A 118853-nucleotide genomic window follows, 5' to 3' on the forward strand; every position below is an offset into this window, starting at 1 on the left:
GCATGTAAGGCGCCATGCATGCCTGCTTGTACGTCCGCGCCATGCATGCCTGCATGTACGCCCGTGATGGATGGCGCGGCTGCGTGATGCTCAGCGGATACCGCCGCGTGCGTCGATGACGGCGGAACAGCAGCAGTTGGATCGGCACCGGCCAGGGGAAACGACGGCGGAGAGGCCAGGAACGGAGAGGCCGCGGCGGCCGGGGGGGCGGATGCCATCGGGGACGATCGGGGCAGAGCGGACGCTGGTGCACGTCCAAGCACGTACAAGCTGATGGATTTCCTGGATGGATTTCTTGGATCGATTGCTTGGCTATGCAAGCACGTGGGTGTTGGCGATCAGGCGCTAGCAGGCGTTGGCGCTAGCGAGCGGGAGTACAGGGCGGCGCTAGCGGGCGGCGTGCTGGCGCTGGCGGGATCGGTAGCGAGCGACGGGGCGCTGGCGATCGGGCGAGATCGAGCGAGGCAGCCGGCGCGGAAGGTGCGCGAGCGGCGGTGACTGGGGCGACGGCGGCGGCCAGCGCGGGGAGGCGCGCAGGCGGCGGCGGCGGCTGGATGGCGGCGGCGGCTGGATGGCGGCGGCGGCAGCAGCGGCTGCTGCTGCGGCGCGGAGGAGACGGCAGCGGCGGCGGAAGCAAGGAAACTTAAAAAACTGATACCATGTAGAATATGTAAATTGCACAATATATTACTTTCATGCATAGGTACATATATATGATGTATAACGGTGGGTCATTGACCTCAACTATACAAAGAACTAGGAGGCGAACCCAATACATAATATGCACATAACACATATACTCAACATAGATGAATTTAATACGAAGAAGCAGAACTTTTCATGTCTAAAATATGGATACTAAAACATGCCGGTTGTGCGCAGATTGGCAAAGAGGGGGTTGAGGATATTTCTGACTATCGCCCTATTAGTCTTATTCGCGCCGTTGCAAAGATTATTGCAAAAATATTGGCAATCCGCCTGGCCCCCCATATGCATAAGCTTATCTCAAATGCCCAGAGTGCCTTCGTAAAGACGAGAAGTATCGATAACAATTTCATGTATGTTCGCAATCTTGCACGACGCCTCCACTTACGGAAAGCTCCGTCCCTCCTGTTCAAGCTCGATATTCGGAAGGTTTTTTACTCTATCAAATGGGAGTATATCTTGGACCTTCTTCAGAGGCTTGGGTTCCCGCCCATGTTTCACAACTGGATCGCCGCCCTATTGTGCTCCTCATCCTCGCGCATCCTTTTGAATGGTGTGCCAAGCAAGCCCATCCCTCATGGCCGCGGCTTCAGACAAGGGGACACGGTCTCCCCCTTGCTATTTGTCATTGCCATGGACCCGCTGCACAAGATTCTTGAGCTAGCATCAAGAAAAGGGCTCTTTCACAAGCTCCGTGGCCGTGGCATGGCGGTTAGGACTTCCCTATACACAGATGACGCAGCAGTCTTTATGGCCCCAATCAAGAAAGACATTGACAACCTAGCCACCATTCTGCATCTATTCGGCAATGTCACTGGCCTTGTCACATACTTCCAGAAGAGCTCAGTGGTTCCCATTCGGTGCGGACAATTCAACTTGACATGCATCCTTCAGGCCCTTCCTGCGTCACGGGCTTCGTTTCCAATGAAATACTTTGGGCTTCCTCTCTCGGTGTGGAAGCTTAGAAAGGCCGCTAAGTTGACCACTTGGGATGGTCAAAATATCACTGCCATTGGTCGATGTGCCCTTGTGAAGTCGGTGTTGTCTTCGCAGCTCGTCTTCTCCATCAGGCTGCTCATTGTGCCAACGTCCACTCTACACAACATAAACAAGCTCGAAAGAGCCTTTCTCTGGGAGGGCACGGACAAGACCACTGGTGCAAAATGCAAGGTGAATTGGGATGCGGTGTGCCGGCCAAAGGATCTTGGTGGCCTTGGCATACTTAACACGGAGAAATTTGCTCGGGCTCTTCGCTTGCGTTGGTTATGGTTTGAATGGAAAGAGCCCACCAAGCTTTGGGTGGGTATGGGAAACCCGTGCAACACGATGGACTACTTCTTGTTCTATGCCTCCACGTCAATCTTTGTTGGAAATGGAGCAAGGTCGCCTTTTTGGGATGCGCCATGGGTGAATGACCGCAAGCCTAGGGACATTGCACCTCTAATTTACAAGGCGTCCACGAGGAAAAATTGGAAGGTGCGCGAAGCTCTCAGCAACGATGCATGGGTCTCGAGAATATGCATCCTGGACTCTTTTTCGCTGAATCACTTACGTCAGTTTGTCACCCTCTGGACAACGCTTCGTGGCTTCCATCTCGAGGAGGATGCCGAAGATGATATTGTATGGAAGCACACCGCTAGCGGGCAATACTCGGCCGAGTCGGCATACAAAGCGCAATTCCTTGGCACAATCAAATCCCCTATGGAGCATACTGTGTGGAGGGCTTGGGCTCCCCCCAAAGTTAAGTTCTTCGCTTGGCTAGCTATTCAAAACAGAATTTGGACGTCAGACAAATTGGAGAAGCGCGGATGGCCAAACTGTGGCCTTTGTACACTTTGCAAGCAGGAGCGAGTCTGTTGACCACCTTTTCTACAAATGCCGCTTCTCTATCCGCCTATGGGGATTAGTCAAGGACTGGCTGCAACTGGTGAGCATTGATAGTTCCTCATGGCACCTCTCAGGCAACATCGAAGAGTGGTGGGTGGGCCTCTCCGACACATCTATCCCCAACAGGAAGGCGATGATGGCCTTGCTCACCATGCTAGTCGCCTGGACCATTTGGAACGAGAGGAATGCGTGAGTGTTCCGTCAGAAGAGTGCTCCGCCGACGGTTCTACTCGCCAACATTAAGAAGGAGGCCACTTTTTGGGTATTAGCGGGTGCAAGAAAGTTGGGATACTTATGACGCGAGAGTAGTTGGTCACCTTTATTTCGGGTGTTGCGGCGCTGTCAGTGTGGTAACACAAACATAAACTCTATTCCTCTTATTTAATGAATGAGGCAAATCTTTTGCCTCTCTTCAAAAAAAAAAACATGCCGGGAAATGAAACTCCATATTTGCACGAATGCTAATTTTCCAGGTGCTAGAAATGGAATGCTAAGGAATACAGAAACTCTGCATGACAGGCAAGCGCTTGTAAACTGTTTGCAGCAAACACAAACACTAACAAACGTTGCAGAAATCAGTTGGAAGGAAACAAGTCATGGGAGATTTGAGATAGTTGTACCAGCCAGCATGCCGGAGACTCCAAGGCTAGAACTAGGTAGAGCCATAGAGGTGTTGGAGCCAGTTTGAAACGACCAGCTAGCATCAGCATGAATTGTACGTGCACAGTAAATCATCTTGGCTGTTAAAACAACAAGACAGAGAGAGATTAATTCTGAATGCAGAAAGTAGCAATTAGCATCTCATTTGCTGTCCACTAGTACTGGACGAAAGAGAAGTTATCTGACCTGTCTATGCTCTTGGTCGGCATCGGCATTCTTCAGTGCACAATCTTATACAGTAAGCAGGTGTCGTCATTCTACAGTTATGATTCAGTGCCAAATATAGCATGGCATCATACAAGCAAATGAAGCAAGTCTCTCTTGATAATTAGCAAGCGATCATTATGATTATCCTGTGAACATTGCAAGATGCTGTGAATTGATGTTTGAGCTGCGACTGGAAGCGGAAGGCGTCCAAGAAAATAGGATTTGGCATCACGTCGATCAACTCCATGGTGAAGAACTGATTGTGGGCCGCGGCCTCTCGTCCCCTGGAAATGGCGTTGTCGCTTGCTCCAAGATCACGGGAGGATTGAATTGGAAGAGACAGTCTTCGCCCAACCGTCAATTCTGCCTGAAAGATTGCAGAGGTGTCGGTGAATTGATTCAACTCACTGAACTGTCTAGCATCGATGTTAAAAGGAAACACGCACCATCGAGGATATTCTGGCGTCTCTTGCAGTTGTCATGCCACCCCTCCTGAGTCCTCCATTTGTATCTTGCTGCACCTCCAGCTGAACCTGAATGCATATACAATACAGAGAACTAGTTCATTCCATCAGTCTGAGATGTAGCAGCCAGGAACTGTAAATATATGTGCAAATAGGGGTACGTGTAAATATATGTGTTCACAGACTTGAAAACATTGCCAGGAACTGTAAGTACTGAAAATGTAACATGATGGCTACATAAACAAAACGAGATGTGGCGTGTTGTGCTAACCACATTGAAGTATGATCTCTTCCGAGTCGCCTCCTTAAATCCAAGTGAGTGCTATGCGGCTATGCCTATATATAATCAGGTGCAGCTTAAAAATGCGTGGGCACGTACTGAAAGGAAACTAAATCGAGCCAACACAAAAAAGAAACAAAGCAAGATTTGAGCCGTACCTGCAGAGTGTAGCTTGTGGTGGAACTGGCAGGATTCAGTCAGCATGAATTGTAAGTGTAGAGCAGGTCATCTTGGCTGTTACAAAAAACACGACAGAGTTCAGATTAATTAGCACATCGCACTCCATAGCTTCTATGTGAAAGAATTGGTGAAGCGTCTCAACCTCCATAGGAGGCCCGCGTTGTGTATATATTGACTGGTGGGGGCGCAGATCCCCATAGCGCATACAACCAACGTGATTCCCACACAAGGAACTCACGAGAGAACGAGAGAGATATTACAGAAGGAGTTACAGAAGATAATAGGGAGAAGAGATAGAAATATTAAAAGAAGATTACATGAAACCAACTCTTCTACAACTCTCCTATGCGCCTCCTGTTGTACATGACAAGATATATGTTTAATATCCTCCCTTAATCAGAACTTTCCTAAGTTCAGATTACGCTTAAATTCCTCAAATAGTCTTGTAGGCAAGGCTTTGGTGAAATCATCTGCAACTTGATCCCTTGAGTGTACAAACCGAATATCCAACACCTTGTTGGCAACTCTTTCCCTCACAAAATGATAGTCAATTTCAATATGCTTAGTTCTTGCATGAAACACAGGATTAGAAGATAAATATGTAGCACCAAGGTTGTCACACCAAAGACAAGGAGTTTGTGTATGATGTATCCCAAGTTCTTTAAGTATGGATTTGACCCAAATAATCTCTGCAGTTGCATTAGCCAGTGCCTTATATTCTGCTTCTGTACTTGATCATGAAACTGTAGCCTGTTTCCTTGCACACCAAGAGATTAAATTAGGTCCAAAAAATACTGCAAAACCACCTGTTGACCGTCTGTCATCCAAACAACCTGCCCAGTCAGAATCAGAAAATGCACTAACAAGGATGGATGACGACTTGCTGAAAGTCAAACCAATGCTCAAGGTATTTTTCACATATCTGAGTATGCGTTTTGCAACTGTCCAATGAGCAGTAGTGGGTGCATGAAAAAACTGACAAACCTTGTTTACAGCAAAGCAAATGTCAGGTCTGGTGAGTGTCAAGTACTGAAGTGCACCTACCAAGCTTCTGTATTTTGTGCCATCCTCTTGATTCAAAAGCTCACCCTCTACAAGAGACAATTTTTCCGTGCTGGATAAAGGAGTTGATGAAGGTTTGCAGCCCTGCAATCCAACTTTATTCAAAAGATCAGTTGCATATTTTTCCTGAGAGAGATGGAGACCACCTTCTGAGTTTCTTTTCACTTCAATACCAAGGAAGAAATGCAAGTCACCTAAATCCTTAAGAGCAAATTTTGAGTTTAGATCTTTCAGCAATGCTATCACAACATCATTTGACGAGCTTGTAACAATAATTGCATCAACATATATAAGGACAAATATGACTATATTTGACTTTCTATAAATGAACAGTGATGTATCAGATTTTGAAGGAACAAAACCAAGTGCCTGGAGCTTTGAACTCAAACGAGAGTACCATGCTCTAGGTGCTTGTTTCAGTTCATAGAGAGATTTGTCAAGCTTGCACACATGAAAAGGTGAGTTGTTGTCCTCAAACTCAGGAGGTTGTTTCATATACACTTCCTCTTTCAAAACACCATGAAGAAACGCATTCTGCACATCTAGCTGTCTGATACTTCACCCTCTGGACACATCAATAGATAGAACAAGACGTATAGTTGCAGCTTTAACAACTGGACTGAAAGTATCCTCATAATCAATGCCATACCTTTGTTTGAATCCCTTTGCAACAAGTCTTGCTTTATAACGGTCTATCGTACCATTAGACTTTCTTTTAATCCTGAACACCCATTTACAATCAATCAAATTGTTACCTTGACGAGGAGGGACCAAGTGCCAAGTTTTATTTTTCTGGAATGCATGGAACTCTTCTTCCATGGCTTTCTTCCATTTCGGATCAGCAAGGGCCTCATGAAAATTCCGTGGCTCTCCTGTTGAACAAGCTAAACCAAACTTGATTCTGTAATTTACAGGTTGAATTACCCCGGCTTGAAGGCGTGTGCGTGGTGGTGTAGAAGCATGTGCAGTTTCTGTAGAAGCACCAGCCGCAGAAGATCCCAGCGCCTGCTCCTCCCTGCCAGCAGGTCTTGGCGATCCCGAGGATGGGCTGGCGGCTGACTCGCCCGCCGGATCATCTGTGGAAGCCGGCCGTTGAGGAGATAGCAGATCGGGCACAGAGGATCCAGCCGCTGCAGCCCGATCCAGATCGGATCCCGCGCTGGGCGTGGTGCGCCGGGCCCGCCTGGTGTAGCAGCACGGCTCAGCCGCGTACCGTGTGGATGGCGGGCCCCCACCAAGGGGCGTGTCGACTCGGGTTGGTGTAGAGATCCCGCGCGGAGAGAAGCGCCCGAAGGAGCCCGCATGGCTGGCGAGGACTGGCGCGGGGCGCCCGCGGGAGAGGCGTTGTCGCCCGCACTGTCCTCCTGACAGGAAACGGATCCCGGAGAGGATCGTGACAGCGGCTGCTGCAACAATCCCGAGGGGTATACGGCTGGCACGTTGTCTCGGCCTGGGAGGCACATATGATATGGCCTATTTGAGACGTGTTGTTGTTGAACTGAGGCCGAATTGTTTTCTGTTGCCACGGCATGTGTCCCTGTGTCATCATGAGTCTCCAAAACTTCATTAGTAGGACGGTTAGTCAATTGATCATTGCATTTATCATCCCCATGAGGTGATCCCACTAAATGAGGAGGAAGGAGAAGAATCTCTTTCCGAAGCAGCGCACCGGCATTGGGATGAAGATGGGCAAAAGGAAACACAGTTTTGTCAAAAACTACGTCACGAGAAATATAGACACGACCAGTGGCAACATCTAGGCATTTGACCCCTTTGTGTTTAGGACTATAACCAAGAAAAACACATTGTTTCGACCGAAACTTAAGCTTACGAGGGTTATAGGGACGAAGGTTAGGCCAACAGGCATAACCAAAAACGCGAAGAGATGTGTAGTCTGGCCTAGTGTGAAGTAGTCTTTGCATGGGAGTTTCATTATGAATGACACGAGTAGGCAACATATTAATAAGATGCACAGCAGTGAGGAATGCCTCATCCCAAAATTTGAGGGGCATGGAGGCACCAGCTAGGAGAGCTAGTCCAACTTCGACAATATGTCGATGTGTGCGTTCGGCAGAACCATTCTGTTGGTGTGCATGAGGGCAAGAGACATGATGAGAAATGCCTAGTTGTTGAAAGAAGGTGTCTAACTTCTCGTATTCACCACCCCAGTCGGATTGGACAACGAGGATTGTAGTGTCAAATTGACGTTCAACAAGTACTTGAAATTTTTGGAAAACTTGGAAAACTTCAGAACGTTTTTTGAGTAGATAGATCCAAGTAAACTTCTATAATCATCTATGAAACTGACATAGTAAGTATGGCGACCAGCGGAAGTAGGGGCCGGACCCCACACATCAGAAAAAATAAGTTCCAATGGTTTAATAGAAACACCAGTGGATACAGGATAAGGCAACTGATGAGCTTTAGCCCTTTGACATGAATCACATATAGTTTTGAGACTACGCTCCCCAACACATGGGAGGTGATTATTCCTAAGCACTTGTTGAACAATAAAAAAAGATGGATGTGCTAGACGCGCGTGCCACCGTTCCGATGAGAGTTTGATGACACCGCACACTTGTTTGTTGAATCTTCTAAACTGAGGGATCAACGGATATAGTCCTTGCACACATCTATCTCGAAAGAGAACTCTCTTCGTGACCTGATCCTTGATCAAAAAGAAGTATGGGTGAAATTCTAGAAAAACGTGGTTGTCAAGAGCAATACGATGAACGGAAAGAAGATTCTTAGATGTATGTGGAACATGCAAGACATTGTTGAAGTAAATATTTCTATGAGGGGTTTTGATAAGAGAATGACCAACATGACTAATGTCCATACCTTCCCCATTGGCATTGTGAACTTGATCATGGACATGATACTTCTCGCTCATCGTAATCTTCTCAAGCTCGTTGGTGATGTGGTTGGTGGCACCGGAGTCGACATACCAATTGGTGTCGACTCCATATGAGGTGTCAACAGCAGCTACAACCTTCTTACGTTGGGAGTTATTTTCAGCATATCGCCAATCGCAATCCTTGGCGATGTGATTGGTCTTTTTATAAATCTGGCACCGGTTCTCATATTCTGCATAGCCTTGAAAACGACCACCATTACCTTGGTGCCCCCTGTTGTTGGAGTAGAAGGGGCACTGATGGTTGTTGTTGTTGAAGTGGCCACCACCGCCTTGATGATGGCCCTGGTAGTGGCCTTCCTGTTGGGGAACGTAGTAATTTCAAAAAAAATCTTACGCACATGAAAGATCATGGTGATGCATAGCAACGAGAGGGGAGAGTGTTGTCTACGTACCCTCATAGACCGACAGCGGAAGCGTTATAACAACGCGGTTGATGTAGTCGTACGTCTTCACGGCCCGACCGATCGAGCACCGAAACTACGGCACCTCCGAGTTCTTGCACACATTCAGCTCGATGACGATCCCCGGACTCCGATCCAGCAAAGTGTCGGGGAAGAGTTCCGCCAGCACGACGGCGTGGTGACAATCTTGATGTTCTACCGTCGCAGGGCTTGGCCTAGGCACCGCTACGATATGACTGAGGTGGAATATGGTGGAAGGGGGCACCGCACACAGCTAAGGAACGATCACGAAGATCAACTTATGTCTTTGGGGTGCCCCCCTGCCCCCGTATATAAAGGAGCAAGGGAGGAGGAGGCCGGCCCTAGGAGGGGGCGCACCAAGTGTGGAGTCCTACTAGGACTCCCTAGTCCTAGTAGGATTCCACCTCCCATATGGAATAGGAAAAGAGGAAGGGAAAAGGAAAAGGAAGGAAGGGGGCGCCCCCCTTTCCTAGTCCAATTCGGACCAGACCAAGGGGAGGGGTGCGGCCACCCTTGAGGCCCTTTTCCTTCTTTCCCGTATGGCCCAATAAGGCCCAATACGTATTCCCGTAACTCTCCGGTACTCTGAAAAATACCCGAATCACTCGGAACCTTTCCGATGTCCAAATATAGTCGTCCAATATATCGATCTTTACGTCTCGACCATTTCGAGACTCCTCTTCATGTCCCCGATCTCATCCGAGACTCCAAACTCCTTCGGTACATCAAAACTCATAAACTCATAATATAACTGTCATCGAAACTTTAAGCGTGCGGACCGTACGGGTTCGAGAACAATGTAGACATGACCGAGACACATCTCCGGTCAATAACCAATAGCGGAACCTGGATGCTCATATTGGCTCCCACATATTCTACGAAGATCTTTATCGGTCAAACCGCATAACAACATACGTTGTTCCCTTTGTCATCGGTATGTTACTTGCCCGAGATTCGATCGTCGGTATCTCAATACCTAGTTCAATCTCGTTACCGGCAAGTCTCTTTACTCGTTCTGTAATACATCATCTCGCAACTAACTCATTAGTTGCACTACTTGCAAGGCTTAAGTGATGTGCATTACCGAGAGGGCCCAGAGATACCTCTCCGACAATCGGAGTGACAAATCCTAATCTCGAAATACGCCAACCCAACAAGTACCTTCGGAGACACTTATAGAGCACCTTTATAATCACCCAGTTACGTTGTGACATTTGGTTGCACACAAAGTGTTCCTCCCGTAAACGGGAGTTTCCTAATCTCATAGTCATAGGAACATGTATAAGTCATGAAGAAAGCAATAGCAACATACTAAACGATCGGGTGCTAAGCTAACGGAATGGGTCATGTGTAACGCCCTCGATGCGACTATATCTCACACGTGTCGAAGCACGACTTAGAGGCATAACCGCATTGAAAGCAATGTCGCAAGTGAGGTAATCTTCACACAACCCATGTAATACATAAGGGGAAGAGATACATAGTTGGCTTACAATCGCCACTTCACACAATACATGAATAAAGCATTACATCATCCAAATACAATCAAGGTCCGACTACGGAACCAAAATAAAAGAAGAACCCCAAATGCGACAAGGTCCCGGATCGACCCCAACTGGACTCCACTACTGATCAGCTAGAACAAAACAACACAAAGGACAAGATCTTCATCGAGCTCCTCCTTGAGCTTGGTTGCGTCATCTACACGGTTCAACGGCACCTGCAAGCTGGTTTTGGAAGTATCTGTGAGTCACGGGGACTCAGCAATCTCACACCCTCGTGATCAAGACTATTTAAGCTTATTGGTAAGGTAAAAGGTATGAGGTGGAGCTGCAGCAAGCGACTAGCATATATGGTGGCTAACATACGCAAATGAGAGCGAGAAGAGAAGGCAAAGCACGATCGAGAAAACTATGATCAAGAAGTGATCCTAGAACAACCTACGTCAAGCATAACTCCAACACCGTGTTCACTTCCCGGACTCCGCCAAGAAGAGACCATCACGGTAACACACGCGGTTGATGTATTTTAATTAAGGTCAACTTCAAGTTTTCTACAACCGGACATTAACAAATTCCCATCTTCCCATAACTGCGGGCACGGCTTTCGAAAGTTCAAAACCCTGCAGGGGTGTCCCAACTTAGCCCATCAAAAGCTCTCACGGTCAACGAAGGATATTCCTTCTAGCGGGAAGACCCGATCAGACTCGGAATCCCGGTTACAAGACATTTCGACAATGGTAAAACAAGACCAGCAAAGCCACCCATATGTGCCGACAAATCCCGATAGGAGCTACACATATCTCGTTCTCAGGGCACACCGGATTGTCTAAACTTTCGGTAGGCCAGCCCAGAGTTGCCCCTGGTGGCCACCGGCGGCTGACAGGTTGGACCAACACTCAGAGAAGCACTGGCCCGGGGGTTTAAATAAAGATGACCCTTGAGCCGGCCGACTCAAGGGAAAGAAAAGGCTAGGTGGAGAATGGTAAAACCAATGTTGGGCCTTGCTGGAGGAGTTTTATTCAAGGCGAACTGTCAAGGGGTTCCCATTATACCCAACCGCGTAAGGAACGCAAAATCCGGGAACATAACACCGATATGACGGAAACTAGGGCGGCAAGAGTGGAACAAAACACCAGGCATAAGGCCGAGCCTTCCACCCTTTACCAAGTATATAGATGCATTAATTAAATAAGAGATATTGTGATATCCCAACAAGTAAAAATGTTCCAACAAGGAACAACATCTCCATGTTCCAACAAGGAACAAACTTCAATCTTCACCTGCAACTAACAACGCTATAAGAGGGGCTGAGCAAAGCGGTAACATAGCCAAACAACGGTTTGCTAGGACAAGGTGGGTTAGAGGCTTGGTTCACAATATGGGAGGCATGATAAGCAAGTGGTAGGTATCGCAGCATAGGCATAGCAAAAGAGCGAGCATCTAGCAAGCAAAGATAGAAGTGATTTCGAGGGTATGGTCATCTTGCCTGAAATCCCGCAAGGAAGAAGAATGAATCCATGAAGAAGACAAACGGACGTAGTCGAACGGGTCCTCACAATCATGACGTTAACGGAATCAACCCGAAGAAGCAACACCGGAAAGAAGCACACAACATAGTAAACAACCAACACGTAAACATGGCATGATGCACAACCAAGTATGATGCATGTCCGGATTAAAGAGGCATGGCATGGCAAAGAGCACAAACAATCCTACAAATTAAGTGGAGCTCAATATGCAACGAGTTGCATATTGACGGAACACCACATCAATTATTTAGTTCTCTCTCGGTTAGGTACTCAACAATATTAAATGTTGGTTAACATGGCAAGAGGTAAGGCATAAAAAAACTACACCATCTAAACAATTTAAATGGGGCCGGGTATAACAAATAACGAATCCGGTAAATCCCCATATGCATTAGTAATATATTGCAACAACAATTTAAACATTTTAATTGTTGTTGTCATGATGCGGATGACATGAACAAGTTTATGCAATTTTTATTAAAAATTTGACAAGAGCATTATGAAGCATTTGTCACCGTGGTGGAAAGGAAAGGGGTGCCACGGCAACGATAACGAAAACGATACCACGACAGCGTTCCGGTTCTGGTAAGTCGATTGAGACACCGATGCAAAGGAGAAGGATGCGGATGCGTGCAAAAGATGGTGGGGCGCTCCCGGATTCCGGGGGTCCCACGAGTTAGTGGCATGGAAACGAGTGACAAAACGGACACGGTGCAGACAAAGGGTGCATCTCATCTCACATGCATTCATTCATTCACGGGCGTCGTCTCGGGGTTATACCTTCGAGGTGAGACTTTTTGGAATGGATCAAGTTCGTAGAGGGAAGTAGGCGTTCTCACGACGGCGGTAGTGGAAGTAGTCGTTCTCGCTTCGTAGATGTTCGGGGTCACGACATGGAACTTGATGTCCACGGGGTCTTCCGCGATGGTCGTGGTACATGTTTCGTAGACGTTCGTGGTCGCCGATAGTTGTACATAGTCGTTGTTGGACTTGACGGATCTGATGACTTCGGGGTTCACCGTTGGACTTGACGAAACCCATGGCAACGGAAAGGTACGCGTCGGCGGTAGTCATTCGGGCGGCCAGCGTCGTCGAACTTGGCGGGCGTCGCGTAGTCGTACACTTCGATGGTAGTCGTTCATGTTCGTATTGGTACTTGGCGCCATTGTGTCTCGAGTACTTGATGGTTCCGGTCGGGACAGCAAAACGTAGTCGACCGTGACGATGTTTCGGTGCGGACCTTAGCGAACCAAAACAAGGCAGCACCATGGCGGGGAGGCGGCGTGCCCGTTTCGTTTGTCACGGGAAAACACGGCAGCAGCAGGAACGACAGCTCTGGTGTGGGGCTGCCCGGTTCTCGCCGGAGCCATGGCCAGAGGCGGGCGGCGCGGCTTCCTGAGGAGCCTAGGGCGGCCATGCTGGAGAGAGAGGCGCAGGCGGGAGGAGGCACCCTCGTGTGTGGCCGCGGCGTCGAGCACGAGAGGAGGGCAAGGCCACGATGTGGCAGCGGGGAACTTGGCAGAGCCGGCCATCCATGGCTGACCAAAAATGCACGGTGCGCAGGTAAAGGAACGAGGAAGCAGAGGGGAGGCTTCGTGCGGAGAAGAGTTGGCAGGGCGCGGCGCTCGCCGGAGTCGAGGCCGAAGGGGATGGTTCGAGGGTGGTGATGCCATGGCCGAGAGGGAGAGATGGGTGTCGAGGCAGAGAAGTGAACGGCGCGTGGAGCTCTCCCTCCCTTTTCTGACTGCAGGTGCGACACAGGAGGAGGACTCGGCCGCGAGTCGACGAGCTCGACCAGCAGGGTCGGGCGGCGGCGCGAAGTGGCATCCGGGCTTCGAGGCGGGGCGCAGCGGCCATGGAGGTGGGGTGCAGCATAGCGGCAAGATGACGACGACTGCAGAGCGCCGGCGGCGGGCCGGATCAAGGAGGAAGGAGGCTCGAGCTGATGGCGATGGGGATCGGGCTGCTCTTTGTGAGTGCGAGAGAGAAGGTGAGAGGAGAGAGCGAGGGGGATCGAGGAGATGGCTCTGGCAGCGGTGAGGGAACGAGGGAAGGAGTTCGAGGGAGAGGGTAGTGAGGGGAGATGCTGGGCCTAGGGTTAGGGACTGTAGCGGGGCGCTGCTGGGCCTTAGAGGCCGCTAGGCCTAGGTGGGCCGCGGGGATGGCGCCTGCTTGGCAGGTTGCAGCTCGGCTGGGAGGCCCAGCCGGGCACTTCTCTCTCCCATCTCCTTCTCTTTACAAAAAAACAAAGAAATAAAAGAAGGGAAAAGAGAGAAGAGAAGGTTAGAGGAAGAATTTGGGCACGGGGGCAATTTTTATGGACTCATAAAAATGTGCACGGTCGGGGAAAATAGAAAAGGTCAAGTTTGAAAGATTAAATTCAAATTCCTTTAAATTTAATTCAAAAGGTTTGATCTGGGACAGGTTTATCAAAGTGCCCAAAAATGTTGAGAATTTAGGTGGAGCTCCGAAAAATGATGAAAGAAATATAAGGCAAGGTTAGAGAGTCAACACTTGAAGAAGAAAAAGGCCAAGGGATTTAATATGCAAGTGTGTTAAGGTGAATTCCAAAACAATGGAATGGTTTTATATAGCTCCCTAAATATTGGGAGGATATGTTATAAAGAGAATCACCATGTGAATTCCCTCGGTTTAAATGGATCAAAGATCCATGACATTTATTTAGTTGAGTTAAGAAAAGAAATGACATGATGCAATGCACATGATGCTATGATGAATGCAAAGAACCAAACAAATCACATGACGAAACCCGGAAATCCTGTAAGGCATCTGAAGCTCCGGTCTTGGGGCGTCACATCATGTCAATCACATCATTCTCCTAATGATGTGATCCCGTTAATCAAATGACAACTCATGTCTATGGTTTGAAAACATAACAATCTTTGATCAACGAGCTAGTCAAGTAGAGGCATAGTAGTGACACTCTGTTTGTCTGTGTATTCACACATGTATTATGTTTCCAGTTAATACAATTCTAGTATGAATAATAAACATTTATCATGAAATAAGGAAATAAATAATAACTTTATTATTGCCTCTAGGGCATATTTCCTTCACTTGCCCGCCACCACCACCATGTCCGCCTTGGCCTTGGCCTTGGGTGCTGTAGTGAGGGCCACCACCCCCACTGCTGCCGTTTCCGCCCCCATAGCCTCCCCCGCCACGAGGCCCATTGCCACCGTAAGGTTTGGGCGAGCCGCGGGAGAACTTGGAGCCACCGCGCCCTCGAGATGCAGCAAGAGCAGTGGACTTGAAGGATTCAGCTCCGGAGCCATGGAACATCTTCATGCGCTGATCGAAGTTAGAGACCATACTGAAAAGATCATCGGTGGTGAGAGGATCGGTGCGAACATCTAAGGCTAAAACTATGGGTTGATATTCCATGTCTAGTCCTCAACAATGAAGGAGATGAGCTCATCCTCATTGATGGGTTTTCCTGCAGCGGCAAGTTCATCGGCCAAGGATCGCATATAGCCAAAATATGCGCCGGCCGATTGAGTGCCTTTCTGGGCATTGGTGAGATTGGTTCTGACGTTGTTGATTCGTGATCTGGATTGGGAGGAAAACATGTGAACTATGGCTGCCCACAGCGCATGAGATTCCTCATGAGAGGCTACTTGGATAAGGACTTCACGAGAGAGATTGTTAAGGAGGAACGCAAGAACTTGCTGATCCTCCCGATGCCAGGCTGCATATGCGGGACTGATGATGGTTTGGTCTTTGCCATCGGCGTTTTTTGTGGTGATGGTTTGGGATGGCTTGGGGGTGGTTTGATCAAGGTACGCGTACATGCCCGCAGCTCTGATCTGCTATAGCACTAGGGATTTCCATAGCACGAAGTTCGTGCGGGTGAGTTTTTCCGAAACCTGCCAGGTGAGGGCAGGGGAGGAAGACGAGGAGGACGCCATGGCAATGGAAGGTGGATAGCTAGATGAGGTGGAGAGGAAGGGCTCTGTATACCATAAAAGAATTGGTGAAGCGTCTCAACCTCCATAGGAGGCCCGCGTTGTGTATATATTGACTGGTGGGGGCGCAGATCCCCATAGCGCATACAACCAACGTGATTCCCACACAAGGAACTCACGAGAGAACGAGAGAGATATTACAGAAGGAGTTACAGAAGATAATAGGGAGAAGAGATAGAAATATTAAAAGAAGATTACATGAAACCAACTCTTCTACAACTCTCCTATGCGCCTCCTGTTGTACATGACAAGATATATGTTTAACTCTATGTACTACTAGTTGAACGAAAGAGAATCAATTAGATGACCTGAGGTTTGTCGTCACTACCGCTGCTTCAGGCTCAGCATGGGGAGATGACGATTCCTCCGTTGCTTCCTCCACTTGGATGACAACACCCCCCAGGTCGTGATGGCTCCGTTCCTTGGACAGTCGCAGCACGGGACTGTTGGGGTGTGCGTCCACTTCACTTTGCAGCATACCAAGCTTCGCCACTCGACCACCTAAACCAAGTGTGATCTCCTTGAGCTTTGGAAGCTGGTTGACTCCAATAATTCCTGATGCCAATTTGCAATAACTGATATCTATCATTGCCAGCTGGGGTGAGGTGCCGTCCTCAAATTTCAACTCTCTCAGCCCCGCCAGATCACAAATACCAAGCTTCTTGAGATTTGGGAATGCTCCTGTTTTGAACGCCAACTTCTCCCCAATATAAGAGCCCAATATAAGACGAAGGTGCATGAGGTTGGGAAGTGGCCCTAGTATTTCCATGATTTTACCTTCTTCCTTTATTTCGCTGCCCCTTAAGTAAAGCTTGACCAAATGCATCAGATTTCCAACCCAGCCAGGAAACTCTTCAAGGCATCCATGCAACTTCAGACTCCTCAACAGCGGTGGAGGAGAGGAAACATCACGCAGCCACTCAAGTGAACCATCCACTGAAAGAGAGCGGAGGCAAGTGAGCTTCTGAATGGCATCACAGAGTTCCTTGCATTTCTGCTTGGTGGCCCCTTCTGTTACCATGCTTAGTTTTTTCAGCTGCACAAGCCAACCTAGCTCTTTAATTGCCTTGCCACTAGTTTGGCTGATGTCCACAACCTCTAGTATTTGCAGATCTTTCAGTTTGTCGATTCCTTTTGGCACCCTCACACCATCTGACTTTGACCAACGGCTAGACCAGGCCATGTGTAGCTCAGCAATTATCTCGGTACACTCACTAGGATCAACCAAAGGTGTGAACAGAATGGGCACTAAAGATGTGAGCAGCAAGCATTTCATGGGTCAAAGTATTCATAGGAACTATTTCTGGTACAACGGAGACTGTGTAGACTCTTGAGTTTACAAATCTCAATTGGCAGTTCTGTAATATAACTATCTCTAATGTTCAAAGTGCGTAAGCCTTGTAATTTCCCTATGGATCTAGGAAGTTTATAAATATCTGAATATCCTCGAGGATAAGAAAAATTCAGATACTTTAAGCGGCGAAACAATCCTATGTTGCTGATATCCTTTTGTGTGACTTGAAACTGTGCATTCTCTAGATCCAAGGCCCTTAGCATTCTCATGTCAAGTGAACAAACTGAAGCTGATGGCTCCAATGGTCTCTCACCAAACATGGTTACTGACCGTACGTGCCTCCAATCCATGCCAATATTTTGGCACATGATACCATGGTATGCTACATGGCGGAAGGTCTTACTTACAAGACTAGTCAAATTATTCCCAGCCACGTACACGAAATTCTCATCTCTAGAAATTGCTATCATGACATCGCGAACGATATCATGGACTCGACAGCTCTTCACAATCCCTTCTATGTTCACTCTTGATGGCTGAATCATGCTTCGGGTGATTAGATCATTAAAGTAACCATTCCCAACCTCCTCGGCACTTGTCCCATCCCTGACGATAACAAGTCCCTCGGCTATTCATCTTTCTACCAAACGCCTCCTTTGGATTTCAAAATCCTCAGGAAATATGCTTAAATACAGAAAACATGACTTAAGATGAGAAGCCAAGTGGTTGTAACTCATAGTAACCATCCTCCTCATTGCTTCAAGACTTCGGTTGCTCTCTAGCTCTAAGGGGATCTGATTGTAAATACTTTGCCATTCACTAACCTCTCTAGTGGCAAGCATGCCTCCTATTGTGAGAATAGCTAGTGGTAATAGTCCTAATTTTTTGACTATCTTGGTAACTATTTCCCTCATTTTCACATCATTTTCCATGTCCTTCTCACTTCTCCTAGACTTCCTTAGTAGCAAATGTATGGCATCATTTGTTTCTAGGGGTTGATGGTGGTAGATAAGTGGTATGGAAGATTCCAACGAGCACTTGTCAGCTAAACCAACATCTCGTGTTGTTACCATTATCCGGCTACCTTTGTTGTTACTACTCGGAAAAGCAATATTTTTTATCCAGTTCCAATCATCTATGTTCCACAAATCATCAAGTACAATAAAGTACCTCTTTTCAAGCAGCTCTTTCCTCAGATAGTTGGCGAGGTCCTCTTCTCGCACTACATTTCCTTCAAGTTGCTTCTTCAATGCTTCATTGCCAAAAAATTCTTTGATCATAACCTTGAGAAGCTCCATCCTGACAAATGATTGCGCGATAATGATCCAAGCACAACAAGAAAAGTTCTCCATACTTTCATAAACCTTCCTTGTAAGAGTAGTCTTACCCAATCCGCCCATGCCGACGACGCATACTACCTGAGCAGGACCATTTTTTTTGCATCGACATCTATAAGCTTTATCAACTCTTGTTTGGGCTTATAAAACCCAACAAGTCCTGCTTCTTCTATATTGCTAGTTGAATGGTTGCGAATATCTTCCATGCAAGGATCCCTCTCATCAATGGTTCTGGTAATTTGGTTCTGATCAATTAGGTTGCAGCGTGTGTTCCTGTTGCTGACTTCTTCAACTCTTGATTTGAGATCACGGATTTGCACCGCGATTCAATGTCGGTCTTTGAGCTTCACAAGCTTTCGTGACAAGCTTTGACTTGCCACATGCACCATGAATTCACCAAGGCAATCTTCAATATTGTATGACAGCTCCCTTACTTGCTCTGCCCACACCTTGAGTAGCATGTATTTCTTCTTCATATCTTCAGCGGCCACCAGGAAAGCCTGTATCGTTGCTAGCTCATCTTTGATGAACCTGTCAACAATGGTTCAAAAGAAACTTTATTACATCATGCTTTCTGTCATTCTCGCAGCATGTGACATGCAAAAGAGAAAAAATTGGGCACCTCCATGAAGAGATTTCAAGCCTAACATGAATGCCTGGTGCCATTCTATATACAAGAGTTGAGTAAAACATTTTTGTTGTTTCAAGAATTAATATATCCAAGTAGTGTTCATCCAACAAGATGTTCTTAACAAGAAAAAATGGTGTAAGAGGCCGTGGGAAGTGCATAACCAAAACAAAAGAACCGCGTGTGCACATACCACTACCACAAAACTGGGGTTGCCGACGGCCAAATCTATGCCGACGGCCCCCGTCGGCATATCCGGACATATGCCGACGGCCAAGGACAGGCCGTAGGCGTAGAAAAGCCGTCGGCATACATCCATCTATGCCAACGGGGCCGTCGGCATAGACGAGCCCGTCGGGACCGCTCGAGATACGCCTACGGGGCCCGTCGGCATAGGTCAGGCCGTCGGCACAGCACGGGCCCACCTGCCCGGTCAGCGCTGACCATTTGACGGCGTTGAACCTACGCCGACGGGTGGAAACGGCGGCCGTCGGCATATCTGTGGCAGAGGTATGCCTACGGCGTAGCCGTCGGCATAGGCCCCTCTGCCACATCAACGATCCGTGTGCCACGCCACGTCATCGATCCGTGTGTGCGCAGGTATGCCGACGGCCTTGCCGTCGGCATATGTTTACTTTACTTAATTTTTAAATTTATCTATGGCAGAGGTATGCTACGGCACAGCCGTCGGCATAGGCCCCTTCGCCACGTCATCGATCGTTGTGCCACGCCACGTCACCGATCCATGGGACAACCTCCGTGTGTGCACATATATGCCGACGGCCTTGCCGTCGGCATACGTGGGCATTACTTTATTTTTTATTTTTACTTTCTTTTGTTATTTTTACTTTATTTTAGTTTTTGCTTTTGCATAAGATAATTATGCCTTATCTAAAAAAACAAACCCGATGGTATATCGATTGCCCCCCGTTACGAACGTCGCTATCGCCGTGTCACGGAGGGGGAAACGGTCGACACGGAAGGAATTCTGGTTGGTGGGGGGGTTCGGGGTGTAGCTATGTCACCGAAACATCGCACGGGTCCCAATGCATATGTGAAAGTGTTCATGCATGCGTAGACGCCCGTCTTGGGGCTCCGGGGTGTGCCCCCCCTCACGGACGGCGCCGCCGCCGGCACCTGGAGGGGGAAACGGACGCGTGGGGTCTACACGGAGGGGATCTTGCTGTGGGTCTGGCCCGGATGTTGCTCCAAAGTATTCCTATGGGCTGACCTAACACAACCGTGTGGGGAGGTCCACTGGTCAAAGCCCGTCCGTGCAAAGTCAAAGGGCTAGATCCCATGGTCAAACGCTACAGGGTTAGGCGGGACGGGGGCACTGGGGGTAGCAATGCCACTGGAGCATCGCACCGGGCCCTCATACATGCGGGGTGGTGTGGTGGCATGTCCGAAGAGGCGGGACGCGTCTCCGGGGCGTGGCCCCCCCCTCACGGATGGCGATGACACGGTAGGAGACGTTCTGCGGTAACGATGCGGCGTCAATATTACTAAATACTCGGAGCGCGATAAAATCATGAGTTTTTTTGCATGACGCGGGCACATGTGCTATAGGAACGATGGCATTTTTTCATAATTTTTGGTGATGGAGAAGTATCCGAAAAATTCCCTCTACGCAGATTGCCCTTCGCGCGTCTACGGCTGTGGCCGGCGGCCTCCGGGGGCTAGCATGCCGCCAAATCTTGCGTAGGCGGCCTCTCACAAGTCTGGAAGTGTTGTGGCGGTTGCAAACGCCCGGCACGTGTGTCCGGGGTGTGCCCCCCTCACGGACGGCGCCGCCGCCGGCACCTAGAGGGGGGAAACGGACGCGTGGGGTCTACACGGAGGGGATCTTGCTGTGGGTCTGGCCCGGATGTTGCTCCAAAGTGTTCCTATGGGCTGACCTAACACAACCGGGTGGGGAGGTCCACTGGTCAAAGCCCGTCCGTGCAAAGTCAAAGGGCTAGATCCCGTGGTCAAACGCGTCAGGGTTAGGCGGGACGGGGGCACTGGGGGGGTAGCAATGCCACCGGAGCGTCGCACCGGGCCCTCATACATGCGGGGTGGTGTGGTGGCATGTCCGAAGAGGCGGGACGCGTCTCCGGGGCGTGGCCCCCCCTCACAGACGGCGATGACACGGTAGTAGACGTTCTGCGGTAACGATGCGGCGTCAATATTAATAAATACTTGGAGCGCGATAAAATCATGAGTTTTTTTTGCACGACGCGGGCACATGTGCTATAGGAACGATGGTATTTTTTCATAATTTTTGGTGATGGAGAAGTATCCGAAAAATTCCCTCTACGCGGATTGCCCTTCGCGCGTCTACGGCTGTGGCCGGCGGCCTCCGGGGGCTAGCATGCCGCCAAATCTTGCGTAGGCGGCCTCTCACAAGTCTGGAAGTGTTGTGGCGGTTGCAAACGCCCGGCACGCGTGTCCGGGGTGTGCCCCCCCCTCACGGATGGCGCCGCCGCCGGCACCTGGAGGGGGGAAACGGACGCGTGGGGTCTACACAGAGGGGATCTTTTTGTGGGTCTGGCCCGGATGTTGCTCCAAAGTGTTCCTATGGGCTGACCTAACACAACTGGGTGGGGAGGTCCACTGGTCAAAGCCCGTCCATGCAAAGTCAAAGGGCTAGATCCCGTGGTCAAACGCGTCAGAGTTAGGCAGGACGGGGGCACCGGGGGTAGCAATGCCACCGGAGCGTCGCACCGGGCCCTCATACATGCGGGGTGGTGTGGTGGCATGTCCGAAGAGGCGGGACGCGTCTCCGGGGCGTGGCCCCCCCTCACGGACGGCGATGACACGGTAGTAGACGTTCTGCGGTAACGATGCGGCGTCAATATTACTAAATACTCGGAGCGTGATAAAATCATGAGTTTTTATGCACGACGCGGGCACATGTGCTATAGGAACGATGGTATTTTGTCATAATTTTTGGTGATGGAGAAGTATCCGAAAAATTCCCTCTATGCGGATTGCCCTTCGCGCGTCTACGGCTGTGGTCGGCGGCCTCCGGGCGCTAGCATGCCGCCAAATCTTGCGTAGGCGGCCTCTCACAAGTCTGGAAGTGTTGTGGCGGTTGCAAACGCCCGGCACGCGTGTCCGGGGTGTGCCCCCCCTCACGGACGGCGCCGCCACCGGCACCTGGAGGGGGGAAACGGACGCGTGGGGTCTACACGGAGGGGATCTTGCTGTGGGTCTGGCCCGGATGTTGCTCTAAAGTGTTCCTATTGGCTGACCTAACACAACCGGGTGGGGAGGTCCACTGGTCAAAGCCCATCCGTGCAAAGTCAAAGGGCTAGATCCCGTGGTCAAACGCTACAGGGTTAGGCGGGACGGGGGCACTGGGGGTAGCAATGCCACCGGAGCGTCGCACTGGGCCCTCATACATGCGGGGTGGTGTGGTGGCATGTCCGAAGAGGCGGGACGCGTCTCCGGTGTGTGGCCCCCCCTCACGGATGGCGATGACATGGTAGTAGACGTTCTGCCTAACCCTGTAGTGTTTGACCCCGTCCCGCCTAACCCTGTAGTGTTTGACCACAGGATCTATCCCTTTGACTTTGCACGGACGGGCTTTGACCAGTGGACGTATTCACTCGGTTCTGTTAGGTCAGCCCATAGGAAGACTTTGGAGCAACATCCGGGCCAGATCCACGGGAAGATCCCCTCCGTGTAGACCCGACGCGTCCGTTCCCCCCTCCAGGTGCCGGCGGCAGCGCCGTCCGTGAGGGGAGGGCTCACCCCGGAGACGCGTGCCGCTTCTTCAGACATGCCACCACACCACCCCTCATGTATGAGGGCCCGGTGCGACGCTCTGGTGGCATTGCTACCCCCCACCAGGGCCCCCGTCCCTCCGTGTAGACCTCACGGGCGTGACTGCCGCCGTGTCCCGAAGGGGGGAAACGGCCACATCGGGCCGACATGGAGGGTATCTTTGGGTGGGTTGGGCCGGGATGGTGTTGGGGGGTGCAGCTATGGGCTGGGCTACGAAACTCAGGTGAAAAGGTCCACCGGTCAGACCCAGTCCGGCGCAAGTCAAAGAGCTAGATCCGGCGGTTGTCTATGTCAGGGTTAGACGGGACGGGGTGGCGAGGTGGAACTATTTTTTACAGTGTGCTGAGAGCCAGACATTAATAATTACATTTTGTTAGGACATTTTTTAAATAAATTGAATTTGATGTAAACAAAAAACAAAAAAAGCAGGTATGCCGACGGCACAACGGTCGGCATAGGTGGAAAGAACCTATGCCGACGACTATACCGTCGGCATACCTCACACCTTATCCAACCGGGCACCCCACGCCCTGACCACTCATCCACCCTCCTCGCTCGATCCAGCCCCGCCGCCGCTCGATCCCCGCCCTCCGCCACTCGATCCCCCCGCCACCGGCCATCCCAGCCACGCACCGCCGACGCCCCCATCTGCACCGCTGCCGCCCCCGTCCTGGCCGCGTCGCACCGACCCCTCCCCACGCTCCTCGCCCGCCCCGCATCGCCGCTGGTCGTTCCCGGCCGCCCCGCACCGCGCAGCCCCGTCCCGGGACTGGCCCCGTCGTCCTCGCCCCCTTCCCGACCCTCCTGCTTGTGGTGAGCTGGCTGCGGCCACGGCTCCGGCGGTCCGATGCCCCCTTCCCGGCCCTCCTCTGCTGCTGGTGAGCACCGGGGAGCCCCCAGCCGCCCACGCTCCGCCACCCATTGCCGGCCCCTCCGACACCACCTCCGCCACCACGTCCCCTGCTCCCTCGGTGAGCTCCCCCGACATCCTGCCGCTCCCCTGCCGCTGCTGTGCTGCTAGATGAATGGATGGATAGATAGTTAGATAAATAGATTTTTTGTATGTTTTTTCTTCTTCTTGCTACTGGTTTTAGGTGGATGGATGTATGGATAAATTTTTCTTAGATGGATTCATGGATGTTGTTAGAATCATAGATGGTGGATGGATGGAATGTCGGTGAATTTTTTTATAAACTTTGTTTGTCATATATTTAATGTTAGGTCATGTTGACGAATATTTGTGGTAAAGTTAATGATAGATGAATGGATGGATGGATGTTGGACAAAATTTGACACTTGACTGAGATGTGATGATCTTGTTATTTTTTTGATACTCATAATGATCTTGATAAAATAATTGAAGACAAAATTTTGAGACCTACTAAGATGTGATGATCTTGCTAAAAAATGATACTCATGATGATCTTGCTAAAAAAATAGAAGACAAAAGTTTGACACTTTACTGAGATGTGATGATCTAAGTTGTTCTTTTGGTGGAATTTGCAGGCGTTGTGGTGTCGCATTTCATCAGAGTGACCGTTGTCCGACGCGTTGGTCCCCCTGAGCATCCCTCTGCTGTTCGACTACTTCCTCTACAGCCGAGGGTGAGCTAACATTTCATCTCCTCCATTTTTTCATATTACTAGATTTCATTCTCAAGTCAACTGACGTAACCTAGGCGTCTCCCGTCCGAAAGGGTTGCATGGATAAATATGCATTCAATTGCATATTTATCACCGCAGCTCTTTCGGATTGTCCAGCGTTTTCCACGGACAGCCCGAGGATGTGTAGATTGGGTGTGTTCTCCATGTTCTACCCCGTTCCGAGACAGGATTTCGGCGGCGCCTCCCCATTGTTCTCCGGAGCACATTCTCTCCGCTATTTGCCGAGACATGTATCTGGAGAATAGCGGGGAGGTGCTGCAGAAATTTTGTCTCGGAACGGGGTAGAATGGAGAATGTACTCAATCTACACATCCTCGGGTGGGATTAGGACCCATCTTTACCTATTAGAGATGTAGGTGGATTAAACGCGGTAGAAACTGAAAATTTGATGCCATTAATTTAAGTGAATCCTTAATTATGTTGTGTGGATTGCAAAAAAGCAGAGGATGGCAGATAATCAGTGGATGTACAGTGGTTTTATCCATCGGAATCGAGTAACATCAGAGTGGATTGCGAAAACCGATGTGTATTTGAAGGAGATATTCCGTCGTCCAATGAGAATTATCCCACCATGCCCCTGTGCGAGATGTGCCAGACGTCACCGTAGAAATCAGACGGACATGAGTGAGCACCTTCGCACACACGGATATATGCCAAACTTTGACATGCCGCCGATAAACATAGCCGAGCAGGACCGTGGTAGAGAGGAGGTGATGCGACAACGCATCGATGGATATGAGGATGACGGGGTCAGGGACATGCTAGATGATGTCATTGTTGCAGAAACGGCAAATGCGACACCTTCAGAGAATGAACCAGAGGAGCCGGAGGCAACCGCAAAGGCCTTCTTGGAGGTCTTGGCCTCGTCGAAGAAACCTCTTTATGCGGGTGCGAAAATATCTCAGCTGGATGCCATCTCGCAACTGATTGCAGTCAAGGCTGAGTACGGCTGTAGCCAAAAATGCTTCGAAGCATTCCTGGGAGTATGGGCTAACAGCCTCCTTGAGGGTGATGAACTGCCGAAAAGCATGTACGATACAAAGAAAATCATGAAGGCACTCTCTATGGATTATGAGAAAATAGATGTTTGCCCGAAGAATTGCCTTTTGTTTAGGCATGAGTATGCGGATGACAAGTACTGTAGGAAGTGCGGTTCGTCTCGGTACATTGAGGTGGTCGGTGAGGATGGTGAGAAAAAGCAGCTAACCATCCCCGTTAAGGTTCTTCGGTATCTTGATTTTATAAAAAGACTGCAGCGCCTTTTCATCACGAAGGAGTCTGCCAAAATGATGAAGTGGCACAAGGAAGGTATAAGGTACAATCCAAAAAAAATCATACATCCATCGGGAGGGGAAGCATGGAAGTCATTCGATGAAGAATACCCCGAGGAAGCAGCCGAGGCTGGGAATGTCAGAATAGCCATATCAGGTGATGGGTTGAATCCATATGGTATGTCGTCCAATCCATACAGCTGCTGGCCTGTGTTTGTAATTCCGCTCAATCTTCCTCCCGGTGCCCTAATGCAACGGAAGACCATGTTCTTGTCGCTCATCATTCCGGGGCCTGACTACCCGGGGAAGCAATTGGGTGTGTTTATGCAGCCGCTTGTGGATGCTTTGCACCATTCTTGGTACTTTCCGAGGTTGACATACGACCGGGATCTGCAGAGAAATTTCTTGATGAAAGTTTGGTTGCACTATTGCATGCATGACTTTCCCGGCTATGCTCTATTCTGCGGATGGTGTACAAGTGGTAAGATGCCATGCCCAGTGTGCATGCAGGCTCTGCGAATGATTTGGCTGAGTAAGGGTGGCAAGTATGTAGCTTTTGACCTGCATCGACAGTTCCTCCCTCCAGACCATCCAGACAGGGAAGAAAAGAAGAACTTCACGAAAGGCCGGGTTGTTCATGAAGTAACCGAGATTCCAACATTTTCGGGGGCAGATGTTCTTGCTCAGCTAAAAGCTCTCAAGCCTAAAGTCAAAGGCAAAGGCAAAGCCAAAGCCAAAGGCTTCGAGGGATATGGTGGGACGCACAACTGGACGCACATTACCCCCTTCTCGCAGCTTCCCTATTTCAAGGACCTCAAACTTCCTTACAATATTGATGTGATGCACACCGAAAAGAATGTGGCAGAGTCCCTTTTCCACATGATCCTCAACATTCCTGATAAGACGAAGGATAACCTAAAAGCTAGAGCCGATCAACAGAGAATTTGTGATAGATCACGCCTGAACATGAAGCCTCCCACAGGCGGTCGAAAAAACTGGTTCAAGCCAGATGCTGACTTTGTCCTTAAATCGCCAGAACAAAAAGAAGTACTTATCTGGCTGAAACAAATTTTGAAGTTCACCGATGGTTATGCATCGAATATAAGTAAGGGAGTCAATCTTTCAACGTGCAAAGTGACCGGCCTGAAGAGTCATGACTACCATGTATGGATTGAGCGGATAATGCCGGTGATGGTTCGAGGCTATGTCCCCGAGCATGTCTGGCGAGTGCTTGCCGAGCTTAGCCATTTCTTCCGCACGCTCTGTGCTAAAGAAGTAAGTAAAGAGGTGATTGAAAAATTGCATAAGAAGGCACCGGAGTTGATAGTCAAGCTAGAGAAGATCTTTCCGCAAGGCTTCTTTACTCCGATGACACATCTCATTCTACACCTCGCGAACGAGGTATTGTTGGGGGGCCCTGTGCAAAATCGCTGGCAGTACGACCCTGAGAGGCAGAACAAGCATCTCCGACGGAAATGTGGAAACAAAGCTAAGATTGAAGCTTCCATAGCTGAGGCAGTTATCCTAGAGGAGGTGTCAGACCTTAGGATATCATACTATCCAGACCACGTTCCCCATCTGCATAACAAGGTGCCTCGATACAATATAGAAGAGCCCAAGTATCAACCCAGGCTCGATCTATTCAACGCGCAAGGTGGGAGGGCTGGGGCCTCGAAATCTTATAACATGCCACGACAAGAGTGGGAGGAACTCATGTTCTATATCTTGCACAACATCAAGGAAGTTGAGGAAGTGTGGATGAGGTAATACCACTACACCATTCCTTTATGTCTTCCACATCATCATGTTTCATGTTCCCTTAGTCCCGGTCTAACACCGCTTATCTTTTTTTAGTGATTTCATTCAAGAGGAATGGACGGGAGTGAATCCTCCTACTGAGGCGGAGGCACTTACTCTTCTCCGTCATGGAAACACTGGACGTAAAAATTTTGTTGCTTGGTTCATGGAGAAAGTAATTTTCCACACTCCCCTATTAAATACCTACTTCAACATTTATTAGTTAACCGGACTAATGCATGCAACAATTTCCATTATACTTGTAGGGAAAAGATCCGAACATATCTATGGATGATGAATTGAGATGGGTTTCCATGGGTTTTGACCCTGCCGTCATGACATGTAAAAAGTATGATGTGAATGGGTATCGCTTCCATACAGAGGAGCACCAAAACAGCCGCCCCGATCCCAAAACTATAAATACTGGAGTGTACACCCCCGGTCAAAATTCAGTAGACTACTACGGAAGGGTACAAAATATATACGAGGTTAAATTCCGCCAGGGGCGTGAGACCCTAAGTCTGCCTGTGTTCAAATGCCGATGGTTCGATCCGTGGGAGGGGGTAAAACATACGCCTTCCATTGGTTTGGTCGAAGTTAAACCATCAACCGTCTATGCCGGAGCCGATCTCTTCATTGCGGCTACCCAAGCTACACAAGTATATTATCTGCCTTACCCATGCCAGAAAGTCACTACTAGGAAAAGGCCTACTAATGGCACACCTAATTTGGCCATTAATGGCGCATTAGTGGTGCGCCATTAGTAGCACGCCATTAGTATATTTTACTAATGGCGCACCACTGGTGCGCCATTAGTATCTGGTATACTAATGGCGCACCTCAGATGCGCCATTAGTATATACAATAGTGCGCCATTAGTATGCCTCCCAGGGGGCCATGTATACCCAGGTGCTTTGGCATACTAATGGCACACGACAACAGGATGCGCCATTAGTAACTTCGGCATACTAATGGCGCACTATTTAATGATGCGCCATTAGTATCCTTTGGCATACTAATGGCGCACTATGATGTGATGCGCCATTAGTATGAATATTAGGGTTTTTTTATTTTTTTATTTTCTGTTTTTTGCACAGGTTACAAAATGTATAATTGGACAAAATATAGACAGCACACATCAACAACAGATTCATCGAATACAATAGAAGATTAGTCTCTGAATACAATTCACCATTTTAGTCTCCGAATACAATTCATCATATTAGTCTCCGAATTGAAAAGACCGAACAAAGATAGAACATTATATTACAAGTCTCGAGACCGCGAGTTTGTCTTCACATTACAAGTCGATATCGATCATCTAAACTACCATCACATAAAAGAGAGCTGCGGTCATCACAATGAGCATCATCACGATGAAACTCGTCTTCATCCGGTTCCTTCAACGCTCCCTCCCCTCTCCCGCTAGATAGCGGGCGTATCTAGATTCGGCCTCGGCCCTAGTGGCGTACCCTTTGTAACTGTTACCGCTGAATCGGTGAACCTGTCTCCGACACTCCTCCCAGTCGTCGTAGACTCCGGGAACCTTACCCTTGTACACGACGTACCACGGCATTGCTATGCAGTAGCCAAACGAAACGTTAGTACCAATTCACGGACAATACATAAGCAATATATAAGTATGCAACAGAACGATCGGAAGAGAAAAGCAAGACATTAATAGCATCGATTACATCTAAGTTGAACGACTCTCGAAACCAAAGAGACATACTACAAGTTCATTAAAGTTTAATTACAACACGAGCCAATCGATGTTTCAGAACTAGACACAGCATCACTGCTTTCGACTCGACTCAAGGGACCGGAGCGTCGACGAAGCCGCCGTCTATCGTGGGAGTCATGAAACAACGGGCGTTGTCAGCCTGCATTTGTAGGATTGTGTCGATGTCACTGTTGGACGGTTGATTTCTGAGGTAGAACTGCTCCGAGGTACGAAGGACATCTTGATGGATGATTTCCGCAAACTCCGACTGGATGCGAAAGAATTCTTGTCTGATGTCCGCGTCCTGGATTGCCGACACGCTCGCGGCCCAATCTTTGAGTCTACTCGGTAGCAGAAGTTGATGATGGTCCCGTACGATCGCCCGCATGTGATGGATGGCGTAGTAGGCACCCTTCTGACCGCCAGGCGGCTGCTTGACGCAGCAGAACGTCGTATTGTGGGAGAACACGTGCTTGCCGTACTTACGAATAGGCCTGGTGAAGGTGCCTCCAGATTTGACGTAGCCGGGGAGAACATCATCAAGAACCTTCTTGACATTTGTGTAGTCTGCGTTCGACTGACGGTCTGGGTCGAAATACGTGGCCATGGAATATTTGGGGCTTAGGAGGATGAGCGTGCAATGTTTGTCACTGCAGAAAACACGGAATGTTAAAAGAAAAACGATCGAAATCTAAGAATTCATATGTTACGGGGCGGTTGAGGGGAGGACTTACTCGGGAAAGTAAGGCACGAGGAAGTTATCCTTATCTTGGTTTGCCAGAATGACGCCTTCGAGGTAAGAAGTCGCGACTTGCCGGTCCCCAGCACTGCCCAAGATCTTGGCACGCATGTAGAAGGGGTCGACTATCACGATGTCCGGGGTCTTGTCGCGAATGATCCGCATCTCCATACTCAGCGAAAATAGCCGAACGAAGGTGTAGTGCAGCGGATGAAGGTTCAACATAGCGTGGATGTCATCAAACCGCATGACGATCGTACCCCCGATGGAGTTATCCACAAAGCCCTTGCCCTCTGGCACCTTGGCCGCGAAAACCGGGTATGCCACATCCTTCTCTGCGAGACGCTGCTTCTCCAAAGAAAGAACACTGTCATGCAGACTCCGCATAGCACCGGTTGCAGCATCGAGCATATTTCTCGGTAGCATCGGCCTACCCGCCACATGCACCCTCCTCGAGATATCCTCAGGTGAAGGTGGCCCGTCCTGACCATGGATCGTACTCGGTGCCGGCTGGCCCGCACCCTTCTTAGTCTTTCTTTTGCGTGCCTTCTTCTTCTCCTGTAATGGGACCGAGTTCTGCTCACAGACCGCCTTCTTGAGTGTGTTGGGGATGATCACATTTCGCACCTCGCCTATCTGAGGCTTGGTGAAGTCGGCAGTTGGAGGCGTCTCCTGAGAGCTGAACTGCAGACGACGCTTGTTGCAACTTGGCTTCTCCGCGGTACCAGCTAGATCGCGCACGTCTTTTGTTGGGTTGGGTTCTTGAGAAGGAGGCCCCATGAAGTCGCCACCGTACCCATGATCGGCAAAGTACTGATCGACGTTGCCAAATGTATCGTCGTCGTCGTCGTTCTGATCCTGTGCCATATGCATGTTTGGATCCAGTGGCATAGGGATGTCCGGCACCGTTGCGGCGGCCTTGCCATGGGGCCGACATGGCGCCGGCATGACTGGCGGTGTTGTCTTTGGGGTGGTGTCCCCCGCCCCCAAACGAATCTGGCTCTTCGGCCAAAGCAGGGGCCAGCTCAGGCAGGCGCTGAGGGTCATCACGTCATCATCGTCGGCCCTGACGGGTCGAATCGGAGGTAACAACTCGTCGCAGCCTGGCAGCACCCAAACCGATTGAACCCTAAACAAGTTGGGTGGCATCTGGGTACCGTGGAACAAGGGGTTGCCCGGTTGAACGATTTTGCCCTTGGCGACATCGACCAACTCGTTGTTCACGAAGTGCAGGAGAGTGCACGGAACATCGGCGGCGCCCTGCGAAAACATGTAGGGCGTCAGGGATGCCCAGTCAAAGGCAAGGAGATGAAGTCCTCGGCCGGGAGAGGCTTAATTAGTTACCGTGATGATGGCGTCGAGCTCGGCTAATGTCGAGGCACCGCCAACGGCGGGCGTGCAGTTGACGGAGGGGCCGCTTGCTGCAGAGGTGCCGGCCGATGTACACCCGGGTGCATTAAGCTCCCGTGCCGACGTCGGAGACACCAATGCCGCCTCCGCCGGAGACACCAATGGCCCCGCCATCACGTTCTGCGAGTTGCTGGCCGTGAAGCTAGGAATCGGGGGCGGCCCCTGTTGGCCGCCCGCAATCCACGCACTAATCCCCTGGATCAAGGTAGGCACAATGGCGGTGATCGTCGCTCCGAGTTGTTGTTGCACTTGCTCTTGGACAATCTCCGGAATCCACGCCACCTATGCCCTGAGTTCTTGAACCTCGCGCGCCTGGCTTTCCGAGCTGGTCCTTTCCTCCTTTCGCCCACCAGTGTTATAGTATGACGACCATTTTGTCGACAAGCCTTTGCCGGCCACACGGCCAGCTGACGTCGGCTTACTGAGCTTATCCTTGTTCTTCATTACATTCAACGCCCTATTTAGAGTGGTGTCCCAAGGGTTGCTCTTAGTCGACCCCGCGCTACTGCTTTCAGTCGCCTGTGGGAGGAATGTGAACCATTTAGAAATTTGGCTTCATTAATTAGAATGCAACCATATGGAGCTAACTACGCGGGGGTGTATTCCTTACCAGAACAAGCTCAAGTGCCCTGGTCTTCGGATCCGTGGTAAGCTCCTTTGTTTTCGGGTCCTTCTTGTACCGGGCCCTGACAAAGTTCCTGGTCTGCTTGTCACCGTATTTATCGAAGAGGGGCGGTAGGCCTTGCTCGGCACGGTCCGCCTCCTCCTTGTCCCATATAGGCTCCACCACTCTGTAACCGCCGGGACCGAGTGTGTGTTCCCCTAAGTTCAGCTCCCGCATTTCTTTCCCCCACTTACTTGATTCGGAGTTTGCGGTGCTCGAGCAATTGATCTTGAAGTCGTTGTAGTCATCTTCGGTGATCGAAGGATTTTTCTCCTTGATCTTCTCATAACTCTCACCTTTCTCGATCATTCTGTTCACATTGCTTTTCCAAGTAGACAGGGCCTTGCTCATCTTCGTGAGGGCAGCATTTTTCACTTTATTCCCTTTGAGGCTTGTGTTTTCAAATTCAGCGGGGAACTTGTATCGTTCGTGCAGCTTCATGAAGAGGAGGTTGCGCAAATTCCCTCGGTCAGGATGCCTCAGGTTCTCGGTGTTGATCGAGACGGTGCTCCGGAGAATGCACCCGAGATGAAGCGAGTACCCCTTGACTATTCGTTCGGGCGCCGTTGGATACTCATCGGAGTCCACTTCAGTAACTTCCTCCTTGAGGGTGCGGAGCACGGTCGGGCGCCGGTCCTTCCGTTGCCTCTTCGGTTGGCTGCCATCTGTGCGTGCGCCGCCATCATCAGTGGTGGCATCCTCGGCGGCACCATCAGTGGTGGCATCAGTGGGGTCATCCTCGGCGGTACCATCAGTGGTCTCAGGATCGGTGGGGAAGGCGGCGTCCTCATACAAGTGAGGTTGTTCCTCCATCTCCTGGGACAGCTCCCAGAATTTCTTGCCGCCCGAACCCCTGGCCTCATCGTTGTTGGCCATGTTTCTCTATAAATAGGAACAAACTTTGGTCAAAAATTTGGTTATTGTCAAGGAACAAGATCATGGTCTCATCATTTAGGGTTTGTCGACACCGAGGCATCCTAAAAGCTAAGCTTTTATCATTGAGGGTTTTTCGACGCCGAGGCACCCTAAAAGCCTAAGCTTTCATCATTTCGGTTTTTATCGACACCGAGGCACCCTAAAACCCATGCATTAGTCACAAGTACGCCGGGGCACTTCATCCTACTTAATTAACTACTAAGATACCCCGGCCCATGCATTAGTCACAAGTACCCCATATGTCCTATTTTTAGCAAAGTCATGCTAAAATTCACGGAAAATTTCAGCATGACCTTTGCTGAAAATAGGACATATGGAGTACCCGGATTTGCCGGAACGGAAGTTAATCGACATTCCAGCAAACTCAAGGGCCTCTCGGGTGGACAAGGCAAAAAAGGCCTCCATCACAACATGGAAAATACATTGGCAAGTGAAAAAAGGCCTCCATTGCTTAGGATGCACTGCCACTGAAGCATTGGGTACAAGACTGTTACATGAAAGTAAATGCAGCAGTTGGAGCAGAGATTGGTATACAAGCAAGAACAGAGCAAGTTCTTCTTATCCTCTGCAATTATAATAGGAGCAAGAACAGAGAAAGATCATCACGACACGATGGTCGGAGACATGACCTTTGCCTAACAGTTCTGAACTCCTGCCAAAACTGAACACAACACTGCATAACAATTCCGAACTTCTGCCAAAGCATCTTGCTAGCTAGTAGACCAGCTAGTATACAATCATTTGTCAGGACAAATTGAGGCCAAACAGAAAACCAATGTGGCCATGGCACAAAGTCCATGACCCAGAACAGGAGACATCTGAAACTATACAACTATACAAGCCTACACTAGTATTACCACAGTATATATATATTGCTGTGAACAATCAGGCCAAAGCACATCCAAAGCACAATATGCAGGACAGATAGGCCATCAATATTTCCTCTATGCAAATACAATGGTAGCATCCAGAGGGCAACAACCTTGTACTACTACTTGACACAATCAGCACATCCATATCAAAATTAGTTCTAGCATATATAAGCAGTAGGGCTACATTTGGTCGGCGTAGAGGCTCATGGAGTAAGATAGCATAGATGTCTGGGTTCTAGCTCATCGCATTCTTTTTAGAAATGAATGAGCTAGCTAGTCACTAACAAATCGAATTTCATCAACTTGCAATACATGGCTCAAGCAATGGGTCAGGCGTCTTCTAACTATACCAGAAACTTGTTTTGGTCCAAAATGTCTTTTATACTACTCTAAGTAACAAGCAAAACTTTCACCACTATTTTAATGGTAACATGCTAGTAAAAATAAAAAATGGCATTATTCAGGAAAGGTAGTTTTTATAGTAAATCGAGTCATTTTTTTAATGTTTTGTATGAAGTATTAAACATCAATAGTGGCCAAAACTGAAGAAAAAACTCCACACAAAGCATACTACGTATAGTTTTGAAGCTGCCAAATTATAATAGTGGAGCAGCAAGTGAATCCCTCACATTAATCAACATCCTGATTCACTCACAGTTGACTGATCAACAAATTGGCTTTACTTGTATTGGGCAGTCCTTGAAACATAGAAAAAGAGATCACACAATTGATTTAACACTGAAAATTGTATGTCTCTATTCAACATAGGAGACTAGAAAGATGGAACACTGAAAACTGTTAAAGCTACAATATAGGAAAAAATTAATCTTCTCAAGGCTCACAACTGAAAAATAATTAATAGCTTGCAATAACACATCTTAGTGGAACCAGGCAAGAGAAATAAAAGTTGGCTTGCATTGTGGCTTTTGATGGATGTACGGTCTGCATCAGAAACTACACAGAGACCATCGAAACATGGAACTACATCCGAGGACATGGAAAAAACCTTTCTTTTTCTGCTTCCCCTTCTCACTCCACCTCAAGCCTACTTCTTCCGGTCTGGCTTCACCCGCTCCGCCTGCTTGTCCCCCTTCCAAGTTCCAAGTACCAACAAGATGGAAACGAGGCCGCGATCAGTGCTCTGCAATTATAGAAACTATCAGGGATCGCATGCCGAGCAGAGAGCCAAGAACCAGAGCAAAATAAATTCCAAGAAAGAAACAAAGGGTTCCTAATCCACACCCGCGGGACAGATCGACCGAAGGCCTAATGGATCTAAAAGAAGAAGAAGGAGGAGAACTTACTTGGGCTGATGTAGCGGCCGTTGTGGAGGAGAGGCGGTGTCGAGGTGCCGGTTGCTCACCTGCGCTTGGCGGCGGGAGGGGAGCGGCGATGAGGAGGACGACGAGAGGGAGCGGGAGCGCGAGCGCGAGCGGGAGGAGCCCGAGGACGCGGAGCGGGAGGAGGAGCCCGACGAGGTGGACGGGGCGGCGTCCGGGCCGCCGGCGACGAGGGGGAGGAAGGGGAGAGGGAGGCGGCGGGGGCGCGTGGGCGGCTGCGGCGCAGTGGGTCGGGGCAGCGGCGGCGGCGCGGTGGAGGGAGGGAGAGGGAACTGGCGAGGGGGAGGGAAGGGGGGATCGGGCGAAGGGGGAGAGGAAGGGGGGATCGGGCACAATACTAATGGCGCACCACCCCTCGCGCGCCATAAGTACATCCATACTAATGGCGCACCTCACCGTGGTGCGCCATTAGTAGTTTTTTTTTCTTATAGCAATGGCACAATACTAATGGCGCACCACCCCTCGGTGCGCCATAAGTACATCCATACTAATGGCGCACCTCACCGTGGTGCGCCATTAGTATTTTTTATAAGACAGTAATAATTTTTTAAACTTGTTTAAATCATAACAGTAATATTTTTTTATAAGACAGTAACAGTAATATTTTTTTATAAGACAGTATTATAAGACAGTAATAATTTTTTTAAAAATATCATCAAACAGTAATGCCGGTGGAGCGGGGGAGGGTGCGTGGGGTGCGGGGGGTCGGCGGCGGCGGTTGAGTAGGGGAGGGGTGCGGGGGGTCGGCGGCGGCGGTTGAGTAGGGGAATCGAGGGTGCGGGGGGTCGGCGGCGGCGGTTGAGTAGGGGAATCGAGGGTGCGGGGGGTCGGCGGCGGCGCCCGGTGGACCGGGGGGTGCTCGGCGGCGAGGGGGACCGGATCTGGCGAGGTGGGATAGCTATCGAGATGGAGGGGGATCGAGATCGAGTGTCCATGAAATTTAAAAATATTCATGATAGTTCAAAAAGTGCCCATGAAATACAATCGAGAAATGAAGGCTACGATTTAAATACAATCGATCTTAGCTAGCTATCTGTTCACAATCTTCTTGCCCTTCTTTTTCGCAAATGGAGTTCTTCTGTGGAACGGACGTCCTTTAGGTAGGGTGGTCCTGCTTCTTCTTGTGGTGTATGCTGCTACTTCATCATCGTTGTCATGTTCGATCCTCGGGTCGCCATACTTGTCGAAGTCTTGCTCATTGGCTACTCCATCCATTCCGATGATCTTCCTTTTGCCTCTCCTCACGACAACACGACTGGGCTTTGACGGGTCGGTAATGAAGAAGCATTGGTCCACTTGGGAAGCCAGTACCCATGGCTCATTTTTCGCGGTGACGTTTGCGCCCGCGGTCTTGGATTTGGCTTCAGGTATAACCATGGTGGTGAAATACCGGTCTTCTTTTAGGACGCTCTTCGCCCATCTGACACGGAACATCGGGACCTTCTCTCCAGCGTAGCTCAGCTCCCAGATCTCCTCGATCCTTCCGTAGTATCTGTCCTTGTCGTTACCGGTGTAGGATTCCATCGTTACCCCGGAGTTCTGATAACCATCGCTCTTCATGTCCTTGGCCTCGGTGTAGAATGTGTAGCCGTTGATATCGTACGCCTCATAGGTCATCAGTTTGTGCTCGGCGCCCTGTGACAAGGCGAATATGAGTTGTTCTTCCACGGAAGAATCCTCATGTAAAGGGTACGACAGAAGCTTCTGCTTGAACCAACGCGTGAAACATGAGTTGTGCTCTTTGAGTATATCTCCGTCCGTCCTCTGTTGGCCTCGGTCATTGTACGTCTTCTTAATAAAGGTTTTGTGCTCTACCACCCAAGGATCGACCACGTCTATGTGTTGTAGCGCGACTAGGTTTGCTCTTTCAAAGTCGGCGAGTCGACCCTCGAAGTCGACATGCATTTCGCGGCGACCCTCACGGTGACCCCATCCAGTGAGCCTGCCGAGGTGCCTGTTGACGGGCAGACCAATGGGGTTCTCAATGCCTAGATAATTCGTGCAGTAGGAGATGCACTCTTCGGTCAGAAAGCCCCTGGCTATGCTTCCCTCTGGACGTGACATGTTGCGAACGTATCCTTTGATGACACACCATTCATCCTTTCGAACGGCATCATGCTGTGCAGGAACGTCGGCCCGAGTTGGATGATATCGTCCACGATATGGACCAGCAGATGCACCATAACGTCGAAGAATGCGGGCGGGAAGTACATCTCAAGCTCGCATAGTATCACCACGATCTCTTCCTGTAGCCTTCTGAGTTGCCTCACGCCAACAGACTTCCGAGAGATGACGTCGAAAAAGTTGCATAGGCCAAATAGGGTTTCACGGACGTGCGCGTCCATCATCCCACGGATTGCAACTGGAAGTATCCGCGTCATCAGCACGTGACAGTCGTGAGACTTCATCCCGCTGAACTTCTGCTTCGCTGGGTCTAGGTATCTGCTTATCTTCCCCGCGTAACCGTAAGGAAGTTTTACTCCTACGAGGCAGGTGAAAAACTGCTCGATCTCCTCCTGACTTAGAGTGAAGCATGCGGGAGGGTAGTCATTTCCGGTCTTCTTGGCCTTTTTGCCTTTGCGACGACTTTCCGTGTCCTGCTTCGCCTCATCATCATCATCATCATCATATATAGCGTGAAGCTCCTGCCTGATGCCCATTGATTTCAAGTCTGCCCTTGCTTTCGGCCCATCTTTGGTCCTCTCTGGCATGTTGAGCAGGGTTCCAAGCAGACTCTCGCACACGTTCTTCGTGATATGCATGACATCAAGGCTGTGAGGCACATGGTGGATCTTCCAGTACTGCAAGTCCCAGAAAACAGACCTCGTTTTCCATACCTTCAGCAGCGGCTCTGGCGCCTTTCGCTTCTTTCCCGGCTCTGGCGCCTTTTGCTTCTTTCCCGGCAGTGGGCAGTCTTTCCAATTTTTCAACAGCTCGTCTATTTCCTCGCCGCTCCTCGTACGCGGGCGTCCTCGGGGTTCGGTTTCACCATCGAATAGATCCTTGCGTTTTCTCCATGGGTCATCGTCGCGAAGCCACCTTCGATGTCCCATGAACACGGTTTTCGAAGACCCGGGATCTCTATCTAGCTGGCGATACGTTGTGTCATCCATGCACCCTACGCATCCAGAAAATCCATGGACCACCTGCCCCGCGACATATCCGTAACCGAGATAGTCGTGCACCGTCGTGAGCAGCGCCGCTCTCATAGGGAAATATTCTTTCTCTGTGGCATCCCACGTATTGGCTGGCGTTTTCCACAGCGTGTCAAGCTCCTCTTTCAGCAGCCCCAGATACAGATTGATGTCGTTCCCTGGTTGTTTCGGTCCTTCAATTAGCATACTCATGTGAATGTACTTCCTCTTCATGCACAACCAGGGGGGAAGGTTGTACATCCACACAAACACAGGCCAAGTGCTATGTGTGCTTCTCTGGCTGCCAAACGGATTGACTCCATCGGTGCTCGCGCCCAGCACGATGTTCCTTGGATCGTTCCCAAATTCTAGGTCTTCGAAGTTCAACGCTTGCCACTGGCTCGCATCCTTAGGGTGACTCAGCATCTTGTCTTTTTTATCTATCTCCGGATCATTTGCGTCATCTTCTCGCTTCTTCTCCTCCCTATCCGCGTGCCAACGCAGGAGCTTTGCTACATTAGGGTCCGCGAAATACCGCTGCAGACGAGGAGTGATCGGAAAGTACCACACCACTTTTCGAGGAGCTTTCTTCCTCTTCTTGTATCGAGTGACGCCGCACACCGGACATATGGTAGACTCCACGTGCTCGTCCCGATAAATGATGCAATTGTTCATGCACATGGTATTTCACGTGCGGTAAATCCAGAGGACACACGATTTTCTTCGCCTCCTCCAAACTGGTCGGGCACTTGTTCCCTTGGGAAGACGTTCGTGCCAGAATGACATGTTCTCGTCGAAGCATGCGTCGGTCATTTTGTGTTTTACCTTCATCTCCAGAGCCATGAGCGTTACTTTCAGGCGGGTATCCTCGGGCCTGCATCCTTCATACAATGGAGTAACCGCGTCTAACTCAAGTTGATCCATCTTGGCTTTCTCTCGGGCGGCAGCTCTTGCGTTATCCGTCTGCTTGAGAAGCAGCTCTTGAATATGAGGGTCCTGCACCCAGCCCATCGATGGTCCAGCATCGTCTGCTCCGCAGGCATCATCATCTTCATGATCATGCCCGTCGTCTGCTCCGGCATCTTCCTCATCATCATGTCCTGCATCTTCTACATGATGACTGTGTACAGCATCACCGTCGTGATCATCTCCTGGGGATTCTTCGTCTTCTCGCCCGCCCGAGCCGCGGTGCTTGTCTTGCTGCCCTTCCTCATTTCTTGCCCGACCCCCATGGACGAATTCGTAGTCATCTTCATCACCTTGCCACCGATAGCCATCCATGAAACCACGCAAGAGCAGGTGGTCCTGCACCTGCCCGGATTCCGGGTCCGCAATAAGGCTCTTCAGCTTGCATCTTCGACACGGACATCTTATCTCCATCTCGTTCTTTTGAAGCATCTCGGCCTTCGCGGACCTCAAAAACCTATTCACGATGCCTTCGGTCATCATGCGGACCATGGTCGCCTGCGGGGTAGAGCAAAACAATATTTTAGAACCAAGAAAAACTTTGGCATGACTTTCCCTAAAAATAGGACCAAAAAGAATGCTTAATGCCAAAATTCTCGCCGAAACGGAAATGAATCAACATTCGACAAAATATTGGCAACTATCGCATTTCAAATACCGGTACACCTCCAAACACAAACACATATGCAACACCACAAACATATGCAACACCACGAACATACATAGATCTAGCTAGGCCATAAAAAGTGCATGTGCACATTGTTGTAGGGAGAACAACATAAATATAGCTTCCCCCTTACTTACCTATCAAAACAAGGTAATTTAACCACTTAAATTGAATGAATCTATGGTGGAAATGAGGTGAAAAAGAGGAGGCACCCGAGACAAGGAGGAGGTGGAGAGAATGAAGTGGGGAGAAAGTGAGTGTGGGTAGGAGAGGCTGTCCAAAATATCTTGTTGCTGCCCACATACTAATGGCGCACCAACTCTAAATGCGCCATTAGTAATCCAGGTTACTAATGGCGCACCTTCTGGTGGTGCGCCATTAGTAGTTTTGCAAAAAAAAACATACTAATGGCGCACTGTCCCACAGTGCGCCATTAGTAGTTTTGCAAAAAAGGGAATAAAAAATATAATAAAAAAACAACATTAGTGGCGCACTTTCCGGCAGGTGCGCCATTACTAGTTACAACTAGTAATGGCGCACTGTGTCTGGATGCGCCATTAGTATGTTTGGACAGGCGCACTAGTTAAAAAAAAATTTGATACTAATGGCGCACCCTGGGCCAGGTGCGCCATTAGTAGTTTCAACTCTAATGGCGTATCAGAAGGTGGTGCGCCATTAGTATATACTAATGGCGCACCGCTTGTCTGGTGCGCCATTAGTGTCAATCCCATCTATAGCCCTTTTTCTAGTAGTGAGTGTATCTAAAGGGTTGGGAAGTTGTGTTCAAGGTGTCGCCACATGGTAAGCTACCAGACCCGAATGAAGACGATTACTACAACATTAACCCCATGACATACGAGGGAGTCTTCTATCAAGAGCAACCTGATGATGATGATGATGATGTGGTTACAAACGATGACGCTAGACCATTGGGTGATGATGATGTGGACCCAAACGTCGACGATGCACGGAATGATGGTGAGACCATTGTCAATGAAAATGACATACTTATGCTAGAAAAGTTAAGCGAAGACGCTGACGACGAGGAAGAGCCTCCACCTCCGTCGGACAACGAAGATGATATGATTGATAGTGATGATGAGACGGACCGAGAAAGAGGTTACAACAATGATGATTCATATGGGTTCTAGCAGATGTATGTTCCAAGTATCTTTTTCTATAGTTTAGGAACATGCCTTTTTATGCATTTTTATTAATGTGTTTATTATCATGCCTTTTCCTTCATTTCATTAATTTACTAATTGCTTTTTCTCTTTTCAATGCAGGTTCGTGGAACATGGGCAAGGGGAAGGCCGACGGCGTGGGTTTCCTACGCAAGGTCGTCGGCCTGCCTAGTCGGAGTGGTCGAGCACGTAATCCTCCCCCTCGGCTACTTGGCGATGACTCCTCACAGGGAGGTCGATGGAGAGGTGCCCCTAGAGGAGGAGGGGGCGGGGGGAGAGCCTCTAGAGGACGAGGTGCTGGGGGGAGAGCCACTACAGGGGGTCGCGGCCAGAAAGAGCGCACCCTCACCGACTTAGGGGTGTTGTCTTCGAGGCCCTCCTCTAGTGAGGTACCCTCCTCTAGTGAGGTACACTCTAGGGAGGAGGAGGAGGAGGAGGAGGAGGAGGAGGTGGTGGTGGTGGAGGAGGAGGAGGAGGGAGGTGGGAGGAGGTTGGGGAGGGGGAGGCAGGCGAGGAGGAGGGTGGTGGCGGGGATGATGGTGGTGACGGGAAGGGGGTTGACAAAAGGGGTGGCTGCGTGGCAACGCAAAGCTACCAAAGCAGGTTCCTGCTACTGAGGAGCAGAAGTGGCTCATTGAGCCCACGGAAAAGAGTAAGTGGTTCATTATTTTGCTTGTCACATGCTTATTCCGGTTGTTATTTATTTTGTTTGTCACATGCTAATAGTTCATTCTTTTGCAGCAACTGGATATATTCTAAAGGGGTCCGTATTCCCAACGGCCTCATCACCGTCTTGCTGAAGTTATATTGGCCGGGGTTGTACTGTCCTGATCCAGTCAGGCAGCCAGACCGTCGGGTTTTGGCCACGAGCTGGGACCACTGGGAAGCGGCCCACCACGCGGACCATGAGACCCATGCCAAGGCCGTGATCACTACTTTCTGGGTGAGTTCTCTTCAGAAGCACAAGTCCATTCTAGTTTCATGAATGATTTAACTCATGGCTTCTTCCATTCTTGTTTCATGCATGATTGTAGACATTCTATCGAGTTCTTCCGGAGCACAGGGCTAGAGCGGACCAGATCGTGCTGCGCCAATGCTAGAAGAAGGCCCGCCAGATGCAGTACGAGGTGCGCTATGTGGCCATCTCCACATACTACCACGACTATCTTGGTGTGAAGATGACCAAGGAAGAAGCGCGGAGGATGGGCATTACCTTGGAGAGGCCCGAGTTCTTGGCGGTAAGTATAATTTTTTTTCATTATGCTTTCATATATTATGCTTTCATTACCTTGTGGTACATTATGCTTTATGCTTTATGCTTCCATAACACCAATTTGGACACACCTACATGCCATTATGCTTTTATTATGTAGGTGTGTCCAAATTGGTGTTATGGAAAAGACGAGTCCTGGGCGGCATTGGTGGATCTTTGGTGTGATGAGGCTGGAGCCTGGGCGGCTATGAGAACCAAAAATAAGGCTAACCGAGGGACGGAGGGAGTACATGCTCAGGGAAACCGAAACCACTATCTCCACAAGGCAGTTAATGTATGACTAACCCCATTAAACATTCTTCTTCTTCTATTTACCATCACTTTCTTATGTATGACTAACCTCTGTTTGGTGGTGTAGGAGGAGAAACTGAAGCGGCCGCTCTCAGACATGCATGCGTGGGAGATCGCCCATACGCGGAAGGACTCCAAGCCTGGCGAGCCCCAGTACTACGGCAAGAAGACCGCGGGGAGGAAGCAGGCCTACTCCGAAGCGTATCTGAAGTTGCATCCTGACACACCTGACCCCATTGCGGCGCCTCTGTACGACAGGGCGGTGGTGAGCATGGGGCCCAAGGAGCACGGTCGGGAGGCGGTTCTCGATGCCGTGATCACTCCTAGTATCTCCTACACACAGCTTCGTCGGATCGACCCGAGCCTGAGCCAGCGCACGAGCCAGCCAGTGACCAGTACACAGTCCCTCTTTCAGGAGCAACAATCTGTAAGTATTTTCCCTCTTATCTTCATTGCTCACTTCATTTTCCGCATTTAGTAGTTTTATGAGTTCCATCATGTCATACCGTAGGCCTACATGGAGTACACACGCCAGGAGACCATGGCGTGGCATCAGAGGCTTTATGAACACCAAGTGCAGAGGGATAGCCAGATGCAGCAGGCTTTTCAGGATATGGCGGCCGGCAGGTGTCCTCAGTTCCCTCCAGGACAATGCCCTCTAGCACAACCAGTGCTGATGAGAGTTTGTGGCACAGAACGCTGGCCCCTCGCCGGTTAGTTCATCCCCAATCTATTCACCCAAAGCATGTCATGCCTTTCAACACAGTCATATATCCCGTGCATATGTCTTTTCAACATCCAGGGAACATGTGGATCTACGTTGGCGGTGGTCTTCGCAGCACTCCAAAGACACGGAGCCCGACCACTCCGATCCACGGAGGCGGAGGCGGAGGCGGTCTTGGCGGTAGCGCTGCCGCTAGCAGTGACGACCTGGGCTTTGGCTGTCTTGGCGGTGACGACCTCCGCGGTTCTCGATGATCCTAGTGTGGTGATGATGCTTGAGATGACTTGTGTGTGGTGATGATCATTTAGATGACTTGTGTGCTTCTCTATATGCTTATGTTGGTTGTGATGATGTTCATTTAGAGACTTGTGTGTGATGATGCTTATGCATATATTGTTGTGATGGTGCCGGATGATATCCCGTTGTGTTTTATATGTCTATCTCATCATATATATCTGCTGATATGTGCTGCTGTTTGAATTGAATTGATCTGAAAACAAACAGAAAAAAAAAACAAAAGCAAACTATGCCGACGGCTAGGCCATCGGCATAGGGCTAGCGTGAGCTCCCAGTAGCTGACACGTGGGCGCCTATGCCGACGGCCTAGCCGTCGGCTTAGTTCAAAAACTATGCCGACGGCTAGGCCGTCGGCATAGGCGCCCACGTGTCAGCTACTGGGAGCTCTGTATGAAGGACTATGCCGACGGCTTGGCCGTCGGTTAGTTCCAAATTATGCCGACGGCCAGGCCGTCGGCATAGCCCTGGTCCTAGAGCAGCGGCTGGTCGCCACGTGGCACACCTATGCCGACGGTAAGCCGACGGCTAGGCCGTCGGCATAGTGGTGCCACGTGGCGACCGTTCGTTGGGCAGACTTGACGGCGGCCGTCGTTAGGCGTGATAGTTGCCGACGGCCAGGGCCGTCGGCATAGATGTACGGCCCCCGTCGGTGTATCATATATGCCGACGGCTTTTCTATGCCGACAGACTCCCTGGCTGTGCCGACGCATATGTTGCCAACGGTCCTATGCCGACGGGGGCCGTCGGCATAGGTCTATCCCGACGGGACTCAGGCCTATGCTGACGGCCCTGGCCGTCGGCGTAGGGGGCGATTCCGGTAGTGTACCAGATATCCTTGCGCACACCCATGAGGAGGCTCATCTCATCGGCAGCAGCAGAGGCGGCCTTGCTTATGGCGCCCCCCAGCATGGACCTCGCCATGCTCAGAACCGTCTCCGCCATTCTCCCCGTCCGGACGAATGTGATCAACTCACAACAGTTGATTGAGCTCACAACTCACGGTCGCTAGCTCTGTGTGTGTAGTGGACAGAGACAAGGTGCACTCAGAAAAGAGAAGGTTGCAGTCTGCTCTTTGTCCTGCCACAAACATGGCCAGTTTGCAGTGCTCTTATACCGAAACCTAGAGATGTTTCCTTTCTAATGATAACTGAAAGAAGAAATGTATACGAGTACCACAGCGATAACTGTAATAGTTTTGATCAACGGTAACACACATAGCTTAGGAAGCTTCCTTCTGTAAAAAGGCCACTCAATTAGGCGGTCAAAGCGGATCTAACCACGTGCTTACACAAATCGAGATGATTAATATCATGCAGTCCACCGTAACCACGACGATCGATGCCCGAAATGGCAGGCTTCATTAATTCAACGATGGTCGGTGAGCTCAACTAGCTAAGTAAGCATCCTGTTTAACAAATACTAATACTCATCTTGCTCAAGTGGCTTGCTGCTACACATAAACTTTGTCATTTGGTAGCTCCTTTTTGGATCAGCATCTTGATTATTACTCCAGCAGTACGATCGACTTGGATTACGGAGACGAGACGATGCAACTAGCTAGCAGCTGCCGGTAGTGTACGTACTTGCTTATTTAATCTTCCACATCGTATACAGCAGAGATAGAGATCGCGTCAAATTGGTCTAGGCCTCGAAAACGACGGCATGTCAACGAAAGCACATGCATGGCAGAACGTGAAGTCGGATCACATCCCAACTAATACGTGCTAGTACTACATATGATCTTTTAGTTTGCAACGAACTAGTGAGCTGACTTGGCGGCAAGAGGGGATCACCGACGAGAATTAAACCAGGTGACCAGGTACGAGAGGAGTGCTAATCGCTAAGAGATCCAGCTTTGTGTGTGCGACCAAACTGGAACTGCAAAGTCTGTTCGAAACAGAGCTCGACCCTGGTATTGCATCTACGTATATGAAAAATCAAACTAATTCAGTTTGAAAGAATTGCACTGCAAATTTAGCACAAGTGTCCCGAGACCAGTTGGTGCTCGGTCGTCAGGTAGCGGCGCGGGCTGCGACAGGTTCACCAACCAAACAATCCTCAGCAATTTGTGCTGTTTGTTATCGATTAGGATGCGCAGGTTTCAGTCCAATATGACACGGAGTGTGAGGGCCTGCATAAAGGTCTCCGCTGATGTAGCTCCTTGCTCATGTCGCTCCAGACCCCCGTGATGCTTCCCCAGCTCTTTCCTTAAGCACAAGTTATTACGAAATTAACATGAGGTCCACATAGCAGCAGATCCAAAGACACTCTTCATAATCCACCAGCAGCTAGATCACGCCATCGCACACGGTTTGCACGGTTTGGTTTTTTTTTTTTGAAATTTTCAAACGCGGGGGGGGGGGGGGGGGGGGGGAGGAACTCCCACCTTAATGTTTCATTTTGCCTATAAAAGGCTCCCAGCCTTTTGCAGGGATGGGTTAAGGTGAACAGATTAGGGGGGGGGGGGGGGGGGGGGGGGGGGGGGGGGGGGGGGGGCAAAGGAGAAGAAGAGATAAAGCAAAACAACACACACCACAACATATAAACAGGGGAGAACAAAGAGGGAAGACACGCCCCGACACAACACGAAGCTCCACCAGTGAGATCGAACGGCATTGGCCAGCCGAGACAAAACCACGGTACTGCACCATCGGCGCAATCGGAGGCCTAACACAACCGAGACTGCACAACGCCACGACACCATCTGCGTCGGGGGTGCCTTTGAAAGGTCACGCGAGGCCGAGACAGCGTCACGGCGCCTGTGTACCGCAGGCAAAGTCGGCATCGCCAAGCAGACAAGCCGATGACACTGTACCATCGACGCAATCGAAAGGCTCCGCGAAACCGAGACTGCACAACGCCGCAACACCACCTGCGCTGCGGGGCACATTCGAAAGGTTGCGCGAGGCCGAGACGACGCCACGACACCTGTGTGCACACCGACGAAGTCGCTTGACATCGCCAAGCAGAGACACACTGAAGAGCGCTGGAGCATGAACACAAGAAGAACACCGCCAAAGAAGGGCTCCAACCACCATCGACCCCAAACCGGCCGCACCACCACCACCTCAACCTCATCAGCATAGCCAGCCTGAAGGAGGATACCAACTTTCATCTTCATCTGACCAAACAAGGCGAAGTGCCTTGAACTTTGGCCGTCTGGTCGCCACCCAACAAACCCCCCAAAGGGGAAGAGATGGGAACGAGGAGATCCAATACAGGACCACACCTCGCTAACCCCGGCTTCCGATGAAAGAACCAGCCCCACTTCAGGGCATGGCCGAGTCAAGATCACGAAGACAGAGCACCACTTCTCCGCCACCATCGCCCCCACGAGCCACCAACGGAACCACCTCGAGCCACCAGTCACCCTAGGCAAGGCAAGCTCAAAGACGAAGCCCACGCAGGGAATGTGACGTTGAGCGCCACCATCGCCTGATCCGGGAGACCGGGATCCAAAGTTTCCTCCAGAGCAGACAGGAGGGAAGACGAACACTGCACCACGATGCCTTCAACAAGGAGACGGCGCCCACAGGCACTGCCGTCGTTGGCTACGACCGAAATCGGAGCCCGGCCTTACGCCGGCAGTGTGCGCGCCCCAAAAACCTGTAGCCTGCTAGTCCTCCTAGAGCCAAATCCACAGAGCAGAGGAAGTACTCGCTGCCAGCCCATGAACAAAGACCGCCGCGCCATGCGAAGCCTCCAGATCGGGGGAGAAGCGGGGACGAGCGAGAACCGCACCTGCTTTCACGCCAAGCCGACCGCACACCTCGTGCGTGGAACCCCGGCGCGCTCACCCACACCCCATTCCGAGTTCTAGCTCGCGGGAGAGCAAAGACCGTCAGATCCGCCGCCGGTGGCAGCGCACACCCAGGCCCGCGCGCGGCAGTCCACAGCCGAGGCAGATGACTCTGCCGCAGAAAGACGCCGTCCCCACAACCGAGGGACCCCCCGCTCGCCACACGCGCCGATGGAGGGACGGCAGGCAGGGCCACCGCGCCGGATCTGGGAGGCGACGCGCCAGCACGCGCCCCACAGACGCGGAGCAGGGGGCGCAGCACCAGCCCGCCGCGAGCACCGCCGCCCTTCCCACCGCGCACGGAGCACGAACGGCACGCGCGGAGGAGCGACGCACCACCGCCGCCACACGAGCCCCCTGCTCGAAGACGAGCAGCTACGGCGCGCCAGAGCCCCGCCGCGGCCGGATCCGCGCGGGCTTCGCCCGACGGAGGCTGTTGGGCGGCGGCGGGGGAGAGGGAAGCCGGGGGAAGGCCGCTGCGCTTCGCGAGATGCGCCGCCGCCCGAGTCGCCCTGTGGAGGACGACGCGGGGGCCTTCTCGCCCGCCGGTCGGCTGTGGCTCACTTGAAAATAGCCGTTGCCCACACGGTTTGTCATTAGCGTGTCGGTTTGTGAACGGGGTGGGGGCTTGGTCCGTTGCTTCTGGAAAATTATTAGCCGTTGCCCTTTGACAAATGTAATCCACAGCTCCCAATGAGCGAATTTCTTAATTAACTAATTCCTGCCATTCAGGCTTCACATAAGTAAATTTAAACGCCTAAAAAAAATATGCATCATTGATAGAGCAAATTAACAGTCGTTCGGTTCGATTAACAGCCACTCGCTAAAACTCACTGTTTGCCGTCCAATGTTAACAGCGCAAAATGGTATGATGAGATGCCCAAATGGTCTAGATATTCAGTTTGCGGGATTTGCAGTACACTAGCGGCCGTGCATCAACACATCTTCAGCCACAAATAGCCAAGAAGAGAGACATGCCGCTGGCAGCAAACAAACAGAGACTACAACATGTAAACAAAGCCTCTACTGAAAATTGCTAAAGCTAAAGCTAGAACATCATGATGTGCCGCCGTGATTCGCTTAACTATCTGGGCAAGCTGAAAAGCTGAACAGACATGGCAAGACCGAGGTCCCCTGCCACTTCGATAGTCACCGAGCGAGCGTTGTGCCAGTTAGGTATCTCATTGTGATCCATATATATATATAGCACGTCAAATCAGCAAGGCACCAATTTTCTGCTCCGATCTTCAACGGTAGCACCGGCACCAATTCTCTGAGCCGAACTGGCAATGACTGCAGCAGCGCTAATTGCGAGATTCAGGCAACATAGCCAGTATAAATAAATTGGTGCCTGAAAGTTGCGCATGCATAATTGTCATAACAGCATTTTGCACAAGTCTTAAACTGTGTAACCACTGTATAATGCTTACAACATAGAGAAATAACATACCAGAAGTTGATGTACATTTGCACGAAAATGCTCAGCAAACAAATACTCCCTCTTAATTTTGGACTGAGGTTGTAGGTTTTGCGTTGCCACATGACTGTTGATTTGATCATGCCCTGCTCCAGCTTTGACCCATGTTTTGTTCTGCTCGCCAATAATACAAACTGTGATGTTCTTCTGCTCTACAGAAAGGGTTAAATGCTGTAGTTAGAGTCTTAGAGATCGGTACCAGGAGGCTGTCGGAGCTGAAGACCTGAAGGCGATTGACAGAGGGTACAGTGATGATCGCCGAATAGAAACAATTGAGCAGCATTCACTCAGAAAGATTATCTTGCAGGTCATCAGAAATGCAAGAGCAGAAATCATCTTCGTCATCTTCCACCACAGAGAAGCCTTCAAATTCAACATGCACTTGGCCATTGATCTCGCTGTTAGGCTCAACAAGAGGGAGAATGTTGAATTACAAAAATGTACATATGTAGCATCTCAGTTGATAGTTTTCTATTAGCACAGGACAGAAGAGAAATTAGCTTACCTGACTTCCATTGTCGACATGACCTCCACCACCTCTGATTGTGAGCTCTCTCCCGCCGTACCAATATCAGGAAGGAGGACTGGCTCCTCCTCTGTTTCTTCTACTTGTACAACATTAGACGCTTCTCCTTCACTGTTAAGGCCAACAAGATTGCATGTGGTGAATTTTAGTAAGTAAACAAGTAAACATATATAATTACATATACTAGGCTCAACAAGAGGGAGAACGTTGAATTACAAAAACTTACTCCCTATGTAAACCTTTATAAGACGAAGGGTCATAGAAGAGAAATTAGCTGACCTGACATTCGATATCGGCATGGCCACCACCACCTCTTGTTGTGAGCTCTCTCCTGCCGAACCAGTCTCAGGAAGGAGGGCTGATTCCTCCTCTGTTTCGTCTGCTCGTACAACATTAGATCCTTGGACATCCTCATGTTCATCGCCTCCACTGTTAGGGCAAACAACCAAGGACACATAAATCAGTAGTTCAGTACTTGGCTACTACAGTACTAGTAGTAGTTTAATTGAATGAGAGAAGTAGGCTGACCTGTCGCTCCCACTCGTCGATGTCTGCGAGGAGGTATCTCCTGTTTCTGCAGGCTCATGGATTTGGGGTGGTTCTAATTCTTCATTTTCTTCTATCACTTCTACATTGGAGCCTCTGGGGATCCTTCCAAGGTCATGGCTGGTCCGCCCCTCTGCCAGCCGCAGCACGGGACGGTTCGGGTGTATGTCCACTTCATTTCGCAGCATGGCAAGATTCGCCACGTGAGCAAAGTCTCCAAGGGCAATCTCCTTGAGACTTGGAAGGTGCTTGATACCAATAATCCCCAATCTTAGCAAGACTCCAGATATTTGTAGCCTTTCCAGCTTAGGAGAGGTGCCCTTCTCAAAAGCCAACTGTCTTGGTTGATTAAGGCCCCATATATCAAGTGTCATCAGGCTTGGAAATGCTTCCGCTTTAAAGACTAGCTTGTCTCCAACATAAGAATCCCACCCAAGACGAAAGAGAGTGAGATTCGGCAGTTCCCCTAGTATTTGCAAGGTTTTACTTTCTTCCTTTAGCTGGTTGTACTCAAAGTAAACCTTCACCAAATGCATAAGACTTCCCACCCAAGCGGGCATCTCCGCTCCAAGACTTCCAACCAAGTTCAGGGTCTTCAGCAGGGGTGGAGGAGACAAAACAAAATGCAGCCACTCAAGTGTTCCATGGCCACTACCCCGTCCATTAGCTTCGATGCGAAGAGAGCGCAGTGAAGAGAGCTTCTGAATAGCTGCACAAAGTATCTTACACTTTTCGTCGGTGGCACCTTGTGTTACCACGCTTAGTTTTCTTAGCTGTGTAAGGTCCCCCATCTCTTCAACGGCTTTTCCACTAGTTCGTGTGATATCAACCACCTCTAGTATAAGTAACTCCTTTAAGTTTCCAATACCTCTTGGCAAACTCACACCCGGTGACTCAAACCAACGGCTAGAGTAGGCCATTTGTACACCAGAGACCACCTTGGCCCTGTTACCCTGGGGCGGACCATATACGGGTGTAACTATCATTGGCACAGGTGGCGGCCTAATCTTTGCCAGTTGTTCACTAGGGCTATGTTGGCCAAAGTTGGAATGTACTTTATTTTTGCAACATCGAAGGCTACGGAGACTCCGGAGTTTACTGACTTGAACTGGGAGGGTTGAAATATAAGTGTCTCGTATGTCCAAAATCTGCAAGCCTTGTAATTTTCCTATACACCTTGGAAGTTTATAAATATTTGAATACCCTTTGGGATACGAAAGATTCACGTATTTCAAGTGGCGCAGTACTCCTATGTTGCTGATATCTTTCTCTGTTACTCTAAATTGAGCACCTTCTAGATCCAAAGCTCTAAGCATTCTCAAGTTGGGTGAACAAAGTGAAGGTGGTAGCTCTTTGGGTCTCTCACTAAACATTGTTAATGACCGAACATGGCACCAGTCCATGCCTAAATCATTGTTGCTTCTACCATGGAATGCTACATGCCGGAAGTTCTCTGCTACACTGGTTACATTTTCTCCAGCCAAGTACACAAAATTTTCATCTCTTGAAATTGACACCATGACATCACGCATGATATCATGAACTCTACAACTCTTAACATTTCCTTCTATGCTCACCCTTGATGGCTCAATCATGCTTCGATTGATTAACTCATTAAAGTAGCTTTTTCCAACATCCTCAATGTTCCACCCAACCCTGGATTTAACAAACCCCTCTGCTATCCATCTCTCTATTAGACGCCTTCTTTTGATTTCATAGTCCTCGGGAAAGATGCTTAAGTACAAAAAGCATGACTTAAGATGAGAAGGCAAGTGACTATAGCTCAGAGTAACCATCCTCCTCATTACTTCGAGGCTAGGGTTGCTCTCGAGCTCAGATGGAAGCTGGTTATAGACAAATTCCCAATCACCTAACCTTTTAGTCGCAAGAATACCTCCTATTGTAAGCACAGCTAGTGGTAGGCAACCACACTTTTTAACTAGTTGTTCAACTATGTCCTTGAAGTTCTCATCTTTCCCCATGTCCTCATGTGTTCTCCTACTCTTTCTTAGGAGCAATGTTGTGGCATCAACTGGCTCTAGAGGTTTAAGATGGTAGATAAGGGATTCAAGTGTGCACTCCTTTGCTAGGCCGATATCCCTTGTTGTTACTATTATCCGACTACCTTTAATATTACTACCAGAGAAAACAATATCATTGATCCACTTCCAAGCATCAATGGTCCACAAGTCATCAAGAATAATAAAGTACCTGTTATACTTCAACCATGTTGTGAGGTACTTGGTAAGGTCCTCTACTTGCACAACCTTCCCTTCAAGTCCATTCAAGCATATCTTTAGCGAATCTCCACCCAAAAGTTGGTTGATCATATCCTTGAGCACACCTATCTTGTTAAATGACTGTGAAACTGTGATCCAAGCACGAGATGGGAATTTCTTTACAATATCTTCCTCACTATCATATATTTTCCTTGCAAGAGTAGTCTTGCCTAAACCACCCATGCCAACAACACATATTACCTTGGCATTACCTTCTGCGGTGTTGACATCCATTAGCTTAATCAGCTCCACCTTGGGCTTGGAGAAGCCCACAAGTTCTGTTTCATCAATATTGTTAGCCGAGTGACTACGAACATCTTCTTTGTAGGAATTGACCTCTTCAATGTTGTTCACAGCCTCCATCTTGATAAAGCTATAGCGTGTGTTCCTAATACTTACTTCTTCAACTCTTGATTTAAGATCGCGGATCCGCATGGCGATCTCATGGCGATCTTTTAGCTTTGTGAGACGTTGTGCCAAGCTTTGGCTTCCCACATGCACCATGAATTCACTAAGGCAGTCTTCAATATTATAGGATAGATCCCTTACTTGCTTCGCCCACACCTTCAGTAGCGCGTCTTTTTTCTTTATTGCTTCAGCGACCTCTAAGAACGCCTGGATTGTTTCTAGCTCATCTTTGATGAACCTGTCGAGTTAGGATTAAAATATATAAAAGAATGCTTATGGTATTGTACATTTGTGCACACAAAACAATCAATAAAAGTCACACACACACACACACACACGCACACACACACACACACACACACACACACATATGCATGTGAGAATTTGAAAAAACATAGTTGAAAAACTTCAGAAAACGAAAAAAATAAACCCTCGCAAAAATATTGAGCACACATATATCAATATACCTATTAGAGGTGTGAAAACCCAATACAACGAACGGTGGAGATGGAACTTAGGTTGTGTTTGGTTGAGCTACAAATTCTGGAAAGTTGTCGTGGAAAAGCTGCTGTAAAAATGCTGCTATAGAAAAGCTGGAGGCTGTTTGGTTGAAATGACTGTGAAACTGTATTAGCTGTGAATTATCTGTAATGCCCCTAGGGCCTGAGTGAATATATTTATATGCTAATTGACCGTAAAGCAACGATATGTACATTTGTAGGAAATTGAACGATCATTTTGCTGCGGCTCTGGTGGATGGGGAGAACGAGGGGTGGCCTGCACCTTGTGCTGGATGTCTCGCTCGGGAGGAATAGGTCCAATCGTTTTTCACTTGCGAGTGGCAAACATGGGTAAATACTACAAAAACCAGAAGTTGGCTGCAAAAGCTCAACCAAACACATCCTTAAGGGGCTGATTTTAATGGGTTGTAAATTTTTGTGTGGCCACGAGTGTTTAGTTCAAACTTATTGGACCTTGACGATGGCAAGGGAATGATCACTTATTACCCATAATGCAACCTGTCAGTGATGTATGTCTCACCATTGGCAGACCATGAGATGGCTAGTAGAGTCATGGCCGTAGTAGTAACAATGTCACTAATGACTGGCCTCTTTTCATTTCCGTTGGTGGCAGAGTGGTGACTTTTCTGCTAAAACAGCACCTTCTGTTAGATTCACTACTCAAGGGCACCTAGTCGCCCGCCAATGGTGAGAAGTATTACTGATGGGCCTCAGTGGTGACTGATAAACAAAGTATTTTTTGGAGTAGTGTATCACCAACTTAGGACATCACCAACGGTGTACATCAAATCAGACACATTGAATGTCCGCAGACACGATCAGCTGTGTCCACGGACAGCGGTAGGGGAGCCGGTCGTCCAACTGTATGCATCAAATCTGGACAGCAGGATGGTCCAGACGGATCTAGTGAAAAAAGCACATGGCATGTGAGGACATGTGGTCCAACTCACAGTAGGCAAGCAGGTTGTGCGGACTCCCACAAAGCTCCCCCAGGTTTGGTTTGGTTTTGTAGGAATTCAGACATTCGAGTTGGTACACGAACGTTTGCTGCACATCGTTGAAAGCTAAAAAGTGTTTGATCAGCACCATCGGTACATTTAGGGGCATTTTGGTGCATGCCGTTGTAGTTTCCCTTAGATCTAGGGCAACAATTGATCAAAGTGTTTCATTTCCCCAAGTAGCGGCTAGGGCATATACCTCCCCTCCAAGATCCACTGTTGGGCCCACGGATTCGCCTCCCTCTGTTTGTCGCTCCGGCCACCGGTGGCGAGGAGGAGAATCTCGGTGCCTCAGCTCTGCACAATAGTTTAAATTAGGGTACCTTTAGACCTTGCAACATTTGGGCAGACGGCCACGCTTCTTCTTCAAGTTGGTCTTTCAGACTTCAATCCTCCTTAAGTTCATCCGTCTGGACGACATCGATAGAGCTACGATGTAAATTCTTGTCATCTGCTTGGGATGGTGTGGTTAGGATTTCTTGTCGTGCGTGTGCAGCAGCGAGATCTGGTGTCACGCACTTAATATGGATTCAAGGGTTCAACGGCAGCGATAGCGGCTCCAGGACACTAGTCCTTTGGGATATGTGCATGAAACCTTCTCTACTGCCGTTACAATGTCGGGCTTGCTCCGATAGTGGAGCGGCGACAGCGGCGCATCGGCGGCTCGTTCTAGCGGCAATGGTGGCCGTTCTGTCGTCTAGGGAGCTCAATGTAATTTAGTGTTTGTGGTGCTTTGTACTACGGGTGAACTTTTATATTAGATTTGGATGCTTTTTTGCACTACTCCGGTAGGTCATGAGTTTGATTCATAAATTCATCATTTTATTTTCCTAAGAAAATGTAAATGCAAGAATTTTATTTTATTTTCAAATAAAATAGACATTCATGCACATAAATTTTTTGTGGGTGAACATACACAAGTCGGGGTTATTATATTAGTCGTGGTGAGCTACGTAATTTTGCTCTCTCAAGCTTTCAGCTATGATCCCAACTATTTTGGTCATTTCGACAAAGAAGTTTGTTAGGGTGGGTACTAAGTAATACAAAAAAAGAACGGAAACACTAACTCCCACATGTGTGGGCGTTTGCATCTCGCCCACACGCGTGGATCCGCGTCTGTTTGTGGGTGCACGAATTTTGACATGTTTGTGGTGCCACGTAGGACTGGGCTGGTGTGTGGGCATTCACTCGGTCGCCAACACGTTCGTTTCACCACACAGAGGGGCCGGTGTGTGAGCGTTTAGCAGTTCGCCCACACGCCAGTTTTCACTCACGCATAAGGGTTGGTGTGTGGGCATTTGCCATCTCGTCCACACGCCCGTCTCCTCTATCCACACCCAAGCTGCCAGTTGCCATGCGTTTTGCAGTGTACATGGCAATTGCCCTAGCGTGCTTGTAAGTATATGGCAACTCTCTTTTTTTTACGCGAACATGTCAGTTGCCATGTGTTTTGCAGGGTACACGGCAACTGCCCTAGTGTGCTTGTACGCAGATGGCAACTCCATCATTTACCCGAACATGTTGTTTTGCCATGTCTTTTTGTAGTGCTATACGGCAACTGCCTAGTGTTAGTAGATGACAACTCCTAAGGTTTTCAAATCATGTCAACTATAGTAAACCAGATCATACATGGCAACTGCTTAGTGTTAGTAGGTGGCAACCTCTAAAGTTTTCGAATCATGGCAACTATAATAAATCAGACCATACATGGCAACAGCTGCAGTTGTTCAAAATGGCATCTGGCACTTTGACCTGAGATGGCAACTGCAGTTGAGCAACCATGGCAACTGTAGTTCAGCGACATGGCAACAGTAGTTAAACGGACATTGAAGAGGATCCGGACAATGGCAACTGCAGGGACGCGTGGTGACTATCACGCGGGGCGTGCGGGACCGTGAGGTAGGTGGCTGAGAGAAGTCGTGTGGGTGTTATGCATTTTGCCCACACGTAGGCGTGTGAGAGAAGATCGCAAGGAAAAAAACAGGCGTGTGGGCGCTAGTTATTTTGCCCACACGTAGGCGTGTGGGCTGTTCGTCTTAGACACCACACAAAACGTGTGGGCAGACCCCTTAACGCCCACACGTGTGGCATTTATCGTCGTCCAAAAAGAAATACCATCTTGCTAGTAAAACCCGATGATACCCGATGCATTGCTATTCAAAATTATTGAAATATAATTTAATCATATTTTATTGTATTAAACATGAATTTATATTATAATATAAGAACCCAGATGGAAATACATATTATATAATATATTTAATTATTGTATAATTATACATTTTTTCTATATATAAGTAGCATAGTTGAATGGAAAATCTTTTCCATGCATGATTACATGTTGAGGTGACATGTTTGCTTGTTGAAACAAATATGTTAATGGATTAATAATACTAGATGATATTCCATGCGCATGCGTTGCTGCAGAAATTGGTTGCAACCTATTTTAATGAGATTTTTGGTTGTATGAAATAGAATATTTAAATTTATGATAGGATAACTAAAACTAAAAATAAGTATAATTTACTTTATTTATTATTGTTTACTTGTAAACTCTTTTTTAAAATATAAAGAGCATTGTAGAACGGAAACACACATGGTTGCATGTTGAGTGGAACTTTCCGCATGCATATGGATACATGTTTCTATGTTTTGTTTGAATGTTGAGAGAAATAGGATAGTGAAGATTACATTTTTAGTTACATAGGCTGAGAACTGAAACTGGAAATACATATAATTTATTTATAAAATATTTATTAAAAATAAAACTGCATAATAGAATGGAAAACATATTTTCTCATGCTTAGTTACATTTTGAGAAAAATAAGTTAGTTAGTGTCACCGATTTATTAATTATGTAGAATGTGTATTCATTAAAATTTAGAGGTTCTGTGCACCACTGGATGTGCATCCCCTCAGGAAAAGGGAAAAGACTCCATGAAACTAGTGCCTAAAGCTGCATGATGCTCGATACTCCCTCCGTTTTTACTTACTCCACATATTAGCTCGGACGCAAGTCAAACTTTATAAAGTTTGACCAAATTTATCGAAACAATTTAAACTTTCATGATAATAAATTTATATGATATGAAAATACGTTGAAGGATGATTCTAATTATATTGATTTGGTATTGTGGATGTTAATATATTTTTTTGTAAACTTGATCAAAGTTTATAGAGTTTGACTCAATATGTCATATGCTTGATGTACCAGCCAAGCCAGTTTTTTTTATCAGTTCCCTTATCCTTGGCGCAAAAGTAAAAAGAAAAGGAGAGGTTATGAAAGGTAAAAGGACTGAAAATCCTAAAAAAAGCGCGCTTTGACTTGAAATCAAATTAGATAAAGCTGATATGCGAAGTAAATGAAAACAGAGGGAGTACTATACATATACAATGGATCCACCGAATATTTGTAGCAAATTGCTCGATGCATGTGCATGACAGATATATATGACCCCTGAACCAGGGAAGCAGCGGGAGGAGGTCGTCACATCCATCGGATGCGATCGAATTAACATACCAGATATCCTTCCGCACGCCGACGAGGAGACCCATCTCGGCGGCAGCGGCCGACGCGGCCATACCGACGGCGCTGCGCAGCACGGTCCTCGCCATGCTCAACACCGTCTCCGCCATAGCCTCTGCTCCGATCGATTCCTCTCAGAAGAGTTGACCTCACGATCGTTGGGTGTGTGCTGATCAGGACAAGGGGCAAGGAATTGGTGCAGCAAGCAACACAAGAGAGGCCGCGGTGCTCTTTTTCCCGCCGCGGTGCTCTCTTATAAAAGAGAAGCCGCTGATCCAATAGTTTATTCTTTCCACAATCGTGATTGGTTTAGACCAAATAATATGATGCTTGTAGTGCTTAGGCGCGTAGCGTGTACGTGTGTCTAAGCATGGTGGGCACCACCACCCTTGCTTCCCACCCCACCCACCCTCCCTTGTTAGCCGCGGTGAGTGTAGGCTGTGCACCGAAGGTGTTAGGCCAACTCCAGCGCGCGACCCCATCCCATCCTGCCCTGTCCGTTTAGCGTAAAACGGACAGACCCCACGGCCCAGCACGCGACACCCTGGACCAATCTTGTCCGTTTTGTTTCCGGTCCGACCCATTTCGAGTGTAAACATGCGTCCGGTTTGGGTCCAGGCGGACAGCAAACGGACGCGCCGCTCGTCCGCATCAGGGTCGCGTGGCAGGCGGCCACCTACCTCCCACCGCCCAACATAAATGCGCACGCGCGGTCGGCCCCACCTGTTCACTACTAGGGAAAACCTTATACATAGAATCTTAGCAGCAACACAGTTTAAAAACAAACGCTCCTGCTAATTAGCAGTAGCGAGCTTGAGGAAACCGCGCTACTAATAACCCGATAGTAGTAGCGCAGGTTTTTACCCCTCGCTACTACTAAGTGATTTCCACCGTGCCTCCCATGACCAGCCGTAGTAGTAGCGCGGGTTATAAACCCACGCTACTACTAAGTCAATAGTAGTAGCGCGGTTTATAAACCCCACGCTACCACCTGCATCTACTCCCACCCCACCAACCATCCCACGCCATGTCTAAAAAAACACTCAACGCCCGATCCAGATCCCCAATCCCGTCTCTGCTCCCACCTCTCCTCCTCTCCCAAGTCCCAACCCGCCATGGAGGGGGAGCCGCCCGCGCAGGGCCCGCCCCCCAGCGCCGCCGCCGCCTACGGCTCCGGCGGCGGCGGGGAGAAGGGCGCCCCGTGCCAGGAGTGCGGGGAGCAGCCGTGGAAGTACCGGTGCCCGGGCTGCTCCCGCCTCACCTGCAGCCTCCCCTGCGTGCAGGCCCACAATCGTCACACCGCCTGCTCCGGCAAGCGCCCCCGCACCGTCCCCGTCCCGCTCACCCCGTTCGACGGCAACCAGCTCCTCTCCGGTGACAGATTCGTCCCTCGACCTCCAGGCCAGTCCCTCGCTCGCCATGGCCTCCATCCATGCTGACTGTCCGTCCCCTGTTTTCTCTGCATGCAGATTACAACTTGCTAGAGGAGACGAGCTAGGTCAGGGAGTCGGCCCACAGGCTGCTCGACGGCTTCGGCCGCAACTTCGGCTGCGGCTTCGTGGGACGCCATGGCGCCCAGCTGCCGCCGTGGCTCTCCTTCCTCCCCAAGGCCGCGGAGCGCCGGGGCGTCCGGCTCGCCGTCCAAACCTGAATTTTCCATGGACCATGTTTGTAACTTGTATGTGTTGCTTTTGTTGCTTCAGCCTTCAGTTTACCAGGAGATACTTGTGGTCAATGTACCAGGTTGCTTGTTTCTACCGGGATAAGTGCGAGGCATACATTCCTGCCGGTGTCGGCGGCTCGATCAGGTGAGCTACAAGTTCTCCAACAAATGTCCACAACAGTACATGTATTTATCAGTGTCAGTGATGTTCCAAATGGTACGCAAAACCTTCAGAATCAGATACAGTTGTTGAGGTTTTCAGATAACTGCAGGTCGGGGGGCATCGGTTGTCGAGGCCGAGAAGACCGGGCTGTCGTAGGATAGCTTCAAGACAACCATTGTCAAACGCGACAACGAAAACATCCATGTGAGATTGTTTGTGAACTCTGCCAAGCCATGTTAAATTAAAGCTGAACTCAGAAAAAAATTGGGTCCTGGTGATATATAAGGAAGTCAATTAAATTTTTTTTCATTGACCATTTGTAGTAGTATAGATTTCTTAAAGGATTAAACAAAAATATCCTATGTCTAGAACTAGAAGACATCTTAGAAAATTAGGATACAGAGCTAGAAGGATGCACAACTTCAGGAAAGAACAATTATTATATTTTAACCTTGTAAAGGTTGTATGTTGTGTTGGCTAAGACTAAAGATTGTAAATTCATCACCGTACCAATGTCGTTCTCTTTGCAGATGATTCTAGAAACTATATTATGCTAGGAGTGCCTTACTGCAGCAACTAGCAGCAAGGCCAGCCACTGGTTAAATTGTAAAGCTGTACTGACTTTCAGCAAGATCATGCGATGATCTTAGTATGCTTCTGCTGCCAAGTAAGAAATACAGTTTGTCAAAGTATGGATGTGGGCTAAAATGGAATCAGGTGGACAGATCGTTCCCTAGAAAATCCGTTGAATATGTGAATCTAGAAGTACTGCCGATTGTAGAGATTGATTCTTTGAATATGTGAATCTAGCGGATAGACTGCCTCTCTGCCCGCTTGCTCGCCAGCGGCAGCGTCGCACACTGAGGTACGCACCACCCCCATCGTCGTTCCTCTTCCATTCGGGAACTCACTGGTCGATGCGCATGCACGGGACCAATGTCTGAAGCGTAGTGCAACTGTCCAGTTCATCGATTGTGGCGAGCCAGTTAAATTTGCAAATCTAAATTTGTTTGTGCTTGAAATTCCTGCCTGTTGAGGGCGTAGCTTTCAGACGATTAGTTACCATGGGCTACACTACGATTTGTGAATTATTAATGCTGACGAAACGGCGAGTGATTGATTCTACTGATGCATCTCTTTATGGCAGAAAAGCTCAACACTCTCAAGGACCAGCTCAGGGGACTGGAGGCAGGTCCGGTAGAAGATCTGTCCAGTAAGCATTTCTTCACCCTTGGGCTACTTTGCACAAATGGACTGTGTATTATACTCCAAGTGCTTCTTTTTGTTATGGACGGTTCGGTATATGAACCATGTGATCAATGTTTGATTTCATATTGCTCTATCGTTGTCCTTTGCTGCATTTGATGGACTTGTAAACTATCTCTGCAGCACAAAATTTGACCATGGAGATGACTAACATGGCTTCTCTGTCTTATGCTCTATTTGTCAGTGAAAAATCTTGCACCTTGACCGACAGAATTAAGAGGGACTAGAATGGGGAAGGACCTCTGCTGTATCAGCTAACAGTAACACATCAGCAGTACCTAATGAAGTATGGTTCCAACCCTCAAGCCCACGATGGAACTGGTTACTTGAATGTGAATGGCCAACTCCATGCCAGCTATCTTTTAATCTTACTATGCTTTTGCATTATCTTCTTTAGTGAGAAGTTGTTATATTTGAAAGGGAACAGGGCAAAGTGTTGCACTCTTGCTTTTGTTAGAGCACTATATTTTATTGTTAACCATGCTATGGTTCAAACTCCTTTTTATTCTGCTCATATGATATTGCTCATCTTTTGTTTTCTCTCCTGATGCCTCCTGTATTTAGAGTAGAAATATTCTTAATTTAGTGTTTCTTGAACATGGCCAGGGCAATGGATAAAATCTACTCTGGAGAGTTGACAGAGGGAGCACATGCTAAGTTGACTTTTTCCTACGGATTTGCTTATCATGAAGATGCTTGCAAGGATGTAGAGGGAGCGGATCATTTGGAGAGATGCCACTGTTTGGTGTTTTTATGCATTTTGGTTTGCTTGTAACTGTGTTTGCACTAGCTGGCAAGAAGTGTAAAACCATGACAATTTTGTATGCTCTTACAAGATGTGCTCTAATGCCGCTGGTTTATTATAAATCTTGGATTAGTAATGATGTGTAATGCTGCCGGTTTATTGCAAATATGTGTTTGTTTTAGTTGTTGGAATTGTATGCATAGAATGGAATTGGTGGCTTTTTTTAATTCCTAATTAGTTAGTAGTAGCGTGGGAAAAACCGAACGCGCTACTACTACTTCATTAGTAGCAGCGTGGGTTTGAAACCGGGCTACTACTAACTTTTTAGTAGTAACGTGGGGAAAAACCTGCCGCGCTACTACTATTTCATTACTAGTAGCGTAGGTTTGCACCTGCGCTACTACTAAAATGTTAGTAGTAGCGTGGGTTTACCCGCGCTACTACTAACTATTAGCTGTAGCGCGATACTAATAGCTAGCCATTTTACCCGCGCTGCTAGTAGCCTTTTTCCTAGTAGTGGTCATCCGCCCAGGCGCGCCGTAGGCGTCCTTCTTAAATGGGAAGCCATGGACCGGTCGCAGTCCATGCTCCCACATCAGTTGACGCGGCCTCCTCGAAACCCACACCCAAACCCTAGCTCTCCCTTCCCCTTCCTCGAGCTCGCTGGCCACCGACAGCCATGGTGTGGTGGAACACCGGCTGCAAGGGGGCGCACGACCACGAGGCTGGCTCGTCCTAGGGCCGCCGCCGCTGCGGCGTCAAAGCAGAGCCCGCATCACCCCCATGGCACGCCCCATGGCGGGCCCCCGCGCCTACCCCATTCACCATCGGCCCTACGGCCGGCGGCGAGCGCGACGGGCAGTACATCCACGCGGATGTTTGCCATCGTTATTGGGAGACGAGGACGCCGCTCCCCTAGAGCGACGTTCACCTCCCCAATAACTGGCATCTTCCGCGGACCGGGTGCCGATCCAGCCGGTCCCGATGAGCGGCCGTGCGCGCCGTGAGGAGATCGAACGCCGCCGCCGCCTCCTGCTAGAAGACCTCTACTACGACCCCAGGTACGCCGTCGACCCCGACCTCTAGGAAGCATGGTTTCGGGACGAGCACGACACGCGGCGCGCGTCCTTCTTTGTCGGCACCTCATCGGGGCCGCGGCGGCCACGTGAGCGCCGCGCGCGTGGTCCGAGCCCTCCCCAGGTGCGCGGGCGTACGCGGGTGCGCGGCATCACGCCGACGCCGTCGCCTTCGCCCTCTCTGTCGCCACAACCACCTCCTCGCATGACAGAGGAGGAGGAGGCCCGGCTCCTTCAACGTGTCATGGAAGACTCCATGAACACGCACGATGAGCGCAATGGGAGGGCCTGGAGACCATGATTGCCCTCTCTGCGGCCGGCAACGTGGCCGTGCCGGAGCTGGACATGAGGGAGGAGGTGAAGGAGGAGGCGCTGGAGGAGCAGCCCGTCGCTGCGTTCCACCTGGCCTGGTGGGCCAGGGGTGGAGCTGATCGTGCATGGCCGCCGACATGGGCGACGCCGTGGGGGCCGTGAACTAGTGCCCTACACCGCTGCGCTCACCGAAGCGCGAGACGTCGCCACGGGGTGAGGTGGTGCAGACGCCTCCCACCTTCCAGGAGCCTCCCGCCTTCTAGGGACTGGCCCACCTCTGGACGCCGCCGGTGACGACGACGACAACGGCGACGCATGAGGAGACGGCGACGGGCACGACATCGATGGGCACGGCAGGAGCGCGCGGGAGGCGCTTTTCTTTTGTTTTTTATGTTAATTATGTCTATTGAACTGTGGAACCGGGGCGTTCTAGGGCCGTGATGTTTAATTATGTTTTTATGTTTCTACGTTTGCGTTTATTTTAATTTTTTGGCATTTTTTTAGTTTTTGCGACTTTTTAAATCACGTCCCACCACGGACATGATCTGAGATGCGGCCGCGCATTGGGCGTACCGACAGGGCAACGGCCCCAAGCAAACATGGGCGACCCCATTACCGTCCCAAACGGATGAAAGCAGGTCAAAACGAACATCCGTTTGGGATCGTGCACTGAAGTTGGCCTTAGTGGTGCTCCCTCTCTCATTAGCATGGTGGGCACCCACCAGCCGTTGGGGCCGCCAGTGGTCATCTTGCTGACATGATGCCAGGACGCACGTGGATCCGTCACAACTGTGGGCGGATACAATTTAGTGGTGGGTAGCAATGCAAGCGGACAGTGTTTGCTTGTCCGTGGTCGTCCGTGAAGCAAAAAATACACTAATATTGGAGAACTGAGGGTAACTCAGTTGGCAAGGCGCGGGGGTTCACAGCCAGCCCATCAGGGTTCAAGTCTCGGCTTCCACGTTTGGTGCTCACGGAGTTTTCTTCTATAAAAAAATGCCAACAGGCTAGTCTAGCCCGGGCTGGTCTCATTTTTTTCTTTCTAAAAATACACTAATATTCATTGTTTTAATATAAACGCATTAGTTCAGATTTTCTGTTCGCGCACAAGTGGCCGCCGTCCGCTTGCATCCCTATCAGTAGGTGCTGGTTGGTGCAACAGCGCAGTGATAAGGCTCGCCAGATCAAGAGGATCTGGCGCGATACCGTAGGTATTTATTGGCTTTGCCTCGTGAGGAGGTTGTGCGAAGTTGAAAGTGTATCCTGGTTTCCTAGGCGGTTTTTGATAATTAATGTGAACATATAACGAGGGATTAATGATTCTTAAGTCTATTACAGATTAGCTCCAAGAAGATGCAACAAGGGTAATGAATGACGGCCTCTCAATTCTTCGACAACGACTGTTGGCCAAGTCAAGGAGTTAGCTATTTCATTTTAATAATCCAAGATCATAGTAACTCCATAGGTATACCAATACTATCGAATGGGGGTTGAGATTTCTAAGTTGAGTTTCTTTCTTCATATGCTTAAAGATCAAACTCCAATGGAAAAAGTCTTTTACTTTTCCATGCATCTCTCTGCATTCTTACTATCTAGAGCCTCTGAACCACTCCTAGAGATGGTCGCTGCAAACCCTAGTTCTTTAGAATTTTACCATTCCACTCCAAACCACTGTAGCACTTTTCCCATTCTTCTTGTACTACTCGAAACATCTGAAAGTTTCCGGTTAGAATTTCAAAATGGCTCACTTATGCAAGTTCTTATTTCCGTCTCTTACTCTTGTAGATTTGTTTGTGTTGGATATTTCGTAGGCTAACACTATAAAATATTAAAAGTGCCAAAACATTTGAAAAATTAATGAGTCCTCTATACTTGCTTGTAGTCTATTCATCCCCCCCCCCCTCGCTCTCTCTCTCTCTAGACATATTAAACGATCCTAAACTTCGTAATCAAGGTATCCATAAAGGTACATAAAGTTTTCGTGAGGAATACATCAAAATGAATGAGAAAATTGACATCAGAGCTCCATGGGCATTCGTGTTTGTTTATGTTTCTTCAATCTACTAAGCTTTGTTTAGTTAATCAATAATGTAGGATCTTATGTTAGAAAAATAATGCATGGCTATGCATTTTGATTTCGATGGGTGTTAGATGACATCTCTACAAGCAAGTTGAAACACGCATGTATCGTGGGCACTGAATTAATACATTTTCATTTAATCATTTGGTAGCTCAACTGGCACCATAGCCGACAAGCATCTTGATTATGGCTATTGACTTGACATTTTAAAGGGGTACTCTGTCATTACAGCCACCGACTGGCCGATGGGACTTCTCACACTTTTTTTTTGCGGGGACTTCTCACACTTGATTTGAGGCTTGGGTTGACTGATGGGTCGTTTGTGCTGAGGTCTTCGGATTTCAGTATAAACTTATTTATAATTATTCTAGAAAAATAAAGCAGGAAAAATTGATTAACCGCAAATTGTATAATGGACAAACGCTTCTTGGAAAAGCTAGATAATAAGAAGTCACCGAAATACCAAACACAATCTTGTAAACTAAACTCTAACCGCTAATTATTCTATAAACCAGATAAGAGTAACTTGGCTACTTTGTAAATATGCAAGAAAAAAAAAGAGTCGGCATGTGAAAGAGACGCTCCAGCTTTCCTTTGCTGATTATTGTTGCAGGGCACATCGTCTACTACACTAATCTCTACTCCTAATGAAGCAGTTGGTAGTCTCCGCCGGTCAATTTTCGTCCCATCTCCATTGGTTTTTTTTCGTCCTAAAAAAATCTGCGAAATTTCGTAGGTTAACCAGGAAAAACCCTCCGCTCGATCCACCCCTCGTGCGACCGCTCTCTTCCCCTCCCCTCCCGATGCGGCGCTGCCCCCATCTCTTGCTCCTCCGCTGCCGCCGCCCCTGCTTCCCCGATTCACGCATCTCACCCTCCCTCCTGCACTAGCATCCGCCGCCGCCAGTGCGTTGGCTGCCTCCCTCCCCCATCGCCGGCCACCACTCGCCCCCATAACCGGTCGCCGCCAGCCTTCCTTGCCGCCGGCGCCGCCGATTCCTCATCTTTTCTTCGTAGCCACAATCTTCCCTCGCGTCCGGGCTCCTCCTCCTCCACCGCCGCCCGAACAATCGATCCCCACCTAGCCGGGGATGGAGGCACGCGAGGACGTCGGCAGCAGGAACGGCGGCGTGGCGGCCTTCCTGGCGTCGTGCGCGGTGTCTGGCGACGACGGCCAGGGCCGTGCTCGAGCGCCTCCAGGCCCCCGCCACGCGCGCCGGGGCAAGGCGCCATCCGTCGCCGCCTCGCCGACGACCCGCCGCCGGGCAGGAGGAATGCTTCCACGCCTTCAACCTCCGCATCCACGACGTCGTCCTACAAGGTCGGCCCCCCATCCTCCCCACTGCCCGACGATGCCTACCCTTCCTCCTGTGTCGCCTCCCTCGACCGTGTAGGCACGTCGACATAACCTGGACGCCGTCACTGCATTGATCATGTAGATCAGGGCGCCTGCGACGTGACATAGCCGTTTTCTTCGGCCGAGCACTGAAAAGGGGCTGACGGCTGCATCGCCATGCCATTTGTAGCTCAAGATTTGTAAGCCGCACAAGGTCATCTCTGCCGCTTCACTTCTGGTTCGCCTCTCTGCTCCTCCCAACGCATCTATCTCGTGATTTCAATAACTGAAGGTGCTGGTGGCCATCCTTGCCCTCTTCTCCTTCCCGTCCCTGACCTGCCATTCTCGTCCTCACTCACCCTGATTGGTGTTCTTGTGTTGCAGGGTTGAAGGTCAAGGTCGGCGACCTGTATGTCCACAAGTTGTCCCATGGCTGTTCACTGTGGGATGTGATCGAGAGGTGAGGCCTCTTTGCCTGTTGAACAGGTGCAGGGCCTCCCGCTTATTCCTACTTTCTTGCAGTCAAAGGACGGGGTTCGGTGAAACCAGAGCAAACTAAGGTCTATGGTTATCTCCCGAAAAAAGGGTGTATGGTTATTTTAATTCCCTGTTCTTTCTTTTAGAAAAGTCACTGTTATTCGTAGCCATATGGTACATGCATGTGTGTCAAGTTTCATTTGTAATAAATTACATTAGCTGAATTTAAACAGATTAAGTTTCCTAATGCAGGGCAAAAGCATAGTGTATTCAGTTTGATATTGTTCCCGTATTTATTTGTTCTGGGCATAGCTAAACTCTCAAATTGTAAAATCAATTTGTCCAGTTTACATATTTTCAATCAGAAGTCATCTTGTTTTGTTCATAAATTGTGTCATTTATAGTTTAACTTAACTCGTCATGTAATTATCTGTTTCTACCTATTGGAGGGCATAGCACATATATAACCTGTGGGCCAATGGGCTGAGGTTTTCAAATGTTATTTTACCCCTCATGTCTATTATAGGCTAGATACATTTCTGCCATCTTATTAAGTACTCAGATTTCTATTTAATGAACTCAGATTTAAAGACAATAGTCCTTTCCCAATAATAAAAGATGTATTTTATGAGGTAGTACAGTCGTAGACTTTTCTTATGTTCTGATTTGTCATTCCACCTCACTGAAAGAGCTTGTAAATTTGTAATTGGTTCAACAAATAGCATACACTTTCTTTCGGTTTGAATAGTCTGAACTTTGTAGCTCAGCGGCTACTTTGCGGGTGTATTTAAATCTTTTGGCCACACTAGGAAAGGGTAGACTATTTTAGGTGATAAGTCGGTTGGTTAATGTTGTAGTCCCTTTTTTATTGGAATGTTTTATGTTTCTGTACATTAGTTTTGGTAGAAAATCCACATCTACTGTGGCATCTCTTCCGTTTTTGGTGTTCTCCTGAAAGAGCGAAGGGGCAAAGGGTTTCTTCAGTATTGCACAAGACTTTGATCTATCTGGTTGGTTCTGCTTCAGCTGGGGTTATTGGCTTATTGCCGATGTTTCCCTCTGCTCTATGGAGGCAGCGGCATATGTAGGATCCTGAATTGGGGTGTAAAGAGTAAAAGAAAAAAAAACTCCACTAGACACGCACATTTTTCTTTTGAGGGGTACCCAGCCATGTGCGTATGCTCGAGCTATAGAGAAAAAAATTGTTGCTCACTCTGGAACCCATTGATCAATCGGGGGAATTGCAGTTCTGGTCTGATGGCCTTTTACGTGCTAGGCCAGCTGCTTAGTTAATGGCTTGAGGGGGAAATATAAAGGGTGTTAAATGATAGGAGGTGGGCAGGGCTGCTTTGCTACAAGGCACTAAATTTTCAGATTATTATAGCTAGCAAACTACACATATATGTATAAACCTTGGTCTGCAATTGGTAGTAGTACTTGTTTGTTACTGAACTTTGAAATTGGTTTGCGTAAATTTGGAATATGTCTTGACATATTTTACTCGGCCGCGGTTCAGCTGTTAGGTTTGCTTCAAAATTTTACTTTCTGTGAGCATCACTTTCTTAGGGCATCTGATTCCTAACAGCCCTCTAATGGAATTCATTATGCATATGCATTTCTCAATAGGGAACAAAGGAAAAACATCTATTATTACTAGGTAAAAAAACGCGGATGACAAAGTGAACCAAAAGCAGGCTCGAGGTTTCTTGTCCTAAGAACCTGACCTGAGATAGCTTCTAAAAAATCCATAATCAGATAGGGTCAAGGAACATATGAGATCAGAATACAGTAGGGCATTGATCAAGCGATTTATTTACAGGAGTATTTTATTACATGCGTGTGTAGTACAGGTTGTTGTTTCACAATAGTTTCCATGGCCTCTAAGCATCATTATTCATGTGTGAACTTTCAATATTTGTGATTTTCGTTCTGGTTGCATAAGAATTTATCGAATGCTTTTAGGATCCCAGCAAAGAAGGAAGCTAATAATGATGGACATACCTAGCATTTTCGGCCCCGGAGATAGGTCCATCACTCTCTACGAGGGCATAAATCATCATCCAGATCCAGATTCCATTTTCAGGAATAAGACCGTCGCACAGCTGGGATGTGGCAATGGTTGGATATCCATTGCGCTTGCAGAAAAATGGTGCCCTTCCAAGGTTGGTATCTCTTGTCCCGTCCGCTATCTCAGGTCAGGTGTCATTATTCATTTGTGAACTTTCAATATTTGTGATTTTGGTTCTGGTTGCATAAGAATTTATCGAATGCTTTTAGGATCCCAGCAAAGAAGGAAGCTAATAATGATGGACATACCTAGCATTTTCGGCCCCGGAGATAGGTCCATCACTCTCTACGAGGGCATAAATCATCATCCAGATCCAGATTCCATTTTCAGGAATAAGATCGTCGCACAGCTGGGATGTGGCAATGGTTGGATATCCATTGCGCTTGCAGAAAAATGGTGCCCTTCCAAGGTTGGTGTCTCTTGTCCCGTCCCCTGTGGACATTTATCTTATGATCCTCGTTACGTAAGTGGGAACTGCAGCAGTTTCACATTTGTTTATAAAAGTGGGAGCTCCATAGTTAGATATTTACCCAGGTTTGACGATATGATACTTCACAGACTTCTGATAATCTGCCGACAGCCTAAGTTAGTCGGAGCATCTGAGAAAACAATATATGTCCCCCTCCCCTGGTTTTTTCTCGTCCTGCCTCCCACCTCCCAATTCCCCCGCAGTAACGATCCCACCTCCCAGTTTCGTCGGTTTTTTTCGTCGATTTTTTATTCGTCCCCCTCCCACTGGTTTTATTCATTTTCATGCTTGATGTAAAGTTTAGTGTTTCTTTCCTTCTGTTTCATGGTAATGATGCGTTGGATATGCTTTAGTGAATGGAGGAATCTGAGAACACATAGTGATTTAACCTTACCTGTTAAATGCTTACATGCATGTTCATTCTGTTCAACTAAAGATAACCACGATTATAGGGATATTATCTTCCCACAAGCATGTTTGTGCGTAGGAATAAACATGATTCTCACCACCCTTCCTAATTCGTAATGCAAATACTTGACTAATGTTGGATCTTGCATATGCAATGAATACTAATGAAGGCCATGTGCCTTTCTTATTTCATGCACTCTTTGCCCAGTTACCTACTTAGAGTTTCAGTTCGCTGCACAATTATCGTGCCACTGAAATATGTAATGTGAAACCCTCTCCCATCTGTTCTCATTTTATAAGAGTGCAACTTTTTATATAACAGGACCCTTCCAGGTGTTAGATTTATAGTTAATTACTACTTAGTTTACTATTCAGGATGTTCACACATTTTTCTTGGGTACAATTAATAATTTTCATTCTTTATGTAGGTTTGGAGATGACACGTACTAAAAATCTAATTATTTTCTCTTGTCGTTTTTTGTAGTTAATTCAAGGAGGACCCTACATCTAAAGGTAACAGAGCAGTTTATATCATAATTCCATTGCTGGATTTCTAGAAGAATGAAAAAGGGAGAAATGGTTGTTTCATTTGGTGTGCGAATCTGGTTTAAAGTGTGCCTGCTTATATCTGGCAGATCTTGGTTGCAAAAGTATATCAGGAAGATCTTGGTTGCAAAAGTGATCAGATATACTCCTCTGTACCAAAATATAAGACGTTTTTCTCAGTTCAATTGAACTGCAAAAATATCTTATACTTTCGTACGGAGGGAGTAATAGTCAACACAACCAGGTTGGTTCTGTAATTAAATGCCTAGCTAAGATCTTGTAATTTTGAATCAAATAGTTTGACTACACAAAGAATTATATTTACTTTGTGTAAGATCTTGTAATTCTGAACTATTCTAAATCAAATATTTTGTCTACTATTCTATATAGGTCTTAAGTAGCAAAGCTAGGCATTGTACATAATTTTGTTTTGCTTTGGATTTCAATTAACTTGGAATTGGGGGAGAAGTTAACAATAAGGTTCATGTCTACAAGGTTGGAACGTTGAGATATTAGGAACTGTGCATTAGTACTCCCCGTGAAAAACCGACCGGCAGGGAATGAGAATAGCCCACGAACTCCAGATTTTTTGATGGGTTTGTATTTGAATTTCTGTGTATTGATAGAAGTTTAAAGAAATATGGATAACAGTAAGCACATCATCCATACACACATGCACTCACACATGGTCAGTACCACCACTATCCTAATCATTTAACTACTGATTGGTTTTAATAACATTTTTCCCAGGCGGGGGCACATGCCATTTTTTCTCCTTCACCATGGACCCTGAATTTGCTGAACTCTGGGCGTGTCGATGGGCTGCTCAGCTTACATGTGAACTGGACGTGGCAAAGCTTATCCTGGAGACGAACTCAAAGCTATGAAAATTCATGTATACTGATTATCGAGCATTATGGTATGTTTTCCATGAGACTCAATTTGTTATGTCTAGAGGCATGGCTTTCAGAATAAATGCAGACTGTATGTTTACTCATTATCGTGATCTTTGTATATCTGTAACTACACCATACAGCTTGAGCCACTTGATGACCAACCTGCAATTAGATGTTACAAATATAAATGCAATATGTTAATTCTAAGGTGGCATCCAATTCCTAATAATTCATACCTGAAATAAAATTGTGATTTATTCGCTATCTTACTATCATATCCGCATCGAGCACAACCGAACTCCTCTTATATCCAGTGAGGCCAACTATCCAGAATCTTGTCACCATCTTAAATCCATTGATGTTTTTCTGTTAAAGGCTTTGTTCTATGTACATACTGAAATTAGCAAAGCCAAACTTTTAATCTGAAAATATCACTTTATAGTACTTTGGTCTGTAAATGTGTTGCGTTGCTGTATTTTAAAGATGCGGTTTGTATTGGAAAAGATTACATTAAAGATGGTGTCGATCCTGATGACGGGCTGCCTTGCAGGGCAAGGGACGGGGGTACAAGGCATGGTCTGCGGCGCCGCACCTTGTTGTTCCCTGCCGGTGGCGGGCGAGCTGCAGTGGCGCTTCTCTGTTGCGTGGCGAGGGACGGGGGCGGAAGGTGTGCATCTGCAGTGCCACTCCTGGGGCATGCCTCTCCGGCGACATTGCCGGCGTACACAACATACCTTACTACACGGGGATTTCATCTCTGAACTAAATATTACGTCCGAAGACTGAAACATCCAGAAGATTTATTGAGACTATTCATTGATGGTCTTTCTCTACTACACGAGGAAGGTAATTTATGTGGTTCTTTTTCCATTTCAATGTACCGTTGTGTTATTTCGGTTGAAAAAATAAAGTTTCTACATATTTTCATGGCTTATGAAAAGTAGCTGAGATCCGTTGTTTTATTCCTACTTATTGAGGAAATTTCTGTGAAGCTAAAGTTGAAGTTGTTCATCTTTTTTTCTACAATTTAGTACTCTTGACATAGTTCTAAAATTTATCATTTCAAAAGATCAGTGTAGTAGTGCAGGCTAACAAAACCGTATTTTCTACAGGCCTGAGGTAGACAAACATAACAACTGATGAAAGAAGAACATATTTGTACCTTGTTGCCCGCTGACTATATGCATGGTTGAATTGTAGTATGTGTGATACATGAGAATAATGTAATATGAAGTGAAACATGGTGGATAGGGCTTCGTGAATGAGCTGGCGGAGAAGATGTCAGTGGTGGAAGCGGAGATGTTATAGAAGATGTTGCGGGCGGTACCGGAGGAAATGGCCAAATGGGGTTCCTCGGAGCCGACAAGAAGGATGCTGCAGCGGCACATATTGGTTTCCATTTCCATCCAGAGAAGAACTTATGAACGGTATGTGCGCGATCCATTCATTCTTTCGTTTGATCCTTCCTTATTCCCCTCAACTCAGATTCTTTTTCTTTTGCACTTACATGGTTTTTATGGATCAATAAATTTAGTGACATTAATGGCAATGAGAATATCATATATCCATAAACTTCACATTGTTGTTTTTCAGCAGAATATGATGTTTGTCTCTTTTTCATATGGACTGCAATATGGTCGATGGTAGCTTGCTGAATAGGTTAAGCGAGACCCAAGACATAATTTCATTCCCAGAGTTTGACTTGCTGAATAGGTTAAAAGCCTACTACAAAATATATTAGACACGGAGTTTGTAAGGGTTACATGTATGCAATTTACATGGGTCTATCTAATGTTAGAGTTTCATGCCTCTAATTATTTGTATTTATGTATTCTAGCTATGGATACCAGTAGCATTAGTTCTTTTAAAGTACTGCATTTATAAACTTTACTATTTAGATAATGTATATGAAAATATCAAGTAATTATAAATGCCATTTATGATCACAAACGATCTTACCGGATGATTGTTTTCATGGCCTTCAAAGAAGAGATATCCTAGAAGTTGAGTGCAGTTGGAGGGGCCTCAGTCCTTTTGAGCCAAGAAAAGTAGATGGGGCATGTCCAAGCTATGAATAGTAGATGGGAAAGTGTTGAAATATTTTGTGTTTCCATGGTTTGTAAATGGTAGGAGGTATATGTAGTAACCTGTACGGTTTCAAGTGCCAAATTTCATGTGTAAAAGTTTGCTAGGGAATTCTGATTGTAGAATCTTGGAATAAGGGAACAAAATCCTACATGTGTCATATATTTAATTAATGGATAATAACAACAGACATGCTTTCATGAGATGATTAATCTTAAGCATAGAAGGGCATCCATGTGCCACCTATCATTTGTAATGCATAATAAAGAGTTCTATGTTTTTGTGTTTTGTGCATTAGATCTGATCCTATATGTTACCGAATTACATTGTAAGTAAAGTGGATCTCAATATTTTTGTATGTTATCAGCTATCTTTTCTATACATGTGAAATTTGATATGCAATTAGTAACAACTAACCTGCAATGAGTAGGAAGGCATAGTAATGTAATGAATAACCCAATATCGAATACTGATAATAATATCGACAAAACGTTCTTGATTTTTTAAGGCCCGTGGCAACGCACGGGCACTCTACTAGTAGTACTTAATTTTACAGCGAAGACTTGCACACGATGACCAGGTATACCAGCTGTACATATCTATTTTAAGTAGGTGTACGTTACAACTTGCAAGTGAGGGGGACCCTTCTAACTAAGAGGCGGTACTGTAAATTACTACTTTACTTTTCCGAATCAGAAGACAGTCTTTGTACCAGTTCGTCTTTCAGGAAAGCTCTTCTAACCGAGAGACAGTACACTTAACTTCTCCTAAGACTAGTCACAATGGGTAGTAACATAGAGTAGTAACATGCCCATGTTACTACTCTATGTTACTATCTCTATAGTGGTGAGTAACATATGTGTAGTAACATGCAACACTTCATTTATTAGGCTATAGACTCATCTTGCCTTGATATGTGTGATGTTACTCATATTAGTAGTAACTAGCTATGTTACCACATGCCTCTCTTTCTTCATTTATTGTTTGCCACATCATCTATTTTATCTAGATATGTGTGATGTGTATGAGCACTTCATGGTGATGAACATCTAACAAACAATGTACGGAACTGTTGACGAACTGACCAGTCATCGGTATGATCACTTTGCGGTTCAAAATATAAGTGCACATGGGTTTTCGAGGCGTCGGTAAACCTGTAATTTGAAAATAACAAATATGAAAAACAAATACGAGAACACTTTTTTTTTCATGAACTTAGTGTCATGTATCAAATCGATAAGACCAAAAAGGTACTATCAACTCCATCTACACGCTACAGTATATTGCTGATATGAACCATCTGATGTGCAAATGAATGAAGCCACAAGAAGAAGCTGGAACTTTACATGTACATGGAGACGAAAGCATATACATTGGAGCCTATCTTTGCCAAGCTACCAAATAGGCAAACAGACGTTCAGACATTGTTAGAAACAAACTAGCAAAAAAAGAACTCCAACAAATCTAGCAAACATTGCGAGAAATCAGAGAGGGGGATTTCAGTGCAGCATTGACCTGCGACTGGCGAAGGACGAATGATCAGCAAGCATCATCGTCATCAGAAATGCAAGAGAGAAAATTATCTTCAGCATCCTCAACATCGACATCTTGGCTGCTATAGACAAAAACGAGAGAAATTAATTGTGATTAGTTCGTATGGAACATGACATCAGTTGATAACTGCCACTACTTGAATAAAGGAGAAAATGGGAAATTTGCTACTGGCGTGTTGCTCGGCGGCGGCGTGACCACCACCTGCGAGGAGCTCTCTCCCTCTTCTGCATGCTCAGAAAAGATGGACACTTCTTCCCCTGTTTCATCCTCTTGTGCAACATTGGAGTCTTCGGCGACGTCCCCATGTTTATGGTATCTCCTTTCCTTGTGCAGCCGCAGCGCAGGACGGTTGGGGTGTGCGTCCATTTCACCTTGCAGCACACCTGATGTTGGGATCTCATCCCCTACAGCCGGAGGTCTTGAGCGGACTAACTAACCCCCGCGTCGCCCTCCTCTGGCGACACGGGGGGCGACTCCCAGACACCCACCGCCTTCCCCTTCTCCTCCCTCGTCGCGCCGCCGCCTGAGGCGCCGCCGGCGAAGCCTGGGCGGGCTCCAGTGACGGCGGCGGCGGGGCGTTTCCCCTAGGTCTCTTCTTCCCTCTCCTCTTGGGAGCGTCTAGCGGCTGGAGGAGGGCCGCGAGAGCTTTGATCTGGACTTACGGGCGCGGCGACCTAGGGGTGCGGGGCTCCGTGGCAGGCGCTGGCCGGGGGCTGGCGGCGCTTGGATGCTCCAGCGCGTGGCTAGATGATGCGGTGGAGGTAGATTCCTCTTCCCACATCTTGTCGGGGCCTGGTCGCGGCCGGCGGCGTCCCGGTCCGATGCGCATCGGCCGTGCGGCGGCAGGACTCGGCGGCCAGCGAGGGCTGGATCCCGGGGCGGCGGCCCCGGACGTCAGAGGACTATGTCGGCGGCTGTGGACTCGCGACGGGCGACGCGGCGGCCGCGGTGGTGGACGATCCGTGCACAAGATGCTTGATGGAGGCCACTGGAACAGATCTGGGTGAGGACCTGCTCGCGGCTGCTGTCGAGACCGACGATGGCTCCACTATTCGATGCCGTTCCCTTGTTGAAGGCATCGCTATTGAGAAGTTCCAGGCCACTATCTGCTACCTCCAGGGAAAACCCTAGATCAGTAGATCCGATGACGGCGGCATTATTGTGTCGTTTCCCTCTTGTGGCGTCATTCTTGGAGGTGTACACGGGCTCGAGGGACCAGTGGACGGAATAATTGGTGGAGTGGTGATTCATCCTGCACATTAATGGTGGCGATTCTCGGCGGCGTGGCGTAGTGGAGACTCGGCGCCCGATGTGTGGCGTGGGACTTGCGCAGGAGGGCGACATTATCAGGCGCTGTGGTGGCGTCGATGGAAGAGAGGCCGGGAAAGGTGGTGCAGCAGTACAACACTGAAGATGGATTGGTGGCAGGTGGCTGCGACGGCCTCATACCTGGCAGGCATCCTGGTTGAGGAGTGCGCCGGACTGGTAGGTGGCCCATGTTGGAAATATGCCCTAGAGGCAATAATGGAATGATTATTATATTTCCTTGTTCATGATAATTGTCTATTATTCATGCTTTAATTGTATTATCCGGAAATCATAATACATGTGTGAATACATAGACCATAATGTGTCCCTAGTGAGCCTCTAGTTGACTAGCTCATTGATCAACAGATAGTCATGGTTTCCTGGCTATGGACATGGGGATGTCATTGATAACGGGATCACATCATTAGGAGAATGATGTGATGGACAAGACCCAAACCTAAGCATAGCACAAAGATCGTGTAGTTCGTTTGCTGTAGCTTTTCTGGATGTCAAGTATCATTTCCTTAGACCATGAGATTGTGCAACTCCCGGATACCATAGGAGTGCCTTGGGTGTGCCAAACGTCACAACGTAACTGGGTGACTATAAAGGTACATTACAGGTATCTCCGAAAGTGTCTGTTGGGTTGGCATGAATCGAGACTGGAATTTGTCACTCCGTATGACGGAGAGGTATCTTTGGGCCCACTCGGTAATGCATCATCATAATGAGCTCAATGTGATCAAGTGGTTGATCACGGGATCATGCATTACGGTACGAGTAAAGTGACTTGCCGGTAACGAGACTGAACAAGGTATTGGGATACCGACGATCGAGTCTCGGGCAAGTAACGTACCGATTGACAAAGGAATTGAGTACGGGATTGATTAGGTCCTCGACATCGTGGTTCATCCGATGAGATCATCGAGGAGCATGTGGGAGCCAACATGGGTATCCAGATCCCGCTGTTGGTTATTGACCAGAGAGTCGTCTCGGTCATGTCTGCTTGTCTCCCGAACCCGTAGGGTCTACACACTTAAGGTTCGGTGACGGTAGGGTTGTATAGATATGAGTATGCAGTAATCCGAAAGTTGTTCGGAGTCCCGGATGAGATCCTGGACGTCACGAGGAGTTCCGGAATAATCCGGAGGTAAAGAATTATATATGGGAAGTTGTCATACGGTCACCGGAAAGGTCCGGGGGCATATCGGTATTGTACCGGGGCCACCGGAGGGGTTCCGGGGGTCCACCGGGAGGGACCACCTCTCCCGGAGGGCCTTATGGGCTGTATGAGGATGGGATCCAGCCCAAAGTGGGCTGGGGTGCCACTCCCCCTAGGGCCCATGCGCCTAGGGTTGGGGGAAACCCTAAGGGGGGGCGCCCCTTGCTTGGGGGGCAAGCCCCCCTCCCCTTGGCCGCTGCCCCCCCCCCTCTAGATCTCATCTAGAGGGGGCCGGCCCCCTTCCCCCTTCCCCTATAAATAGAGGGGTGAGGGGAGGGCTGCATAGAACATCCAAGGCGCAGCCCCTCCCCTCCCCAACACATCTCCTCCTCCGTCACGAGCTTGGCGAAGCCCTGCCGGAGTACTGCTGCTCCCCCACCACCACGCCGTCGTGCTGCTGCTGGAGCCATCTTCCTCAACCTCTCCTTCCCCCTTGCTGGATAAAGAAGGAGGAGATGTCACGCTGACCGTACGTGTGTTGAACGCGGAGGTGCCGTCCGTTCGGCGCTAGGATCTCCGGTGATTAGGATCACGTCGAGTACGACTTCCTCATCCCCGTTCTTTAAACGCTTCCGCGCGTGACCTACAAAGGTATGTAGATGCAATCCGATCACTCGTTGCTAGATGAACTCATAGATGGATCTTGGTGAAACCGTAGGAAAATTTTTGTTTTCAAGGACACGTTCCCCAACAGTGGCATCATGAGCTAGGTCTATGCGTAGTTCTCCTTGCACGAGTAGAACACAATTTTTTGTGGGCGTAGATGTTTTCAACTTTCTTGCCGCTACTAGTCTTATCTTGCTTCAGCGGTATTGTGGGATGAAGCGGCCCGGACCGACCTTACACGTACGCTTACGTGATACTGGTTCCACCGACTGACATGCATTAGTTGCATAAGGTGGCTAGCGGGTGTCTGTCTCTCCCACTTTAGTTGGAGCGGATTCGATGAAAAGTGTCCTTATGAAGGGTAAATAGAAGTTGACAAATCATGTTGTGGCTATTACGTAGGTAAGAAAACATTCTTGCTAGAACCCTTTTGCAGCCACGTAAAACTTGCAACAACAATTAGAGGACGTCTAACTTGTTTTTGCAGCAAGTGATTTGTGATGTGATATTGCCAAAGTTGTGATGATTGATGAATGATATATATGTGATGTATGAGATCATGTTCTTGTAATAGGAATCACGACTTGCATGTTGATGAGTATGACAACCGGCAGGAGCCATAGGAGTTGTCTTTATTTTTTGTATGACCTGCGTGTCATTGAGAAACGCCATGTAAATTACTTTACTTTATTGCTAAACGCGTTAGCCATAGTAGTAGAAGTAATAGTTGGCGAGCAACTTCATGGAGACACGATGATGGAGATCATGATGATGGAGATCATGGTGTCATGCCGGTGACAAGATGATCATGGAGCCCCAAGATGGAGATCAAAGGAGCTATGTGATATTGGCCATATCATGTCACTATTATTATTTGATTGCATGTGATGTTTATCATGTTTTTGCATCTTGTTTACTTAGAACGGCGGTAGTAAATAAGATGATCCCTCATAATAATTTCAAGAAAGTCTTCCCCCTAACTGTGCACCGTTGCGACAGTTCGTTGTTTCGAAACACCACATGATGATCGGGTGTGATAGATTCCAACGTTCATACAACGGGTGTAAGACAGATTTACACACGTGAAACACATAGGTTGACTTGACGAGCCTAGCATGTACAGACATGGCGTCGGAACACAGAAGACCGAAAGGTCGAGCATGAGTCGTATAGAAGATACGATCAACATGAAGATGTTCACCGATGTTGACTAGTCCGTCTCACGTGATGATCGGACACGGCCTAGTTAACTCGGATCATGTTATACTTAGATGACTGGAGGGATGTCTATTAAGTGGGAGTTCATTATATAATTTGATTAGATGAACTTAATTATCATGAACTTAGTCTAAAATCTTTACAATATGTTTTGTAGATCAAATGGCCAACGTTGTCCTCAACTTCAACGCGTTCCTAGAGAAAACCAAGCTGAAAGACGATGGCAGCAACTATACGGACTGGGTCCGGAACCTGAGGATCATCCTCATAGCTGCCAAGAAAGATTATGTCCTACTAGCACCGCTAGGTGACGCACCCGTCCCATAGAACCAAGACGTTATGAACGCTTGGCAGGCACGTGCTGATGATTACTCCCTCGTTCAGTGCGGCATGCTTTACAGCTTAGAACCGGGGATCCAAAAGCGTTTTGAGCGACATGGAGCATATGAGATGTTCGAAGAGCTGAAAATGGTTTTCCAAGCTCATGCCCGGGTCGAGAGATATGAAGTCTCCGACAAGTTCTTCAGCTGTAAGATGGAGGAAAATAGTTCTGTCAGTGAGCACATACTCACCATGTCTGGGTTACATAACCACTTGACTCAGCTGGGATTTAATCTCCCGGATGACGCGGTCATTGACAGAATCCTCCAGTCGCTTCCACCAAGCTACAAGAGCTTTGTGATGAACTTCAATATGCAGGGGATGGAAAAAGACCATTCCTGAAGTATTTGCAATGCTGAAATCAGCAGAGGTAGAAGTCAAAAAGGACCATCAAGTGTTGATGGTGAATAAAACCACTAAGTTCAAGAAAGGCAAGGGTAAGAAGAACTTCAAGAAGGACGGCAAGGGAGTTGCCGCGCCCGGTAAGCAAGCTGCCGGGAACAAGCCAAAGAATGGACCCAAGCCCGAGACTGAGTGTTTTTATTGCAAGGGAAGTGGTCACTGGAAGCGAAACTGCCCCAAATACTTAGCGGACAAGAAGGCCGGCAAAACGAAAGGTATATGTGATATACATGTAATTGATGTGTACCTTACCAATACTCGTAGTAGCTCCTGGGTATTTGATACCGGTGCAGTTGCTCACATTTGTAACTCAAAGCAGGAGCTGCGGAATAAGCGGAGATTGGCGAAGGACGAGGTGACGATGCGCGTCGGGAATGGTTCCAAGGTCGATGTGATCGTCGTCGGCACGTTACCTCTACATTTACCTACGGGATTAGTTTTGAACCTCAATAATTGTTATTTAGTGCCAAGTTTGAGCATGAACATTGTATCAGGATCTCGTTTAATACGAGATGGCTACTCATTTAAATCCGAGAATAATGGTTCTTCTATTTATATGAGAGATATGTTTTATGGTCATGCTCCTATGATGAATGGTTTATTCTTAATGAATCTCGAGCGTAATGCTACACATATTCATAGTGTGAATGCCAAAAGATGTAAGGTTGATAACGATAGTCCCACATACTTGTGGCACTGCCGTCTTGGTCACATAGGTGTCAAACGCATGAAGAAGCTCCATACAGATGGACTTTTAGAGTCTCTTGATTACGAATCATTTGACACGTGCGAACCATGCCTCATGGGTAAGATGACCAAGACTCCGTTCTCAGGAACAATGGAGCGAGCAACCAACCTATTAGAAATCATACATACTGATGTGTGCGGTCCAATGAGTGTTGAGGCTCGTGGTGGCTATCGTTATGTTCTCACCCTCACTGATGACTTGAGTAGATATCGGTATATCTACTTAATGAAACACAAGTCTGAAACCTTTGAAAAGTTCAAGGAATTTCAGAGTGAGGTTGAGAATCAACGTGATAGAAAACTCAAGTTTTTGCGATCAGATCGTGGAGGAGAATACTTGAGTCACGAATTTGGTACACACTTAACAAAATGTGGAATAGTTTCACAACTCACGCCGCCTGGAACACCTCAGCGTAATGGTGTGTCCGAACGTCGTAATCGCACTCTATTAGATATGGTGCGATCTATGATGTCTCTTACCGATTTACCGCTGTCATTTTGGGGCTATGCTTTAGAGACTGTCGCATTCACTTTAAATAGGTCTCCGTCGAAATCCGTTGAGACGACACCGTATGAATTATGGTTTGGGAAGAAGCCTAAGCTGTCGTTTCTAAAAGTTTGGGGATGCGATGCTTATGTCAAGAAACTTCAACCTGAAAAGCTCAAACCCAAGTCGGAAAAATGCGTCTTCATAGGATACCCTAAAGAAACTATTGGGTATACCTTCTACCTCAGATCCGAAGGCAAGATCTTTGTTGCCAAGAATGGATCCTTTCTAGAGAAAGAGTTTCTCTCGAAAGAAGTAAGTGGGAGGAAAGTAGAACTTGATGAAGTATTGCCTCTTGAACCGGAAAGTGGCACAACTCAGGAAAATGTTCCTGTGGTGCCTGCACCAATTAGAGAGGAAGTTAATGATGATGATCAAGATACTTCTGATCAAGCTCCTACTGAACTTCGAAGGTCCACAAGGACACGTTCCGCACCAGAGTGGTACGGCAACCCTGTCTTGGAAATCATGTTGTTAGACAACGGTGAACCTTCGAACTATGAAGAAGCGATGGCGGGCCCGGATTCCGACAAATGGCTGGAAGCCATGAAATCCGAGATAGGATCCATGTATGAAAATGAAGTATGGACTTTGACTGACTTGCCCGATGATCGGCGAGCCATAGAAAATAAATGGATCTTTAATAAGAAGACAGACGCGGATGGTAATGTGACCATCTATAAAGCTAGGCTTGTCGCTAAGGGTTATCGACAAGTTCAAGGGGTTGACTACGATGATACATTCTCTCCCGTAGCAAAGCTGAAGTCCGTCCGAATCATGTTAGCAATTGCCGCATACTATGATTATGAGATATGGCAAATGGACGTCAAAACGGCATTCCTTAACGGTTATCTTAAGGAAGAAGTGTATATGATGCAGCCGGATGGTTTTGTCGATCCTAAGAATGTTGACAAGGTGTGCAAGCTCCAACGCTCTATTTATGGGCTGGTGCAAGCATCTCGGAGTTGGAACATTCGATTTGATGAGATGATCAAAGCGTTTGGGTTTATGCGGACTTATGGAGAAGCCTGCAAGAAAGTGAGTGGGAGCTCTGTAGCATTTCTCATATTGTATGTGGATGACATACTGTTGATGGGAAATGATATAGAATTCTTGGAAAGCATAAAGGCCTATTTGAAAAAGTGTTTTTCAATGAAGGACCTTGGAGAAGCTGCTTATATATTAGGCATCAAATCTATAGAGATAGATCGAGACGCCTCATTGGTCTTTCACAGAGTACGTACCTTGATAAGATATTGAAGAAGTTCAAAATGGATCAGTCAAAGAAGGGGTTCTTGCCTGTATTGCAAGGTACGAGATTGATCTTGGCTCAATGCCCGACCACGGCAGAAGATAGAGAAAAGATGAGTGTCGTCCCCTATGCCTCGGCCATAGGGTCTATCATGTATGCTATGCTGTGTACCAGACCTGATGTAAACCTTGCCGTGAGTTTGGTAGGAAGGTACCAAAGTAATCCCGGCATGGAACACTGGACAACGGTCAAAAATATCCTGAAGTACCTGAAAAGGACTAAGGAAATGTTTCTCGTTTATGGAGGTGACGAAGAGCTTGTCGTAAAGGGTTACGTCGATGCTAGCTTCGACACAGATCTGGATGACTCTAAGTCACAAACCGGATACGTGTATATTTTGAATGGTGGGGCAGTAAGCTGGTGCAGTTGCAAGCAAAGCGTTGTGGCGGGATCTATATGTGAAGCGGAGTACATGGCAGCCTCGGAGGCAGCACACGAAGCAGTCTGGGTGAAGGAGTTCATTACCGACCTAGGAGTCATACCCAATGCGTCGGGCCCAATGACTCTCTTCTGTGACAACACTGGAGCTATTGCCCTTGCCAAGGAGCCCAGGTTTCACAGGAAGACCAGGCATATCAAGCGTCGCTTCAACTCCATTCGTGAAAGTGTTCAAAATGGAGACAGAGATTTGTAAAGTACATACGGACCTGAATGTAGCAGATCCGTTGACTAAACCTCTCCCTAGAGCAAAACATGATCAACACCAGAATTCCATGGGTGTTCGATTCATCACAATGTAACTAGATGATTGACTCTAGTGCAAATGGGAGACTGTTGGAAATATGCCCTAGAGGCAATAATGGAATGATTATTATATTTCCTTGTTCATGATAATTGTCTATTATTCATGCTTTAATTGTATTATTCGGAAATCGTAATACATGTGTGAATACATAGACCATAATGTGTCCCTAGTGAGCCTCTAGTTGACTAGCTCGTTGATCAACAGATAGTCATGGTTTCCTGGCTATGGACATGGGGATGTCATTGATAACGGGATCACATCATTAGGAGAATGATGTGATGAACAAGACCCAAACCTAAGCATAGCACAAAGATCGTGTAGTTCGTTTGCTATAGCTTTTCTGGATGTCAAGTATCATTTCCTTAGACCATAAGATTGTGCAACTCCCGGATACCGTAGGAGTGCCTTGGGTGTGCCAAACGTCACAACGTAATTGGGTGACTATAAAGGTACATTACAGGTATCTACGAAAGTGTCTGTTGGGTTGGCATGAATTAAGACTGGGATTTGTCACTCCGTATGACGGAGAGGTATCTCTGGGCCCACTCGGTAATGCATCATCATAATGAGCTCAATGTGATCAAGTGGTTGATCACGGGATCATGCATTACGATACGAGTAAAGTGACTTGCCGGTAAAGAGACTGAACAAGGTATTGGGATACCGACGATCGAGTCTCGGGCAAGTAACGTAGCGATTGACAAAGGGAATTGATTACGGGATTGATTAGGTCCTTGACATCATGGTTCATCCGATAAGATCATCGAGGAGCATGTGGGAGCCAACATGGGTATCCAGATCCCGCTGTTGGTTATTGACCAGAGAGTCATCTCGGTCATGTCTGCTTGTCTCCCGAACCCGTAGGGTCTACACACTTAAGGTTCGGTGACGCTAGGGTTGTATAGATATGAGTATGCAGTAATCCGAAAGTTGTTCGGAGTCCCGGATGAGATCCTGGACGTCACGAGGAGTTCCGGAAAAATCCGGAGGTAAAGAATTATATATGGGAAGTTGTCATACGGTCACCGGAAAGGTTCGGGGGCATATCGGTATTGTACCGGGGCCACCAGAGGGGTTCCGGGGGTCCACCGGGAGGGGCCACCTCTCCCAGAGGGCCTTATGGGCTGTATGAGGAAGGGATCCAGCCCAAAGTGAGCTGGGGCGCCACTCCCCCTAGGGCCCATGCGCCTAGGGTTGGGGGAAACCCTAAGGGGGGGCGCCCCCTTGCTTGGGGGGCAAGCCCCCCTCCCCTTGGCCGCCGCCCCCCTCTAGATCTCATCTAGAGGGGGACGGCCCCATTCCCCCTTCCCCTATAAATAGAGAGTGAGGGGAGGGCTGCAGAGAACATCCAAGGCGCAGCCCCTCCCCTCCCCAACACATCTCCTCCTCCGTCACGAGCTTGGCGAAGCCCTGCCGGAGTACTGCTGCTCCACCACCACCATGCCGTCGTGCTACTGCTGGAGCCATCTTCCTCAACCTCTTCTTACCCCTTGCTGGATCAAGAAGGAGGAGATGTCACGCTGACTGTACGTGTGTTGAACGCGGAGGTGCCATCCGTTCGGCGCTAGGATCTCCGGTGATTAGGATCACGTCGAGTACGACTTCCTCATCCCCGTTCTTTGAACGCTTCCGCGCGTGATCTACAAAGGTATGTAGATGCAATCCGATCACTCGTTGCTAGATGAACTCATAGATGGATCTTGGTGAAACCGTAGGAAATTTTTTTGTTTTCTGCAACGTTCCCTAACAGCCCATACCCGGCAGGCATCCTGGTTGGGTTCTCAGGTCTTAGATGTTTAGTTTTGGCTGCGATGTCTGTTTGGTATTAGGCCCAGACTATCAGCGCCCCTCCATCAATTGGATAGGAGTAGTGACAGTTGTTGCTTAGATGGTGGCTTTAGTCTTATTGTTGTATGACTTTCTAAGGTCTTGTCAGAATAATTAATAAAGTGGCAGTATGCATCGTTCAGATGCAGAGGCCGGGGGTTCTCCTACTTTTCTAAAAAAAAACTTGTAGCACACCAAGTTTGGCCACTTTACAGTATTCTCCAAGAGAAATCTCCTCGAGATTTGGAAGGTAATTGGTACCAATAATCCCTACCCTCAACCCACAACAAAGAAATTCCATAATTTCCAGGTGGGCCGAGGCACCCCTCCCCCCCTCAAATTTCACATTCATCATTCCGTATCGCAAATACAGAATAAGTTTTCTGAGATTCAGGAATGCTCCAGCTTTGAGAACTAGTTTGTTCCCAACAAAAGCATCGGAAAGACAAAGCAACATGAGGTTGGGCAGTGCCCCCAGTATTTCCATGCATTCACCTTCCTTAAGGGCATCTCCAGCCGCGCACCAGGAAAGCCTCCCAAAGCGATTTTTTCGCGCCGGCGCCAAAAAAACGGCCCAGTCGCGCCCCAGGAGCCCGATTTTCGCTGGCCTGGGCCGAAAACAGCGCCGGCGGACCCAGGCCGAACCCGGCGCGCTGGGGGGCGCCCGGGGGCACCGGGGCAAGCTGTTTTGGCGCGAAAAAGCCGCGGGCCAGCCGCGTCAGCGACACGACGCCTCGTCTTCCCCCAACGGCCTCGGTTCCCGCGGGGAATCAATGGCAAGGCTGCCGCCAGTCAGCCTTCCCATTGATTCCTCACGGGCGGCGCGTCATGGGACGGCGCGCCGACGCCTCCCCTCCCTCGCACGCGTACACACGGGCGCGGCACGGCTATATAGCCGGTGGCCTCACTCGCATGTGCCCACACCAGCCCCGCCCCTCGCCGCCGCCCAGCCCCTCCCTCTCCCTTTACCTCTCCCGAGCGCTGCCGCCCAGCCCCTCCCTCTCCCTCTCTACCTCTCCCGAGCCCGTCGCCATGGCAGAACGTTTCCCTGGAGACGAGGCGGTGGCCAACGGCTTCGGCCGCCGTTCGCTCCGCGAACAGGAGTCTTGGCTCCTGTTCCAGGCAAACATCCCGGCGCCGCCGGACATGCACGCCGGGCCGACGGGGTGGAGACTCAGCGCCGGGGGAGTGCCCATTCCCCCGTTGCCCGACGCCGTGGCGAAGCCGAAATACTTCGCCGAGGAAGTCGAGGTCGTGCGCGCCTCCCTCACCGACGCCCAACTCTCCCTCCCCCAGTACGCCGCCGACAACCACATGGCTTGGGCGGCGTATTTCGAGCGCCGCCAGCAGCAGCACTTGGCGTCCACCAACGGCGCGCCGGTGGTCGGCGGCCGGCAGAACAGCGAGGGGCGCCACCTGTGGTGGGGCGTCCCCGGTCGCACACTCGAGGGCGTACTGACGTACCTAGAGGGCGGCAACGACCCGCCGTTGGCGTACCCGGCGAGGGTGGCCGCCCCGGCGCAGCACCGACGCGCCGGGCCATGGGCGCCAAGGAGGTTCGGGTCCTCCTCCTCTTCTTCCTCCTCACGATCTTCATCGCACTCCTCCGGTACTCCGGCCCTGCTCGGCGTCAAGGCCGAGCCCGCGGCGGAGACGCCGCTCGGCTGGCGCACTCGCAACGCCGGCATCGTCATCAACGAGGGCGGCCGGCGCGCCTCCTCATCGGCTCGTCCTCCGCGCTTCGTCAAGCCAAAGACGGAGCCGGGGCTCGCGCCGGTGAAGACGGAGCCGGGGCTCGCGCCGGTGAAGAAGGAGCCAGCCGCGCCGGTGAAGACGACGGAGCTCGACGACGACGACGCGGCCCTGGAATGGGCGCGCAGGGACTCCATAGCGATGGAGAAGGAGCGCCTGCAGAAGGCGAAGGAGCGCCAGTGCGCCGCCCTGCTTCGCTTCGCGGAGCGTCGACGCGGCCGCGACAAAGGCGGAGTCGTCGTCATCTACGACAGCGACGACGACGACGATGCGCCGCCACCAGTCCGCCATGTCGACGACGGGCAGGGGTCCAGCAGGGGCGCGCGCATCAAGGAGGAGAAGGTCGACGACAACGATGGCGGCGACGGTGACTTCAGCCAGTTTTTTCTTTAGATTAGTTTATATATATGTGCTATGTAACAAAAATCCGCGAATTTTGCCGAAATGTGCCGAAATTTATCGTGTTTGGCCGAAATTTATCGTGTTTGGCCGAAATTCATCGTGTTTAAGCCGAACTTCGCCGAACTGTGCCGAACTTTTTTTATTTTAAAACGTGCCTGGGGCGGCCCTGGGGCCGGCGGCTGGGGACCAACTCGCCCCCAGGCCCAATTTTTGCGCCGGCTCACCCCCAGACGGCTATTTTAGGCGCCCCCTGGGGGGCTAACGGCTGGAGATGCCCTAAGTTGGCTATCAGATAAGAAAATCTTCCTCAAATGCACAAGATTCCCGAACCAGCTTGGTAGCACTCTCAGACATCCAATCAAGTTCAGGCTCCTCAAGAGTGGGGGAGGAGTAGACAGGAATGCAACCACTCGAGTGTAGTTGAGCAAAACAACTGTGCCTGACAAACATATTGAGAAACCAAAACTTCAACAGGTAAACAAAGGGAGGGGCGAGCATGCAGCAGGGTCGGGATGGTCGGATGGAGTGATGCTTCCTCCACTTAGACGACAGTCTTGGAAGGTGTTTGATTCCAACCAACACCGTGCAATTGTTCTGTTTTCCAATTGGGGCGAGCTGCAGAATATCAACTCCGAGGCGAGCATGCAGCAGGGGAGGGGTCAATCGAGGCGATTGAAGAAGTGAATATTGGAACCGAAAAGAAATCGATCATCAGCTACAACTAGAAACTCGTCTTCAGCGCAGATCATCTTCACTGTTGAAAGAAAAGAAAACAGAAGAGAAGGGAGATGGGTTGTAATAAATGCGTAATTAACATCATTAGTTGACAGCTACGACTTGCCACTGAACGTAAGAGAGATTAGCTAGCTCACCTGTCGCTCCCCGTCGTTACCAGGAAATATCACGTGATACCACCTTTTATATACTACCATGATACCACTTCTCAAAAATCATATTCAGAAACTTTTGAAAAAATGAGTGGATGTTCACAAGATATATTTTTAAAACCTCTAAAAAAATCAGACCCAAATTCGAAATAACTATTGAGGAACAAAAATGACAAATCTAGAATAAATAGTGTCAAAAGAGGACAAAACATGAACAGTGTCTGAAATGACACTACTTGTTAGCGTGTCCTAATTTTATGTACATGTACACTTGTAATTCTGTTGTAACAACCTGTGTAACAGTCGTGTAACAGTCCTAGTTTGTAGGATCGCCTAGCCCACGACTTGGCCCTGCATGCCACTCTCCACGGGAGCTCATTGGGCTAGCGGTATATGTACCTGTAACCACTCTTCGATAATCAATACCACAGTGTGCACAGTGAGCCAATCATCTTCTATCTTGGTATCAGACTCCATGCCGTTCGAAGACCTCTTCGGCAACCTCCCTTCCCAGGCCGCCGCTGCTTCCTCTCCTCCTAGGTCCTCTTTGATCCCCGCTCCACCCACGCCCGTTGCCTCCTCCGCTCTGAGCACCCTGGTCGCACCACCTCTTCCCTCACCTCAGGTTGGTCATAATGGGCAAAAACATAAGCTAGTAACTTACACACTTCTCTAGACTATATTACTACCTCCATAGTGGGTAGGAACATTTATGTAGTATCATGCAAAGATGTATTTATTAGGTTATAGACTAATTGTTTCTTGGAGTGTGTGATGTTCCGGTAACTTAGGGGGTGTTTGTTTCCAGGGACTTTTTTGTATAGGGACTAGAAAAAGTCCCTCTTAGAGACTTTTTTACCAAACGGAGGGGATTTTTTAGGGACTAAACTAGGCATTTGGGACTAAATGAAGAAGACTTTCAAGGAGAGTCTTTTTGGGACTTTTTGAGACTTTTCCAACAATGCCCCTCCATGCATTCATTGGCCCGCCACCCCATGGTGTTGTTTGATTGTTATTTTTCTATATACTAGGGGCAACATGGTCATTTAATAACCTCTAGAAAGAGACTAAGGACTTTTTAGTCTCTGAAAACAAACAGGGAGGGATTTTTTAGGGATTAGGGACTTTTTAGTTGGAACTAGAAAAAGTCCTAGGACTTATGAACCAAACAGGGCCTTACCTAATTACCACAAGCACCTCTCTCTTCATTAAATATGTGCCACATAAGTAAAGTTGTATTGAAATATATGATGTTACTCCTAAGTTCCTCCCCATTGTGACCAACCTTACGATCCCTCTTTTCTCAATTTCCACCAAGATCACATCTCCAATCTCATCAAGTTCAAACTTGATCCTTCTGAAAATAACTTTATCAAGTGGCACATGTTATTCTCCCTCGTACTGCCACAACACCTTGTCTTGGACCATGTCCAACACCCACCTCAGGCCAACCCCAATGCCGTCTGGCTCGCCCTTGATCAACGTCTTATCCGCTGGATCCTCTTCACTCTTTTTTTGAATCCCTCCTTGAACTGATCATGGTTGGTGCCACTGATGCCTACACTGCCTGGACTTGCATCCGAGACTACTTTCAGGCCAACCAGGGAGCCCTCTATCTCCACCTCATGCGCCAGTTCCGCATCCTCAAGAAGGGAGATCTCACGGTCTCTGACTATGCTCGACGCCTCAAGGCCTTGGCGGACGGCCTCGCTGACATGAGCAACCCTGTCAAGGACCACGACCTCACAATGTGTTGTTGCCAAAAGGGCCTGGCTACCTCTCCTCTCACTCATCTCACTCAGAAACGGAGAAAGAAGAGGATGGACACAGTGGACACAAGAATTTTTCCGGTCCGGCGCACGAACGCCGCCGTGGGCGCACGAACACCCTAATTTGCTTGTCTTTGCAATGGCTACATGGTTTGGCAACTCCGTGCTTTACATCAGCGATCAGGAGGGGATTTATACCCGAGCTGGCTGCACACGACGCAGCCCACCCGCCCCACTACGTGGGAACGATCTGCATGCCCGCCCGCTTCGTGCTCACAACGCGATCAACTCGTGCATGCACGGCCAGCTTCAACAGATTGCCACGATTATCTCCGCTACTCGCTAACTACTAACAGCAACGCACGCCACTCACGCATGCACACGGAACACACACACACACGAGCACACACTCACGCGTCGCTTATGCCTAACACAATGCAGCTGCTTCATGGTCTTGATGGTCGCCTCGACACCATCCGCACTATTGTTGCCGACATGGTTCCCCCGCCACCCTTCTCCGCCGCCCTCTCCCGGCTGGATCTTGCGGAATACAACAACAACCTCTGCGCCGCCGAGGCCGGCTCTGTGGCTCTCACTATCTTCGACGGCCCTGGCTCCGGATCCGGCTCCAATGACCGCGGTGATCGTGGCGACCGCTCGGACCACGGCAACCGCCCTACTCCCTCTGGTCGCGGCTCTGTGGCAACCGTGGCTTGGGCTATGTGGTGACCACGGGCGCCGTGGTGGGCGCAGCTGCGGGCGCTCGGACTCCGGTGGTCGCAGATCTCAGCAGCCGGCGCCGTGGACCGGCTACTTCGCTCCCTACGGCATGGCTCTTCCTACACCTCCCCCCGGTTGGATCGCCCCGAACGCGGCGGGCGTGCTCGGGCCGCGCCCCGGCATCCACTCTCAGGTGTACACCATGATGCGTCCCGGCTCGTCCTCTATGGTCCCCCGCAGGTGTCTCTGTGGTCGCAGCATGGGATGTTTGGGGTGTGCGTCCACCCAAGGTTTTGGTTATCATTCGAAAAATTTCTAGATTTTCCATGGTTACCGTGTATTTCCGTGCCCCTCGGTAAATCGCCATACCGAGCAAAAAATACCATTTTTTAATTTTTTTTGAATTTCAACACTCGATTTACAGTAAAGTACGTAGGATCTAATTAATGCCATGAGAGTTGGTTCTGACGTGTTGGTAGCAACCTACTTCCTGTTTTGAGAGGTCTCTGGTTCGAATATTTGTTCATTCACTTATTTGAATTCAAAATTCGACTATAAAATTCGCTCGAAATATTCTCGGTATTTCTCGGTAACCGAGGTAACCACGTTTACCAGTCCCCCTCGGTAAAATTGCCTCATTCGGTAACCAAAACCTTGCGTCCACCTCATCTTGCAGCGCACCATAGTAACCAAGTGAAATCTCCTTGATACTTGGAAGGTGCCTTTTTTAACATAATACTTGGAAGGTGTGCTTGACACCAATGATCCCTGATTCTGACCTGCAACGGTCGAATTCCATCTTTTCCATGTGGGGCGAGGTGGCCTCCTCGAATCTCAGCAGCACCAGCACTAGCACCGAACTTTGCTCCATCACCAAATCGTTGTGTTTGAAATATTTTCAAAGGTGCTACCATCTCACTGCTGCTATCTGAATATGACCAGTAAATCGACCAAGTAATCTAGCATCAATGCACCATCGATCAAATATTTCAATAAAACACATACCTCTCGTTCTACCTTGATAGCAGCGTGATGTTAGCAGACTAGCGTCCTGTCAGTTGCCACTTACAGCAGGACATTACCCTGTCAGAGCAAGGCGGAGACCTCTGTCACCAACACAGCAAATCCATGAGTCCATGACCATGCATGATACTATATGCAACACCGAGGCAGCATAACTGACTATCCTTCCCGCGGCGGCCCTATTCCAGCCTCAGCCTCATATGCATTATGGAAAAACTGAAACTCCAGCATTATGGCAAAACTAACTGGTGATTTAACAAAAATACTAACTTGTTTCACTGCTACTGCAGGAATCGTGCTCGAAATCTTCCAATACAGAAATGCCTAATCTCCATTACCTTGACAGAGGAAACAACTAGTTAAACAATACTAGGAAAAATGTTCGCCTGATTAATGCATACCAAAGAAAAAGAACGCCCAGTTTAGTTACTGGAGTGTACAACTATGGGGCATTCTTACAATGCTTTAACAAAACAACAAATGTGTATTATCGTGCTGGGCTCTAGCTTTATTACAATGCATTAACCAAACAACAAATGTATATTGTCATGCTGGTATCCAGCTTTAAAGAACAAGAAACAACAACACCACACTCTAGAAAGACGATAGGGATAATTCACACACCATAACTACTTCAGGAACAGTTTTGATGAAAACCCGCAGCATCACCAACTCGACTAAGATACCAAAACAAACAAACCAAACCGACAAGGCTAGTCCAATAAGAAGAGAGAGTGATCAACCATATCTCACTCCAACCGTGAATGGGAACTGATTAGACATTCTGCGCCTATCACTCTCGGCTTTTAGCTTATCTGCTGCTTGGATCAACGAACGGTTAGTACCCTTACCACTGAGCCGCACCTGTTTAAGATTCGTCAAGTGCTCGATGCCCTCAATTCTCTTCTGCCAGCGTCCGAAGTCGACTTCAAGTATCTCAAGCTTTGTCATGGAGTCTTCCTCAAAACGGAACACTTCGGGAGTTTTAGCAGCAACAGTCACTCTCATGTTTTTCAGCATAAGAAACTTGTGGGCACTGCATGCAACCAGCTCTTTGCCGAGGTAAAAATGTTGTTGAAGCAAGATGCTATTAAGGATGGGAGCCTTGCAAAGGACCTCAAATGGTTGGTCGCCAACAAGTTCTGCACATGAAATTGTGAACTCGGCCAGAAATGCAAGTGAACCGACCCAGTCTGGAATTCGAGAAATATATCCGCCAAACCTAAGGTACCGCAGAAACTGCGGCAGCGTGTCGAGGTCCATGAGATAGTCCATGTCATCATTGTGGACATCTTGCAGTCCTCCCACGCCGAGCCACCGGAGAGATGATGTCTTATTTAGGGAGCGTTTAAGCTCTCGTCTAATATCACTGTCCTGCTCTGAACTTCTGTCGAGATAGACAAATATCCGTTCCAATTGCTGTAGATCACCGATCTCTATGGCAACCTCTACATTTCTTATGACTACTCTACTCATCTCACACAGTGCCTTCATTTTTGAAATCCCTTTGGGCAGTGTCCAAAGGGCAAACCACTTTTCCCTATTGGAGAACATCAGTCGCTCAAGTTTGATCAACTTTATCATAGTGTTTGGAAGTGTCTCGAGGAGAGTATCATCAACATCAAGTGTCTGCAAATGCTCTAGGTCGCCGACTTCAGGAGGCATCACACTAATATTTGTACCTCTAAGGCTCAAGAACCTAAGAAGGTACATCTGGCAAATGAACCTCAAATGGTTGTTTTTTAGGTCCTTGCAGTCTTCTAGATCAAGTACCCTCAGCAGTTTGAACTTTCCTAGTTGATCAAGCAGCAACTTGTGGCATTCTGACTGAATGTGGTCAGTGATCGAACATGTTGCACGTTCATTCCCTCAATGCCATTCACCATTCCACTCATTGTTGCCCTTTTCTTGCTTGGAGAGAATTTGGCCCCACTGTCAGCACCATGGATGGAGAGGCGGCGAACGATATCATATGACATTCCTTCATACTGAATACCTACCAGGCTAACAAAGTTAGCCTCTAGGGATTTGGACACCATGACCTCAAGCATCATATCGTGCACCCGACACATATCCACTCTATTATAATAGCTGACTATGCAACCGGCTTGATCAATCATACTCCTATTCACTAGCTCACTGAAGTAGGCCTCTGCTGTCTCCATCAATGTAAGCCCCCTCTTCTCAGGTATCAATCCTTCGGCAATCCATCTTTTCAAGAGCCGGTTCTTGCTGATCAGATAATCCTCTGGGAAAATGCTAAGATACATCATGCAACGCTTGAGTTCATGAGGCAAGTAGTTGAAGCTAAGTGTGATGTTCTTCCTCATTCCCTCGAGAGTTGGGTTGCTCTCCATTTGTGAACCAATTGACCTACAAACTGTTTCCCTCATATGTCTGTTCTCTGGAGAGGTATATGTTGCCAAAAGTCTGCCAATGCTAACAATGGCTAATGGAAGCCCATCACATTTTTTCAAAATATTACCCATTGCTTCTTTTAGCTCTTCCGGGCAAGAGGTATATGTGGGACCAAATACTCTTTTCACAAACAACTTCTCGGAGTCTTCCAAGCTGAGTCGCTTGATATGATAGATGTGGTCTTTACATACACTAGCTCCACTACATTCTTTTGCCACACTATCTATCCGAGTAGTCACAATGATTCTACTGCTGCACGTGCTTTTTGGCAATTTGGAACCGATTGCAACCCACGCTGCTATTGTCCATACATCATCAATCACAATGAGGTACCTGATTTCATCATAGATATTCCAAGTAAGAAAATAGCTCTTCTCTCAATATTGAATTACACGAATTGTAAAAAAAATTACATTGTAAGGAATGTTAAGACATAGACATACTAGCTTTCACCACTATTTTGTGGAACATTATCAAGACCACTAGTGAAGGACACTGGCATGGCCTTGGTATCCAGTTATATCGTTCACTGTTTCGATATAGGTCATCATTCATGCCGAATGGTCTAGGCGCAAAGTGATGATTATGGGCTACTCGCCTGCCGAGCGCCACAACATTGCTGACCGGCTTAATTGCCAGCTGGATTCCTTCCCTACGTCCTACCTTGGGATACCCATTAGTGACCCACGTCTTTTTTTGGCAGATTTGTGACCTGCTGTGTCCAAGCTCCAACATAGGGTCGAACCGTGGTAGGGCAGATTGCTGTCCAAGGCGGCTCAGACATTGCTCATCAACTCCTCACTATCCAGCCTGCTCCTGTTCATCATGAGCATTTACAGCCTTCATGAGACACTCCACCATTAGAACATCAAGTATCAGGCAAGATTCTTCTAGACGGGGAGGGAGATAACTAAAAGGACCATATGGTTCGCTGGCCTGATATCTGCAATCCCCGCGACCAGGGAGGGCTCTGGATCCTGTCGTCCAAACGCATGAACATTGCCTTGCTACGAATGGGGTGGGTGGCCTATGGCTCGTTATCATCAGGAATAAATATTTCCGGCAACCGCTCGCCTTCTATCAATGGACTAGTGGCTTGCAATTCTGGTAGTCTATCATAAACTGGTCCCGGTTCTTCACATCAGGACCTCCATCATGGTAGGGTCCGGCGCGCCGACCCTGTTCTTGTTCGACCGGTGGGTTGGTGATTGCCCCTTCGCCGCTAGATTTTCGGACTTGTTCTCCATCGCGGTGGATCCAAGCATCGCCGTCGAGGTGGCCCTTGTTGACTTAGGGCGCCTCACGTTCCAAAGGCCATTTGGGCCTCCAGAACTTGTCGCCTGGTAGGAGCTCCTTGAGTATATCGCCGTCTAGTCACCGGACGTTGACCAGATGCGCGACCGGATATGCTGGCATCTGGAGTCATCGGGCCGCTTCTCCACCAAATCGCTCTACCAGGCCACTGCGGCATCTATCGCCCTGGAGCCTCTGGCGTTAATCTGGGCTATTAGACTTCCACTAAAAATTTGATCTTCCTATGGCAATGGATCTAGGGCCAGGTACCTACAGGGGTGGAGGTACTCAAGAGGAATGGCCCTAGAGACGGGATTTTCCCCTTGTGTGGGACAATGGAGGACTCGATTCACATCTTCTTCACCTACGTTTCCGCGCAATTCCTTTGCAGTTGCTTACGGGAGGTGGCCAAAGAACGTTGGTGTAACAACAATTTCCCCGACCTCTTCAAGGAAATCTAGGCCTCTCCATAGTGTTCCCGCCACATTATGTGGCAGGGTATTGGGGTTCTCGCGTGGACGCTATGGACGGTGCGCAATAAGATTGTGATCCAGTTGTGTGCGTCTCTTCGACGAGCTATTGACGTGGTTTTCAAAATGTGTGGCTATTCCAGCTCTGGCGGCCACTTAGTCACCCGCAGGATCGAGGCGCCATTGACATCTTCATTGCAGATCTTTGCGCGACGGCTCTCCACTTGGTGCCTCTGCTTCCTCCACCACCACAAGATCCGGGTTAGGAACTTGGTGCCACTATGGCATGGCAAGGCCTCTTGGGGCACCTCCCTTGGCCTGTGCTACCTTTTTTCTTTCGATTGTTTAGGGCTTGTTGAGCTGTGCCCTCAGCAAAACCATCTAGTACTCTATTTGGGTGCTACTTGTGTGTGTGGTGTGAACCTCTATGTTGAATCTTTGTGGCTCTGATGGTTTGCTTTATATATAAAACTAGGCGAAAGCATTTTTCAGTAATGGTCTTGACCGCCCGTTGTAGCAAGTACCAGTGACGCCCCTACGAGCTATCACCGCCAGCTGGATCGGAGTGCTCCACAAAATAAGCCTAGAAGCCACCACTAGCTCCAAATTGGTGAATGGCGTTTTTGACCCCCCCCCCCCCCACCCCCGCGCTAAATTAAATTATACACACCAAATGCCACCGACCGGTTCGTTTGGTCCATCCTCTTCCACACTTCACCCTGATGAACAACACAATCGCCACCTGCTAGGGTTCCTCCCTCCCTGCCGCCACCTCAAGCCTTCACAGCTCCCTGCTGAACACCTCATGACCGCTACTATATAAGAGGCATACAATGGTTGCTATGTACCAAGGCTGGGTTGCTCTCCTCACTGATTCCCTTTCACATTGCAAATTATTTACCAGTGATTAGTCTGCTCTTGCTTGCACCGTGTTCTGCAATTGGTGCTTAGCTTTCAGTCTGAGTTGTGGTGCTTTCAGGGCTACATCGAGGCAAACCTGCTCACTATCATGGAGGCCATTTATTTGGTCAAATGCAACATAAGCAGCGCTGAAGTTTGTCTGTATACTAATGCTTCGAGTGAATTGCAAAAAATTATGGACATTGAAGGCCAGGGTTGCGGGAACCATATTTCTACAGTTTTGTGCCAAAATCACTAATTCCGAGCTTAATTTTTTGCAAAAAACTACTAGTCACCCGGTGTGCTCGTTAAGCTTGATTATGACAGGTAGGTCCCGCTTGTCAGGAGCCATCTTGGCAAAAAAAAAGCCACCTAGGTGTGTTGATTAGTCTTCCGCTTCTTCTTCGGCTCTCTCCACTCTCTCTCTCTCTCTAAAACTCACACCACCGCCGCCACTGCTCGGGATCCAGCTCCACAATGCCTCCCTTCCTCTCTTCTCTCTCTTTCTCCAGTCGGAGAGGGCATGCAGCCACCCACCTCGCCCGGCAACCTCCCTGCCGACCCACCATGACCTGCACACGTGGACAGGCGCGAGTAGCGGCGGCGGCCGCTACACAGGGAGGTGCACGAGCACGAGCAGCGGCGATGGCCACACCGCATCGGCGAGAGCAGGGGAGGTGCATAGTGCGTGCATCAGAGCAACAACAGGTGCACGGGCGCGAGCAATGGCGGCGGCTGCCGCGCACGGGCTCCGGCACGGGCGCACAGAGGTCGCCGCGCACGGGCGCGTTAGGGAGAAAGTGAGGCGCGCACCGGAGCAAGCAGCGGCGGCGGAGCTCCTGCACCCCATCGTATTCCCGCCATGGCCGCCGACCTTCCGAGCTCGGGATCCATCCACTGGAGCTCCTACACCCCCGGCCAGCGCTCAGATCGATGGATCATGTCCCTTCCGTGTCTCGTCGCTGTTCGCCGGAGTCCGCAACATCCATCGCCCCCGAGAACCGTCGCTGCATCCCGATCCAGGCATCCAGCGACACGCGCGGGACCCTGGCTGGCCTCGACAGCCGCCTCCTCGCCTGCGGCCCAGCCAGATCCCGGAGAGTCGTGGGAGCAGGGCATCGCGGCAGTTTGGCGGTGCACGGTAGGAGTGGGGCGGCGAGAGGTGGTTGGGGCTGGAGTGAAGAAGGTGCGGTCCTGGGGAGGTGGGCTTGCGTGACTTTTAGAGAGAGAGAGAGAGAGAGGAGGCTAGTTAAAGGCCTATTTGGCAAAAAAACGTTGCCACATCACCCTGTCCAATGGGACCCATCTGTCATAATCATGCTTAAAATTGTCTAAACTGTTAACTAGTGTTTTTTGCAAAAAAAAATTGCCTCGGAATTAGGGATTTTTGGCACAAAACTGTAGAAGTGTGGTTCCTGCAACCCTAGCCTTCAACGTCGCTATTTTTTGCAATTCACTCCTAATGCTTCTGATAATATTTACTGGTTGTGCCATGTGGTTGTTTGTTCTATCTACTGAAATTAGATAACATTTTAGAAGCTCATTTGCATGCAGGTAGAGATGGATCATGTCAAATGTTTTGTCCTCTTCCTAAGCCAACATTATTGTTCAATATGTTAATATACATGATACACACGTAATGCATAACTAAGGTAATAACAACAATGATTTTTATTGGTTTGTGAGACGTGAGCTGATGCTCCCTTTGCCGATGCTAAGCTAAACGTGTGAGTGCTATCTTTTGAGCTGAGCATGTTCCATGTATCACCAACAAGGTGAATGATATCCTGGGTCTTCACATTCTGTACATTGGTTTATGTTCCTCTAAATATGGTTGGTCTTTGTTTTCTCCTGAAAATGAGGGCATATCCCAGCCGGTGCAGTTCTTTTATTTTACAGAGGTTTTTAACATTCATGTTTTAATTATTCATTGGCAGTGAAATTTGGACGCTAATAGTAGTACCCCTACTATTGTTGTCGTTTTTACAAGTTATCAGTTTTCTCATGCTGATTTTATTTTCACATCTTAGTTTGACCATGATATATGCAGGTAGGCTTGTTCCCATGACATCCCATAATTAGTTTGCATAACAATGGACCAGTACCCAGATTTTCACTGTGAATTGTGCATCTTAGATCTACTATATTAAATGTTAGACATATATATGTTTATCCGAGTGAAGATTATAATTACTTGGGAGCTGTGGACAACACAGATGTTTTTTATGAATGCTTCAACAAAGAGAATAGCTTTCTTCGAAGAGATAATCTGAAGTGTCGACACACCGTTTGCTGAATCGACTTCAGACGATAGAGAAGTCTTTGCTATTGAAGATGACGTGGAGCCCCTATGCCATGATACCAGACAATTCCTCTGCTCTAGCAAGGCATGGTTGCTATAATGGTATGGTTTTTTGGCAACAAACTTCCTTCCTAGCATTCTTTTTAGCAGATAATCAATCTAGAATATATACAATGACATTCAAGTTGCTTCTGAACTACAAAGGCCAGATTTGCTGCTAGATGGGATATTGGTGCTGGAATATGCATGCATGCAGATAAATTGAGCTTGGTGTTTAGATACATCATAAAAAATGCAATCATGCACCTCTTTCACTTGTGTGATAGGGATCTGACCCGACTCGACCCTCCACGAGACCACAATACACATGATATGGGTAAGATGACATGTGCATATCTAGCTACGAGTCACGCACTCTGAAGTGTGATGGACTAATAACATTGGCATCATATTTTTTTTACCTTGCATTGGCGGTAGCCTATTTGATTATAAGTAAGCATGTAATAATTGACAAGCGGGACCATGGTTATGAAAAAACAAGGCAATCCATGGGAAAATTAATATTGTTCTCCATTTTTTATAATATTTTAGGGCAATACATATATTACTTCTAATTAAAAACTATGTAGTACACAATTGTTGATTTTCTCCAAGTTTTGGTTACGTTTCCTTTTTTATGTTAAATGGATTTTGTTTTGTGATAGCAAAATGAATTTATTTCTTAGATAATAAAGTTATTGGAATATATAGTGGGAAGTACTAAATCTCTTTGGATGGATATAACAAAAAAAAGAGCTTGGTACACAATGACAAAGGACAAAAAACGGCGCAACAAGGCGCCCATTTGCATCTAGTTGTTGTACATACTACCTAAAATGGACATACTATCTAAATATTCTTATCTATACCTTTTTTACTGATAATGCAAGTTGATATTCTTGATTCGTCCTGTTTAGATTATTTTATTTTTTGACGCGTCGTAGATGATTTTTTGATACGCGAGGTGATACTAATTGTTTTTTTAGGACAGGTGGTACTAATTGATACTGCGTCTATTTTTCTAACAGTGCATTGTGGCCCAATAAACAATCAACCCGTAGTCCATTAGGTAAAGAAAAAGGCCCTTTTGTACCTGTTCTGGGCCATTGGGCCTCTGCCACATTTGTCCATCCACTAATAAAAATAATAATATCATCCTAATAGGAGACGGTAGCAGGATCCACATTGGGCCTCCGGTTCAGAAAGGAAGCTCCAACCAACTAAGCTAGCTCACATTATGCGTACCAAAGAAGGTTGTTTGTTTTCTTAAATAGTACCACACACTAGTACATCGCCCTCTTACATACAATCTACCCAATCCATATACACCTTTAAGTTTCCTCGGTATCAGGAAGCCATCTAAGGGATGATGACAGAGAAATATGAAAGGGAAGAAAGGCTAATAAAGGAAAGAGTGGCTAATTAACTGCATGGACAGATAAAGTTAATAAGATAAGATTGATTGATGTAGAGATTCCAAAGGAAATAAGGGAGTGAGAAATAATAAAGGAAAGAGAGGCTAATTATATACCATCTATATGTGTGGTGGGCTGCTATTAATCAGATTTCAAAGGGCTAAACATTCTATATGTGTATAATAGATTCATAAGATATCCTAAAAAGGGTCATTCCTGTGACATGCATGCTGCATACTTTAACAACATCATGTGGCTTATCAACGAAATGCAAAAGCAAAAAGTCCAAAGAAAACTTGAATTTGTTGGCCAAAACTAAATCAAAGCCTGAACTCCCAATCGCTGAATGCAACACACCAAATTCTCTGAACCCGGTCTAGTTTGAACCTTGAGAGGATTTAGCCGGTATTCGCTGAATTGGGCCAGCCCATTAGCGCAGTCGCTCGTGCTGCTATGGGTTTTCTTTGGTTTTTTTTCTTTTTTCTTTGGCTTTTTCCTTTGTTATACTTTGTTTTTTCACTGGTTTTTATCTAGTTTTCTTTCTTCGTTACACATTTGGTTTTTTTTGTTGCTTTCTTGATTTTCTTCATATTGTTTGTTTTTCCACTTTTTTGTATCTTTGCTGGTAACCAGTTTTCTTTTTTACACATGTCTAATTATTCTCAGTACCCAATGGAACTTTTTAGCACACACATCAAATATTTTTTGATACACTTTGGACATTTTTCAGATTTTTTTTCAAATACATGTTTTACATTTCCATAACGACAATAAACATTTTATTAAAACTACATGAATATTTTTCATTTTTATACAATTTTTAAAATTGTATACACTTTTATCAAACCCATCTCACATATATTCGTTTAAGGGTATGAGACATCTTTTTACATCATGCAAACATTTTTTTTACATTGTGTACACTTCTTTTTTTAAAATGTCACAAGCACATTTTTTGAAACTCGCGAACATTCTTAAAATGTTACGTTTTTTGAATGGATGAAACATTTCTTGGAATCACACGAATATTATTTTACATTGTACATAGTACATTCTTTTTAAATGCCAGATACATTTTTCTAAACTCATAATATTTTTTAGATGTCACAAATTTTTTTTACACATTTGTTCAGGCTTCAAAATTTGTTTATAGTGATGTGTTCTAGTGGCTACTGGGATGAGTTCAATTTTGCCAGGTCCCAAGTTTGACTCTGCGAGAGTCATTTTGGTTTTGGAATTTTTACGTCGCGCATTGAGAAAGAGAAAGACTTTTTACGTTGCGTGTCAAGAAAATAGAGTCGCTTCGTGCCTGGTGGGCCGACCCAGTCGAGTCCATAGCCAACAATCACGGAATTTGACATGCCAGGCCACAATCCCTGTTTGGGGACTCTCTCAAGGTTTGAAATAGACCGGGATCAGAGAGTTCGGTGTGCTGATTTCCGTGATTTTAAGTTTGGGGTTCTATTTAGCTTTTGTCTACAAGTTCAAGGTTTGTTTCGGACTTTTTCCAATTCAAAAAGTAGACAAAATGGGACGTCGATCTTATATTTGTTCACAGAGGGAATACTACATACTACACGTACGAATGCATTGGTATAACAAATATCTTTGGTAGTATTAAAGTACATTTGGTAGTACGTATACTTCTTTGTAATAACTGCATGTGTATCTATTTTACATGATGTACTTTAATAGTATGTTTCCCACAATATTTCTATGTGGTTGCTTTTATTGTCATTACTGATGTATGATGATTAATTTAAAGTATATGTTAGCTTTACGTCAAAAAAACCATGTATATCTAAGTTCATAACTATAGCCCAGACGTGTGTCTTTTGCAAGGACACTCTACTGCAGTTAGGGCCAATTCTTTTTAGATTTTAATTCTTAAGAATCTGATTCTGGGAAACTGCCCCCGGAAGTCGTCCAGTCTTCTATGAGATTCCAGTATGAGATTATGGTATGTGTTGTTGGTTGAAATGTCAGTAATGCCCCTGGATTGAAACTGTGTATTTAATAACTAACTTTTGTTTTTTCGAATAGTTCTCGTCGAATCTAAGCACAAAAGTGATTTACAAAAATCATAAACTCCTATACATTACTCCATCCGTCCCAAAATAAGTATCTCAACATTAGTACAACTTTGTACTAAAGTTGGTACAAAGTTGAGACACTTATTTTGAGATGGAGGGAGTACAAGAAAAGAAGGCGTAAAGTTTGTACAACATATTATTCAATCTTTGTATTTGTATTTGTATTTGCAACACATCCTAGTCTTTGGGATATAAATACATGCGCACCTCCTAGTTATACTGAACACAACGGGTATCGAGCAGACAACAGATAGCATGGCCGCAATAATGATAATGAAAATACACAACTGAACCTTGGTCTAGACGCACCCGAATTGAAAATAATAATAAAATAGTTAGATATTTTCGAAACTTTTTGGCAACATACATGGTCTCTACCATAATACTACATGTAAAAATTTTGGGACAAAATGACTTACGCCGTATTGCGGGCAAAATGCAACATAATCAAAACTATATAAATGCCATTATTCATGTTTTTTATACATGCACTTTTGTTTTTCACTCAGAATATGACATAACTCATTTTGTCTCAAAACTTTAAACGTGAGTAGTATGCTAGATTATGTTTGTCGCAAAAAAGCTTCGATTTCTTTTGATTTTTTTACTATTTTTTAATAAATTGCTTCATCAGATGTGCCTACGCCCATGTTTAAAAAGTCCACACCATAATGATAATTCACACCTTAAAATAGTAGATAGATGCGAACTGAGCCTAGTTCAGATGACTATGTTCTTTGTGGTGGAACTAGCCCACCAGGGCTCAATCCCTAGACTTGGTACTGGTGCTCGCATTTTCTTGAGTTTATTTCAGGCTTTTGGTGATATTCGTTCGGTGGGAGAAGATGTTCTTGTCGACTATGAATGTGTTTGTATGTGGTGATTACGATAATCTCAAAAATGATGTGACGGCCCAGTCTCTCAGAGGTGCTAATACGGTTAGGGTGTGGATGTGTTCATAGAAATGAGTGTATGTATGTATGCATGTATGTATGAGCGTCTGCATGTATTGTGTTCAAAAAACTAATAACAACAGATAGATAATAAATATGTATATGAGTTTTTTTGGCGTGCATATGTATGTCTGTTGATGCGAAGGTTTTTTTTTCCTGGGTGGTGTTAATTTGAAGTTTAATTTGGTGACTACATGTGCCATGCGGTAGTAGTAGTTGTTGTTGTAGTAGTAGCAGCAGCAATAATAATAATAATAATAATAATGATGATGATGATGATGATAATAATAATAATATAGATGATGATTTTGCAATTATGTTTGTGTTTACCTCTTGTCCTCGAGTTGTTCCTTGAGCGTGCTGGTCAGCGTCTCCACATCCATTCCGTCAATGTTAGGCACGGAATCCTGTTTCTCTGTCTCGATACCTTTCTCATTCCCCTTGAGAATCTGCTCAAGCACACGTTTGAGCAGCCCCCGCAGGTCCTTGCGGCTGTCGAACGCCTGCGACACGGACACATGCGCTTGGCGGTCGAACTTGGTCTCCAGCTGCCGACACACTTCCATGGCGAGCGTAGTTTTGCCAAGCCCTCCGAACCCCACGACGGAGAAAACCTCAAGCTTCTTGTCGTCGTCCCTGACTGCCTGCACCTTGTCGGCCAGGGATTGAGCCTGTTCCTGGAGTCCGACGAACTGATCAGGGTCGTCGGCGTCCGCAGGGCGAAGGGCTTGCGCCGTCTCCAACCACGCTGCTGGCACATGGGCAAACGAAGGAGACGGCCTTAGTGCATCGCGGCTATAGCCGTAACGAGCATGGCGCTCGCTGATGGCGACGGCTCGGGCGCGGAGAGCCCTGATGTCATGGGCGAGGCGATGGCGAGGAAAAAGCGTCGCGAGCAGGCGCCTGGACCAGACGAACAGGCCGTCGCTTGGACGGCTCTTGATGCGGAATATGTAGAGGTCGACGCAATCGTCGGCGTCGTATGCAAGCTCGCGCACCTGCTTCATCCACTCCCGGACGAAGTGGTCCACGGCGCCGTCCTCGGCTTCGGACTGCATACGGAGGAGGGCGTTCATGGTTGCTAGCTCGTCCCTCAGCTCAAGGACATTGCCGCCGACGGTGCCGAGCAGCCAAAAGTCATTGGCCATCAGCTGGCCAACATTGCTCACAAGAGATTGAGCCACCGCAACCTCCATGTTTTGTCTGTGCTTGGGGTGGTACGTCGACCTGTCCGCGAGGGAGGCTTATATATATACATACAGGGAACGATTCTAATGACTTGGCCAACTGGTCAAAGCTTGGGCTGGTCGCGTCGCTTGCTCCCCGCTCTAATCGCCTTCGTCACGCGCATGGCGTCGCCCACCAACGTCAGGGTGCCACGAGTCCCTGCAGTCCCATACACAGCTCTTCTCCCTCCATCCTTAGGCCCCTCCCCTCCCAATGCTCCACTTTATACACGTGCTAAGCCTTTCACATAGAAAAATAATCTGATGTGGCAAGTTATTTAAGAGGAGAGAGATGAGTATGATGACCACAGGAAGAAACAATGGTAAGCGCATGAACCTAGGCAAAACATTTAAAGAAAGGAAGCCCATCAATACATGAAGAGCTTTAGTTGGTAAATCATTAATTGAAGCAAGCTTAGCAACCATAAAAGCTAAGCAACTATGCATTGGGGAGTATAGTTGCTAAGCTATTTAATGTGCTTAGCACCTCATCTAAGCACCCATGCATTGGCAACAACCTTAGAGCATCTCTACAGATCCCACAAGCTGCCTTCCCGGAAAAATCGTTTACGGTACGCCAGGTGCGCGGCGAGAGCTGATCGAGCATATGGCATAAATTTAAACAAAGTATTTCTTTCTAAAATCATCTTGCCGGAGTTCAACAACCCAACATACCATAGTTCATCACACCACGCATAGAATAGGGAAGTTTTTACAAACCGCAATATTATACAGAGCATAAGGGAACCTAAACATAGCATAGGAGATTTACTAGTTGCCGGGGTCGTCGCCGGAGCCGGGGGTGGGCGGGGTTCTACTCGTCGCAGTCATAGTCGTCGCCCTTGAAGTCGTCGTCGCTGCAGATGACCTCGGCGTGAAGTAGACGAGGTCGCGGGAGATCCGGGTTTGGTGGTGGTACTCCTCCGAGAGCGCCGGCAGCCCTGCAGCCGCAGCTGCATCTCCGGCGTCGGCGGCGGTCCTCGCCTCAAACCAAGCCCGCTCGACGGCATGCTAGCACTGGATCATTGGACCGAAGAGCCAGTTGCAGCACCGGAAGGTCTTTCACGCACGCGACCGCCTTCCGGTGCTGCCGGACTTGGCGCTATGCAGGCGTGCTCCCACCCATCGCTTCTTCGACACCGGAGAGAAGAGGCCAGAGCCGCCGGCCTCGTCATCATTCCGGCGCTTGCGGCCGAAGAAGCTGTCGCATGCCGCCTCCGCTGCGGAAGCCGAAGCCACTGTGATCGCCGAAGTCCCATCGGCCGCCACGCCCAGCACAGGCGGACGCCATGGTAGATTCGATCCGCCGGAAAACAAGCCGCAAAAGGCTGCCGGAGTACATGAAAAACGGCTGAGAGGGCTAGAGGAAATGAAGGGCGGATACCCTAAGTCGGCCGGAACCCGGCAGATATACCGGATTGGGGGGCGGTCTACGGGCCTCCCGTAAACTTTTTATGGGCCGGGCCTTTTTACAGGTATCTGCTCGGGCCGATTATTTGGGCCGTCCCGTATAACGGCCGGAAAAGCGTAGTTCGCCAGTCTTATGCGGGATCTGCTAGATATGCTCTTATATTCTGCTTTCTCTTGTTTCGTCTGTTTATCCTCCCCCCCCCCCCTGATGTGTGCTGCTCACAATGTCCCCATTCCCGTTGGCATGCTTGCAGCAATGGCCGCCTCCTCGTCTCCCATCGCAGGGGCATGCTGTGGAGCTCTAGGCCGCCAGGGATGCTACAACTAGTGCGCATAATCGTTGGAACTCACGTGGCTATGTGTTGTGTTTCTGCGGCCATGGCCTGCGAGCTCTTGGTCTGGGGCGGAGACCATGGTTTTCATGAGCTGCAACCACTGAGTCCTCATGTTGCCACCAATGCTTTTTTTGGCTGGAACCAATGATGTCAATTGCTGAAGCAGTACGCAATTTGCTCGAATGTGTGGTTGACTGCTGTGGCCGATGATGTTCTTTTGCTGCAACAAGCGATGCATTTTGTTGCAACCGGCATCCAAACTATTGAAGAGGATCGCAACTGATAATATGTCTTCAACGTATCTATATTAACCTCAATTATATATGGTTTTGATGGACTTTTATTTTATTTTATGGACTAACTTATTTATTCAGTGGTCAGTGTTAGTTTTTTTTATATTTCTGACTACGCAGATAATTAATACCTACCGAAGTAAAAGTTAAATGCCAATTTAACATGATTTTTTATGGACCAAAGCTTCAGGAGTCAATGAGAGGAGGCCCGGGGGACCCACTGGGCCAGGTGCCGTGGACTAAGTGGATGGTCGCGCCCGTGGAGCTTGTGCCCCCCCCCCCCCCCCCCCACACACACACTATTTTGACCTGATATATTCATATAAATACCGAAACCTTTCGCTATACCCTCAGAATAATTTTTTCGCAACCGCAAGTTCCTGTTTCACGACGATCCCATCTGGCGGTCTTTTCCAGCACTCTACCGGATGGGGAACCCATCTACGGAGGCCTTTTCATCAACCTTGATTCCTCCATGATGATGTGTGAGTAGTTCATCCTTGAGGCTGAGGCTATATACTAGTAGCTATGTGTTCGATCTCTCTCTCTTACGTTCTTGATGGATTCGATGTTGATTGTATTATGAGCGTTATTAATAAAGTTGGATCTTATGATGTTCATCTCGCTCTATCCTTCTTGTGATGAATTGAATCTTGCTCTTTGAAGTTTTTTAAGTTGAATTAAATACTTTGTATTTGAGATCACTTGATGAATGTCTAGTAATTAACTTGCGGATGCCCGTGGTGACATTGCGGTACTTTTAGCATAAATATTAAACGATACATATCATATGTTGTTGACGTAGTATGATCTCCAGAGCTATCTGTGACACTTTGAGGGTGCTTCAATAGATTGATTTAGAAACACAACTTTGAAGTGGTTTACTACCTACACGATTTCATCCTACTTTCTCTGATAAAATATAAACTTTCGAGTGATTCCTTGCTACACTTTAAGGGATTATCATGATGTTCAATCAAGTTAATGATGATGAGAGTTGGCATTAGTGAAAGTATGAATCCTATGTCTTGTTTCTAAGTATTGCAATAGTGTTTTCGCTCCCTTTTGTTACTTGCCTCCTTATTGTTTTTATTTATTCAAATTATAAAAAATTATTTCTACCATCTATATTACACATATGTCACTCTCTCTTCACCAATGTAGTGCAAGTAACCAATTTTTTTTGAAAAGGAGGATGACCCCCGGCTTCTGCATCTGGGAGATGCATGCATCTACTTTATTCATTATTCATAAAGACCTTACAAAGTATTACATCAATATGTCCGAAGCCGCCATCTTGACAACATCTCTCGCTACTCCTATTCATTGATGAAGGGGTGCAGAAAGTGTGAGCCGAATACCCAGACCTCTCACCTAAGCCTAACATCTAAAGCCGAAGGCCCCAACCAACTCACATACCAGGTCTAGGCCACAAATCGGTCCGACGCACTCTCATAGGCCGTCTTCGCCGTCTTGCATCGATCCATTTTCAGAGAAGATACTGACGCATCGACCTTGTTGACGCCACCATGATGCCAGACAACACCTCCTCCCTATGCGCGTCCATCATCAGACATCCTTCAACGAGGCCCTGCAGCGCCACGCCGCCGAGACTCCACGTCCTCGATGTGTCACATGGAACGCCGCTCCACCGCATATGTCGTCCACTGGTCCCTCGAGCCTATGCATACCTCCAAGACTGATGCCCCCAACAGGAATAAGCTACAAGAGCGCCGCCGTCATCTGATCAACCGATCTACGGTTTTCCCAGGAGGTGGCGGATAGGGTCTAGAGCTTCTCCACGACAATGCCATTGGGAAGGGGATGACGCACAAAACGCAGTCGTCGTCTGCCTTGGCAACGAGCCAAGAGTAGGGTTTTCACCCGGATCCGCTCGGGGACCCTCCATCCAGCCTGGTGTGCACAGGACCGCCAGCAATCACCGTCACCGCGCATGGAGCATGCCGCACCGGCCAGAGCAGATCTGACCGGAGGCCAGAACACAGGTACAGGCGGTCCATCCACCAGGCCCTCCATGCCGCTGCCGCCAATCCGAGATCCGGCCGGCCGCGTAGCCGCCCCCGCCGCCAATCCGAGATCCGGCCGGCCGCGTACCCTCCCCCGCCGCCGCGAGGAAGGGCCGGCCGCCGCGCGGCAGGACCCGACCAGTCATGCCTCCACACGCCGAGGGACCCGCCCCACCCCAAGCCGCGGGAGAGAAGGAGAGGTCCCCAGCACCGCCATCTTCTCCCGGGCTTAGCCCGGCTGTGTCATGCGGTGGCAACAAGAGGAGATGAGGGAGTAGATCGGGGCTCGGCGGCGTCTAGGGTAGCAGCCCGCCCGACTCGCCCAGTGCACCTATACAATTGACAAATGTATTTAGTGTGTTGGAGATACAAGAGACTTTTTATATTTGATTGTAGGATTGTTTGAGAGAGAACCATCTTTATTTGACATCTTCCATAGATTGATAAATCTTAAGTCATCCACTTGAGAAAAATTTGCTACGGTCCTCTGCGCTTAAAGGCCCAACCAAATCTACAAAAATAAGTTCCATTGTAGATATCACCTGCGAGCACGGTGAGTTGGCCGACACTACCTGCTGAACGTGTAGAGGGTAAGGCCCGCACAGTTGCAGAAGCGGCTCTTGGCCCCGGCCATGTCTCTTTAGCCCGCATTTCATCACACTACTAGGAAAATGCTTATAGGTAGACATTTAGCAGTAGCGTTGGTTAGAGACCGCACGCTACTGCTATTTAGCAGTAGCGCCGGCCAGCACCAGTGCTACAAGCGCACGTTAGCAGTAGCGCTGTATTTCACGGCCAGCGCTACTGCTAATGGGCCACGCTCTCGGCCCCCTGTTGCAGCTTTAGCTATAGCGCTGGGCCTCCTCCCCCATGCTGCCGCTAGGCCCACCTCTGCTTCCTCTCCCTCGCCGGCCCGCGCGCGCACCCCTCTCCCCTCACTCACACTCACACGCTCACACCAGATCGAATCCCTCCCCCGATCCGGCCGCCGCCCCCGCATCCTACTCCGGCCACCCTTACCCGCGCTGGCCCTCCTCCCCTGCCACACCCCCCCCCCGGTGCAGCGGCCATCCTCCCCCGCCAGCGGCCCCCCGCGCCGGCCCTCCTCCACCAAGAGGTACTCCTCCCTCCTTCCTCCTCCTCCCTCCCTCCCTAGTTATAGTTATTAGAGAGTAGTTAATTATTTTGAATCCTAGTTAAAAAATGTAGGTTCTTAGAATAATGTAGGTGTTTTAGTTGAATTTGTAGGTGTTTTAGTTAAATTTGTAGGTGTTTTAGTTAAAAATATAGGTTTTTAGAATAATGTAGGTGTTCTTAGAATAATGTTGAATTTGTTTTAAGTGTATTTAAAAGAGTTTTAGGTGTTCTAGTTGTTTTAGGTGTAGTTAACAGAATTTTAGGTGTTTTAGTTGTTTTAGGTGTAGTTAACAGAATTCTAGGTATTTTTTTAGTTAAAGCAATTGTTGTTATTTTTTTAGTTAAAGAAACTTTTACTGTTATATGCAAATTTGCAGTGGACATGTCATATTTTGAACATGTCATATTTTTCCAAGTGGCCTATGTTTTGCCAGAAATGTCAATTCGTTTACGTTCTGGCAAATTTCAGGCGCTCGATATGTCCTGTTTTTAGCAAAGGTCATGCCAAATTTTGCTAAGTGTTTATTAATTTTTTTTTCATAATTAAGCATTTTTTTCTCAACGTCGATGATGCCTATCCCGCATCCTCGTCGTCGACTCGGCGGAGGACTCCTGGTTGAGCCGAGGGGCCATGTCCGGGACTGGGCTCCGCCGGGCTGGTACTGGGTTGTGCTACCTTCTGGTGAGCGCACCTTAGTGAGGAGCCAGCCCGTCGCCGACCCGGAGCTTCTTTGGTGGCGGTCACGTGGGCCTGCAGCGGTGGAGAGGCTTGAGTCCCCCGCGTAGGTGGTACAGCACCATGTCACGGAGGAGAACGTGCACGTCCAGCGCTACTTGGTTGCTTTGGCGAATGGCCGGTTCTCCAATACCTGGTAGATTCTTTGGGGATCTCACTGGAGCTATGATCCGGTGATGGTTCCTTCTCTTTGGGTGTCCACCGCGGCCCACTGAACCTAGAGGAGCTATTATTCGAGATGTATTAGTGATATTATATGATGATCTTTGCTACAAACTACTATATATGTATTCGATGATGGATTATTAATTACCTATTAGTTATTTGCTTATTGAATGCAAAAGATGACCGCGGTTTGTGCTACAAACTACTATATATGTATTCATGATGGATTATATGATGATCTTTGCTACAAACTACTACAAACTACAAATTTTAGGTGTTTTAGTTGTTATATGATGATCTTTGCTACAAACTACTATATATGTAGTCGATGATGGATTATTAATTACCTATTAGGAAATGTCTGACGACGAAAGGGAATTCGCTATGTGCGAGTACTGCGAAGATGAGCGCGGTCTGTGCGACAGGCCTCACTTGGTAGAAGGTCGGCGCTTCAGCATCAAGCTCCAAGAGACCTTCGATGTTGAAACGGTACACAACGGCGACAAGTGTTTTTTGTTATTTTTTGCACGACTTCTCTGCTTCTTCAACGTGTAATGTCCGTCTTTTACAATTCGACTAGTTTATCCCATGCCATGCAAGACGCTATGTCTAGGAGAAGATGGGTTTTGAAGATCATGAAAGAATGGAGACAAAGATAATTCAACTAAGGACCCATCATGGTTATGATTTTGCTGTAAATCTATATAATTCTGTGAACTCATCCAATTTTGGTTGCCTGAATTGGGAAGCCCTTTGCAAGGCGTATGATTTTCATGAGGGTATGCTTCTCATCTTCGATCTTGGTGATCCTGACATCAACGAAAATGATAGGACCATTTGGGTCCTTGTTGACACGCTTCCAGTTCTACCGCTGTGTGAGTTTCTTAAACATATTTACTAAGTAATTTATATTGTTTATTTCAAAATATTTGACAGCTTATTTCCGTTGACAGCTTATTTTCATTCTTCAAAAAATGTACGGAAAATGGTAGACAGAACCTACTACTACAATGATGAAGCACAATTAACTTATAAGGATCAAGATGGTCTTATCGCATTTTTACTGATATTGAGAATTACAATAGCTATTATCAAACTCCTCCACATTATGGTCAATACGTGCCACTAGTGAACGTGTTGAACTACGGTAACATCAATGGAGATATCATGGTAAGATTTTCTACTATTACGACATCCGTGCATCTTTTGCATAAATTCTTCTAAAACTAAACTATATTGCTAACTACAAAGTTATTACTATGTTTTTGAACAGAAAATCCCGATGGATTGTGTGCCTCATCTGATGTTGACGAGAGGTCGCGTTAATGTTATGAGCTTACGGCCACCACGGCCAGGTCAGCCGCAGTATCCACATCACTCCTGTCCATACCGGATTTTTAAAAGCGAGGAAGCCATGATAATAGATGATTTTAAAAAATGTTTGAACCATCGTAGAGAGCTACTTGGAAGCAACATTGTGCGTAGGCCAAGACTTGGAGACAGGATGATCTCCGTTCTTTATTATGGAGAGTCAATTTTCCTTAATGCAGCGTCAATGCCTATCTTGTTTTATGATATTTACCTAAGAGAGGGTAGAGTAGGTCCTATGAGAAGAGTAGGTCGTAGCTAGAATGTGTTATTATGTGCTACAATGTGTTAGAGTTGATGATGAGGAGGAGAAGTTGTGGTTATGACTAGTGACCAACTTATTATATGATGTCTCATTGACGAACATTGTTTGATGGTGATGACAAGTGGTAATGAATATGCTATTTAAACAGACTAGTTCATGATGAGTTGTTATTGTATAAAAGATATATCTGTTTAAACATGTACAGCACCAAAATGCTAAAAAAACATAAATGTTAGCAGTAGCGCGGGCCTGAAAACGCACTACTAGTACTTGAACTTACCAGTAGCGCTGGCCTAAAAACACGCTACTGCTACAAAATAGCTGTAGCGCCATAGCAGTAGCGCTGGTGCCCGCGCTACTGGTAGCTCAAAAACCATCTCTACTGGTAAGCATTTTCCTAATAGTGTCACCATAGTTGAGGCTTCTGCGGGCTACAAAACTGGCATGGCGTCGTCACTCAGAGCGGTTGAGGTCGTTGTCGGCTGCATGCATGTCGCTGTGTTTTCTTAATCATGATGAAAGCAGAAAGGGGCACCTATCTTATAGTTATACTTCCTCTATAAACAAATGTAAGATTGTTTAGACCATTAATTTAGTGATCTAAACGTTTTTATATTTCTTTACGGAGGGACTATTTTTTTTTAATTTTAAGCATGCACATTTAAAGTAGTTCCATGGTTGAAGTACTATATGTTTTCCTTAGCAAAAAAAATTACTGTGTTTGAATTAAATGTGCGAACAACCTTGCACCCAACTAATTCTGGAAAATATTCTGTGAGGGCACAAATCAAAGCTCGCGATTAAGGCAACCAACCATGTGCTCGTACTACACACGATGCACCTAGCTGAAATATGTGACGGGCCCCATCTTAGCACTAGATTAGATTAGAACCATGTGTTGAACGTCGTGCACAATTTTCTTTTGCCAATTGTTTGCGATGATGCCAATCATTGAACATGCTTCACACATGGTAAGTGTGTGCAACACATCATACACGGTTTAGCTATGACATCATGGGTGATGGTTCAGTGATCACACACGGCCCTTTTATGTGCATTGTTGAAATTTCATGTCATGTACCACAAAAAAAATCATACACATTGACACTAGGGTGTGCAATAGCGGAGGGGGGGGGGGGGGGGGGGGGGGGGGGGGGGGGGGGGGGGGGGGGGGGCTTAATAGGACCAATGTACATTAGTGTAGACGTGGGCTTGCTCAGGTAAGCATCATTTGTTTTTGACTTGAATCTTACTAATTTAACAAATTGTCAACTGGTTGCTAGATGTCATCTTGTGGGCATCAAATTAATAGGGGTGGTTGTTAGATGTCATCATGTGGACTTTGCCATTCATTTAGTAGGTCATCTTTCGATCACCCTTACTTGCCCATCGGTTCTAGCTACCATCTTTGATTGATAGTACATTTGACTGATTTGGCTTGCACATCTCAGCAAGCAATAAATGTCTCGTGGTCGTTAATTAATTCGTAATGCACATTAATTTTATCATTTGACAGCTCAGTTGCCATTGCCAACAAGCTATAGCTAACATCATGATTGTTACAGTCGGCCTGAATTTCTATAGCATGACATGATCAATGCAGCAATCACCAAACCCCCAATTATTGTACCACTCAACTTATGGATCCACCACATCTTAATTAGCGGTGACTAAGTCTGCTCTCTGCTCAAGTCTTTCTATTTTATACGGTCAACTCTAACCATTGGTATTAGTTAATTGACCATCACAAGTGAAGGGTAATGGTACTTGCATTGCTCAAACCAAACCCCCAATTATTGTAGCACTCAACTTAATCATATACATGATTAAGGTAATTTAATGGTGGGTAAGGTAAGATGGTGTTGAAGTCTGATGGCCGCCCGTTCATCGCTTGATCTCATCTGACACACTGGTTGACAAAACCCTGTAAAGAGTGGTTAAGACTTCGATCTATCTGCTGGTGCGTGGCAATTTCCTTCTTGTCTTACTCTCAAGTTGGAGGTAATAATTTTGTTGGCATAGTTAGACGTTGGATCTTTTTCAACCGATGGATGAGGGTAAGACTTCACAAAACAGGCAAAATATACAAATTCGTTCTTGTGTCTTTGTGTAACACTGTAAACTCTAAAATCTGAATTACTAAGTGTGTACTGAACAGATTGGCTCAGCGTCACCATAATGACAACCGTTTTCTCTTCCCCAAGAACATCTTCTTAGAAATCAACATTATAATCAACTCTGCAAGTTTGCATCAACAAAGGTACAACAGAGGAACAAAGCATGTGAATGGTTGGTTGCGTGGCTCCAAAGTTTCCCTGTGAATGTGTGAGGAATTTTAGCTAGTGGTGTTTCTCCTGTACGGGACTCTGGTCAGATTCAGAAAACTAGGAACAAAGCGTGTTTTGATAGAGTGATGTTGCATGATCCTGCTAGGGTCAATTGTTTAGTTGCTCACTGGTTGAATTACTAGTATGAATTGCAGAAACCAGGACCTCGAGAAACCTGTTGCAGCGCAGCAAAGCTTCTGGTCCCGGTGGCCAATGATTTTTTCAGCAGGAAACAAGGCTCGGTTCTTTTGGTGCACCATTTTGAGCCAATAAAATCCACCCTATGTCGGAAGAAAACAAGGCTGGGTTCCAACATCCAAGAGGTTCCCTGTTTCTTCAACTGGATGGAGTGACTTTTGCACAACTGATGGTTTATGTTTCTAGTTGATGTAGTTGGAGGCCGGCGTTTGGTCAATGGGTTTATCTAAACCCTATATAAATATTTATAATAATTAAATAAAAGCTCTAAAAACATTCTTGAAATAAACTTGACTGTTGTTGTACTTGTCTATACCCCTATACAGTGCATGAATAACCTTGAATACTGTCCGTTGATTTAATTCCATCCAACGGCTAATAGGTGGCAAAACCGGGCATACGCAACCATTGGATTAATTTATTGATTGCACCAGATTGTGCCACCTTGTGTCTCTAGATATTTCTAACTTGTCAGTCTAATGAGGTGGGTACCTTGTCTTGTGTGAATGAATCAAAACTGCATTACCATGTTTTCTCCGGCCTTCTCTAGAACAATCATATAAAATCATGAGCAATATGCATATTGCTGCCCATTTCAAGCTCTCTGTGCCAAATAAATATGGGTTTTTCATATTTGTACCCTTGCTCACACCATGTCGACCATTACCGTACTATGACAATCAAGCTGCCACGCCTACCCATGTCTCTGTCTAAATGGCTATGCCTCCGTAAGTGCTTTTCACAAAATCAAGGTTTCCCCAATACGTTGATCACTACTGAATTTTCCTCTTTTGCCGAGTGTTAGGCTCTTTGCCGAGTACATTATGTCGGGCACTCGGCAATAGTATCTTTGCCGAGTCCCTAACTCGGAAAAACGCGAAAGTCAACAAACATGCACTTTACCGAGAGTCGTGTACAAAACGCTCGGTAAAAGAACATAACATGGCAAACGGGGCTTTGCTGAGTGCTACACTCAGCAAAAAGGGGTCTTTGCGAAGTGTCACACTCGGCAAAAGGGGGTCTTCACTAAACTACATGGTTTTGGTTGTAGAGGTTGCATAAGACCTCGGATGAACATGGTCCAAAAATCAAAGTTGTTCATTTGACGAGACAGACAATTTCGATGTTGAGAACTTTTTCATTTTAGGCCATATTAATTAGACTTTTTGGCATGCCAAGTATTAATATAGTCTCAAATGACCATGGTGATGGCCATATTCATTGCATAGTATATTATATTATTCCCAATTTGGACACATAGGTGCATCTTGACATCACAAACAATCTTTCCAAACAGAGTTTCCTACTTTTTGTACAAAAAAAATCAAATTTCATTTTCTAAGTGTAAAAAATGGGTGCTTTTGTGAAGCAAGTACAAAACCAGGGTGCAAAATGCACCACTCCAGTTATCACAGTAAGTAGACCGTATTTTATGCATAATTCCCAAGTTTCATGGATTTTCTACTTTTCTAGCTACTTTCGCACATTTAAATGACTTTATGTCCATTTCCTGAAAGTAATTCAAATTTAAACTGCAAGTGTGTGATAGCTCAGTCATAAAGATTACCAAAAACTATTTTTAGGTACACAAGTAGCTATTATATCGGCGAACCAATTAGAGTTTTAAGAGATTCAACCCCTTGTGATGAATAACCATGTCGACCATTTTGGAAAAAAAAATGAAAGAAAAAGAATATTTTAAAAAAATGCAATCCTTTCGCTCAGAGTCCTTGTATGTGTACTAGTTTTGAGGAGAATACCGAACTTTCAATATAACAAATTTGAAAAAACATTCCTTCACAAATCGGATAATCGTGTATGAACATTCATGGCTTTCAAGTCAAAGGACCAAGGTGATGGTCATATTCATTGCATAGTTTATTATAATATTCCCAAATTAGACACATAGGTGCATCTTGACATTACAAACAATGTTTCCAAATAGAAATTCTAACTTTTTGTACAAAGAAAATCATTTTTTCATGTTTGAAGTGTCAAAAATCGGTGTTTTTTGTGAAGCAAGTACAAAAACCAGGGTGCAGTATGGTACCACTCCAATTATGACCGTAAGTACACCATATTTTATGCACAATTCCCAAGTTTCATGGATTTTCTAGTTTTTTAGTTACTTTCGCATATTTAAATGACTTTATGTGCATAATTTATGCATAATTCCCAAGTTTCATGGATTTTATGGAAGTGATTAAAATTTGAACTGCAAGTGTGTGATAGCTCTATCATAAAAATTAGCAAAAAATATATTTAGGTACAGAAATAGTCATTATATGGGAGTTTTGAGAGACTCAACCCGTGTGATGAATAGCCATGCCGACCATTTTGACCCTCCTTTAGAAAAAATGAAAGAAAAAGAATACAAGTTCAAAAAATGCAATCCTTCCGCATGAAGTCCTTTACATGTTCTAGTTGCAAGAAAAAAAATACTAAACTTTCAATATGAAAAATTTGAAAACAAATTCTTCACAAAACGGCTTATCGTGTATGAACGGTCATGGCTTTTAAGTCAAATGACCAAGGTGATGGCCTTATTCATTACATAGTTTATTATAATATGCCCAAGTTACACACATAGGTGTATATTGACATTACAAACAATGTTGTCAAATAGAGTTTTCAAAAAAAAAAAAAAATAATTTTCTATTTTCTAAGTGTAATAAAAGGGTGTATTTTGTAATTTTCTATACATTAAATATACACATCCGTTGGGCTTGAAATATTTTGTACACTCAACATACTCCATTCCATGATCTGTGGAAAAATTTGATATTTTTCAGTGGACGTTTGCTATATTTAAACTATATTGAAAACATAGCAAAGAAGCACACAATCCACCAATGAGCATACAACACATGGATCAGTGACGTGACGTCATGGGATAGGCCAATCTCCTCTCTCAATTTCAGCTGCACACACCTCATCGCATCTCTGCCCGCTCTCTCTTCACGCACGCACGCACCTCTCGCCTCGGCTAGCAGCCTAGCACCGCCGTCTGCTGTCTTGCATGCGACTGGCCAAAGACCTCCCTCGCGCGTGCCATGGAGGACGGGGACCTCGCCGTGGCTGATGAGCCCAGCTTCCTTCCTTGCTCTCTTGGTCACGGGTGACGACGACATCACCTTCCCGAGCGAGGCTGGCCTCTTTTTCTCCCCAAGCGGTGGTGGCGTCCTCTTCTCCCCGAGTGCGGCGGTGGCATTCTCTTCTCCCGAGCGCCGCGGCAGTTACCTTGTCCCGGCGAGGTGTGATGCGGCAGCTCGGACATGGTCGCCGGCTTGAATCACTGTCGCCGTTGATGACGAGCGCCTATTTTGTGCCAAATGACGCCGGCGAAGCATATTTATTTTGTTCATGCTCTCAAGCTTTACTGAGTGCACACGCCAGAGAACTCGGCAAACATAGCGCCCGTTCGTTCCGTTCTCTGTCCCGTCGCTTTAGTTTGCCGTGAACCAGGTTTGATACTCGGAGAAGACTTTATCGAGCGCATAGCAAAAGGAACTCGACAAAAGTCTGTTTGCCGGAACGGTGTAAGCCGAGTACAACACTCGGCAAAAGCATTACCGAGGTTTTTTGGGCCTTTGACGAGTTTTGTGAGCA

At 47.6% G+C, this 118853-nt stretch overlaps 1 protein-coding gene, 2 long non-coding RNA genes and 2 pseudogenes across 9 annotated transcripts; 2 read left to right on the forward strand and 3 right to left on the reverse strand.

Moving 5' to 3' along the window:
* Nucleotides 1–3082: 3082 nt before the first annotated feature.
* LOC125518163 lies at nucleotides 3083–44725 on the reverse strand (annotated as a pseudogene).
* A 4533-nt stretch (nucleotides 44726–49258) lies between these two features.
* On the reverse strand, nucleotides 49259–58111 carry LOC125524528 (putative disease resistance RPP13-like protein 3). The gene is made up of 5 exons (XM_048689571.1): nucleotides 57858–58111; nucleotides 50114–53056; nucleotides 49865–50014; nucleotides 49565–49696; nucleotides 49259–49457 (listed from the first exon to the last, which is right to left on the reverse strand). The coding sequence occupies exons 1-5, from the start codon at nucleotides 57971–57973 to the stop codon at nucleotides 49343–49345; spliced, it is 3456 nt and encodes a 1151-aa protein (XP_048545528.1). The 5' UTR covers nucleotides 57974–58111; the 3' UTR covers nucleotides 49259–49342.
* A 2598-nt stretch (nucleotides 58112–60709) lies between these two features.
* Nucleotides 60710–61635, forward strand: LOC125525651. Its single transcript, XR_007291380.1, has 3 exons — nucleotides 60710–60881; nucleotides 61140–61241; nucleotides 61562–61635. It is a non-coding gene; the product is annotated as an uncharacterized LOC125525651 (long non-coding RNA).
* Nucleotides 61636–66431: 4796 nt separating this feature from the next.
* Nucleotides 66432–73712, forward strand: LOC125525501. 7 transcript variants are annotated; one of them, XR_007291318.1, is made up of 11 exons: nucleotides 66432–66488; nucleotides 66694–66795; nucleotides 66888–67063; nucleotides 68943–69142; nucleotides 69258–69457; nucleotides 70410–70438; nucleotides 70561–70715; nucleotides 71222–71390; nucleotides 71918–72213; nucleotides 72619–72794; nucleotides 73355–73712. It is a non-coding gene; the product is annotated as an uncharacterized LOC125525501 (long non-coding RNA). The 7 variants fall into 7 exon arrangements; XR_007291319.1 differs by having other exon boundaries at nucleotides 66452–66488; nucleotides 66694–66741; XR_007291317.1 differs by lacking the exon at nucleotides 66432–66488 and having other exon boundaries at nucleotides 66615–66741.
* Nucleotides 73713–92339: 18627 nt separating this feature from the next.
* Nucleotides 92340–104955, reverse strand: LOC125526021 (annotated as a pseudogene).
* Between the last annotated feature and the right edge of the window lie 13898 nt (nucleotides 104956–118853).

Source organism: Triticum urartu, chromosome 7 (assembly GCF_003073215.2).
Source record: "Triticum urartu cultivar G1812 chromosome 7, Tu2.1, whole genome shotgun sequence".
Taxonomy (NCBI): Eukaryota; Viridiplantae; Streptophyta; class Magnoliopsida; order Poales; family Poaceae; genus Triticum; species Triticum urartu.

What these genes read in the sequence shown, in the direction of transcription:
- LOC125524528 (XM_048689571.1), bottom strand. Translation starts at nt 57,973, where the DNA reads ATGGCGGAGACGGTGTTGAGCATGGCGAGGACCGTGCTGCGCAGCGCC. An exon ending in GGCGTGCGGAAGGATATCTG is followed by an intron (nt 53,057 to 57,857) that starts GTATGTTAATTC and finishes CTAACTCGACAG; the next exon opens with GTTCATCAAAGATGAGCTAG. An exon ending in ATGCCGATATCGAATGTCAG is followed by an intron (nt 49,697 to 49,864) that starts GTCAGCTAATTT and finishes TGGCCTTAACAG; the next exon opens with TGAAGGAGAAGCGTCTAATG.